This window comes from Aotus nancymaae, unplaced genomic scaffold, assembly GCF_030222135.1.
Source record: "Aotus nancymaae isolate 86718 unplaced genomic scaffold, 86718_ANA_hifiasm-v0.15.2.pri h1tg000089l, whole genome shotgun sequence".
NCBI classification, from domain to species: domain Eukaryota; kingdom Metazoa; phylum Chordata; class Mammalia; order Primates; family Aotidae; genus Aotus; species Aotus nancymaae.
In genome coordinates, this window is record NW_026988504.1 from 7779938 (window position 1) to 7916366 (window position 136429).

Sequence of the window (136429 nt, forward strand, 5' to 3'; positions counted from 1 at the left end):
GCTAGTGCCCACACCTGGTAAGTCATTTTGAGTTTAGCCAACTCCTGGTCAGCCCTGTACCCATCCATGACTCATTCTGTTCTTACTGAGGGCAAAAGAATTCATCTGTTGCCGGGCACAGTGACACACACCTATAATCCCAGCACTTCGGGAGGCCAAGGCTGGTGGATCACGAGGTCAGGAGATCGAGACCATCTTGGCCAACATGGTGAAACCCCGTCTCTACTAAAAATACAATAATTAGCTGGGTGTGGTGGTAAGTACCTGTAATCCCAGCTACTCGGGAGGCTGAGGCAGGAGAATTGCTTGAACACGGAAGGTGGAGATTGCAGTGAGCCAAGATCTCGCCACTGCACTCCAGCCTGGCAACAGAGCTAGACTCTATTTAAAAAAAAAAAAAAAAAGATTCATCTGGTTTTTTTTTTTTCAGTTTTGGGTTTTTTGTTTTTTTGTTTGACGGCTCTCACTCTGTTACCCACGCTAGAGTGCAGTGACACAATTGCAGCTCATGCAACCTCAACTTCCCAGGTTCAAGCCATCCTCCCGTCTCAGCCTCCCAAGTAGCTGAGACTCCAGGAACAGGCCACCACACCCAGGTAATTTTCATATTCTTTGTTGAGATGAGGTCTCATTATGTTACCCAGGCTGTCCTCAAACTCCTAGGCTCCAGTGATCTCTCACCTTGGCCTCCCAGAGTGTTGGGATGACAACCACACCCAGCTGGATTTTCTTTTTCTTTTCTTTTTTTTTTTTTTGAGATGGATCTCGCTCTATTGCTCAGGCTGGAGGGCAATGATACGATCTTGGCTCTCTGCAACCTCTGCTTCCTGGGTTCAAGCAATTCTCCTGCCTTGGCCTTCTGAGTAGCTGGGACTACAGGTATGCACCACCATGCCTGGCTGATTGTTTTATTTTCTTTAATTTTTTTTTTTTAAACAGATGGGGTTTCTCCATGTTGGCCAGGCTGGTCTTGAACTCCTGACCTCAGGTGATCCACCCACCTTGGCCTCCCAAAGTGCTGGGATTACAGGCGTGAGCCACTGCACCCGGCCTAATTATTGTAGTTTTTAGTAGGGACGGGGTTTCATCATTTGCCGAGGCTGGTCTTGAACTCCTGACCTATGGTGATCCACCCAGCTCAGCCTCCCTGGGATTATGGGTGTGAGCCACCGTGCCCGGCCTTTTCTGTTTGTTTCTTTGTTTTGTTTTATTTGAGATGGAGTCTCACTCTGTCCCCCAGGCTGGAGTGCAGTGGCATGACCTCAGCTCACTGCAACCTCCACCTCCTGCGCTCAAGCAATCCTCCTACCTCAGCCTCCCAAGTAGCTGGGACCACAGACGCGTACCACCATGCCCGGCTAAGTTTTTGTATTTTTAGTAACAACAGGTTTCACCATGTCGCCAGGCTGGTCTCAAACTCCTGAGCTCAAGCAATCCACCTGCCTTGGCCCCACAAAGTGCTGGGATTACAGGTGTGAGCCACTGTGCCTGGCCTGTTTAAATCTTTGATCCGTTTAAAGGTATCCTGATACTGGTGTGAGAGATGGATTCAGCTCTCTTTTTTTCCAGCTGGCTACATGCTCGTCCAGATATACTTACTCCCAGGGCCATCGGCAGCCCCTGCGAGAGGATGCGTTCTGTGTGCTGAGTGCCCGTGCCCTCTCTACCCTGGGGTCCTGTTTCTGGGCCTCTGCCTGTCCACAACCTACTGCCGCACAGTCAGGTTCTGATGTCAGATCGGCCATTCTTTTCTCATTGCTTTTCTCAGAATGTCCTGGCTGTCCTTGTTTATCTTTTCTTTTTTTTCTTTTTGAAACTGAGTCTTGCTCTGTTGCTCAGACTGGAGTGCAGTGGCGCGATCTCGGCTCACCGCAACCTCCGCCTCTTGAGTTCAAGCAATTGTCCTGCCTCGGCATCCTGAGTAGCTGGGATGACAGGAGCACGCCACCACGCCCGGCTAATTTTTGTATATTTAGTAGAGACGGGGTTTCACCATGTTGATCAAGCTGGTCTCAAACTCCTGACCTCATGATCTGCCGGCCTCAGCCTCCCAAAGTGCGGGGATTACAGGGATTACAAGGCCACCTTGCCCGGCCTTGTCTATATTTTCAGTGTAAACTTTAGCATCAGCTTGTCTCCTTCCAGAGAAAAAAGGCGCTTGGTGTTTTTATTTGGATCATGTTAAATTTGTAAACTAAGAAGAGCTGGTGTTTTCTGATGTTGAGTCTCCCTGTCCAGGGACTTGGCATGTCTTTCCAGTCTCATGTCCTTTGGGAATATTTTCCTCATGGAGATTTTGCATGTTTCTTGTGACATTTGTTCCCAGACATTTTATCAGCGTTGTTGATATTTTAAAGCAGAACTTCTCTTCCTCCATCTTCTTTTTTTTTTTTTTGAGACAGGGTCTTGCTCCTTGCTCTATCACGCAGGCTCACGTCTCACTGAAGCCTCGACCTCCTGGGCTCAGGCGATTCTCCTGCCTCAGCCTCCCGTGTAACTACACACATGTGCCACTGCACCTGCTAATTTATTATTTTTTTAAATTTATATCTATAAATTTATTTATTTATTGAGACCTGGTCTCACTTTGTTACCCAGGCTGCAGTGCGGTGGTGTGAACACAGCTCATCCCAGCCTCAACCCTTTGGGTTCAAGCACTCTTCCTGCCTCAGCCTCCTGAATAGCTGGGACTACAGGCAAGTACCACCATGCCCAGCTAATTTTTATACTTTTTGAAGAGATGGGATTTCTCCATGTTGCCCAGACTGGTCTTGAATTCCTGAGCTCAAGTGATCTGCCCACCCCAGCCACCCGAAGTGCTGGGATTACAGGTGTGAGCCACTATGCCCCGCCTCCCGTTTTCTAACTAGCTGTCATTTGTCTGTGGGAAGGTATTGCTTTCTCTGTACAATGTTGATCTCACTTCCCTACTGAATTACCTGTCTGTGTGCAGTGGTTTGGCATTCGATCTCATACAGACAAAACTGTCTTTTTTTTTTTAGAGACAGGGTTTTGGTATGTTAGCCAGGTTTGACTTGAACTCTTGGCCTCAAGCAATTCTCCTGCCTCAGCTTCCCAAAGTGCTGAGACTACAGGTGAGAGCCACCAAACCCAGCCTCAAAATCACGTCTAAATGGCACATTTAAGCCCATGGCCAGGTGAACTCCGAGGCTTTTCCACTGCCTGTAGCTCTGCTTGTCCTGAGACAGTGAAGACGAAAGTTCATTAAAGGAGCAAATGGGCCGGGCGCAGTGCCTCACACCAATAATCCCAGCACTTTGGCAGGCCGAGGTGGGCAGATCACCCGAGGTCAGGAGTTCGAGACCAGCCTGGTCAACATGGCAAAACGCCATCTCTACTAAAAATACAAAAATTAGCTGGGTGTGGTGCCACATACCTGTAACCCCAGCTACTCAAGAGGTTGAGGGAGGAGAGTCCCTTGAACCCAGGAGGTGGAGGTTACAGTGAGCTGAGACCATACCACTGTACTCCATCCAGCCTGGGTGACAGAATGAGACTCTGTCTTAAAAACAAAACAAAACAAAACAAAAATTAGCCAGGTGTGGTGGTGACATCTCTGGTCCCAGCTACTCCAGAGGCGGAGGCAGGAGAATCGCCTAAACCAAGGAAGCAGAGGTGGCAGTGAGCCAAGATCACACCACTGCACTCCAGCCTGGGAGATAGAGCAAGACTCTGTCTCAAAAAAATAAACAAAACAAAACACAGGCCCTCGTGGGCTATAGGTGGATATATATACGATTGTCACAGGTTGCACGAAGAAAGGAAATAAGGACCCGGCAAAGTCTGAAGACTAGGACAAAGAGACCAGCGAGGGCTTCCATCCCTTTAACTGGAACAGCCTCAACTCAACAAACAGGGCTTTCATGACTAAGCCCAGGGAGACCGACACTGGAATGCCCTCAAGAGAGCTGGAGTCCAGAGCAAAGGAGGACAGACTGTCAAGAAGGCTGTGGCGCCCCAGCAGCAGCACTGGGTTAAGGTAGGCCAGCCACCCAACTACCAGGCGAACTCAGTCCTCCAGCCCTTCTGACCCAGACACTAAGCACAGAGTAGGAATAAAAAGATATAAAGAAACCTGTTAAGGCCGGATGCAATGGCCCACGCCTATAATCCCAGCACTTTGGGAAGAGGTGGGCAGAACACTTGCGGCCAGGGGTTTGAGACCAGCCTGGCCAACATGAAGAAACCCCATCTCTACTAAAATTACAAAAATTAGGCCAGGTGCAGTGGCTCATGGCTTTTTGTTTACTGGTGTTTGAGTCATTTGCTGAGTAAATCTGAAAGAACAGAAAAAAAAAAAAAAAAGGAACTATTGCAGAGGCACCCCTATCTCTGGCCCCTGCAGCCTGTCAGAACTTCCTCCAGCAGTGGCTGGTTTCTCATGATTTCCTCAGCCTTGAAACGCTATTATGTTTAAAAAAATAAAATGGACCAGGCGTGGTGGCTCACGCCTGTAATCCCAGAACTTTGGAAGGCCAAGGTGGGTGGATTGCTTGAGGTCAGGAGTTTGAGACCAGCGTGGGCACACTCCGTCTCACTTAAAAATAAATAAAATGGCCAGGCGCGGTGGCTCACGCCTATAATTCCAGCACTTTGGGAGGCAGAGGCGGGCAGATCACCTGAGGTCAGGAGTTCGAGATCAGCTTGACCAACATGGAGAAACCATACATCTACTAAAAATACAAAATTAGTCAGGCGTGATGGCGCATGCCTGCAATCCCAGCTACTCAGGAGGTTGAGGCAGGAGAATTGCTTGAACCTGGGAGGTGGAAGTTGTGGTGAGCCAAGATCATGCCATTGCGCTCTGGCCTCAGCAACAAGAGTGAAACTCTGTCTCAAAATAAATAAATGAATAAATTAATTAATTAAAATGATGGAGACTTATTTTCATACAAAAACTTGCACATGAAAGCTTATAGCAACTTTATTCATAAATGCTAAAGCTTGGAAGCCACTAAGATGTCCTTTGATAGATGAATAGATAAGCAAACTGTGTGCTGCATCCACACCATGAAATGTTATTCAGCACCAAAAAGAAAGGCACTATCAGGCCGGGAGAAATCACGGAAAGCCCTCAGCTGCAAGTTGCTGAGTGAAAGAAAGTCACATCCAAGAGGACAAGAATTCTGATTGGGTCACTGCTGAATCTCCAGCATCTAAAACAGTGTCTGACCAAAACACTCCCTCGATATTTGATACATTTTTTTAAAAAGACCAGGCATGGTGGCTCAAATCCTTGATCCCAGCACTTTCGGAGGCTGAAGAGAGATGATTACTTGAGGCCAGGAGTTCAAGACCAGCCTAGACAACATAGTGAGATTCCGTCTCTACTTAAAAAGAAAATAGAGCTGGGCTCTGTGGCTCATGCCTATATGCCCAGCACTTTGGGAGGCTAAGGCAGGCAGATCACCTGAGATCGGGAGTTCGAGAACAGCCTGGTCAGGCTACTAAAAATACAAAAATTAGGCAGGCATGGTTGCGCATGCCTATAATACCAGCTACCTGCTTGATGCCCCACACGTTCAGGGACCAGACTGAACTGGAGAGATCCCAGCTGGTGATCCCAGGATGCCCTTGCTTCTTTATACCTTCTCAGGCACCACCCTAGACCTGCTTGAGCAGGATAAGTGTCCCTAGGTAGGAGGTAATCTGCATTTTAAAATAAGCATCCTGCCAGACACAGTGGCTCACACCTGTAATCCTAACACTTTGGGAGGCTGACCCAGACAGATTGCTTGAGCCCAGGAGTTTGAGACCAGCCCGGGGAACATGGCGAAACCCCATGTCTACAAAAGTACAGAAAATTCGCTGGGCATTGTGGTGCATACCTGTGGTCCCAGCTACTCAGGAGGCTGAGGTAGAAGGATCGCTTGAGTCTTTGAGGTGGAGCTTGCAGTGAGCCCAGATTGGGCCACTGTATTGCAGCCTGAGTGACAGAGTGAGACCCCATCTCAAACAGAAATTAAATAATAAATAAAATAAAATAAAAACAAGCATACTAGTGATTCTTGTAGCAGCTGAAATTGAGAACCACTTGGGATATTTACTAAAAATGCAGATTATGGCCGGGCGCAGTGGATCACGCCTGTAATCCCAGCACTTCGGGATGCCAAGGTGGCAGATCACCTGAGGTCAGGAGTTCAAGACCAGCCCAACCAACATGGTGAAACCCCGGCCCTACTAAAAATGCAAAAATTAGTCGGGCATGGTAGCGCGTGCCTGTAGTCCCAGCTACTCAGGAGGCTGAGGCAGGAGAATTGCTTGAACCCGGGAGGTGGAGGTCACAGTGAGCCAAGATCGTGCCACTGCACTCCAGCCTGGGCGATGGAGTGAAACTCCTTCTCAAAAACAAAAATGCAGATTATTTTTTACAACTGTGGAGGTGCAGAGGCAGCAAGGCTTGACCCACCCTGTAGTCCAACTCCTTCATCTGCCCCGATGGAGGAACTGCAGCCCAGAGAAGGAAAGTGACTTGCCAGAGACACACAGCAAGTTGCCTTCTGACTTTCAGGCATCTCACAGAGAGCTGACCAACTCACTCAGTAAGAGGCTCCTTTGCCTCAGAAGCATCAGCTCAAGCAGCTGCTAAATACCAACTCTATTTGCTCAATGCCAAGGAGATATTTACTCCTTCCAAGGAGGAGGGGGAAGTCCAAAGGAGCTTTCAATAGGCCTCTTTAGGGTAAGTGTTGGTGAGGTCACAGAAGGATACACTTCCCCAAGCTGACAGGAACCGTCACTTTCTGGTTTCTCTTTTCACATTTACTAAATATATTTAACTTAACATGAAATGGCCAAATTTCAAATATGCAAAAACTACATTCCGGGTAAGCCCAGGAAAACTAGCATCTACCACCAGTTTCATCTCATTCCAGCCACCAATTTGCCATCTGACCTTGAGGGACTGCAGGCACATCTCCTAATCCTTCTGGGCCCTGGCCAGATGAAATGACCCCCATGAATCTTTCCACTTCTGACGATCTCTGGTGCCCTGCGTCTAAGTCACTCTACGATTAGCCTGTAGTCAAAGGTCCTTCCTGGCTTATCTGCTGACTGGCCTTTGAAGAGGCCCATTCTAAAACGCAGGTTTGTTCTAGTTTAGGAAAACAAAGCAGGGCCAAAGATCTCCTGAGCCAAAGAGATGATCTAGAAAGAGGCTAGCAATCAGTCCACAGACTGACCCGGACAACAGACGTCAAACATGAAGGCTGCACTTCCATGGGGAAATAAGGCCATCCCTAAGCAAAGAGACAGAGGAAAGAGGGAGGACAAAGCAGCCCCGAAGGCCACAGTCAGGGACACTTTCAACTAGAACAGGAAGTCACATTTCTTTTTTAGGTTCTGCCCATGATGGGCCACCTTAACATATTTTTTTTTTCAGATGGACTCTCGCTCTGTTGCCCAGGCTGGAGTGGCGCGATCTCGGCTCACTGCAACCTCCTTCTCCCAGGTTCAGATGATTCTCCTGCTTCAGCCTCCTGAGTAGCTGGGATTACAGGCGCCCACCACACCCAGTTAACTTTTGTATTTTTAGTAGAGACGGGGTTTCGCCATGTTGGCCAGGCTGGTCTCGAACTCCTGACTTCAAGTGATCCACCCACCTCTGCCTCCCAAAGTCCTGGGATTATAAGCATGAACAACCGTGCCCAGTCCACCTTAACAGCTCTTTTTTTGTTGTTTGTTTTGTTTTGTTTTTGAGACCACAGTCTCGCTCTTCTTGCCCAGGCAGGAGTGCAGTGACACGATCTTGGCTCACTGCAACCTCTGCCTCCCAGGTTCAAGCGATTCTCCTGCCTCAGCTTACTGAGTAGCTGGGATTACAGGCGCCTGTCACCATGCCCACCTAATTTTTGTACTTTTAGTAGAGATGGGGTTTTGTCATACTGGCCAGACTGGTCTCAAACTACTGACCTCAGGTGATCCACCCACCCTAGCCTCCCAAATTGCTGGGATTGCAGGCACGAGCCACCACATCTGCCAACATCTTTTAACTGTACTTTTCATGTGGACAATGCTTATCATTATTTGCATTGAGTGAAAAAGCAAAAGTCAACACTTTGTGTACATATGAACTAATTTTCAACAAACATGAGCAAAGCCATTTAGTGAAGAAAGAATAGACTTTTCAACAAAAACAGGGTTCCATGTACTAGAATGATTAGCCATCCACATGCAAGGAAAAAAGAACTTCAATATCTCATACCAAACAAAAATTAACTAAAAATGGATCCGAGACCTACATGTAAAACCTGAAACTGTAACATTTCTTTTTCTTTTTTTTTTTTTGAGATGAAGTCTCACCCTGTCGCCCAGGCTGGAGTGCAATGGCGCAATCTCAGCTCACTGCAACCTTCGCCTCCTGGGTTCAAGCAATTCTCCTGCCTCAGCCTCCTGCGTAGTTGGGATTACAGGCACACACCACCACACCTGGCTAATTTTTGCAGTTTTAGTAGAGGCGGGGTTTAACCACGTTGGCCAGGCTGGTCTCAAACTTGTGACCTCATGATCTGCCTGCTTCGGCCTCCCAAAGGGTTGGGATTACAGGCATGAGCCACTGTGCCTGGCCAAAACTGTGAAATTTCTATTAGAAAATATAGGAGAAAACATAGCAGAAATATTTTTTTTTTTGAGATGGAGTCTTGCTCTGTCACTAAGGCTGGACCTAAGACCAAAAAAGTTTGTCTGAATTCAGATCTTGGTTACATGCAGTGGCTCATGCCTGTAATCCCAGCACTTTGGGAGGACAAGGTGAGCCAGTCACCTGAGGTCAAGAGTTTGAGACCAGCCTGGCCAACATGGTGAAACCCCATCTCCACTAAAAATACAAAATATTAGCTCGGCGTGGTGGTGCACGCCTGCAATCCCAGCTGCTTGGGAGGCTGAGGCAGGAGAATTGTGTGAATCCAGGAAGCCGAGGTTGCAGTGAGCCAAGGACATTTGTAGGTCATTCAGAGAAGTGTAAACACTAATTTGTATTTGATATTAGGAAAATATTGTTTTTGGGTCAGAGTCACAGTTTTATGTGTGTATGAAACATAATGTATACATATTAAAAAGAGAATGCTTATCCTTTAAAGACATATGCTGAAATGTTTACTGGTGAAAGCACATGATGTCATGATGTCTGGTATTTACTTCAAAATAACGCTGGGCAGTGGGTGTGAGGTAGGTGCAGAAATAGAGGAAACAAGATTGGAAGATTGGCCATGAGTGGTAACTGCTGAGGTCAGATAGCGACTACGCGGCTTCATCGGGTTATTCCACTTCTGTATATCTTGAAAATTTCTTTTTAAATTTAATTTTATTATTTTATTTCTTTTTTAATAGAGACGGTGTTTTGCCATGTTGGCCAGGCTGGTCTCGAACTCCTGACCTCAGGTGATCCGCCCGCCTTGGCTTCCCAAAGTGCTGGGATTGTGCTTCCCAAAGTGCCCTGAGCCACCACGCCCGGCCAATATCTTGAAATTTTCTACAATAAAAATGTCTTAAAATTGTGCGTCAAAATAATACTAATATAAAAAAATGCAATTAAAAAGTCAGGAGGCAATACTGTCATGCAAAACCATGACGCTAGTTGTGTGAGGGCGGTAGGATGAGTCATTTCCTCCAAAACTCGGGGTGAGAGGGGGAACCCTCGTGTTTTTGCCCTCCCTGTCCCTGAAGGGACTGTTCTCATCGATTCTCTCCCTCTCGTCCTCCAGGTTTTTGCTAGGCTTCCTGTCTTCTTACCAAGTTGAGATTATCCGGGTTCTGGCATTAACAGGGTTTGAGGAAAGCGGGTTAAGTTCCCCGAACCCCTAACCTTGCACCCTGCCTGCAGGCTGATTTCCCAGCCACTCGCCAGAGCACGGCGACCCCTAAGGTCGCAGTCCAGCTTTGCAAGCAGCCTCCTTCGGACGCGTTCGTTGCCCTTGCGCGCGCGCGCTCCAGCAGCGGGACTACATCTCCCAGGAGGTTGTGCGCCGACCAGCGGACATGCCCTTGGTCTCAAAGGACTACATTACCCAGTAATACCTTGCGGGAGGCGGTGGCTGGACCTCAAGAGCAGAACCATTGGTTCAGCGTCTGGCGGGGGGCTGCGCAGTGATTGGCCCAGGAGCCCGCCAGTTTCGGCCGAGCTCAGTGGAGTTTTGCTGTTAAGACTGCGCGAGGAGCTAGAGAGAGCAGAGTTCGCGGAGCCGGGCAGCACTAGCCGAGCCGTGTAAGTAACCTCTACCTCCGTCCTTCTCGCCGTCCTCCCGGGGACCTGCACCCTGGCTCCCCAGGGCGGTCGGGAGGGCGCACACGCACCAGGCGCTCACTAGGGGGCGGGGATTGTGCGCACACGTGTCACACCTGACCTGAGAAGCATCTCCTGGGACACCGGCGGCAGAGCCCCGCGCACGCCCCGGAGCACCTGAGCTCCAGGGCGTCCCCTCGGACTCGGGGAGAAAAAACATTCTCCGAGGCACACGTGGACATCTGTGTACGCACGCGGGGACATCTGCAGAGCTGCTCAGCTGAACCCTTGGGCACATGGGTACCCGAACACCGGGAAGAGCCTCCTATTCTCCGGTCTCCTCCTGACACCGATCCAGGACACCTGCCACTCGGGCTTGCTCCTCTTTCCCGCCCAGATGGGCGGGAAACTGACTGCTCAGTGTGACCTGAGCGGTCCCTGGGTAGCCCCTGGAGAGGTTTTGCCTCTCAGTCGCTTGCCGCATGTTTAAACTGCTCATGGGCTCCTGGGGAAGAGTTCCAGGGTGGGTGAGAGGAGAAAAGGAATGTCTGTGGTGAAGACTGTCATCCTGTAAGAAGTCTCTCTCACCCCCTTACCCCCCCTCCCCGGCCCCGCTACCACAAGTATTCAAGAACTAGGGTAATTCTAAGTTTTAGTTTAAGGGAATTTTTTTTTTTTGCCGTAACAAATTTAAACATTATAGAATTATCTAAACAGGTCTCCCTTCCTCCCTTCCCAACCCTTCTCCCAGTGATCAGTTACCAATTACCTGTTGATGCATGTGTGGTTATACACTTCTTTCTATGCATTGTACAACTCAACAGCGCGTATATAGGTATTACTGTTTTTTGTTTTGTTTTGTTTTTTGTTTTTACAAAAAAGGAAAAAAGTACATCTCCTGGAAGGGATGCTTTTTAGCTGAGCTCTGGTGGATGAGAGGAGCTAGCCTTGGAAAAGTGAGTAGGGGCTGGGAGTGGGGCTGCATTTCAGATGTGGGGAACTGGAGGAGTGGAGGCAAGGCAGTAGATAAGAGCACTCGCTGAGTTTTCCAGGAACTGGGCAGAAGCACTCAGACCACCCTGGTTAAGTGAGGAAAGGGGAAGAATGGTCCAGAGTGAGGCTGAAGAGGTCAGTAGGTCTGGCGGGGGGCCCCAGGAGCATAATTTTCTTTTTTTTTTGAGATGGAGTTCTGCTCTGTCGCCAGGCACCAGACTGGAGTGCAGTGGCGCTATCTCAGCTCACTGCTACCTCTGCTTCCCAGGTTCAAGCAATTCTCCTGCCTCAGCCTCCCCAGTAGCTGGGACTACAGGTGCACGCCACCACGCCCAGCTAATTTTTGTATTTTAGTAGAGATGGGGTTTCACCATGTTGGCCAGGATGGTCTTGATCTCTTGACTTCGTGATCTGCCCACCTTGGCCTCTCAAAGTGCTGGGATTACAGGCGTGAGCCACCACGCCCAGCCTTTCTTTCTTTTTCTTTTTTTTTTTTTAAAGACGGAGTCCTGCTCTTTTCGCCCAGGCTAGAGTGTAATGGCGTGATTTTGGCTCACTGCAACCTCCACCTCCTGGGTTCAAGCAGTTCTCCTGCCTCAGCCTCCCGGGTAGCTGGAACTACAGGTGCCCACCACCACGCCCAGATAATTTTTGTATTTTTAGTAGAGACGGGGTTTCATCATGTTTAAATTTTTGTATTTTTTGTAGAGTTGGGGTTTTGCTATGTTTCCCAGGCTGGTCTTGAACTCCTGAGCTCAAGCAATCCAACCACCTCTGCCTCCCGAAGTGCTGGGATTACAGGCATGAGCTGCTGAGCTCAGTCCAAAAGTGAGTGCTATTTTAGACAGTCTAGCCAGGGAGGGCTGCTCTGAGGAGGTAATGTTTGAGCAGAGACCCTAAGAAACTTGCCTGGTGTTTACTTCATGTCTCTTGCATTTAGCTTGATACTGATGGACATTGTGTGGGCCAGAGGCAGGGATGGTTGGCTATGACCCCAAACCAGATGGCAGGAATAATACCAGGTTCCAGGTGGCAGTGGCCGGGTCTGTGTCTGGACTTGTCACTCGGGCACTGATCAGTCCCTTCGACGTCATCAAGATCCGTTTCCAGGTACTATTCCCCTTTTTCCATGCAATGGACTGGAGGACAAGTTCAGTCTTCCTTGCCAAAGCAGTTCCTAAAACTTGGAATTCTATCCACATGAAGGCCTCACCTTTTCTGAAAGTTCCCCTTCACATTCCAGCCCACCCTGCTGTCCTGATCTTTTCAATTTTGATTCCTAGCTTCAGCATGAGCGCCTGTCTCGCAGAGACCCCAACGCAAAGTACCATGGGATACTCCAGGCCATTAGGCAGATTCTGCAGGAGGAGGGGCCAACAGCTTTCTGGAAGGGACACATCCCAGCCCAGATTCTCTCCATAGGCTATGGAGCTGTCCAAGTAGGTGGCAGGGGACCTGGCCAGGCCTCTGGGGTCCCGTTGCTCAATGGAGGAGCAGAGGGAGGGTGAGGCACACGGGAATGGCGTGTAGGGCAGGACGTGAGAGGCAGGCCCCACACTTCCCACTGGCCTCTCCTGACCAGTGGAAAATGTCAGAGTGAGCTGCTGTGCCTTAGGCATTCCCCTGCCCCACATCCCCTCGTCTATCCTGCGTGACTTAGGTGTTGCATCTTGGAGACTGATTTGATGTCATGCCTTCTGTGGGGCTTGGGACAGCATTAATGCATTTCAGTTTTTGAAGTACCACCTTCACACATGTGGCTCATCTGAACTTCACCGCAGTGTCATGAGGAGGGCAGAGCAGGTGTCATGTGGATCTCAGGGAGGTGAAACCAGCTGTCTGAGGCCTCACAGCCTGCACATGGCGGTTCTAGGATTAGAACTTGGGCTTCACTCAGTGGAGCACCGGTATAGTCATAGTGCACAGCGTGTGGTTTTACGCAATAGACGTGGTAAGAACCAGCCCTGAACAGTGCCAGCTATGGGCCAGGCCCCTGTTGGAAGCACTTCACGTACACTCTGTCACAGCAGTCCTTAAGGCAGGGGCTGTGTCACTCCCATTTCACGTATGAGAAAACTGAGGTGGACAGAGCCATACCCTGTCTCAACAACAAAAAAAGAAGCTAGGCCATCTTCACTTGGCTGAAGGAAGATCTGAGCATAGCCCTGGTGCAGTGGCTCATGCCTGTAATCCCATCACTTTGGGAGGCTGAGGTGGGAGGATGGCTTGAGCTCAGGAGTTTGAGACCAGCCTGGGCAACATAGCGAGACCTCCTCTCTACTAAAAATTAAAAAAAAAAAAAGCCAGGTGTGGTGGTACATGCCTGTAGCCCCAGCTATTCCAGAGGCAGGAGAATCATTTGAGCTAGAGAAGTCAAGGCTGCTGTGAACTATGATCGTGCCACTGGACTCCAGCCTGGGCAACTGAGCAAGACTTTGCCTCAAAAAACAAAACAGGGCCAAGCGCAGTGGCTCATGCGTGTAATCCCAGCACTTTGGGAGGCCAAGGTGGGCAGATCGCTTGAGCTCAGGAGTTTGAAACCAGCCTTGGCAACATAGTGAAACCCTGACTCTACCAAAAAATACCAAAATTACCTGGACATAGTGGCATGCGCCTGTAGTCCCAGCTACTTGGGGGGCTGAGGTAGGAAGATTGCTTGAGCCCAGGTGGGTTGAGGCGGCAGTGAGCCGTGTTCATGCCACTGTACTCCAGCCTAGGTAACAGAGCGATACTTTTCTCTAAAAAAAAAAAAAGGCCAGGCACAGCGGCTCACACCTGTAATCCCAGCACTTTGGGAGGCCGAGGTGGGCAGATCACCAAGTTAAGAGTTCAAGACCAGCCTGGCCAGCATAGTGAAACCCTATCTCTACTAAAAAATACAAAAATTAAGACCGAGGCGGGCGGATCACGAGGTCAAAAGATTGAGACCATCCTGGCCAACATGGTGAAACCCTGTCTCAATAAAAATACAAAAAAATTAGCGGGGCGTGGTGGCACACGCCTGCAGTCCCAGCTACTCGGGAGGCTGAGGTTGAAGAATCGCTTGAACCCAGGAGGCGGAGGTTGCAGTGAGCTGAGATTGCGCCATTGCACTCCAGCCTGGTGACAGAGCAAGACTTCATCTCAAAAAAACAAAAATTAAGCCGGGCTCATTGGCTCACACCTGTAATTCCAGCACTTTGGGAGGCTGAGGTGGGTCGATCACCTGAGGTCGCGTATTCAAGACCAGCCTAACCAACATGGAGAAACCTCATATCTACTGCAAATACAAAATTAGCTGGGCGTGGTGGCGCGTGCCTGTAATCACAACTACTCGGGAGGCTGAGGCAGGAGAATTGCTTGAGCCCAGGAGGCAGAGGTTTCGGTGAGCTGAGATCACGCCATTGCACTCCAGCCTGGGCAACAAGAGCAAAACTCCATCTCAAAAAAAAAAAATTACCTGGGTGTGGTGGCAGGCGCCTGTAATCCCAGCTACTCGGGAAGCTGAGGCAGGAGAATCACTTGAACTCAGGAGGCAGAGGTTGCAGTGAGCTGAGATTGTGCCATTGCACTCCAGCCTGGGCGACAGAGCAACACTCTGTCTCAAAAAAACAAAACAGGGCCGGGCACGGTGGCTCAAGCCTGTAATCCCAGTACTTTGGGAGGCCGAGGCGGGTGGATCACGAGGTCAAGAGATCGAGACCATCCTGGTCAACATGGTGAAACCCCGTCTCTACTAAAAATACAAAAAATTAGCTGGGCACAGTGGTGCGTGCCTGTAATCCCAGCTACTCAGGAGGCTGAGGCAGGAGAATTGCCTGAACCCAGGAGGCGGAGGTTGCGGTGAGCCGAGATCGCGCCATTGCACTCCAGCCTGGGTAATGAGTGAAACTCCGTCTCAAAAAAAAAAAAAAACAAAAAAACAAAACAAAACAAAGAAAGATCTGAATGTAAAGGAGTCACCCTGTGGAACGTGCTCCTGACAGAACCTGCCCCGGAAAAGAGCGCTTCTCAGACAGCGCCGCCGCAGGCTGCACTGAAGGGGGTTCCTGCAGGAATCGGAACATGGTCATCTTTCCCAGTTCTCGGAAAACTAAGTTAGCCAGTGACTTTTCCTGATGTACATTTTTCCATCATGTATCTTTTTTTTTTTTTTTTTTTTTGAGATAGAGTCTCGCTCTGTCACCCAGGCTGTAGTATGATCTTGGCTCAGTGCAACCCCCACCTCCTGGGTTCAAGTGATTCTCCTGCCTCAGCTTCCTGAGTAGCTGGGACTACAGGTGCCCGCCACCACGCCCAGCTAATTTTTGTATTTTTAGTAGAGATGGGGTTTCACTATGTTGAGCAGGCTAGTCTCGAACTTCTAACCTTGTGATCCGCCCACCTCGGCCTCCCAAAGTGCTGGGATTACAGGCATGAGCCACTGCGCCCAGCCCCCATATATCTTCTTAACCCTTTGGGAGTCTGGCTCTACTCAAGAGTATCAAATGGCATCTGAGTTTTGCATAGAGTTTTATATTTATCGCATGCTGTCACTGCTCAGGAAGAACATTTCCTGACCTTTCCCTCGCCCCTACGCCTGGGCCCCAGCCAGGTCACAGGTGATGCATTTGGGGAGTATTTGGTCCTTGCCCTCATCCTTTTGGCTATCAGTGACTTCTTCATTTGCTGTTGCAGTTCTTGTCATTTGAAATGCTGACGGAGCTGGTCCACAGAGGCAGCGTGTATGACGCCCGGGAGTTCTCGGTGCACTTTGTGTGTGGTGGCCTGTCTGCCTGTGTGGCCACCCTCACTGTGCACCCTGTGGATGTTCTGCGTACCCGCTTTGCAGCTCAGGGTGAGCCCAAGGTGAGTGGCCAGGGGCCTGACCAGGGAGCCCAGATAGGAAGGTGTCACAGGGGTTGTGTTATTTTTTATCTTTTATTTAATAAGCATGTTCTTTTTTTTAATATATTTTATATATAGATATACATTTTTCTTTCTTTTTTTTTTGGCGATGGAATCTCGCTCTGTCACCCAGGCTGGAGTGCAGAGGCGTGATCTTGGCTCACTTTAACCTCCACCTCCTGGGTGATTCTCCTACCTCAGCCTCCCAAGTAGCTGGGATTACAGGTGTCTGCCACTACACTCAGCTAATTTTTTGTATTTTTAGTAGAGACGGGTTTCACCATGTTGGCCAGGCTGGTTTCAAACTTCTGACCTCAGGCAATTTGCCCACCTTGGCCTCTCAAAGTGCCAGGATTACAGGCGTGAGCCACCGCACCCAGCCTATATATATATATTTTGAGACAGGGTCTTGTTTTATTGCTCAGGCTAGAGTGCAGTGACACAATCACTGCTCACTGCAGCCTCGACCTTCTGGGATCAAGTTATCCTCCTGCCTCAGCGTCCCCAGTAGCTGAGACTAAATCTGGCTAAGTTTTGTATTTTTTTAGAGACAGGGTTTCATCATGTTGCCCAGACTGGTCTCAAACTCTTGAGCTCAAGCAGTCTGCCCACCTCAGCCTCCCAAAATGCTGGGATACAAGCGTGAGCCACCACAGTCGGTAAAGGATGAGTTCTTGTCCTTGCAGAAGGCAAAGCTGGGAGAGGTTTGGGTTTTCAGTTTGTGGCAGTCAGTCTATAAAACCCATGACCGTGGGCAGCACTGTGCAGCGTGCCCTATGTCCCTGCCTCAAAAGAGCTCACAGCCTCCCTGGGGAGACAGAACCTACCAGTGTGAAACAGAACAAATGAATACCCAGCAGTGGGCTGGATCAATGACTGCTTCTGGGAAAGTGAGACCCAAGAACTTATTGCTGGATTATTATGAGAGCATCTTTGGTTTTTTGTTTGTTTGTTTGTTTGTTTGAGACAGAGTCTCACTTTGTTGCCCAGGCCGGAGTGTAGTGGCGCAATCTCAGCTCACTGCAACCTCTGCCTCCTGGGTTCAAGTGATTCTCCTCCCTCAGCCTTCTGAGTAGCTGAGATTATAGGCATGTGCCACTGCACGCAGCTTATTTATATATATATATATATTTTTTTTTTTTTTTTGAGACGGAGTTTCGCTTTTGTTACCCAGGCTGGAGTGCAATGGTGCGATCTCGGCTCACCGCAACCTCCGCCTCCTGGGTTCAGGCAATTCTCCTGCCTCAGCCTCCTGAGTAGCTGGGATTACAGGCACGCGCCACCATGCCCAGCTAATTTTGTGTATTTTTAGTAGAGATGGGGTTTCACCATGTTGACCAGGATGGTCTCGATCTCTTGACCTCATGATCCACCCACCTCGGCCTCCCAAAGTGCTGGGATTACAGGCGTGAGCCACCACGCCCGGCCCTTATTTTTATATTTTTAATAGAGATGGGGTTTCACCATGTCGCCAAGGCTGGTCACGAACTCTTGATCTCAGGTGATCCACCTGTCTTGGCCTCCCAAAGTGCTGGGATTACAGGTGTGAGCCACCGCACCCCACTGTCATTATTATTTATATATATTTTTTGAGACAGGGTCTTGTCACTCAGGCTGGAGTACAGTGGCTACAATAGCTCACTATAGCTTCGAACTCCTAAGCTCAAGCAATCTTCCTGCCTCAACCTCTCAAGTAGCTAAGACCACAGGCACGTGCCACCATACCTAGTTTTTTATTTTTTTATTTTTGTAGGGCAAGGTCTCATTACATTGCTCAGGTTCAGGCTGGTCTTGAACTTCTGGTTGTTTTTTGGTTTTTTGTTTGTTTGAGACGGAGTCTCGCTCTGTCACCCAGGCTGGAGTGCAGTGGTGAAATCTCAGCTCACTGTGACCTCTGGCTCCCAGATTTAAGCAACTGGGGGCCGGGCGTGGTGGCGCATGCCTGTAATCCTAATACTTTGGGAGGCTGGACCAGCCCATCCCCAGATCAGTCCACACACCCGTGGATATAACAGCGGTATACATGTGTAGAAGGGGGAGTTTCTGGAAAATGCCACCCTTTGAATCTCTGTCCAGCGTTTCTTTTGACTGTCTTTCTCGCAGGAGTTACGCTTCTGGTAGCTGAGTTTTTAGGCAAGGGGACATAGCTCTGATGGGCTGTTCCAGGGCTAAAACCACCTCACTGAACAAGAGTTCAAGACCAGTCATAGCAAGACCTCCTCTCTACTTTATTTTTATTATTTATTTGTTTTTGTTTCTGAGACAGTCTTCACCTGTCACCCAGGTTGGAGTACCATGGTGCAATCTCAGCTTACCACAATCTCCGCCTCCCAGATTCAAGCAATTCCTGTGCCTTAGCTTCCCAAGAAGCTAGGATTACAGGCATGAGCCACCAGGCCCAGTCAATTTTTGTATTTTTAGTAGAAACGGGGTTTCACCATGTTGGCCAGGTTGGTCTTAAACTCCTGGCCTCAAGCGATCCACCCAACTTGGCCTCTCCAAAGTGCTGGGATTACAGGCGTGAGCCACTGCGCTCGGCCGCACCTTCCTATTTGAACAGCTGCACTGTGTTCTTGTGAGCTGGTGTCCCGTAATTTATGTAACCATCACCCACAGATGGACATCGAACCTTTAGCCCTTCCCCAGGATGCTGCAGTGACTCTTGGACACATACTTTTGTGCACACCTGTGGATATAACAGCGGTATACATGTGTAGAAGGGGGAGTTTCTGGAAAATGCCACCCTTTGAATCTCTGTCCAGCGTTTCCTTTGACTGTCTTTCTCGCAGGAGTTACGCTCCTGGTAGCTGAGTTTTTAGGCAAGGGGACATAGCTCTGATGGGCTGTTCCAGGGCTAAAACCACCTCACTGAGCTCATTCAAGGTGCGTGTGTGTGTGTCCAGGTTTATAACACACTGCGCCACGCCGTGGGGACCATGTATAGGAGCGAGGGCCCCTTGGTCTTCTACAAAGGCTTGACCCCCACCTTGATCGCCATCTTCCCCTACGCCGGGCTGCAGTTCTCCTGCTACAGTTCCTTGAAGCACATGTACGAGTGGGCCATACCAACCGAAGGAAAGAAAAATGGTGAGGCAGCCCTCACATGAGAGGGAACCCTCCCACCCCAGCCGCCAGAGCGCCCCCTTCCATCCAAATCACGAAGGAGCTAAAATTCTCCTGTCCGAAGGGAAGACCCTGCGGGTCCCTGTGCCCGGCTCTGTAATGTGGCAAACAAAACAACTGCAAATGCTTGCAGAGGACTTGATTTCTTCCAGCTCCTGCCACACCTATCACTGGCATGACTGAAATTTACTTCCAGTGACTGGTCATGGTTTTCATTTTTGTCGGAAGTCCAAATTGCAAACTGCTTGTTATTTGGTTGAGGTTCTTTGGTTGCTTTTTCTGGGCAGGGGGAGTCAGGGGTTGGGGGTGGGGGGAGGCTGGGGAGGAGTGGGGCATCCTGGTCCCTCTCCAGCCCTGAACTGAGTCACACTGCAGAAGCTGAGGCCCACGTTGCCTCCAGCTGGGAGACTGCCACCACCAGCCCATCCAGCCCGGATCACTCCGCCAGAAGTGGCTGCGTCTGGCTTTCCTCCCCGTAGATGACATTCCTCTTTGGAATGGGAGGACCAGCGGAGGTCAGGCTGAAGTGCAGGACTTGGGTTTGGTTTGTGGTGGGCGCTCAGCCCTGGCGCCTTTCAAGTCATGCATCATAGACTGCATTTCTCTCATCCGTTCTCCCCACCCCACTTTTCCGGTTCAGAGAACCTCAAAAACCTGCTTTGTGGCAGTGGAGCTGGCGTCATCAGCAAGACCCTGACATATCCCCTGGACCTCTTCAAGAAGCGGCTACAGGTTGGAGGGTTCGAGCATGCCAGAGCTGCCTTTGGCCAGGTGAGCCATTCATTCCCGGGCAGACAGCTCTGACCCTTGCCATCACTGGGCACATGAGGGAACCAGTAGTCAGCTCCTACCCATTGGGCAGCTTGGCCCTTGGCCATGGCCCCTTCACCTCCAGTCCATCCCTGGAGATCCCCAAGTATGTGGGAAAGCTGCACACAAGCCCTGGGTCCTGTGCACTGTGGAAGGATCTGGGCCAAGGATATACAGTGTCTGCTCTTTTTTTCTTCTTCTTTAAAATAGAGGCAGGGTCGGCCGGGAGTGGTGGCTCATGCCTGTAATCCCAGCACTTTGGGAGGCCGAGGCAGGCAGATCACAAGGTCATCCTGGCCAATGTGGTAAAACCCCGTCTCTACTAAAAATACAAAAATTAGCTGGGCATGGTAGCACACGCCTGTAGACCTAGCTACTCAGTAGGCTGAGGCAGTAGAATCACTTGAACCTGGGAGGTGGAGGTTGCAGTAAGCCAAGATTGCGCCACTGTACTCCAGCCTGGTGACAGAACAAGTCTCCGCCTCAAAAAAAAAAAAAAAATAGAAGCAAGGTCTCACTCTGTTTCCTAGGCTGGTCTTGAACACTCCTGACTCACCTCCCAAAGTGCTGGGATTACAGGCATAAGCCACTGCACCTAGCCCAGTTTCTGCTCTTAAAACATGTCCAGAGGCTGAATGTAGTGACTCACGCCTATAACCCCAGCACTTTGGGAGGCCGAGGCAGGTGGATCTCCTGAGGTCAGGAGTTCAAGACCAGCCTGATCAACATGGTAAAACCCCGTCTCTACAAAAATATAAAAATTAGCCAGGAGTGGTGACAGGCGCCTATAGTTCCAGCTACTCAGGAGACTGAGACAGATTTGCTTGAACCCAGGAGGCGGAGGTTGCAGTGAGCTGAGATAACGCCACTGCACTCCAGCCTGGGCAAGAGAGTAAGACTCCATCTCAAAACAAACAAACAAACATGTCCGTACAGTGTTGAATAGAATACATTCACATAAGGAAGGTCCCCAAATATTAAAAAACAGAGGAGTTTTGCTGTAGCTGTTCTGGAATGGGGTGAATTGAATTTGAGCAGCATATATATATATATATATATGTATGTGTATGTATTTTTTTTTCTGGATGGTCAACCTTCCTAGTACACGGAAAGTACAACTGAGGGCCAGGCGTAACCCCAGCACTTTGGGAGGCCAAGGCAGGTGGTTCACCTGAGGTCAAGAGTTCCAAGACCACCCTGGCCAACATGGTAAAACCATGGCTTACATGGTGAAACTCCAACTCTACTAAAAATATATAGTAGAGATGAGTCTACTAAAAATTTTTTTTCAAGACTGAGTCTCACTCTATCACCCAGGCTGGAGTGCAGTGGCACAATTTCGGCTCACTGCAGCCTCTACCTCCCAGATTCAAGCAATTCCCCTGCCTCAGCCTCCAAAGTAGCTGGCATCAAGGTGCCCACCACCACACCTGGCTAATTTTTGTATTTTTAATAGAGACAGGGTTTCACCATGTTGGCCAGGGTGGTCTCAAACTCCTGACCTCGAGTGATCCGCCTGCCTCAGCCTCCCAAAGTACTGGTATTACAGGCATAAGCCGCCGTACCCAGTATTCTTTTTTTTTTTTTGAAATGGAGTTTTGCTCTTGTTGCCCAGGCTGAAGTGCAATGGCATGATCTCGGCTCACTGCAACTTGCACCTCCCAGGTTCAAGCAATTCTCCTGCCTCAGCCTCCTGAGTAGCTGAGATTACAGGCATGCACCACCGTGCCTGGCTAATTTTGTATTTTTAGTAGAGATGGGGTTTCTCCATGTTGGTCAGGCTGTTCTTGAACTCCTGACCTCAGGTGATCCATCCGCCTCTGCCTCCCAAAGTGCTGGGATTACACCTGAGCCACCGCACCCGGCCCTTTTCTTTGTTTGTTTTAAGATGTGATATTACTCTGTTGCCTAGGCTGGTCTTGAACTCCTGGGCTCAAGCAAACCTCTGGGCTCAGCGTCCCAAGTAGCTAGATCTGCAGGCATGCACCACTGCACCAGCATGAAGGGACAGTTTGAATTTGGACAGGGAGCGATGGCAAGAGCCCAGCATGGCAGAGGGAGGCCTTGCTGCTAACAAAGACTAGTGTAATCCAGTTTGGTCAGAGGTGGGAAGGGCACGTGGGAAGACCAGTGGTGGTCAGATCAGGGAGGGAAGTCAAGGCCAAACGGTGGAGTGACTTGAACAGCAGGTCTTGGCGTTTGGACCTGATTTCTCATGATGTCCTTGTCACTAGGAGTTATTGCAGCTTTTGGAGGGGAAGCCAGGCCTGAGGACTGTGCCTGGGGACAAAAGGCTGACAGCAGTGTGTGAAGTCAGCTGGAGAGGGTGAGGCTGAAGGCAGGGAGGCCCGGCTGAGAGCTACTGAGGGCCAGGTTCAGGTCTGCTGCCCAAGAGGGATCAGGTGGGATGGGATGAAGGGTCAGAGACACCTCTGGGAAGAGGTTTCCGAGCCATTGCTGGATCCTTTGGAGCCATAGGCAGCCATTCTTCCTGGGCAGGCAGCAGCTCTGTCTAGCTGCTGACTTCTAGGCCTGTCATCTGTTCAGTCTTAACCCAATTGCAGTAGAAAGAATGAGGTTAATTTATTTGCTATTTTGAGCCAGGTGTGGTTGCCCGCACCTGTAATCCCAGTACTTTGGGAGGCTGAGGCGAGTGGATCACCTGAGGTCAGGAGTTCAAGACCAACCTGGACAACATGGTGAAACCCCCGTCTCTACTAAAAATACAAAAAATTAGCCAGGCGTGGTGGTGTGTGCCTGTAATCCCAGCTACTTGGAAGGATGAGGCAGGAGAATTGCTTGAACCCGGGAGGCAGAGGCCGTAGTGAGCCAAGATTGTGCCACTGCACTCCAGCCTGAGTGACAGAGTGAGACTCTGCCTCAACAAAAAATAAAAATAAAAATATTTGCTATTTTGCATTCATTGCTTTGTCCATCAAGTACTTCTTGAGAGCTGTGGCATGCCAGGGCCTGTGTTGACGGCAGCAGAGTGGACATCCATCTCTCGCCCCTTTCCTTTCCCCAGGTGCGGAAATACAAGGGCCTCGTAGACTGTACCAAGCAGGTGCTGCAAGAGGAAGGTACCCTGGGCTTCTTCAAGGGCCTGTCCCCCAGCCTGCTCAAGGCTGCCCTCTCCACGGGCTTCATGTTCTTCTGGTATGAATTCTTCTGTAACGTCTTCCACTGCATGAACAAGACAACCAGCCAGCGCTGAGGGCAGGAAGGACCCCAGGTCTTCCCTTGAGGCAGCCTTCTGAAGGAAGGAAGACTGAGTCTCCACTGAGAGGTGCTACCTGGCCCTTCCCTGCAGGCTAGCTGCCCTGAGCAGGGTGGTGGCCTTGAACCCACCTAGCTGGGACACCACCAGAAGGTCCAGGGCATTCCCAGTGAAAGAATCAGGGAATGCAGGACGTGGTCTGTGGTGAACCAACGATGTAGTGAGAAGGAGCATGAAGTTGCTCTTTCTCCTCTGACCAGCCCACACTCCAAAGTAAACAGACGCCATCCTACACCCATCAGCCAGAACACAACACTCCTGGTCTGGATGGGGCTGCAGCTGGAGTGCAGAGGGCTGTGCTAGGGCCTCTGCAGGAGTCAAGTGCTCACACTTGGCCTGTTTTTCCCAACCTATTTAATAGACATTAAAGCTAAACGCACATTCCTTATCTTACTCCTCCATCTCCTCTGGCCCATCTCCTTCCTGCTCACAAAGTTTGAGGGAAGGGACTCCTGCCTTCCTCAAATCCCTCGTTCTCCATAGCTGCAGCCCTTGGCAGCTCTGCTAGTGCTGGTGGAGACTCCAGGCTGAGCCAGTCACTTCCTGGGCCCCGTGCCCAGATCTTGGTGTCTGCAGACACACCACCACCTGGGTTGTCCTCTCCCAGGACTAGGCTGGCCATGGCCGTGGGGCTCAGTGGGACTCCATGGGAAGCAGATCTCAGTGCCTGTGCAGGAAGCAGAGAGACCATGCCATAGGCAGGCGTGGGTGAAGGGGCAGCCTTTCCCCAGTCTACAGGCTCCTCTTTCACCCTGGGCTGGGTCAGCCTTGCTGGGTGAGGAGCTGTTGGCAGGACAGGTGGCATCAGCACTCACTGCCTGCTTGGGTGCGTCCTCCCCTGTAGCCCCAGAAGGGCGGGGGCTCTGAAGCACCCCCTGATGGGGATGGCAGAAGGAAGGGGCGGGCAGGCAGCATGGTGAGGGCACAGCTGGTGCCTGGGGTGTTACCAAAGCACAGGGACACCCACAGGTGGAGAGGCAGAGGAGAAACCAGTTCCAGGCTGAGGGGAGGTCTCCAGAATACGACCTTCACCCTTCCCTCCACCTGCCTGGCCTGTGGGGTTGCTTTCACCTGGGGGGAGCTCTCCATTCTGCCTCCCTCTCCAGCCCTGGCCCTGCTGTGTGTGGGTCCTGAGTTCCTCCTCGCACCATCCTTCCCTGCCTCTGGTCTGGGATTTTGGGGTCTTTCTGGGCCCTGAATGGTGGGGCTTCTTGGCTCTGGGCTGCTGGTTCCCAAGGTCCAGGCTGCGGCGGAGTCTGCGGGGATGCAGCTGCCTGAATGTATTTTTTATTTTATTTTTTTTTTTTTGAGACGAAGTCTCGCTCTTGTTGCCCAGGCTGGAGTGTAATGGCGCAATCTCGGCTCACCGAAACCTCCGCCTTCCGGGTTCAAGCGATTCTCCGGCCTCAGTCTCCTGAGTAGCTGGGATTACAGGCATGTGCTACCATGCCCGGCCAATTTTTTATATTTTTAGTAGAGATGGGGTTTCTCCATGTTGGTCAGGTTGGTCTCAACCTCAGGTGATCTGCCCGCCTCGGCCTCCCAAAGTGCTGGGATTACAGGTGTAAGCCGCCGCGCCCGGCCTGAATGTATTTTTTGCGAAATTCCGTTAAAGTTTATTCTCTTCCTTTCTCCTGCCCATTAGTTTGTTTTGCTGCAGCTGAGCGTTCTTTTCCTCGTCCGTTTTCGGTGACCACTTTGGCGGTTCTTTTAACAGGAGGCCGCAACGCTGGCAGCGCCGGCAGCGCTTCTCCCAGTCCCGCGGCAGGAGCGGCTGCAGTTCTTCCCGCCTTCTAGGTGCCCTCCTGTCACCCAGGGCAGACGTCGGGCGGTGGGGTCCGCGCCCCTTCAGGGGCACTCGCAACACCCGACGGCCGCGAGTTGCCCACGGGGCCCCTTTTTCGGGGCTGCCCCTCTGACCTGAAACTCGCTACGCCCACGTCCTCCTTGGAGCGGGAGGGGGTCGTGGCTGGCCCCGGCCCTGCAGCCTCTGCCTTCTCTACCTGGGTTGAAGGAGCGGGGAACGTGGTGTGACCAGGACAGATACCGTCTCTCCTGCCACCGGGTCCCCACCACACCCTCTGCAGGCTTTTTCCACGCCGCGCGGCCCAGCGGTGTCTCCCGCCCCCTCACCCCCCGTGCACCTGAGCTCGGGGAGGGCCGGGTGCGGGGCCACGCGCAAGATCGAGGAGCTGGCGGGTCCGGCGTGGGCCCGGACAGGGCCGGGGCGCACCGGGTGAGGAGGGGACGGGCCGAGCGAGCGCCACCTGGCTCGGGGTGGCAGCGTCGCAGGGTCCCCCGCGTCTCCGCCGGGGCCCCACGCGGGCGACTCAGCTTCCGGGACGGCCGGTCGGCCAGGGCAGTGCCGCGGGGGCCCGGCAGGTGGCGCGGGCGAGCCGGCCCTTCCCCGGCGCCGCGCGAGGAGATGAGCTCACTGCGGCCCCCGCAGCGCCTGACGCGGGTCGCGCGCTCCCAGCCGACAGGCGGCCCCGGGCACGCGCGCGCGCCGCCGGTCCGGCAGGTGGGTCCAGCTGCCCACGCCGCCTCTCCAGCCTGCGGGGACGCTGGACCTTGGGGTCCGCAGTCCGCCCTGTGCCGCCGGGAGGGGCGTTCCGGGCGCGAGGGGAGCGGCCGAGGGCTGGAGACCCCGAAGGCGCCTCCTATGGCCAGAGGGGAGCCTCCGGTGGGAGCCACCTCTCGAGGGCGCATCATCCTGTCCCCTAACCCCCCGTAAGAGGAAGGATCCAGAATGGAGCTCAGGAATTAGGAGTCTCGAGTGGGTAGGGCCGGGTTGCCGCCACTTTGGGGCCGGTCCGACCAGTCTGTACCGGGGAGAAGCTGGCCGGGCCGGGGAGTTCAGGCTGCGCCTGGCCGAGGCGGCGGACAGAGCGCCGGCGTCCCCATCCGCGCGGGCCGGCCCCACCCGGGGGATGCAGCAGCGGGTGTTTAGACCGAAAGACTCGGCGAAAGCCGGGAAGAGAGGGTTGGAGAGAGGTTTGGAGCCCTGCTGGGGACAGAGCCGCGCCGCTTGGAGTTCCCAGCCTGACCCTCACACGGCATCATGCCGGGCCAGCAGCATCAGGCCGGTTTCTTTAAGCAACTCTAACGTCCGCCCGCACACACCCTGCCCCAGTCCACCCCTGCCTCCTGCTGGGACTAGAGGGTGGGCGCTTTCCTGCTTCAGCTTCTTGCTCGTGTGTAATCCCACAAGCGTGGGGTTTCTAAACAGAGCAGCAGGTGCCTGGCTGATGCCCAGTCCCCGCCAGAAGCCAAGCCTGGTGGGCCCTCAGCCAACCACAACTGTTGCACGCCACGAACTGCACAGGAGCCCCTGTCCCGAGCGCCGTCAGCCCCGCCCAGGGCCTGCAGGACAGAACCCGCCCTGCGCTCCACACCTGAGGCCGTTCCCTTCGCCTCTTCTCCCCAGGTGCTGTCCTTAGTCCCAGCCCAGTCAAGAGCTACCGGGGCTGGCTGGTCATGGGGGAGCCCAGTAGAGAGGAGTATAAAATCCAGTCCTTTGATGCAGAGACCCAGCAGCTGCTGAAGACAGCACTCAAAGGTGAGCACGGGAGCCCCTCCTGAGCTGGGATCAGGAGCCACAGAGAAGGGCCCCTGTGGGCAGCACCCTAGGGCTGAGCCTGGTGATTGCCTCCATCATTCTGTGATGATAGGAGTCGGCAGTGTAATTCTTGAACTGGAAGACAAGCTACATTTTAGGTCATTATTCTGGAGTATGAGTCACAGTCACCTTTCAGACCGTAAAGACTTTTTAAAAAGCTTAGTCATAGGGCCAGGTGCAGTGGCTCATGTCTGTAGTTCCAGCACTCTGGAAGGCCAATGTGGGTGGATTGCTTGAGTCCAGGAGTTCAAGAGCAGTCTGGGAAACATGGGGCAAACCCCATCTCTACAAAAAAAAAAAAAAAAAAATTGAAAAATTAGGCCTGCACAGTGGCACGCACCTGTGTCCCAGCTACTTAAGATGCTGAGGTAGGAGGACTGATTGAGCCTGGGAGGGTGAGGGTGCAGGTTCCATGAGCCTCTCACTGCACTCCAGCCTGGCTAACAGAGCGAGACCCTGTCTCAAATTTAAAAAAGTTTAACCATAAAAAAAGAACACAGCTCCTACCCTTGAAGTGCTTACATTTGAATTGCCTGTTTCTGCATTGTGATAGCCCCCTCTCTTGAATGCACAGCTGTCTGCTTTGAGACAGAAGATGGAGAATATTCCATCTGCCAGAGGAGCTATAGTTATTCCCCTGGCCTGATGCCTTCCTGCTGTAACACGCGGGACAGAAGTTTGTCTTCAACAATTAGCAAGACCCATCATGTGCCAAGCCAAGCCTGTTGGGAGGCCCTGTGTGGCCCTCTCTTGTTGGGGACTTGTGTATGTGTAGTATAAGAACACTTTTTCTTGTGAAATTGCTGTTGGAGACGTGTCCAGGTCAGTATTCCTTCCTCAACCTGGTGCCAGGAAAAGATGCATTTCCTGAAAAACGATATTCTTATTTTGATTGGTCCCTTCCAGCCACGTACCCTCCTCATTTTCTCTGACTGGGCAACCGGAAGACAGACAGCTAAAGCTGTTCATTTGTGAGCTTACTGCCCTCTATATGATTTTTTTTTTTTTTTTTTGAGAAAGTTTCACCCTTGTTGCCCAGGCTGGAGTGCAATGGCACAATCTCAGCTCCCTGCAACCTCTGCCTCCCAAGTTTAAGTGATTCTCCTGCCTCAGCCTCCCAAGTAGCTGGGACACAGGCCCCTGCTACCATGCCTGGCCCATATTGGCCAGGCTGATCTTGAACTCCTGACCGTGTGATCCACCCACCTCAGCCTCCCAAAGTGCTGGGATTACAGGCGTGAGCCACCGTGCCCAGCCAATTTTTTGTATTTTTGTAGAGACGGGGTTTCACCATGTTGGCCAGGCTGGTCTCGACCTCCTGACCTCAAGTGATCCACTCGCCTCAGTCTCCAAAAGTGCTGGGATTACAGATGTGAGCCACCGCTCCCGGCCCTCTGTATGAAATTCCTTTGTTCTTTTCTTTTTTTGAGACAGAGTCTTGCTTTGTCGCCAAGGCTGGAGTGCAATGGTACCATCTCGGCTCACTGCAACCTCTGCCTCCTGGGTTCAAGTGATTCTCCTGCCCCAGCCTCCTGAATAGCTAGGATAACATGAGATGGCAGGTTCAAGCCACCATGCCCAGCTAATTTTTGTAGTTTTAGTAGAGATGGGGTTTCACCATGTCAGCCAGGCTGGTATTGAACTCCTGACCCCAGGTAATGCACCCACCTCGGCCTCCCAAAATTGCTGGAATTACAGGAGTGAGTCATCGCACCTGGCCATGATTTCTAAGTACCATGCGCTAACCGATTGCACCACTGGAGCCACTGTCCTCTGTATGATTTCTGATCTCTTTCGCTTCAAGCATATAAGAGTGCTCTACTGTAAATATCTCAACTTCTTAGAAGTGGGTGGAGGCAAATGTGATAAAGCAGCAGCTTGGCCGGGCGCGGTGGCTCACGCCTGTAATCCCAGCACTTTGGGAGGCCGAGGCGGGTGGATCACGAGGTCAAGAGATCGAGACCATTCTGGTCAACATGGTGAAACCCCGTCTCTACTAAAAATACAAAAAATTAGCTGGGCATGGTGACGCGTGCCTGTAGTCCCAGCTACTCGGGAGGCTGAGGCAGGAGAATTGCCTGAACCCAGGAGGCGGAGGTTGCGGTGAGCCGAGATTGCGCCATTGCATTCCAGGCTAGTTAACAAAACTCCGTCTCAAAAAAAAAAAAAAAGCAGCAACTCTAGACTCCCCTCCTATCTCTACCCCTAGATCCAGGTGCTGTGGACTTGGAGAAAGTAGCCAATGTGATTGTGGACCATTCTCTGCAGGACTGTGTGTTCAGCAAGGAAGCAGGACGCATGTGCTACGCCATCATTCAGGTTGGGGGTTGGGAGAGTAAAGGAAGCTGCTTTGAGGAAGGTGCTTCAGGAGTGGGCAGAAGGCCTGGCCTGCAGGACAGAGACAGGCATAGGATGGGTGGGGTTGCAGGGGCACCACCACTCCCCCCCCGCCCTTCACCTTCCTCTCCCTGGCTCACAGGCAGAGAGTAAACAAGCAGGCCAGAGTGTCTTCCGGCGCGGACTCCTCAACCGACTGCAGCAGGAGTACCAGGCTCGGGAGCAGCTGCGAGCACGCTCCCTGCAGGGCTGGGTCTGCTATGTCACCTTTATCTGCAACATCTTTGACTACCTGAGGGTGAGACCCTGGCAGCCACCCTGGGAGGCAGACATGGCCGTCTCCTGAGGCCCAGGTTGGACTACTCCCCTTGGTCACTAAGCCCGGTGCCCTGGCCCCTCCTCCCCCTCACAGGTGAACAACATGCCCATGATGGCCCTGGTGAACCCCGTCTATGACTGCCTCTTCCGGCTGGCCCAGCCAGACAGTTTGAGCAAGGAGGAGGAGGTGGGTGGCCCCAGTCCCAGCACAGGCACAGAAGGTTGCGGGATGAACAGTCTGGCCCAGCCGAGTGCCAGCCCACTGCTCAGTGAGGCCTTTGAGGACGTCACTTCTGGGGCAGGAGTGTGGGGGTGTTTAAGGCCCGTCAGAGTTACACGACCAGCTGTCAGGTCCAGAATTTATCCAGAACAGAAAGCAGCCAAAACCTACTGGTTCAGCAGCTTCCTTCCCAGTCAGAAAGCCAACCTATGATGGTGGCCATGGCCAGCTGTGGGTACAGATGGCCCTGAAGCCAAACCAGGGTCAGGAAATGTGGGGGAGGCAGGAGAGTGGGATGAAGAAGTGGTTTGGAGACAGGTGTTGAGTGGAGCCTGGCTAGATGAGGGACCTCAGTCAAGTCCCTGAACTCATTTATTTCTCTGTAATACCCACTGGATGAGGAGGAGGGAGCAAGAGAACGAGTGTAAAGGCAAAGCACAGTGCCTGGCACTCGGCATAAGCTGTGTAGAAGCTGGCCCTGCCCTGGTTCACTCGTGTCACTCCCACTGTCCCCTGCAGGTGGACTGTTTGGTGTTGCAGCTGCACCGGGTTGGGGAGCAGCTGGAGAAAATGAACGGGCAGCGCATGGATGAACTCTTTGTGCTGATCCGGGATGGCTTCCTGCTCCCAACCGGCCTCAGCTCCCTGGCCCAGCTGCTGCTGCTGGAGATCATTGAGTTCCGGGCGGCCGGCTGGAAGACGACACCAGCTGCCCACAAGTATTACTACAGCGAAGTCTCCGACTAGGCCTCCAGATCTGGGCTAACTCGCCAGCACCAGCCTTTCTTCTATCCACCTTTGAAGCTGGCAGTGGAGTCTCTGCCCCTCCCAAAGACTTGTACCTTCCAGACTTTGAGCATCTTCCCTTCTAGACTTTCTCATCTCCTGGTGAGATGTTTCCCACTTATGCCGTGGTCCTGCCCTGAGCCCCTTCCCCCACCACCTCCCACCAGGGCCAGGCAGAGAAGGGCAGCTAAGAGCCACTACACTGTGTAACCATTACTGTAACTGCGATCTTGGTGCCTCAGTTTACCCATCTGTAAAACGGGTAAGCATAGCCATTGGTAGGATGCTTTGGGATATCAAGGGGCAGAGGCAGAGCACAGGTCACACCAGAAACTACTTTTTATACATTTTGTACAAGGACACCTCGGGAAACAAGCCTATTTCCTCCAGCGAGTTTCAGTGAATGCTGGCACTGCACCACATGCTATACCAGGTCAGCGTGAGAATTTTCCAATAAATCTTTTCTGATACTAAAACTGCTTCCTTTTATATTCAAAGGTCCACCCCAAGCTGAGGGAAGAGAAGACTGGGAACTGAGTTTCCTGCAGAAAATCCCCAAGTCAATGTGGGATCTTTACAGTGAGGGATCTTTACAAGGCAATGGGGGCAGAGAGAGCAAGTTCTAGCCTCAAAGAAAGGATTCCTGGACAGTAAACGTGCTGCTGCATCTTTCTTCTGAGGCCTGCCCACCCTTACAAAGCAGCTACATCCTTGAACTCCCGACCTGAGGTGATCCGCCCGCCTTGGCCTCCAAAGTGCTTGGATTACAGGCGTGAGCCACCACGCCCGGCCACTACATCCTTAATCACAGGTATTTTTCAGTGTGTGGCGGCTCACACTGTTTCTTGCGGCAGAGGGCCCTGGGCTCCTGGAGCCTCTACCACCAGCGGTAGTGGGCCAGCGCACGGTTGGCCTCAGCCATCTTGTGCATGTCATGCTTCCTCTTGATCACGGGGCCCTGGTTCTGAAAAGCCTCCAGCAGCTCGTGTGACAGCTTCTCCGGCATCAGCGTCCGCCGATGCTTGTTGTCCCGGCACTCAGTGATCATCCACTTCATGGCCAGGAAGCGGCGACGTCGGTCGGGTAGGGATGTAGGGACCTGGGTGAGAGGACATAGGCAAGTTCGTCCAAGAGTCTGCCAGGCTTGGGGCTTACACGTTCCCTGGGGAGAAGGGCCTGTCTTTTCTTCTCTGAGCTTCCCTCACCTTCAGGTGAGCTCAATGTAGCAGACACAAGAGGCATTCATTCAGCAAACACTCATTAAGCACTGGCTTCCCCAGGCATGGTGGCTCACACCTATAATCCCAGCACTTTAGGAGGCTGAGGCAGGAGGATGGCTTGAGCCCAGGAGTTCAAGATCAGCCTGGTCAGGATAACAAGGCCCTGTCTCCATATATATTATAAGGAAAAAAAAAAGCACTGGCCTTTTCCTCTCCTAAATGGTAGTCCTGCCAAGTTGTTATAAGAACCAAATGGGAAAAGCCCCATTAGCTGGGGTGACTTACCCACCTCAGACCATAGGTACCTAAAAACAAGACTCCTTCAGTATCTATGAGAACAGTTAAAGAAGGCCAAGGCAGGTGGATCACCAGAGGCCAGGAGTTCCAGACCAAGCTGGCCAACAAGGCAAAACCCCATCTCTACTAAAAATACAAAAAAACTAGCCAGGCATGGTAGTGGACACCTGTAATCCCAGCTACTGCGCTGGGGAAGTTGGGGGCTGAGGCAGGAGAATCACTTGAACCCGGGAGGTGGAGGCTGCAGAGAGCTGAGAGCTGAGATCATACCACTGCACTCCAGCCTGGACAACAAGAGTGAAACTCCACCTCAAATAAAAAGAAAGAACAAAAAGCAAGACCCTGTAAGAACACTTGAAGAAAAACAAGACTCTGTGTCCAAAAATTATTTGCCAGGCCCTCACTATGTGTCAGCTACCATGCCAGACACTAGAGGGCAGACAATAATGAGGAAGTCCCTATCCCTATGGAGTTTTTGTTTGTTTTCTCCCCAGAGAGTTTTGCTCATGTTGCCCAGGTTGGAGTGCAATGGCACAATCTTGGCTCACTGCAACCTCTGCCTCCCGGGTTCAAGTGATTCTCCTGCCTCAGCCTCCCAAGTAGCTAGGATTACAGGCATGTGCCACAACACCCAGCTAATTTTTTTGTGTTTTTAGTAAAAACGGGGTTTCTCCATGTTGGCCAGGCCAGTCTCGAACACCCCACCTCAGGTGATCCGCCCACCTCAGCCTCCCAAAGTGCTGGGATTACAGGTGTGAGCCACCAGGCCTGTTCCCTATGGAGTTTATATTGAAAAAGAACACAAGAAAACTCACTTATGACAATAAAATATAATGAAATGCTTTGAAAGAGATACCTAGTACCATTCAGCAAACAGTGATGAAGCATCAGTTATGGGTCAAGCACTATGCTAAGCACTGGTATACAAAGAGAGGATATGAATAGTTCCTCATCATGAGAATTTTACAGGTTACGACACACAGAAGGCTTGACAGAGAAAGACCAGGTGGTGGGCTCCCAGATGTCATTCATTTAGAAACTTTTTTGCTCTCTTCCAACTTCTTCCTACTGCCTATAATTTTTATACTGCAGGACTCAGAGGAGTGGATCATGACAGCCTCAACCTTTTTTTTTTGAGACAAAGTCTCACCCTGTCACCCAGGCTGGAGTATAGTGGCACAATCTCAGCTCACTGCAACCTCTGCCTCCCATGTTCAAGCAATTCTGCTTCAGTCTCCTAAGTATCTGGGATTACAGGCATGTGCCACCAAATCCGGCTAATATTTATACTTTTAGTAGAGACAGGGTTTCACCATGTTGGCCAGGCTGGTCTCAAACTCCTGACCTCAAGTGATCTACCCTCCTTGGCCTCCCAAAGTGCTGGGACTACAGGTGTGCACCACTGCAGCTGGCCTGTAGGTAGTCCTGCTTTCTTGCCCTGTCCGTTCATTTACCTGATATACACGGCCTCCTCTGAGGATGGGTACCAGCCCAATCATAGGTTCACAGTTTTTCAGTGCTTGGTGGAAGATGGTGTAGGGGTTCCGTTCAATGGTTGCCTGTTCCTCTGCAGAAGCGGCATGGTACTTCTCAAACTGCTTCCTTTTCACAGCTTCCAGAGTCTGCAAAGGAATACAGTGGAAGAGGCTGCCCCAGGCTCCCTAAAGGGTTTACCTAGCCAAGCTAGTACCTTGCCCTTTACTCCCATCCTCTGGTTCTGCTATGGCAAAGCAGCTCCTCTCACAACACATCCAAAATGAAGTTTTTAAGTGCCTCTCCCTTTGCTAGACTAGGACAAAAAGAGTGGATTGAGATTTGTGGCATGGGAGGTGGGGTGGGAAATGGCAGTTGTTCTATTTTTTCCTTTTTTTTTATTTTTTTAAACTGTGTGTCTCAGGGATTCCTTTCTAGTTAAAAAAAAAAAAAAAAATCGTGTTTTATTTCCGAAACACCAAGGAATGGCAGTTGTTGACTCCTACAGGCCTTCGTTAAGCCCCTACACATGCAGGGAAGTTAATCTTAATAATAGGTATATGAATCCATTTGCTCTTAAGCTACATTGAAGTACCAAGTACAAGGCTATGGGGAGAACGGAAAGATGACTGAGGAGGGAGGTGCTGTTTACCTGAGTCATGAGGGATCTGGCCAGTATTTTGTTTCCTCCTTTCATCATCATGTTGGTGAATTTACTTCAAAGAGAAAAGCAACATGTTTAGCTCTCCAAGGCTGTATCACGGAATCCTCACCAGAGGCCCTCCCTGGGATAGTCCCAGTCCATGGAACAAGTGTTTGTTTCCATCTAACCTGACGACTGGGTCTTCAAACACAGAACTTGTTTTCGCTGCTGGAGCAGCTTTGATGAGCTGAGTCTTCTTGAGCTCCCAATCATACTTCTCCTCCTCAGTTAGCTTCTCCACAGGCTTGCGATAATGTTCCTTGTCAATTAGGGGATCCTTGAATTCAGCACTATAGCGGCTCCACCTCACCTGAGTTAGCCTGGGAGAGGGAAGAGGAGGAGGCAAGCAAAAGCTGACTCCGAAAGCGAGTAGGTTTGACTTAACAATAGGCATGATAGGCCGGGCGCGGTGGCCCACGCCTGTAATCCCAGCACTTTGGGAGGCCGAGGCGGGTGGATCACGAGGTCAAGGGATCGAGACCATCCTGGTCAACATGGTGAAACCCTGTCTCTACTAAAAATACAAAAAAATTAGCTGGGCATGGTGGTGCGCGCCTGTAATCCCAGCTACTCGGGAGGCTGAGGCAGGAGAATTGCTTGAACCCAGGAGGCGGAGGTTGCGGTGAGCCGAGATCGCGCCATTGCACTCCAGTCTGGGTAACAACAGCGAAACTCCGCCTCAAAAAAAAAAAAGGCATGATTGCCAACGCGCCGACGAGGGACAGCGGCACGGAGACGGCGAGCTAAATCTGAGCCACAACAATTTAGGCCCTTGTCCCAAGAAGTAGGAGGACATTCCTCAAGCAGGCGGGTAAAGTGTCCTCCTGGTCAAGTGCTAACGGCAAGGATGGGCTCCGCGCCTACACACCTCCTCCAACCCCTCCCAATTCATAGGTGGTCCCAGCTCTGAGCTCTTTAGCTGAACCGCACTTTCAGCTCTGCGTTAGAACCCTAGATCAGCCAGACCCCTTAGGCGAGAGGTAGTAGTCACTAAGCCTTCGGATTAGCCCAAAGTCACGTAGCTAGTTTAGAAGCTTGAATCCAGATACTCCGGCCCCCAGGGCAATGCTCTCTCCAGGGCCCCACGTGGCCTGCTTGTGGTCCCCCTCCTTCCACGGAGATCCCTACGTGTAGAACCACGCGGCGCCCCCCGCTGCCCTCTCACCCTGGATGCTGCAAGACAGCCCGCCGCACGACCAGCGCCAGGCCCGACGAACCTCGGGAAACCTTCACTGCGGGGGCAGCCATCTTGGCTGGCTACGAGGACCCCACAAAGACTGCCCTCGGCGCGCCTAAGCAAGTGACGGGAAACGTGTGGAAAAAAAACTCCTCGGGGTCCTAAGTCTGCGTTTCACTCCACTGATCTGGACGTTAGAGTTCCTCACTACAGGGTCCAAAGGGAAGAGCCAAAAGGAAACGCCCTTCCAATATCCGTCGCAGTCTGGCGCGGCACTCGGTGACGGCACTTGCTTCCCTCAGGCCCCCATGCAGGCCCCACCCGCCTCAGCGGATGCAGACTCTCGCGAGTTTTGAGGCCGCGGGGCCGACCCGGGCGGCTGCAATATGGCGGAGACGGAAGGGGAGAGCTTGGAGTCCTGGCTGAGTGAGTAGTCGCGGCCGCTTCTGCCTGCCCTCGAGCCGCTGGGCTGCCCATTTCTTCGCCCCACGTCCCCTCCCCGGGCTCCACGGCGTTGCTTCTTCGCAGCCCACGCCCGGGCTCGCCCTCGCCGCGAGCAGCCCGCGATCACGCCCCTTCCCGAGCAGGGCGCCCGGCCCCCGCTTCCTTCGCCGCGGCGCGTCTTAATGCTATCGCGCGCGGCGGCGTGAACTCGGGGTCCCATAGGGCCCCGCAGGCTCGGAAAAGGCGACAACCCAGATCTTCCGGCTGACATGTATCGACTATTCGGGGAGATTGTGGTGGGGCGGCCGCCCGGCGGTGACTCTGGGACCCCAGCGCCCCAATCCCTGACTAAGGGAAAAACTTCGGATTGGGGCTGAATTTCCGGGAGTGGTGGGTGCTGCCGACTGCGTTCACTCGCCTGGCAGCTTCAGAATTGTGACCATGTGTTCGAGAAGTGACGGCTTCGCTCAGGCAGAATGCTTGAAGTGAGAATTATTTTCCAAAGAGAGCGACGATAGAGAACAGAGAGCTCTACCTTTTTCTTCCAGTGACCAAAGCAGCATGGTGAAATCGGTATCGGGGACCGCCCCCCCCCCACATACATACACCCCTCTTGAACATCCTAACGAGTCACTGTTGACAGTCTATTCTAAGTAAGGCTGAGAAGCACAGTCTGAAGCTGTAGTTATAGAGGCATATTGCTGTCATTCCACTCTGAATTACAGTGCTACGAAGGAAATGTGTGTTAACCTGGTTAGCAGGTAGTACTCTGCCTGAAGGTTAATAAATAGGCTAAACCTGGAAGCCTCTTTTAAGTAGAGGGGAAATTGGACTGGTGATGGGACAGGTGAGATACCTAGTACTGCTTTGTTCTGAGGTCTCTTATTTAGTACTGCTTCCAGGGTATTCGATGTGATGGCTATTTCCTCAAATTGTCTGATTTTTCTTATTAAGAAACCCCCTTCAGGAGGTTGAGTTTCAGTTTAAAAGGGAGCGTTTCCCAAAAGAGAAACTATATTTGCAAAATCTGCAGTTGCAGGCAGGCCATAAAGGCTTCTTTATATATGGAACTGTTCTCCAAGGAGCTCAGAGTTCTCTACAGATATTCATTAAATTCGTTTACCGAGTATCCTAGCAGAGCAGGTACTACTGCCATAATTTCACAAAAAGAGGACATCCTGATTCCAATCAAACCACTTGCCCAGAAATGCCTCACTTGCTATAACCAAGGTCGAATTAGTTTGCTTTGAAGATATTAATATGGATATTGAATAACTTAAATGACCTCAGCTGAGTTTAATAGGCTACATTTAGAGTTACATTTTGTTTGTTATTTGTTTTTGAGACAATCTCACTCTGTTGTCTAGGCTGCAGTGCAGGGGCACGATTATAGCTCACTGTAGCCTTGAACCCCTGTGCTCAAGTGAGTCTCCTGCCTCAGCCTCCTGAGTAGCTGGAACTATAGGCACATAGTACCATGCTTGGCTAATTATTTTGATTTTTAGTAGAGATGAGGTCTTGGAAATTAAGACCAAATTTTACAAAGAGATGAGGTCTTGCCATGTGGCCTAGGCTGGTCTCGAACTCCTGAGTTCTAGCGATCCTCCCACCTTGACCTTCCAAAGTGCTGGGATTACACGCATGAGCCGCATGAGCCACATGAGCCACTGCGCCCAGCCTAGAGTCACGTTATGAAATGAGAGGGACATGCTTGTTTTTGAGGGAGAGTGGAGAAGGTGCGGGGGGGGGGGGGGGCGGGGGAGCGTCACGTGATAACTGTAGAGCCACAAGCTTCACAGTTGTTGTGGCTTAATGATGTGAACTGTACCAGTTGAACGAACCAGCATTTGGGGTTCAGCATCATCTCAGGGTCCTCGTCACCCCATGTTTGCCTGAATTGTTGCAGAGGCCTCTGCTTGGCCCAGGGTCTCAGGTCTCTCCTGTCCTCACTTCTCCTCAGCCCATTCTGCTCCCAGAAGTGTACTTCTGTTGAATCAAGTCATTCCACTGTTGCCGTGGTTGTTCCAGGCGTTTTTGTGGCTTCCACATACATTTTTGTGTTCTGCTCAGTCTGATGTTCTTGGCTCACCAGTACACTTTGCTGTCCTTACCTGGAAGCCCTACTTCCTTTTCCTGAACTAAATGCTTGAAAACTCATCTCAGATTCTCTTTCCTCACAAACCATCTCTTGATGACTTCAGTCTTCTCTCAGGTCCCACCATGATCAATTAATCAGTGTTCATGAGTACCTGCTGTGTGAGGCATTAAAGCAATTAGAAAGTTCAAGAAGATTTTGCCTTTAGTTGGATGGAGGTGATGCTGGAGTAGATAAAGAACTCTTGCCGGGCGCGGTGGCTCACGCCTGTAATCCCAGCACTTTCGGAGGCCGAGGCGGGTGGATCACGAGGTCAAGAGATCGAGACCATCCTGGTCAACATGGTGAAACCCCGTCTCTACTAAAAATACAAAAACTTAGCTGGGCATGGTGGCACGTGCCTGTAATCTCAGCTACTCAGGAGGCTGAGGCAGGAGAATTGCCTGAACCCAGGAGGCGGAGGTTGCGGTGAGCCGAGATCACACCATTGCACTCCAGCCTGGGTAACGAGAGCAAAACTCCGTCTCAGAAAAAAAAAAAGAACTCTTAAAAGATAAAGCTACAAGGCAGTGCTAAAATGCAGACATTCTCTTTAAGGAACTGGGGATGGGGGAAGAGATGATTCAGTGAGGATACTGCATTTGAGCCAGCCATTAAAGAATGGGAAAAATTGGCTAAAAAAAATTAGGTGGTGATGTGGAGAGAGCAAACCTGCTTGGGGCACACAGTAACAGGTGTTTGGGAATGAGGGAAGATAAGGCTGGGAAATTAAGACCAAATTCTACAAGGTTTCCAATTTCCAGCCCATTAAGTTTATTTTATTTATTTATTAATCTTTTTGAAACGGAGTCTCACTCTGTCGCCCAGGCTGGAGTGCAGTGGCACAATATCGGCTCACTGCAACCTCGTTGCTTGGGTTCAAGTGATTCTCCAGCCTCAGCCTCCCAAGTAGCTGAGACTACCGGTGTGTGCCACTATGCCCGGCTAATATTTGTATTTTTAGTAGAGACGGGGTTTCACCATGTTGGCCAGGCTGGTGTCGAATTCCTGACCTCAAGTGATCCACCCGCCTCAGCCTCCCAAAGTGCTGAGATTATAGGCATGAGCCACCATGCCCATTTCTGCCATTATTAGGTCCTCATTCCTCGTGTACTAGATGGAATTGGTGTTTTAAGAAGCTTAATTTGAGGCCAGGCACTGTGGCTCACACTTGTAATCACAGCACTTTGGGAGGCCAAGGTGGGTGGATCACTTTGAGGTCAGGAGTTCAAGACCAGCCTGGCCAACACATGAAACCCTGTCTCTACAAAAATACAAAATTTAGCCAGGCATGATGGTAGGTACCTGTAATCCCAGCTCCTGAGGAGGCTGAGACAAGAGAATTGCTTGAACCCAGGAGGTGGAGGTTGCAGTGAGCCGAGATCGTGCCATTGTACACCAGCATGGGGAACAGAGTGAGACTCAGTCTCTAAAAAAAAAAAAAAAAAAAAAAAAAAGAGGCTTGATTTGATATAGAGACTTTACGTAGAATTAGGATGGATTAGAACAGAAGTTCTAGAAGCAGGTGAGAAGGAGTGGAGGGTAGGGATAAGAAAGGAAGGGAGGGATTTAAAAAGACATTGAGAAAGAAAGGACCACAGGACTGAGAGGAATGGTTAAGGAGAGAGGGAAGAAGGAGTCAAAAACGGTGGGGGCAAAGGGCACTTTTGGAAGGTGGCACCATTTATAGAAATAGTGACTTAATAGGCCACATGCAGTGGCTTATTCCTGTGGTCCCAGCTACTCAGGAGCCTGAGGCGGGAGGATTGCTTGAATCCAGGAGTTGGAGGCTACGGTGAGCCATGATCGCCTACTCCAGCCTGAGTAATGGAGCGAGACCCCCAACTCTAAAATTAGAATGAGTACACACCTGTGGTGCCAGCTACTCAGGAAGCTGAGGTGGGAGGATCACTTGAGCCTGGGAGGCAGAGGCTGCAATGAGCCATGACCGAGCCATTGCACTCCAACCTGGGTAACAGAATGAGACCCTATCTCAAACAACAAAAAAGAAAGAAAAAATTAAAAAAAAAAAGAGGCCAAGCACCAGGGCTCACACCTGTAATCCCAGCACCTTGGGAGTTCGAGGCAGGCAGATTGCTTGAGCCTAGGAGTTTAAGACCAGCCTGAGCAACATGGCAAAATCCTGTCTCTACCAAAAATACAAAAAAATCAGGCTGGGCGTGGTGTGAGTGCCTGCGGTCCCAGCTATGCTGGGGTAGGAGAATCATCTGAGCCTAGGAAGTTGAGGCTACTGTAAGCCATGATTGCACCACTGCATTCTTGCCTGAGTGACAGAGTGAGACCTGTCTCAAAAATAAAAATAGGGAAGGAAAGAAAAGTGATATTTCTCCCCTGCCTGCCCCACTCCCCCACCCCCACCACCTGCCCGCTGTTGGAGTCTCACTGTCACCCAGGCTGGAGTGCAGTGGCGCAATCTCAGCTCACTGCAACCTTGACCTCCCAGGTTCAAGTGATTCTCCTGCCTCAACCTCTCAAGTAGCTGGGATTACAGGCTCCTGCCACTGCACCTGACTAATTTTTGTAGTTTTAATAGATACAGGGTTTCACCATCTTGGCCAGGCTGGTGTCGAACTCCTGACCTCATGATCTGTCCTCATTGACTCCCAAAGTGCTGGGATTATGGGTGTGAGTCACCATGCCCAGCCAATGCATTTGTTTTGACACTCATTTCTATACTGAATTAGCCCAATTATCTACTGTCATGTTTTATGAACTGATTTTTTTTCATGTATTGAACTAGGAGAGCACAGCCTCCTCGAGGGTAAAATCTGTGTGTTTTGTTTGTTTGTTTGTTTGTTTTTTTTGAGACGGAGTTTCGCTCTTGTTACCCAGGCTGGAGTGCAATGGCGCGATCTCGGCTCACTGAAACCTCCGTCTCCTGGGTTCAAGCAGTTCTCCTGCCTCAGCCTCCCAAGTAGCTGGGACTACAGGCATGCGCCACCATGCCCAGCTAATTTTTGTATTTTTAATAGAGACGGGGTTTCACCATGTTGACCAGGATGGTCTCGATCTCTTGACCTCGTGATCCACCCATCTTGGCCTCCCAAAGTGCTGGGATTACAGGCGTGAGCCACCGCGCCCGGCCTAAAATCTGTGTTTGAACTTTTTCTATAGTCCTTCCAGGGTCTGGCATGCTGACATGCTGTTTCCTTCATTGTCTGTGGGTGCCTAACAAAGACTTGGTGATTGACTAAGTTTCTGTTTTGATTCAGGACCCTAGCATTGAAGTTTGACCTTTACTCCCTTTCCAGCCCATGTTCTTGCCTCTGCTTATTTGTAAGTCATTTGTTTCATAGATTTTTTTTCTTTTGGAGAGGGTGTCTGACTCTGTGGCCCAGGCTGAAGTGCAATGGTGCGATCTCAGCTCACTGCAACCTCTGCCTCCCAGGTTCTAGTGATTTTCCTGCCCCAGCCTTCTGAGTAGCTGGAATTACAGGCCCGTGCAACCACGCCCAACTAATTTTGTATTTTTAGTAGATACGGGGTTTCACCATGTTGGTTAGGCTGGTCTCAAACTCCCAACCTCAGGTAATCTGCCTCCCAAAGTGCTGGGATTAGAGGTGTGAGTCACAGTGTCCAGCCTGCTATGTAAATCTTGTTTTCTCTGGAATGTCTGAGCTGTGCTGGAATCGGGTAGCCAATGCTGCTGTTTCCATTCCCACATAATGTTTTAAGTCCCACGAGCGTCTAGGCTAGTGATGGAGTGAAGCTGAAAATGAGAGCAGGAAATCCAGAGACACAGAAACAGATGAAGCTTTCAGCAGAGACCCGAAAATAGAAACCATGAGTCAGAGCAGAGCCTGGAGGGGCGGTTCTCAGGTGTCACCTCTGTGCCAGGTGAAGGAGAATGTTGAGTGGGTGGAAGGCTGTGTGCATCTGCTGGGGGAACAGTAGGCAGATGGAGAGATCAAGTCACCCAGAATTATCCCCAGAGGTTCCTTCCCATTCCTGTGGGTGGGTGAGCTCTGCTTTCTGAGCTGCTCAGAGAGCTGGAGGAGATACTCGGACATGGAACTGACCCTTGCAGAAACCAGGGCTTTTTGTGCCCTGAGTAGACAAAGAGGTCCCATTGATTTGCAGTAAAAAGTTCTATCAAGGTGGAGGAAAGTGAGATTCCAGAGAAGTTAATACAAGTGAAAAGTGGGCAGGAATGTTTCTGGAAGTAGAAATGCTGTTGGAGCTCTAATAGGCTTGGGAAGAATAGATTGTGTGGTGAATGCCCTTGGCTTCTGCGGTGGAGGAGTCCTTATTTTACTCTGCACTTGGAAGATGCTTTTCCCCAGCAAAAAGTGGAAGTGAGTGGGCCAGTTTTTCTTCTGTCACAAGGTGTATGACTGTTCCCAAAATGATAATAGCACTGGGGGATGGGAATGGCTCCTGAGACCATTTAATTTTTGTTTCCTGCAGCCTTTTGGTGTTATGTGAGAATTTTAAGCATCTCAAATGATAGGAATTAGTAACAGAGCCATGCTAACACCTGAGAAGGTTTCAGACAGTTGGTGGGAGAGACTCGGCATTTGGAGGATGATAGCTGGTAGGTTACTGTCGCAGTGATGCAGGATTGTCAAACGTTTCTTTCCAAATGGCCACCCTTGATTAGATTCAGCTCTCTTTCAAGCTCGACATTTTTAAGGACCTGCTAATTCTCTTTCAAGATTGAAGACAGACACCTTCTTTTCGTCTAAATAGGAATCTTGGTTGGTTGCGGTGGCTCATGCCTATAATCCCAGCACTTTGGGAGGCCGAGACTGGTAACCTCCTAACTTGAGGTCAAGAGGTCAAGACCATCCTGGCCAACATGGTGAAACCCCATATCTACTAAAAATACAAAAATTAGCCAGGTGCAGTGGTGCATGCCTCTAATCCCACTACTCAGTATGCTGAAGCGAGAGAATCACTTGAACCCAGAAGGTGGAGGTTGCAGTGAGCCCAGATTGCGCCACTGCACTCCAGCCTGGGTGACAGAGCAAGACTCCGTCTCAAAAAAAAACCAGTAAATAAATAAATATGAACCTAAACCATCAGCATCTTTCCCTTGCAGTTAGAACAGAAACACTGCCGCGGAGGCCAGGCCCAGACCTGGGAAGCAGGGTGCTGCACTGGGTGCCACGGGCCTTCCCTCTGCCTGGCAGTTGTCTCTACTCAGAGCCCTGGAGCCCTGTTACCAGTGAAGGGACTGGAGTCTCTGTTAGGATTTGCTCATCCAGCTGATGATTTTTTTTTTCTTTTTGAGACAGGATTTTCGCTCTTGTTGCCCAGGCCAGAGTGCAATGGTGCAATCTCTGCCCGCTACAACCTCCGCCTCCCAGGTTCAAGTGATTCTCCTGCCTGAGCCTCCTGAGTAGCTGGGATTATAGGCATGCGCCATCATGCCTGACTAATTTTGTATTTTTAGTAGATATGGGGTTTCTCCCTGTTGGCAGGCTGGTCTTGAACTCTCAACCTCAGGGGATCCGCTCGCCTCGGTCTCCCAAACTGCTGGGATTACAGGTGTGAGCCACTGTGCAGCCCAGCTGGTGATTTTTAGAGTTAACAAAATACAATTATGAGAAATCAGAATTCAGAAACTTCTGACAGGATCCCTTGTCGGGAGGGGCTCTGACTCTGCTTTGGGTCCTTGTGGAGCTCTGGGGAAGGAGCAAGAATGTTTTAAAGGGTGTGCATCTTCAGCCTTCCATTTGTCTTCGGAACCCGAAGCCCTAAATTTAGCAAACAGCTTGAGAGTGCATTCTGTAAGAGGTAGCCTCTGGATCTGAATCAGAGATGGGAACCAGTTTAACCACCCTCAGCTGGGCTCTTCGCTGTAATCACAGGTTTGGGAAGGAAACGGAGGATAACCCATACCAAATATCAGAACTTTGCTTTGAGTGCCTGGATTTTCAATCCCAGTGGCCCTCTGAGAATTCTAGTGCTTGTGTTTGTGATTGGTCACGGAAGTCCATTAAAGCCTAGGGTGCTGGATACTCAAGCTGCAGTCTCAGGTAGATTGCACAGTGATCAGGGCTCAGTAGGGGCTAAATATTGTTGGCTTAACAATGATGAGCATTATGTGCAATTTCAAAAACACTTAAAGCATTATGGAAGGCTAGGTCTGGAAAATCTTTTGAGAGGTATGTAGAAAATATTCATGGTTTGTAAATATGTATATTTGTTATCTAGTTCAATCTGGTATCAGTTTCACCAAAAAAACTTTCTCAACCATCTCTACTTAACACGGAGCTCATTTTTATACAGCTGGGTTCCCTTTACTTGTTATATTTACATGTTTTATTTAGGTATTTATTTGGGAATATTTTAATTACTTGTGTTTGTCCTTTTGACCTTGATCCACTCTAAGTTCCACAAGACTGAGAATTTGTTTTCTCTTTTATTTGTGACTTTAAAAATACTGGACAGAAAGCAGTGTTTCTATTTGCTCTCTGAACTTTTTTTTTTCTATCTCCTTCTACTTGACTGAGCTATTGAGGCTTCTCTATTAGAGAGTAAACTTGAAAGCAAACTCTTAGTGCCTAAAGCTTGTGAAGAAAACCTCCCGTTGCATCCTCTTTGCTCTTTATAACAATTGTCCTCTTTTTTGTTCTGTCCCAAGATAAAGCCACCAATCCTTCCAACCGCCAGGAGGACTGGGAATACATAATTGGCTTCTGTGATCAGATCAACAAGGAGCTGGAAGGGTGAGTCTCAGCACTGCAGGGGCAGCTGAGAGGGAGCAGACTGGGAAGGGGAACAACTGTGGCCAAGGAGGGCCAGCCCCAGGCTCAGTGCGCTGAAGTGTGCTCTGCTTGTTCCCCAGGCCACAGATCGCTGTCCGACTGCTGGCCCACAAGATCCAGTCCCCGCAGGAATGGGAGGCACTTCAGGCCCTGACGGTAGGTTCTTCACCCTCCGGAGATGGAAGCCGTGGCTCTTCACCTGCCCAGGCCATTCCTCATGTCCCCTGGTGGTTCTCAGGGCTCATGCCAAAAGCCAGCAGAAAGTCCTTGATACAAACTTAGATAGATCTTGAATCTGTTCAGCCAGCTGTTCCACAAATGTGTGTGCATTGTGCCAGGCCCTGAGGCCTCAGAGGTGACTGCAGTGCCATCCCTGCCAGCACAGCCACATGGTTAGTGTGCGAGGCAGAGGGGCTAAGGAAAGCAGCCTAGAGTTAGGGCCCTGAGCCCCACGTAGGGCAAGAGAAGGCTTCGTGAAGAGATGCTGACAGGGTTGTGTTGACAGTTCAGAGTTGGCCAGCTGAAGAAAAGAGAGGTAAGTCCAGTTCATTCTGTAGTTAACCATAATGCCGGTCACTAGCGAAGGTGTGGTGCTGGCAGCTGAGGCCCCTGGGGCAGAACTTGGTGTCTGTTCAGACTGAGAGAATTTAAGGCATGGAATGGTGCCTGGCCCTCAGTGCCTCCACATGCTCTAAACCAAAGAGCAGCCGAGATCTCAGGAATCCAGGGCTATAGCCTGACTCAGGTCCTAGAAAGAGAAAAGAGGAAATATCATTTAGCTTATGTGCACCCCTCAGTCATGTTTGGTGTAGAATGAGTTCCTTAAACAGTGATTCTCGGCTGGGCGCAGTGGCTCATGCCTGTAATCCCAGCAGTTTGGGAGGCCGAGGCGGGTGGATCATCTGAGGTCGGGAGTTCGAGACCAGCCTGACCAACATGGAGAACCCCGTCTTTACTAAAAATACAAAATTAGCCAGGCGTGGTGGCGCATGCCTGTAATCCCAGCTACTTGGGAGGCTGAGGCAGAAGAATTGCTTGGACCTGGGAGGTGGAGGTTGCGGTAGGCCAACATCGTGCCATTGTACTCTACCCTGAACGAAATTCATCTCAAAAAAAAAATAAGTGGTTCTCAGCAGGGCATAGTGGCTTGTACCTACAGTCAATTTTGGGGGCACCTAGGCCGGGAGAATCACTTAAGCCTGGGAATTCAAGACCAGCCTAGGCAACATAGTGAGACCTTGCCTCTACAAAAATGGTAAAAAGTAGCCAGGCATGGTGGCACATATCTGTGGTCCCAGCTTCTCAGGAGGCTGAGGTTGGAGGATGGCTTGAGCCCAGAAAGTTGAGACTAAAGTGAGTGGTGATCACATCACTGGACTCTAGCCTGAGTGACATAGTGAGACTCTGTCTCCAAAAAAAAAAAAAATAAGCCAGTGATTCCCAACAGGGTATGATTTGACCCTCCAGGGAACATTTGGCAATGTCTGGAAACATTTTTAGTTGTCACATATCAGGGTGGGGATCCTCCTGGCATCTAGTAGGCAGAGGCCAGGGATGCTGGTCAACACCCTATAAAGTGCAGAATGGCCCCCCAACAACAGAGAGTGACTGGCCCAAAATGTCAGCCAGGCCTCATTTGAGAAACCCTGCTTTAAAATGCAGAAGCCAAGAAAGAGAGCCTGGACGGTGCACTCCTTAGAAACTGCAGTGCCAGGGACCACAGGCAGCACAGGAAAGCAAAAGCGTAAGTTAGGGAGATCAACGGAGGGAGGAGGGAGGAGAAATATCCTGTCATCTTCATCAAAGATAACAGGTTAAGCATCCTTCCCACCCTCTGCACAACTGTTGGTCAGCTTGGGGAAAGAACCCTGGACACTGAGTCAGAGAAACTTTGTCCCTGGACCTCACTTCCCTCATCTATAAAACATGAGGCCAGAATCTTTAAGGAAGGCACCTTCCAGGACTTGCGTCCAGGCCGTCTTGGGGTCGGGATCTCGGAGTTTCTCGCTTTAGTCCCTGTCCAGCTTCCCCAGCAGAGGTTTGCGGTTGGAGGGACATGGTCTGTGAGTGATCCTGTTGCTTAACTGCACTGTCCCCGGGCAGTGCACACCGCTTTTCGTGACGAGCTCCTTCCTGTGGGCATGTTTATTCAGCATTTCCTGGGTGCCAGGGGTCTTGCCAGTGTCAGGTCCCAGCCCAGAGCGTGCCCTCACTGAGTGTGTCTCCTCTGTGCGGCTGCAGGTGCTGGAGGCGTGCATGAAGAACTGTGGGAGGAGATTTCATAACGAAGTGGGGAAGTTTCGCTTTCTCAATGAGTTAATCAAAGTCGTCTCTCCAAAGGTCAGTCAGCGGCAGATTCCTCGCTTCTAGGGACTTCTTTTGTGTTCATTCCTGTCTCCCATTGTACTGGCTTTCAGTGTCCATCAAGCATCTCCAGGGAGCTGAGGTTCTCCGTGTCTTGTCCTTAAAGAGCTAGGGCCTTGGAGGTAATGGGATGACCAAACAGGCCACAAGACTAGCTTTCTCTGGAAAGTGCCCTCAACCTAAATGTGCCAGGTGATGTAGCAGCAGCTATGTGTGTGTTCAGGGTGAGGGCCCATGGAGTGTGGGACTCTAGGCTCCTGGCATACGGCAGTTGTGGGTTTTGTGGGTCTTCTTGGCCTGTCTTACGCGGATGCAGGAAGCTGGCCTCTGTCATTTGCTCTGATGCTCAGCTGGCCAGGTTCTGTTGCACGCTGGTGTTGCACAGCTCTGGGCCCCCACTTAAAGCAGAGGGAATACTTTTTCATGCTAAAGACATTCTCATGAACACCCTCAAGATGCAGTTTTGTTTCTGGCAGCCTGTGTGTGAAAATGCAGCGATGACCTCCTGCCTATCCACAGACTATATCCAAAAGGACACAGCCACACCACAGGGAGGTCCTTCCCTCCCCACACTGTCTCACACACATTTGGACACCTGCAGATTTTGAGTAGGCTTGAGGACTGTAGCTGCTAAGCAGCCATACCATTGCTGTGAAGGGAGCCTTACACTTTCTTTGCCTCCAAACTGCAGTTACTAGGTCCTCTCATTTTCTTTTGCCACATAGTACCTGGGGGACAGGGTGTCTGAGAAAGTGAAGACCAAGGTTATTGAGCTGCTGTACAGCTGGACCATGGCCCTGCCAGAAGAAGCAAAGATCAAAGACGCCTACCACATGCTGAAGAGACAGGGTACGTGTCTGCCTGCCTGCAGCCTCCCGGCAGCCCTTGAAGGCTGGCCCAGGCAAGGAGAGAAGGGAAGGTTTGGGGTCCCCAGAGTGCCTCCTGAAGAGAACAGCATTTGTCCCCAGGCAAGGCTGAGTGGGGGTTGGATGGAATAAGGTGTGATTAGCCTGCCCGCCACCCCGCTACCCTTTCCAGGCCTTGATCACAGGGATGTGGCCCTTGGTATGTGAGGAGGGGTGACAAGGTGGCCACAGCCTGAGTGCACGTGCCGCCCTGTCCCCTTTTAGGCATAGTGCAGTCTGACCCACCCATCCCTGTGGACAGGACGCTGATCCCCTCTCCACCACCTCGTCCCAAAAACCCCGTTTTTGATGATGAAGAGAAGTCCAAGGTAAAGGATGCCCCAGGCCTGGGATTTTCTCAGATGAGAGGTGGTGGCAGCAGGGGAATGTGGTTTGCACAGTGTGGGGAGCTCTCTACAGTCTCCCTGGGGTAGGGGCACTACCTCTTCCCTTCACCTCTGATTTCCTTCTCTCTCAGCTTTTAGCCAAGCTGCTGAAAAGCAAAAACCCAGATGACCTGCAAGAGGCCAACAAGCTCATCAAGTCCATGGTGAAGGAAGTGAGTGGGCCCTGGTCCTTTGGGCACAGGGTGGAGGAGCCCATGACCACACAGCAGAAGCCTCTGCTGCCAGCTGCCCTGCAGAGGCCGAGAGTAGGAGGAGCACAATAGCTTCCAGGGGAGGGAGCATGGAAGAGAGTAGCACGAGTGGGTCGGGAGGGGGTATGTGAAAGCAGAAGTGTAGACTGCACCCCAGGCACCCCGCACTGAAAAGAGCTTCTGAGGCACAGCCTCTGCCCTCGTTGTCGTGGGGTAAGGCATGACCTGGCAGAAGTGGGAAGACATTCGAGTTAAGCTCTCTTTCTCCCAATCTTCACTGGGGCAGGATGAGGCACGAATCCAGAAGGTGACCAAGCGTCTGCACACGCTAGAGGAAGTTAACAACAACGTGAGACTGCTCAATGAGATGCTGCTTCATTACAGCCAGGAGGACTCTTCGGACGGGGACAGAGAGCTGATGAAGGTGGGCCCGCCAGCAGCAAAGGCTGCCTCCTGGGGCCACGCTGCCCTGCAGGAGCTCAGCCAGCATTTGCTGCATACCTGCCTTGTCAAAGACACAGGCTGTGCCCTTGGCAGCATATTCACGAACTTACGCATCTGCACAGCAGCCACATCAGTAGAGGGTGGCGTCCCCATTTGCCACCGGGATCAGCTGACTTGCCCAGGGTGTAAGGGCTGGATGGAAACCTGAGTTGGACTCCAGAGACCATGCCCTCAGTGCTCACCCCTGCTCTCTGCCTTTTCTTACTGCCTTGGGGACACTGGGACCGAGAGGCTTCCTTGTGACCCTGATGGCCTTGTGGTCCTGGCCATGGTTGGGTGGATAGTGAGTTCAGAGGCACATGTCAGCCTGGAAGGCAAGAAGGAACTGACTTCTTATCCATCCTGGTCACTGCTACCTAAACAAACATCCTGGGTGACATGGTGTGGTGGTGGCAAGAAGATGTGCACTGTGGTCCCAGCTCTGTTGGTAACTGCCCGTGGCAATTGGTGGATCCTTGTCATTTTCTGGCCATGAAACCTGAATGAATCAGATGATCTCTAAGGGCCTTTGTGGTTGTGATTTTTATGTCTGAGTCTCTTTCAGGAGCTGTTTGATCGGTGTGAGAACAAGAGGCGGACATTATTTAAACTTGCCAGCGAGACTGAGGACAATGATAACAGTCTGGGTGAGTGAAAGGGTGATTGGCAGAGATGAGCCAGGCATTTGGATATGTGGGTGGGAACTATCATAACAGGAGTCAGAAGTCTCTCTTTCCTGCTCCAGGGGACATCCTGCAAGCCAGTGACAATCTCTCCCGGGTCATCAACTCTTATAAAACAATTATTGAAGGGCAGGTCATCAATGGTGAGGTGGCCACCTTAACCCTGCCTGACTCAGAAGGTGAGATGCTCTGGTCCCCAGCTCTGGACTCCTCCAGACCAGCCTTAGGTCCCTACCACGAAGCCGTGGGTGCAGGCTGGCCAGCATGGTGCTGCACAGGACCTGAGGGGGTTCTCTGCCATTCCAGGCAGTCCTCCAGCTTCCCAGAGGCCTGGAGATGTGGGTGGGAATTTCCCAGCCTGCCTTCTCAGGCTTGCTTTGCAGCACCCCCTTGCAGAGATGCCAGTGGATTAGGCCAGAAACTGGAGCAGTAACCACTGTGCCTAGGGCGTTGCCTCCTGCCACACAGCCACTAGAAGACCCCTAATTATTCCTGTCCTTCTCTGTTGACCATCCAGGAAACAGTCACTGCAATAACCAAGGCACGCTCATCGACCTTGCCGAGCTGGACATGACAAACAGTTCGTCCCCTGTGTTGGCCCCAGCACCCACTCCACCCTCGTCAGGCATCCCAATCCTCCCTCCACCACCCCAGGCCTCAGGACCTCCACGCAGCCGCTCATCCAGCCAGGCCGAGGCCACCCCCGGGCCCAACAGCACAAGCAACGCCCTCTCCTTGCTGGATGAGGAGCTGCTCTGTTTGGGTATGGCCCACAGGGGGCTGTCAGGGGCATCCCCTGGTAGGGCTCTTGGAGGAAGACAGGTGCACAGAATCAGGAGGAACCTTGAGCAGGACCCCAGTCTGGCTGTTGGGGTGGGCAGAAAGCCCTGAATTGTAGGTAGTCAATGGAGCTCAGCAACCCTTGGGGCCCCCAGGGGCATCCTCTTGGGGGACTGTGCCTCCTGCCCTGCACCCCTCCCACAAGCCCCCCACTTCTGCATGTGTGGACTGGAGAGCTCCCCTCTGGAGGCTGCCTGCAGAACAGCTCCCTGCGCCTTCACTCATTGATGTCACTTGTCACCTGACCCTCTGGCAAGGCAGAGCTAGGGCTGCCCCAGCTCAGTCCTCTTCTCCGGTTTTCTTCTCTTGCCAGGCCTCGCCGACCCAGCCCCTAATGTTCCTCCCAAAGAGTCAGTTGGGAACAGCCAGTGGCACCTGCTCCAGGTAGGGGCACAGGAACAGTGACAGCACTACTGTGCTAAGCACCTCCACTTTCCAGAGTCATCTCTCCTGGTCTGCAGTTAGCTGTCCCCTCCAGTGTGCACCAGCTGCAGTGGGGAACAATGAGTGCCTCTGGAGCTGTCTTCTGTGTGGTCCTCGGAGGGCTGCACTCTGCCCCAGTGGCAGGTCCTCCCCACCCCACCCTCAGCTCACCACCCTTTCCATTGCTCATAGAGGGAACAGTCCGACCTGGCCTTCTTCAGTCCCAGGCCGGGGACTGCTGCCTGCGGTACCTCCGACACTCCTCTGCTCCAGCCCTCAGCCCCCTCCTCAAGCAGCTCCCAAGCTCCACTGCCGCCTCCCTTCCCAGCTCCTGTGGTCCCAGCCAATGTTCCTGCCCCCAGTGTGGGCTCCTTCTTGTTCTCTACTGGAGTGGCCCCAAAAGTTGAGCCCACAGTCCCTGGGCACCATGGCTTGGCTTTGGGCGACAGCACGCTGCATCACCTGGATGCCCTCGATCAGCTTCTAGAAGAGGCCAAAGTGTAATGAGTGGGAAGAGATGCGGGGACGGGTGGGGAGGTTGCTGAGGGTTGGGCCTGAATGTGTCAGAACCAGAGCTAACTTGGAAGGGATGGCGGGGGGCGGCCTTGCAGTCCCATCAGTCAGACTGGAAGGTGAGGGGTGGGCCTGGGTAAGAGCATGGCCAGGGGCCTTAGGTGAGTCAGCCCTGCAGCTCTGGCCGGCTCTGATGTGCCTTCCATCCTTCCTGCCTCCCAGGACCTCAGGCTTGGTGAAACCCACCGCCTCCCCTCTCATCCCCACCACCACCCCAGCCAGGCCTCTCCTGCCCTTCTCCACGGGGCCTGGCAGCCCACTCTTCCAGCCACTTACTTTCCAGTCCCAGGGCAGCCCCGTGAAGGGGCCTGAGCTCTCCCTGGCCAGCGTCCACGTGCCCTTGGAATCGATCAAGCCTAGTAAGTGTTGGAGGTTTGAGGTGGGATGGTGTGGTGGGGCTCACAGCCACAGTGCTGTAGGACATGCGACACGGGTGGATCCAGACACTCCTTGTAGGTGGTCCATTAGAGCTGAGCAGGCCTGCCTGCTGCATTCCTCCTCACCAGTGCCTCTCTGAGTCCATAAAGCACTGGACTTGTCACGGCCTCGGCGTACTTTTCTCCTCACCGCTGGGGCTCTGTTGGGTGTGTCTGGTGCTGCTGCTCCCACACCCACATTCTGCTTTCTTGCAGGTAGTGCCCTTCCCGTGACAGCCTATGATAAAAACGGCTTCCGCATCCTCTTCCACTTTGCCAAGGAGTGTCCCCCAGGACGGCCCGACGTGCTAGTAGTGGTGGTGTCCATGCTGAACACGGCTCCCTTACCTGTCAAGAGCATCGTGCTGCAAGCTGCAGTGCCCAAGGTACCAGTGTCTCCCTGGGGCCAAAATGGCTTTATCTTGACCCTATTGTGTGGAGGCCTTTGCAGCCAACAGGTGGCAGAGTGTTTGTGTGTGGGTGTGTACACTGCAGGTTTCATCTAGGGCACCTGCCAGCTCTCAACTCCCTTCAAAGGAACTTCTCTCTCTCTCTTTAGTCAATGAAAGTGAAGTTGCAGCCACCCTCTGGGACAGAACTCTCTCCATTTAGCCCCATCCAGCCACCTGCAGCCATCACCCAGGTCATGTTGCTGGCCAATCCACTGAAGGTGAGCAGCACAGAACCCAAGGGTCCCAGCCTCAGGCCCCAGATTAGGACCTCAGGACCACCACCTCCCAGCTGGAAGTCTTGTGACCTGTAGGATTGACACATCCCTTTGCTGTCTTAGGTTAAGCGGCTGAGCATGGTTGGGGGTTTTGGGGAAAAGGGACCATACCTCTAGCACAGAGAGAGTAGCAGAGAAGAGGGTGTTTTGCCAAGGGATGGATCTCACTTGCTGCCCTCTGTCACAGGAGAAGGTGCGGCTTCGGTATAAGCTGACCTTTGCCCTGGGGGAGCAGCTGAGCACAGAGGTGGGCGAGGTGGACCAGTTCCCTCCTGTGGAGCACTGGGGGAACCTATGACCCCAGAGGACGCTGTGATCTCCACTTTGAAGCCAGGCAGGCTGCCCTGAGCCAGGGAGGGCTCTGGTCCCGTCATTCTCCACGCCCTGACGACAGTGCTTATAGCTTTGTTGTGGAACGGGGGCCCTGGGCATTTCTGCTGGGAACCAAACTGCTGCTGTGATAACCTCTCCTCTGGCCCCTAAAAGGACCTGTTTTATCTACCTGTGTGACTTGAAGTGGCCATATGCTGTCAGGGGTGGGGAGTGGCCCCTGACTTCACTGCTGTCCTGGATCCTGGGAACATGGACCCCAGGCTTGTCGTTTTTCTTCTTTCTACTGGCATTTACTGAAGCCACCAGGGGTGGGGGGGTGGGAGTCTCTAGAGACTGTCATGGCTCACTCCCCACACAAGAGCCGCATCCCCCTCACACCCTGCAGCCTAAGAGGCCACAGCCGCGTTGCGATCCCATGCTCCCCCTGCTGGCCAGCTCCTGCTACCACCCCCAGGGAGCTGCCTGGCCCAGAATACAGAACTGGCATACTGCAAAGTCCCCAGCCCTGCCTCTGGTGCGCAGCAGCATCGTGGAATGGCCACTGAGTGGTGAGTTGTGTGCTTGTCCCCAGCAGTGGCAGGCTGTGTCCTATGGACATCTTGGCAGGACATGGACTTTGGCCTCATGACAGGCCCAACTAGGGATAGGAAAGAAAATGAAGAGAACCAGTGTCTCCCCTTCTCCAGAAGCAGGTACTCAGCTTTCTGGGAAAAGTGTGCCTCCAGCAGTGGGGACAGGCCATCCTATTGACTACCTCTTGCTTGGCATGAAATAAACTGCTATCTTCCCCTTAGAATCTCCCGCCACTCGGCGTCCTCCTGCTTTGGCCTCCCTCTCCTCTCACCAGATGGCATGTGGTGTGGCACCTGTGGCTGGACACAGGAGGCCTCAGGATCACAAACGTTGCACTAAACATATGTATGTCCTAATGTGCTGCCCAGAAACCTCGACTGTTCCCCAGCTACTGAGGGGCACTGTCAGCGAGATGCTGGGTCTGGAAGTGACGAGATCAGGGGCCACTCTTAAGCTGAGTCACCAGACCCTATTGCTTCACAGTCCTTGGCCCCAGCCACTTTGTCCTAGTCATTCTATCTGCTGGATGTGATCCTGGAACAGGGACTCCAAGCCTCCCTCACAAAGCAAAAGGAAACAATCACCAGCAGCCATAGATGCAGGGGAAGCATGCAGAGCTCAGGTGAACAGGCTCAGCAACTGGACATCTCTAGGAAAAGGAAGGTGGCACAGACGACGTTCCCTGGTTCCTCCCTGCCCCTTGCCAGGCTTCCTTATTCCTTACTATAGATCAAGAGGTCATATCCCTTCCCCAGCCCTCGCTGTCTTTAGCAAGCAGGTTTCACTGCTTCATTAAGACAGGACAGGTCAAAAGTGAATCATTTTTCACAACTTAAGGAATAAATCCAAGAGCTTTCCAGAGACTGGCTGCTGCAGCCCTGGGAATGTCTATAGAATGACTCTGTGGAAATGTAACTTTCTATTAAGCTCAATTGAGTGTTACGTGTTACTATTGAGGTCAGTGCTTCATGGCAAATAGCTGTACTGGATATACCAACTCTACTGCCCTTGTTTGCTGCATGTTAAATAAAACCATTTTCACTGTACTCAGAATCTTCCTAATATAGACACCATTCACCCCGATGGAGGAAAGGCACCACCTATGAATTCAGATGTAGGTGAGTGGATAGCCTGTGACAGAACTGCCTAAGGTTTTTGTTAAAAGTACAGGTTTCTGAACGCTTGTATTTTAAGGGAAATAACAAAATTATTAAGTGTTCCAGAAGACTGAGGTGAGGCAAGATTTCAGAAGCACAAGTCTACCACCAAAGGCTCTTGTTCAAATTTTCAAGACACTGCAGTCACCATAACTTTTTTTTTTTTTTTGAGACAGTCTCACTCTATTGCCAGGCTAGAGTGCAATGGTGCAACCTCAGCTCACTGCAGCCCTTTACCTCCTGGGTTCTTGCCTCAGCCTCTGAGTAGCTGGGATTACAGGTGCACACCACCATGCCTGGCTAATTTTTGTAATTTTAGTAGAGATGGGGTTTCACCATGTTGGTCAAGCTGGTCTTGAACTCCTGACCTTGTGATCCGCCTGCCTCAGCCTCCCAAAGTGCTATGATTACATGTGTTTTACACCATTGCACTCTATCCTGGGCAACAAGAGTGAAACTCCATCTAAAAAAGATCTCCCTGGGTAGACTCCTAAGAACCTACATTTGCAAAACAACATTTATTCTTTTAAAAAAATTATATACATTGTCATACAAAGTTACCACATTGAAGCAGCTCTCAGGAGCCTTCCAGTGAGCCTTCTCTTATAATTGCCCGAGCAAGATTTCGTGCAAGAGCAAGCCTCAGCATTTCCACCTTGGTGGTCTCTATGTCATCATCCTGCAAAGCAGAGAGTGCCAGTGTGAGATACAGCAGGAAGGAGCCCGGTCACACTCTTGAAGGTTCTAGCTAATCCAAAGGTGGAGGGCATTTAACATTCATAGTAGCTTTTCAGAAAATTATCAATATAAAAGAAAACAGTACCAAAGGGCCACACTGGAAATGAACAAGAAAGAACAAAATGTAGAGATGAGAACACTGGAAACCCTCATTTTCTCCTAAAAGTTGGTGTGTGAATTACACAGGTTAAGGGAAACAGGCACATGTATCCATAGAAGCCAGTGTTTCTGGAGGGAAGGGGAGCCTGAGATAGAAGGAGCCTTTTCCCACCTCCATGTGGAACCATCAACCCAAAAGTTAAAATGACCTGGCACTGCTGGGTGTCAGGTCCTCCATGCACGGGTCTTCCTGAAGTCAAGTCCTCTAGACACTGCATCAGCTCATACGTCTGTTCTGCTGAGAAAATCACCTAGGGAAGAGAGACTGCCTTGCTTGGCTGCTCCCCAGCCAAGGGCCCACGTTCGCATGTTCAGACGTTTCCCATGTGAGTATGGAATTCCAGAGAGGGTGCTGAAGGGAATACATGGACGCAGGCAGAACGACTGGGAGAAAACATGCATGTCGGCAACAGCTACACAACTAAGCTCCAGCAGGGACTGACAAGCAAAGCAAACCACCGCTGCTGCAGCCTTCACCTGTTTCTGTTCCAAAAGGGGCAGGGCATCTGTCAGCAGAGTCATCCAGAAAGACCGAGGGGCAATCTGAGACGTCATCAAGGACAGAAGGAGAGAAGCTGCATCAGCAAAACGCTTCTCCCCATACACACGGTGGAACTCGCGATACTTTCCTATGGCAAAACGAGCACTAGGTCACCTGCATATTCCCCCAAATCGCTCCAGTGACACCTACAAAAGTCGCCCTGGCCTTGAGATGAAAAACCCAGACAAGCCACTCCAGCGAGCAGGAGATATTTCCAGAGCTGTCTCCAAACAGGCCAATGAGATGCACACCAAGTGTGTTCAAAACAGACTTTGAAGGAACTCCAAAGAGTCAAATCTGGGGAAACGTCAGCATCAAAATACCTAACAAGAGTCATGGGTTAAGAGATTGGCAACCGGGTACAATGGCTGACGCCTGTAATACCAGCACACTGGGAGGTTGAGGCGGGCAGATCACAAGGTCGGGAGTTCCGAGACCAGCCTGGCCAACATAGTGAAACCTCGTCGCTACTAAAAATACAAAAATTAGCTGAGCATGGTGGCACGTGCCTGTAGTCCCAGCTACCTGGGAGGCTGAGGCAGGAGAATCACTTGAACCTGGGGAAGCGGAGGTCGTGGTGAGCCAAGATCATGCCACTGCACTCCTGCCTGGGCAACAGAGCAAGACTCCCATCTCAAAAAAAAAAGGGGATTGACTAGGCCAGGCGCAATGGCTCATGCCTGTAATCCTAGCACTTTGGGAGGCCGAAGTGGGCAGATCAGCTGAGATCTGGAGTTTGAGATCAGCCTGGCCAACATGGTGAAACCCCATCTCTACTAAAATACAAAAATTAGCCAGATGTGATGCCACATGCCTGTAGTCCTAGCTAGCAGGGGAGGAGGGGGGCTGAGGCACAAGAATTGCTTGAAGTTGGGAGGTGGAGGTTGCAGTGAGCTGAGATCACACCACTGTACTCCAGCCTGGCAGCCTGGGTCACAGCGTAAGACAGAAAGGAAGGGAGGGAGGGTTAAAAAGAGGCACTAAGGAGATGTTACAGCCAAACTCATCGTCCTAAGCATGATGAAGGACATTTCTGGGACCACTGATGCAATGGGAATATAGGAAGGAAGCGCTGTGATCCCTCCAATCTCCCCAACTACCCACTTCTGCCCAAACCACAGGGCACAAAACCGAGAGACTCACCCAAGAATGTCAGTCGGTCACTGAGCATCATGGCTGGCCCCAGGTTGTCGATGAGATCCAAATCAGAAAAGCAGCCTCGCTCACAGTAATCCCTGAGGAACCTGCAAGGCCCGGCCCAGAGATCAGAGCAGTAGTCTCAAGCCTACCTCATCTGCCCATTCCCTGGGAAGCCAACACCAGTGGCACCCACCGGTCTGACACAAGCGTGGCAAAGGCGGCATCCTTAGCACGGATGCTCCAAGACAGGGCAGAACCCAGGCGATTGTTGCGGACGGCTTTCATGGCTAGGATCTTACAAATGCTGCGAACTTTGCAGGGGAAAAGAGAAAAGGTGAATACTTTCACCCCACAAATCCATTCCTGAGCCCTGTGGGGACTGGAGTGGCCTCACAGCCTCACTCTACCACAAAGCCTCTCTGGGCTCTAAACACAGCTTAGTCAGCAGAGCTGGAAACTTTGGGGCTGATTAATAGTGTCAGTGCCCATCACGGCAGGACTGGCTCTGAGTGTGTGTGGCTTCAGGGGCAGCAAAGGACGATTGTTTCTCTCTACAAGTCAGCTTTTCTGTTACCTCTCCAGATGCCTCAAATCCCATCTTCCTGTGGGTCATGAATACCATATGCTTTCAGAAATGGTCGTGAACATACAACTGCCTCTCTGTAGGGTAATAACTCATGTTTTTATCAACAGTGAGGGGAGAAAGGAAGGGGCAGACTTGGTCATCCTCATTCCACTCTCTCTGCTTTTCTGAAGACACCTCCAGCACTGTTTCCCCATTGAGTCAGGCTGAGCTAGCAACAGCAACCCACCTGGACAGGGAAACAGCGCCAACCCCAGCCTTGACGTCATGGAATCAAGTGTGTGAGAGAAGAGGCAGCTCAGGCCTTTGCAGGTGACGTGTAGATTTTGTCTGGGTTCCAGTGGATCCCTAGGTTTCTTGTCCCTCCCAAATAATGATCCCATTTCTCAGCTTACCTCTTGGCATCCATAGCCCCACCTCTCCCATGTGGCTGGGGAAGAGGGGGATGGCGTGGGGTAAGCAGGGTAGGCACAAAGTATGCCCTCAGGGTCTCCTGACTTCCGTGTCCCACACAGTAGGCTGGGAGTGGGGCCAGCTCACCTTGTTCAGTCATCTGCCGCTGCTCACAGATCCGCAGCACCTTGAGGGCTTTCTGCTCGGTGTTCAGAGGTATCCGCTCAATGTGCAACTCCAAGGAGACTCGGCCCAGCTCAGGGCAGTAATCAAAGTAATCCACCCCCAGCTGCCACAGGCTGCAGAGGTCCAAGGAGGACAGACATGAGGTGCTACTTTGTGGCTCTGGGGACTGGCACCTGAGGCTCCCCTCCACTGACCCTTCCACAGCCTTTAGGGAGCCAACTGGGAGAGAATAGTCCAAGCTCCAATGACACCCACATGCTGAAGAGCACCCAGCACAGCACACACCTTTGGGTTCCTTCCTACCTGGGATGAGCGAACAGTCCCGAGGCGTACTCCAGCAGGAGGAACTCTCTCATATTGGAACCAAAACTGGAATAAAATGTAACAAAAGACCAAGACTCCTGGCCTGCCCTGTTCAGGGCCCCCTTCCTCAGCCCAACCTCCCTTCTAGGCATTGGTGGTGAGAAGAGGAGGATCAGTGCCTCCAGGCCACTTACTAGAGGTTGTGTGACTGGAGGAGCTTGCAGTGGTCCAGCAGGTCTGTCAGGTGGGCCACAAACCACCAGTTGCTCAGGGCGATGCTGCAGATTCAGACACCAAGGCAAGAAGGAAAGTTAGGCCAGAGGTGGCGTCCCACAAGAGTGGGGGTAAGCAATAACCCCACATGTCCTGTCCCTCAAAGAGATGGGGCCAGCTGTGATGGTAGCTCATGCCTGTGATCCCAGTATTTTGGGAGGCCAAGGCAGGCAGATCACTTGAGCCGAGGAGATCAAGATCAGTCTGGGGAACATGACAAAACCCCATCTCTACAAAAAATATAAAAATTAGCCAGGCATGGTGGCACACACCTGCACTCCCAGCTACTCGAGAAGCTGAGATGGGAGGACTGCTTGAGCCTGGGAAGCAGAGGCTATGGTGAGCCAAGATCACGCCACTGCACTCCAAATTGGGTAAGAGAGAACAAACAAATCTAAAAAAAAAAAAATGCTCAGAAAGTAGTTTGGTTTCTTTAATTTTTTGAGACAGAATCTTGCTCTGTCACCTAGGCTGGAGTGCAGTGGCGAGAGCTCAGCTCACTGCAACTTCTACCTCCCAGCTTCAAGTAATTCTCATGCCTCTGCCTTGCGAGTAGCTGGGATTACAGGCGTGCGCTGCCACACCCAGCTAGAAAGTAGCTTTTAAATGTTCTCACCACACGAAAAGAGTCAATATGTGAGGTGACAGGTGTGCTCGCTAGCTTAATTTCACAATGTCTATCAAACATGTCTATCAAAACATGTTGTAAACCTTGGCCAGGCGCAGTGGCTCATGCCTATAATCCTAACACTTTGGGAGGCTGAGGCAGGTGGATCACTTGGCTTAGGAGTTCGAGACCAGCCTGGCCAACATGGCAAAACCCTGTCTCCACCAAAAATACAAAAATTAGCTGGGCATGGTGGCGTGTGCCTATGGTTCCAGCTACTCAGGAGGCTGAGGCAGAAGGATTGCTTGAGCTCAGGAGGCAGAGGTTGCAATGAGCCGAGATCATGCCACTGCACTCCAGCCCAAGTGACAGGGCGAGACTGTCTCAAGAAAAAAAAAAAAAAGTTGTACACCTTAAATATATACTACTTTATTTGTTAATCACACCTCAATAAAGCCAGGAAAAAATGGGAGGAGTCAGCTGGGTCAGGGGAAAGGATACCTCAGCTTCCCAAAACGCTGTTGCTACCCAGATTTCTAATGGGGAAACCATTAGAGAAGCCCGTGAAAAGGCTATAGGGGACTCAAACTAAGGGAGCCAAAGCCTCAGCCTGCACAAAAAGGCTGCAAGTGGAAGGAAGGGCTGAGACAGCACCTGTGGTGTCTTCCCAAAGGGATCCAGTATCCAGCAGCCTGTAGTCCCAGCTACTTGGGAGGGTGAGGCAAAAGGATCGCTTGAACCCAGGAGGTCGAGGCTGCAGATCCAGTGGAGCCAAGATCACTCCACTGCACTCCAGCCTGGGTGACAAAGTGACTCTTTCTCAAACAAAACAAAAAACTTGGCAGGACGTGGTGGCTTACACCTATTATCCCAGCACTTTGGGAGGCCAAGGTGGACAGATCACCTGAGGTCAGGAGTTGCAGACCACCCTGGCCAACATGGTGAAACCCTGTCTCTATTGAAAAATGCAAATTGTAGCTGGGCATGGTGATGGACACCTGTAATCCCAGCTACTTGGAAGGCTGAGGCAGGAGAATCACTCCAATCCAGGAGGCGGAGGTTGCAGTGAGCCAAGATCGCACCATTACACTCCAGCCTGGGCAAAAAGAGCAAAACTCCATCTCAGAAAAAACAACAACAACAACAAACAGAAACAAACACACAAAAAAACTTGTTTTTTATTCCCCAAATCTAATATCATTTTCTCAAAGTCCTGGCTTTCTTTTGCCCAAAACAAGAAGACCAGATAGGGCGAAGGAAACTCTTCCCATGCCCAGATTTACAAAAGAGCCAGTTGAGGTCAGTGAATCTGACATCTGATCAAGGCCATCTTCTGCCATTACCCACTTCCTCCCTTCCCAGCAGTCTTCAGTGCACTGCCCACCATCCAGGGTACACAAGAAGGAAGGGGATATTCTTTCTGACTTACCATATATGCAGAGTTCTGGAAAGGTTTACCTTTGATTCATTATGTTTGGCACACCCTTTCCTGCCTTGCTAAAGATTCAGTGCAATGATAGAATACCCTCTTTTGGAGAGAGGGCTGGAAATTCTGAATGATACCTAGCCTCAAGCTTGATGGTTTGGATAGCTCGCATCACTGGAGTGAGACTGTTGGAACATGCCATCCCATAAGGTGACTATGTGTCCATTAGGCGTCAAGAAACAGGCTTGCTGGCTTTTTCTAGATTTTAAATGTCTCAGTAATTTCCTGCAATGTTATTTTAAATACACATCCCTGAAATGTAAACAGTTATGTATATGGTAGCCCTCAAGCCTCCAGAAAGTCCCCAAGCTCATCCAGAGAGAAGCCATTATCTACCTGTGTCAGGCCAAGCAAGGGAGCAGGTTCTATGGTTTGAAGGGATCCCCTCTAAAACCCATTTTGCCAATGTGATACTGTTAAGAGGTAGGAACTCAAAGAGGTGATTAGGCCAGGAGGACTCCTCCCTCATGAATGAGATTAGGTGCCCTTACAGAGGGACTTGATGAAGGGAGTTTGTCCCCTTTTTGTCCTAACACCACATGAGACAGAACACAGTGTTCAAGGTGCCATCTTGGAAGCAGAGAGCAGCCCTCGCCAGCAAGCAACAGTGCCAATGCCTTGACCTTGGACTTTCAGCCTCCAGAACTATGAGAAAATAATCTTTTTCTTTATAAATTACCTGGTCTGAGGTATTCTGCAAGAGCACTGTGAGATCAACTAAGATAGCAGGTCTGAGGGAAAAAGGGTAAGGAACAGGCCACTCTAGAAACGGATGGTGGTGATATATATGTGTACAACTAAAAATGATTACAGTGTAGCGGGGAGAGACCCTACCTGCATTCTTTTATCACTTGATGGATGTCAAACTCAAAGGCTGCCATCAAGATGTTGTCCAGGGGTTCTGGGCTGCTCTCACCTCCCAGAAACAGGTCTAGGCTGGACTGTGGAAAGGTGATGAGACACTCAGTCCCAAGGATGGAAACACAGACTCAGGGAATAGGTAGGGCTTCTGTATAAGAAAACCCAGAGAACGGAGCCGTGTTCTTTCACTAAGGGCCAAAGGAAAGGGTCCTCCTGTTCCTCAGGGAGGAATTAAAAGAGAATGACCCATCAGGGCACCACCCTTGCCCACTCAGAGCTCACTCACCTGGGCGTAGTACTGCAAATCGATGGGTTTTACCGTGGGATTAGAGTACAAGAGCCGAGTCACTAGGAAATGGTACCAGTTACTCAGAAGCTCCTTCTGCTCTAACAAGGCAGCTTCGTCTCCCAGCATGATCTGAGGAGAGAGACATTTGTGCTGAACTCTGTCCTGCTCTCAAGGGCAACTTCTTCATCATGTTCCTGCTGTCAGCTAAGGCACTGGATTTCAACTAGTCTGAAAGCTCTCGCCATCATGGCAGAGCGATGGACAGCCCTATCCAAGGAGGACCAAGCTCTTGCCATTGCAGCACTGGATGCCACAGCCCCCACAAAAAGCCAATGTGGATGCAACCTGAACTGCTTCCCACACCTTGCAGAGAGACTCCAGGTGAGGGTTGCTGGCAAATGTGCAGTCCTGGAGGTACCGCTCACACTCCTCGTGCCAGTGCTGCCACTTCAGCTCCAGCTCTGTCAGTGTCTGGGTGTTCCCAGGCTAAGGAGAGAGACCAGCCATGAGGTGTCATCTCACTCAAACACTTTACATTTATAGTGAATCACCCATCTCCTGTGACCCAGCAGAGCAGAGTGCCCCCACGTACACTGAGAATGGGCATTGTCCTCATCAGTTCCCCCATGATTCGGCACATGCCTACAGAGGCGGGGCTGGTGTCGGCTTCCTTGGAGAGCATCTGTCGGGCCTCATCCAGACGGCCCTGCAGCACCAAGATGGTCACCTGGGAGGAGATCAGGGCCCATGAGCACTGGCAGGAGGCCTGGCCCTGCCGAGGCATGAGAATAGTCCCTTCACCCCACACTTTAGCTGTCTAACTCCTCAGACATAAGCTTCTTTCTGCCTGAGTCTGCCCTGGAAAGAATGAGGCTCGCTCTTTCTAGAAGTAATCTATCACATCCAATTTCATGGCGTTTTTCACCTCCACCACATTTTTCAAACAGCCAGCAGTAGTCCATTATACCCTGTGACCAGCTTTTTAAAAATAAACAAACAGGCCTGGTGTAGTGGCTCATGCCTGTAATCCTAGCATTTTGGGAGGCTGAGGTGGGCAGATCACAAAGTCAGGACTTTGAGACCAATCTGGCCAATATGGTAAAACCCTGTCTCTACTAAAAATACAAAAAAATTAGCCCGGTCTGGTGGTGGGCACCTGTAGTCCCAGCTACTCGGGAGGCTGAGGTAGAGAACTGCTTGAACCTGGGAGGCGGAGGTTGTAGTGAGCCAAGACTGCACCCCTGCACTCTAGCCTGGGCAACACAGCGAGACTCTGTCTCAAAAAACAAACCAACAAAAAAAACATGTTCCTCTACCCGCTTCCCCTCACCCTTCTCCATGATCATGCTGTGTACTGTTGATTCTTTCTCCCACAGTCTCCTCAAAAAACTTTCAGGATCATGCAATTCCTGGCCAAGAAACAAAAGCAAAATCGTCCCATTACCCAGTGAAGTCAGATTAAAACTGGTAATACAGGGCGAGGCACGGTGGCTCACGCCTGTAATCCAGCACTTTGGGAGGCTGAGGCGGGCGGATCACAAGGTAAGAAGTTGAGACTATCCTGGTTAACATGGTGAAACCCCACCTCTACTAAAAATACAAAAAATTAGCCAGGCGTGGTGGCACTTGCCTGTCTATAGTCTCAGCTACTCGGGAGGCTGAGGCAGGAGAATCATTTGAACCCAGGAGGCTGAGATCGCACCACTGCACTCCAGCCTGGGCAACAGAATGAGACTCCGTCTCAAAACAAAAACAAAACAAAACTGGTAATACAAGTTGCTACAACTCCAAGAGGAGAGACTGGAGAAGAACCGAGCTGAGTCCATCAGGAATTACACGAGATGCGGCACATAAGACTATTATCACAGCAAACTGAAACTGTCACCACTATTTGGAGAGGTGGCCATATTTTGTTGAAAAAGTGGTTTTTCTCTGATTACAAGCTCTGCACTGCTAGGCTGGTTCAATAATAAATATGTGAGAAGTTTTGTTTGAAAAAAATTAAAATGAAGTAATAAAAAATATCAGAATGCATGAAATAAAATGATTCATAAATGTTTCAGTTCAAATATGACTAAAATATGTATGACTAAATGTATGACTAAATAAATACACTCAATGCAAACAGTCCTCATTGTTCAGTCGGGTTTTTTTGTTTTTGTTTTTGAGATGGAGTTTAGCTCTTGTTGCCCAGGCTGGAGTGCAATGGCATGATCTTGGCTCACAGCAACCTCTGCCTCCAGGGTTCAAGCGATTGTCCTACTTCAGCCTCCCAAGAAGCTGGGATTACAGGCATCTGCCACCACGCCCAGCTAATTTTGTACTTTTAGTAGAGAGTGGTTTCTCCATGTTGGTCAGGCTGGTCTCGAATTCCCGACCTGAGGTGATCCACCCACCTTGACCTCCCAAAGTGCTGGGATTATAGGGATGAGCCACTGCACCCAGCACTATTCAGTCTTTATCTATAAATTTGCCTCTTCACTAAAATTTATTTGTAACCCCCAAATCAATATTTGTGGGTACTTTCAAATCAAAATTTGCAGACATGTACAGAGTGGCAAGAATTTTGAGTTGCTTTACACACTAAACAGCTTTATCGTGATGCAGTTAGTGCCACATTTTTTTCATTTCTGTACATATTGTTGGACCCCCAAATGTAGTACTGAAGTGCTTTTTAGTGTTGCTAAGTGCAAGAACTATGGGAGGTGTTATGTAAGCTTCATTCAGGCACGAATTATAGTGCTGTTGGCCCTGAGTTCATTGTTAACGAATCAACAATATATGTCAAATTAAGTTGTCTCTAAACAGATACACACATAAAACAAGTGATTGGTTATATGTTGATTGGTGGAACAAAATGTGACCAGAGGCTTGCAGAAACCTAACCCTGTATTCCCCCAGGAACAATGGTTCGATGTTTGCTAATTCAGTATTCAAGGCAACTTCATAAGCTGTAACTACCACAAATAAAACAATCGCCTATACAACTATATATATATACACACACACACACACACACACACAATTTTTACTACAAACCATACTAAAAAAAAAAAAAAATCACAAATAGGCCAGGCATGGTGGCTCACGCCTATAATCCCAGCACTCTGGGAAGCCAAGGCAGGCAGATCACCTAAGGTCAGCATTTTGAGACCACCCCAGCCAACATGGTGAAACCCTGTCTCTACTAATACTACAAAAAAAATTAGCTGGGCATGGTGGTGGGAGCCTGTAATCCTAGCTACTTGGGAAGTTGAGGCAGGAGAATCACTTGAACCCAGGAGGTTATCAGTTGCAGTGAGCTGAGGCTGTGCCACTGCACTCCAGCCTAGGCAACAGCAAAAGTCTGTCTCAAAAAAAAAAAAAAATCACAAATATATATACATACACATACTGATAACTCCCAACTTTTCCTCTCTAGCCCAAACTTCCTTCTCTGAATTCCAGCCTTATATATCCAAGTACTTAGTCAACATCTCTACTTGGATCTTGAGTAGGCTTGTTTTTTTTTTGAGATGGAGTCTTACTCTGTTGCCAGACTCGAGTGCATTGGCATGATCTTCACTCGCTGCAACCTCTGTGTCCCGGGTTCAAGTGATTCTCCTGCCTCAGCTTCCCAAGTAGCTTGAGCTTAAGAGTTTGAGACCAGCCTGAACAACATGGGAAAACCCTGTCTCATTAAAAATACAAAAATTAGCCAGGCATGGTGGCACGCCCTTGTAGTCCTAGTAACTTGGAAGGCTGAGTTGGGAGGATCACCTGAGCCTAGGAGGTCAAGACTGCAGTGGGCTGTGATCAAACCACTGCATTCCAGCCTGGGCAAGAGGCTCTGTCTCAAAAAAAAAAAAAAAAAAAAAAAAAAAAACCACACACACACGACAGAGAAACATTAACATGTCTAAAATTAAACACCAGTTTGCCTCCAACTCACCAACCTCATCTTCCCACATTCTTCTATTTCTTGCATGCCCACATCAAATCAATCCATCTGCAAACCATAAACTCTCTTCAAACATATCTACACTCCACCACCACCATCTTTTGCCTGGCTTAGTACAGCAGTATCCAGACTGGCCTGTTTCTACCCTCACTGTATTCTCAGCACGGCAGCCAGGACAGCCGTTGGGAACCTAAGTAACATCCCAGAATTCCTTTGTTCAGCTCACCAATGCTCTGTCGCCCATCTGGCTTAGAAATAAGAAGATTAGCAGCCTGGCATGGCGGCTCACACCTGTAATCCCAGCACTTTGGGAGGCAGCGGCAGGTGGATCACCTGAGGTCGGGAGTTCGAGACCAGCCTGACCACATGGAGAAACCCCATCTCTACTAAAAATACAAAATGAGCAGCATGGTGGCACATGCCTGTAATCCCAGCTACTTGAGAGGCTGAGGCAGGAGAATCACTCGAACCCAGGAAGTGGAGGTTGCAGTGAGCCAAGAACACGCCATTGCACTCCAGCAAGAGCAAAACTGTCAAAAAAAAAAAAAAAAAAAATGAGGTCAGGAGTTCGAGACCAGCCTGGCCAATATGGCGAGAAAAAAAAAAAGCCAGGCTTGGTGGCTCATGCTTGTAATCCCAGCACTTTGGGAGGCCTACGCGGGCAGATCATGAGGTCAGGAGTTTGAGACCAGCCTGGCCAACACAGTGAAACCCCCTCTCTACTTTACACAAAAATTAGCTGGGCATGGTGGCAGGCACCTGTAATCCCATCTACTTGGGAAACTTAGGCAGGAGAATCACTTAAACCTGGGAGGTAGAGGTTGCAGTGAGCCAAAATGGCACCACCGCACGCCAGCCTGGGCGACAGAGCTAGACTCCATCTCAGAAAAAAAAAGTAAAAGACTAGCTTTTACTGTGTATCAACGATGTCAACTACTTCACCCACATTTATGTCCGTTAACTAATGATCACAACAGCCCCATGGGACGGGTATTATTATCTCCACTGGACAGATAAGGACACTTAAAGCCCTTAAGTAGCTCACTCAAGATCTCACAGTTAGTGGCCAGGCACAGTGGCTCACATCTGTAATCCCAACACATTGGGAGGCCAAGGCAGGAGGATTGCTTGAGCCCAGGAGTTCAAAAAATTAAAAAAATTTGGTTGGGCGCAGTGGCTCAGGCCTGTAATCCCAGCACTTTGGGAGGCCGAAGGAGGCAAATCTCCTGAGGTCAGGAGTTCAAGACTAGCCTGGCCAACACGACAAAACCCTATCTCTGCTAAAAATACAAAAATTAGTCAGGCAAGATGGCGGGCACCTGTAATCCCAGCTACTCTGGAGGCTGAGACAGGAGAATCACTTGAACCTGAGAGGCAGTGTTTACAGTGAGCCGAGATCGTACCACTGCACTCCAGCCTGGGCAATAAAGTGGACTCTGTCAAAAGAAAAAAAAAAAAACCTTACAGCTAGTAAAAGGCTGAGCTGGAATGCTAACCCAGGCAGTATGGCACCACAGACCATGTTAGCCATCCTGCTATGCAGGCTGCAAAAAGCTAAAGTCTCAGTGACAGCCCAGGGGGCCCTCTCAGACCTGGCCAGATATCTGTCTGTCTTTATCTCCCCAACTAATCCCTACTACCTCCTACTCAGCTCATAGGACCCAGCACAGCCCCTCCTGCTCCACCCTGCCTCTACAACACAGCATCTGCAGTCCTTGCTAACTGGAATGCTTTCTTCAGCCTAGTTCTCCTCACCTCCTTCAGGTCTCACCTCCAATCCCTCATGAGGGAGGCCTTCTTTGATGCCCCTCCAGCACTCAAAGCCTCCCCTCCCTTCTTGGCTCCTTGCCAGAGCACTTCACTATGTGCCAGGATCCATGGTACTGGTCTATATGTTGCTGTTCTGTCTCCAAACACAGGATATAAACTCCATAAAGGCAGGAATCTTTGCCTGTTTTAGTCATGGTTGTCTCCTTGGTGCCTTGCAATAGTAAGGACTCAATAAATACTCAGTGAATGACCAAGCATGGTGGCTCACACTTGCAATCCCAACACTTAGGGAGGCCAAGGTGGGAGGATTGCTTGAGCTTAGGAGTTCAAGACCAGGCTGGGTAATATAGTGAGACCTCATCTCTACAAAAAATAAAACCAGCCAGGCATGGTGGTGTGCACCTGTACTCCCAACCACTCAGGAGGCTGAGGTGTGAGGATCACTTGAGCCCAGGAAATCAAAGCTGCAATGTGCCGTGATCGAACCACTGCACTCCAGCCCAGGGCGCAAGTGAGACCCTGTCTCTAAACAACAACAAACCTTAGCAAATCAATCAGAGTCAAACATTTGGCCCAATACTTCCTGAATGAAGGCACTCCCCTTACCTGCACTGATCTCCCAGCACCATAAGGCCTAGAAACAGCCCCAAAGGTAACAACTCCTTACTTGAATTCCAGGTTTTCTTTTCTTTTCGTCCTCACAATCTGTTCCCAATTTCAGGGTTTTTTTGTTTTGTTTTTCTTGAGATGGAATCTCGCTCTGTCACCCGGCTGGAGTGCAGTGGAGTGACCTCAGCACACTGCAACCTACCCCTCCCAGATTCAAGTGATTCTCCTGCCTCAGCCTCCCAAGGAGCTGGGACTACAGGCATGTGCCACCATGCCCAGCTAATTTTTTTTTTTTTTTTGGAGACAGAATTTCATTCTTGTTGCCCAGTCTGGAGTGCAATGGCATAATCTTAGCTCACCGCAACCTCCCCATCCTGGATTCAAGTGATTCTTCTGCCTCAGCCTCCCGAGTAGCTGGAATTACAGGCATGCGCCACCACGCCTGGCTAATTTTTTGAATTTAGTAGAGACAGGGTTTCACCATGTTGGGTCAGGCTGGTCTGGAACTCCCGACCTCAGGTGATCCACCCGCCTCGGCCTCCCACAGTACTGGGATTAGAGGCATGAGCCACTACGCCTGGCCCCCAATTTCAGGTTTTATAAGTTTAGTCAACCTTCCATTAGCCCAGTCAACTAGTAATCTCCTCCCTACCACCTTCCAATTGGGTCAGTAAGCAAAGGTGAATGGAAATAACTAACACATAGATAATATATCCACATACACATATTCCATATGGTGACTTCCAAATTGACAATCCAAAGTAACTTGCAAGCTCATTTACATCAAACCTCCCCACGCACCCCAGCCCCTATCAACTGGTTTTCTATGATTAGCCAGGCATGGTGGCTTGCACCTGTGATCCCAGCTACTTGGGAAGCTGAGGTGGTAGGACCACACAGGAGGCAGAGATTGTGGTGAGAAAGATCACAGCACTACACAACAGCCTGGGCAACAGAGTGAGACTGTTTTTTCTTTCATATTGTTATTTATTTATTTTGAGATGGGGTCTCACTTTATTGCCCAGGCTAATCTCAAATTCTTGGGCTCATGTGATTCCTGACTTGGCCTCCCAAAATGCTGGCTGCAATTATAGGCATGAGCCACTGCACCCAGCAGAGACCCTGTCTCAAAAAAAAAAAAAAAAGTTTTACATTACTTTTTGTATCTTCTCTTCCTTAGATCCACAAAGAAATCAAATTTCCTTTTCCCGTGGAAAGTCTTCAAAGCATTATTTTTCTTATATGGTACCTCAGTTTTAGATTCTCCCATAGAGCAGGGAAGAAAAAATTCAAGAGTCTCCATAGTAACAGACTCCAAAAGCCAACCTACTGCTGGAGGCTCAGTGAGTGTCCTCAGATCCACCTGACGGCACCAGGGACAAGAGGACACACGGTGGGAGGTGGGGGCCCAGCCTGCCTTACCAAGTTCCAGAAGCTCTCGTGTTTGCTTGGATTCTCACTGCCCAGAACATCGGCCGACAAACTGTCCACCTCGCACACATGGAGCCGGACCCAGTCAAGGAGGTGGAGGAGGAGAGGGCCAGCTGGGAGGAGAGACTCTCATCACACACAAAAGCCTCAGCTTCATCTGCAGCAAGTTCCACTTTATCCAAAAAACAGAATGTTAAGGCAGACAAGCTGACTACATAGGTTTATCCCTTTTAAGCAGTCACACACATGGTCCTGAATGAAGGACTATGCTAGGAAAAAGCAAATGCACTTTCACCAAATACTCCCTCTGTGCCAGGCAGCTCCAACTTTGACCCCAGAAAGGGGTGAACATGGAATGCAGACCTCACCACCCCACACTCCAGATTTTTCCCAAATACTCAATGGCTACACAAGTAAAGGCTGTTTAGGAATCAGTACTGACTAGCAAATAGCTAGGTATACAATGATGATGAAAACATATGGCCAGGGGGCTGGGGGCACACACCTGTAATGCTAGCACTTTGGGAGGCTAAGGCGGGTGGATCGTTTGAGCTAAGGAGTTCGAGATCAGCCTGGCCAACATAGTAAAACCCTGTCTCTACTGAAAATACAAAAATTAGCCGGGTGTGATGGTGCATGCCTATAATTAAAGTTACTCAGAAGGCTGAAGCAGAATTGCTTGAACCAGCGAGGCAGAGGTTGCAGTGAGCAGAGATTGCACCACTGCACTCCAGCCTGGGAGACAAAGTGAGACTCTGTCTTAAAACACAAAACAAACAAACAAACAAACAAAAAACATATGGCCGGGCAGGGTGGCTCTTGTCTATAATCCCAGCACTTTGGGAGGCTGAGGCAGGCAGATGGCTTGAGCCCAGGAGTTTTAGACTAGCCTGGGCAACATAGGGAGACCCCATCTCTACAAAAAAAATTTTAAAATTGGCCGAACCAGGCATGCTGAGTCATGCCTATAATCCCAGCATTTTTCAAGGCCAAGGTGGGCAGATTGCTCAAGAGTTCAAGAACAGCCGGGCGCGGTGGCTCACGTCTGTAATCCCAGCACTTTGGGAGGCCGAGGCGGGTGGATCACGAGGTCAAGAGATCGAGACCATCCTGGTCAACATGGTGAAACCCCGTCTCTACTAAAAATACAAAAAATTAGCTGGGCATGGTGGCACGTGCCTGTAATCCCAGCTACTCAGGAGGCTGAGGCAGGAGAATTGCCTGAATCCAGGAGGCGGATGTTGCGGTGAGCCGAGATCGCGTCATTGCACTCCAGCCTGGGTAACAAGAGCGAAACTCCGTCTCAAAAAAAAAAAAAAAAAAGTTCAAGAACAGCCTGGGCAACATGGCGAAACCTCCTCTCTACAAGGTCAGTGTTGATCTCCTGACCTAGTGATCCACCCACCTCAGCCTTCCAAAGTGCTGGAATTACAGGCATGAGCTACCGTTCCCAGCCTTAAGTTCCCCAGTTCTTTAAACAGTATGAGTAAAATACTAGGGCTGCACCGGGATTACTACTCATTTATGGAAAAGAGCAAACATAAATCCCTAAAAGAAATGCAAAAAAAGCTGCAGCAGATTCACAGAAAGCTCATTCAGGCCATGACACTATACTGACAATTAAATTCAAGATCAACAGAAGGCGGGGCTCAGTGGCTCACGCCTGTAATCCCAGCCCTTTGGGAGACCAAGGTAGGCAGATCGTCTGAAGTCAGGAGTTCAAGACCAGCCTGGCCAACATGGTGAAACCCCATCTCTACTAAAAGTACAAAAAAAAATTAGCCAGGTATGGTGGGGTGTGCCTGTAATCCCGGCTACTCGGGAGGCTGAGCCAGCAGAATGGCTTAAACCCAGGCGGCAGAGGTTGCAGTGAGCCGAGATCGAGCCACTGCACTCCGGCAAGGGCAACAGAACAAGACTCCGTCTCAAAAGAAAAAAAAAAAAGATCAACAGAAAAATTCCCATTGTCAGAGTTAACATACAGAGTCGCCCTATCCCAATTATTAGTGATAGAATTCCCGACGTAACTTTGCATCCCACAACCTAATCCCATCCCACATCCATAAAACTTTAAGCTTGGCCAGTCCATGATACACTGACCACCCCTTTCACACACTAGTTTAGTATTTCTCAATACTTGTCAGGGGTAATCTGCCTAATGTTTTATGTTTCTAGGAGGCACTCTGCATGCTGCCTGGACAAAATGTCAGGTTTCTTTGGGAGTTTTCTGACGATTTCAGGTGGTTATAATGATGAAAAGCACTGGAAAGAACATTCTCAGGAATAAAACACTCATCACCATGCACAGGAAAGATGAGGAAAGAGCAGAAGATGGCAGGGGACACCTCTGATGTTATGGTGAGATTATTTTATGCTTACCTGGGGCCACTTCAATAAAAAGAATCTCACACAGGTTCCAAATGAGCTCCATTGCTGACAAAATGGAGACCTAAGTAAGGAAGAAATGGAGACAGGTTTCACTGAAATCATTCCTGAGCTTTGCTCTCAGAGCCAAGGGATGAAGCAGGCCTTGACTCTCATAACAGTTATTCCTTCACCCTACAGTTACTGGAATCCTCCAGGAGGATTTCCCACAGGGAAGCCAGTGTGAGGATGTTAGGTGGTGGGATGGAAACTAACATTATTTTGTTTTAGTGGTTGTGATTGTATTTTACTGTGCATTACAAAAATAAGTTGGCCAAGTACAGTGGCTCAGGCCTGTAATCCCAGTACTTTGGGAGGCCAAGGAAGGTGGAATACTAGAGTCTAAGAGTTCAAGACCAGCCTGAGCAACATGGCAAGATCTTGTCACAACAAAAAATACAAACATCGGCCAAGTGTAGTGGCATATCTCTGTAATCTCAGCTCCTCAGGAGGCTGAGGTGGGAGGATCACTTGAGCCCAAGAAGTTAAGTCTGCAGTGAGCCGTAATCATGCCACTGCATTCCAGCTTGGGCAAGAGTGAGACCCTGTCTCAAAATTTAAAAAGAGAAAAAAATATAACTCACATGTCACCAATGATTTTTTCTAGGGGGGCGGGGAGATGGAGTTTCACTGTTGTTGCCCAGGCTAGAATGCAATGGTGCAATCTCGGCCCACTGCAACCTTCGCCTCCTGGGTTCAAGCGATTCTCCTGCCATAGCCTCCTGAATAACTGGGATTACAGGTATCCACCATCACACCCAGCTAATTTTTTGTATGTATTTTCAGTAGAGATGGGTTTTCACCATGTTGGCCAGGCTGGTCTTAACTCCTGACCTCAGGTGATCCACCTCCTCAGTCTCCCAAAGTGCTGGGATTATAGGGGTGAGCCACCCCGTCCAGCTTTTTTTTTTTTTTTTTTAAGACTGAGTCTCGCTCTGTCGCCTAGGCTGGAGTGCATGGTGTGATGACTCACTGCTACCTCCACCTCTGGGATTCAAGCAGTTCTCCCGCCTCAGTCTCCCAAGTAGCTGGGATTACAGGAACATGCCACCACACCTGGCTAAATTTTGTATTTTTAGGAGAGATGGGGTTTCACCACATTGGCCAGGCTGGTCTCGAACTCCTGACCTCAAGTGATCTGCCCACCTTAGTCACCCAAAGTGCTGGGATTACAGGCATGAGCCACTGCGCCCAGCCAATCTTGATGAATTGATGGTTTAGGAAGGGGCTTCATTTGAGTAAAAGGAAAAGACAAGATTTAGAAAAATATTCAGAGGATGACACGAAACATGTAGCAGAGCAAAAATTGTGAAGTTGGTATTCCAAGGACTGAGGTTTAGTAAACAATCTATTAATGGGAAAGCCCAATACAAGACCCCAAAATAAATCAGACTTGGACCTTGCCCTTAGAATATGCAGGCTTCCCTTCCCCACCATCCTTCAGTCCAGAGACACCATGATGATTTGTTCATAAGGGGAAAATACTTCAGAGACAGTAAATTACTGCCTAGTCACTACTGACTTTCTAAAGTATTTAACATAAAGCATCTACAAAGGAAAAAGATACTGTAGTCATCTTCTAACTAAAGCAGAGAAACTTGCAACTCAGTAAAAATGTTGAGTTTGGCCAGGCGTGGCATCCCACACCTATAATCCCTGCACTTTGGGAGATCAAGGCAGGAGGATCACTTAAGCCCAGGAGTTCAAGACCAGCTTTGACAACACAGAGAAACCCTGTCTTTAAAAAAAAAAATGTTGAGTTCAAGCAGTGAGTAGTGTTTATGAGACTGAGCAGTGATATCACAAGATTAGCTCTCCATTTCGGGTGACAACCCCTCAACACAATGTGGTCAGGACATATAGGTTCCATAAGAACTGAACATTCAGGGCTGGCATGGTGGCTCACGTCTGTAATCCCAGCACTATGGGAGGTTGAGGCGGGTGGATCATCTGAGGTCAGGAGTTTAAGACCAACCTGGCCAACAGTGAGACCCCGTCTCCACTAAAAATACAAAAATTAGCTGGGCTTGGTGGCGCACACTTGTAATCCCAGCTACTTGGGTGGCTGAGGTAGGAGAATTGCTTGAACTTAGGAGGCGGAGGTTGCAGTGAGCAGAGTTCGTGCCACTGCACTCCAGCTTGGATGACAGAGCGAGACTCTCTGTCTCAAAAAAAAAAAAAAAAAGGAACCAAAAATTCACTCAAGTATTTAACAAGCATTTCCTTGTGGGCTAGACCTTGAAGGGACAAGACGATCACTGTCACCCAAAGGAGCTGCCTGTCTACCTGAAGAGACTTCTGCCATAACAGGAACTGCAAAGGCACCCCAGGTGAGTGCCCAAGACACGGGAAACAGTGATGCTAAAACAACAGTAGTGATTCCCCTTACCTGGCTGCTGAACTGGCGGCCACTGGCTGGATCTTTAGCAGCAACTAACAAAACACAAAACATTTTAAGTGAGCAACGGAATGCCCAGGCTTATTGTCACAGCTGAATATTCCAGGGTCTAGGGCTTGAACCTTTCTTTCTTTTAATGATAAAAATTAAAAGAAATTATGGCCGGGCGCGGTGGCTCAAGCCTGTAATCCCAGCACTTTGGGAGGCCGAGGCAGGTGGATCACGAGGTCAAGAGATCGAGACCATCCTGGTCAACATGGTGAAACCCTGTCTCTACTAATACAAAAAAAAAAATTAGCTGGGCATGGTGGCGCGTGCCTGTAATCCCAGCCACTCAGGAGGCTGAGGCAGGAGAATTGCCTGAACCCAGGAGGCGGAGATTGCGGTGAGCCGAGATCGCGCCATTGCACTCCAGCCTGGGTAACAAGATTGCGAAACTCCGTCTCAAAAAAAAAAAAAAAAAAAATTAAAAGAAATTAAAGTTTCTTCTAATTATAGATGTTTTTTTGTTAATGCTTCATATCCTTTCAATTCTCAAACCAAAGGCCCTCAAGTTACAAGTGGCACTTTCTTCATTTTTTTTTGAGGAGTCTCGCTCTGTCTCAGGCTGGAGTGCAGTGATCCTATCTTGGCTCACTGCAACCTCCACCTTCCGGGTTCAAGGGATTCTTCTGTCTCAGCCTCCCAAGTAGCTGGGATTACAGGAGCACGCCACCACGCCCAACTAATTTTTGTATATTTAGTAGAGACGGGGTTTCACCATGTTTGTCAGGCTGGTCTTGAACTCCTGACCTTGTGATCTGCCCGTCTCAGCCTCCCAAAGTGCTGGGATTACAGGTGTGAGCTACCACACCTGGCACAACTGGCACTTTCAACTGTAACACAGACCACATAAAGGTCTCTCACATGCCAAGTACAGTGGATCACAGCTGTAATCCCAACACTTGGGAGGCTGATGTGAAAGGACTGCTTGAGCCCAGGAGTTCAAGACCAGCTAGGGCAAAATTAGGTAGACCACGTCTCTACAAAAAAATTTAAAAATGATCAGAACATGCAAATCAACAAGAAGAAAAATGATGAAAAGATTTAATAAATTTTTAAAAAATTATCAGAACAAAGTCTCTGAAGAAAAGAGGGAAAAATTTTTTCTTTAATTAGCCGGGCATGGTGGTGCACACCTGTAGTCCCAACTACTTGGGAGGCTTAGGTGGGAAGATCACATGAGGACAGGTGGTCACGGCTGCAGTGAGTCATAATTGTGTCTTCGCACTCCAGCCTGGGCAACCTTGTCTCAAAAAAAATAAAGTCCAGGCACTGTGGCTCATGCCTGTAATCCCAGCACTCTAGGAGGCTAAGGCAGGGGGATCACTTGAGGCCAGGAGTTCAAGACTACCTGGCCAAAATGGTGAAACCCCATCTCTATTAAAAATACAAAACTTAGCTGGGTTTGGTGGTATGCACCTGTAATCCCGGCTACTCAGGAAGCTGGAGAATCGTTTGAACCTGGGAGGTGGAGGTTGCAGTGAGCTGAGATCATGCCTCAGTACTCCAGCCAGGACGACAGTGACACTCAAGACTCAAGACAAAAAAAAAAAATTCAAAATGATTACCAGGCCAAGCACAGTGACTCATGCCTGTAATCCCAGCACTTTGGGAGGTCAAGGCATGCAGATCACGAAGTCAGGAGATCGAGACCATTCTGGCTAACATGGTGAAACCCAGTCTCTACTAAAAATGCAAAAAATTAGCTGGGCATGGTGGCACGTGCCTGTAGTCCCAGCTACTTGGAAGGCTAGAACCCAGAAGGTGGAGATGGCAGTGAGCCTAGATCACGCCACTGCACTCCAGCCTGGGAGACGGAGCGAGACTCCATCTGAAAAAAAAAAAAAAAAAAAAAAAAACAAGGCTGGGTGTGGTGGCTCATGCCTATTATCCCAGCACTTTGGGGGGCCAAAGCAGGTGGATCATCTGAGGTCAGGAGTTTGAGACCAGCCTGAACAACACGGAGAAACCCCATCTCTACTAAAAATACAAAATTAGCCGAGTGTGGGGGTGCATGCCTGTAATCCCAGTTACTCGGGAGGCTGAGGCAGAAGAATTGCTTGAACCAGGGAGGCAGAGATTGCGGTGAGCCTAGATTATGCCATTGCACTCCAGCCTGGACAAAAAGAGTGAAACTTTGTGTGAAAGCAAAACAAAACAAAACATTATTACCAAAAGAGTAAGGATTGTGAAAGACAGAAAAGTAAATTTTGGACTGGAAGATCAATCCAACTTTACCTCACACTACTTATATTTACTTAAAATACTGCCACACACACATACATATACATTTGCACACACATGCATGCACATACACATACATGCACACACACATACGTACACACACACACACACAAAATCCTTACTTGCAACCTGGTGCATTTCCTCCATACACGCTCTTATGACTGATCGGTAGTTTTTACTCACTCGAACCAATCTACAAAAAAATGAAATGACACACAAGATGAGCCTGGAACATCTTGTGGTGCCACAAAGGAAAGAAACACTCAAATAAATGTAGGAATTTGCTGAAAGAAAGAAAAGAGCCATTGTGAAGGAGCCCCTTTCAAAGCTGGAACAACTTGAGCAACAAAATAAAACACCACGAAACAACCCATGGACTAAAGTTAACATCCACAAATCCATACTGACATTAACTGTTGCAGATGAAATCTACTGGTTACACCTTGTCTCAAAAAAATAAAAAAGATACATAAAGATATTTACTGGCTGGGTCTACTGGCTCATGCCTGTAATCTCAGAACTTTGGGAGGTGGAGGCGGGTAGATCACCTGAGGTCAGGAGTTCCAGACCAGCCTGACCAACCTGCTGAAACTCCGTCTCTACTAAAAATACAAAAATTGGCCAGGAGCAGTAGCTCATGTCTGTAATTCCAGCACTTCAGAAGGCTGAGGCGGGTGGATCACAAGGTCAAGAGATTGAGACCATCCTGGCCAACACGGTGAAACCCCATTTCTATTTAAAAAATACAGAAATTAGCTGGGTGTAGTGGCATGTGTCTGTAATCCCAGCTACTCGGGAGGCGGAGGCAGGAGAATTGCTTGAACCCAGGAGGCAGAGGTGGCAGTGAGCTGAGATCGTGCCACAGAACTCTAGCCTGGGCAACAGAGTGAGACATCGTCTCAAGAAAAAAAAAAAAAAAAAATTAGCTGGGTATGGTGGCGGGCACCTGTAATCCCAGCTATTCAGGAGGTTGAGGCAGGTGAATCACCTGAACCTGGGAAGTGGTGGTTGCAGTGAGCTGAGATCGTGCCATTACACTCCACCTGGGTGACAGAGTGAGACTCCGTCTCAAAAAAAAAAAAAAAAAATACAGGATCTCCTGCCTTCAAGGCATTACAGGACTTTTGACATGTTTTTTTTCTAGAAGTGACAATAGATTTCTCAGACTCACCAGTATTATCCACCAGAGTCCCATAAAACCAATAATCAGGCCAGGTGCAGTGGCTCACACCTATAATCCCCGCACTTTGGGAGGACGAGGCAGGCACATCACTTGAGGTCAGGAGTTCAAGACCAGCCTGGCCAACATGGTGAAATCCCATCCCTATTAAAAATGCAAAAATTAGCCAGATGTGGTGGCACACACCTGTAATCCCAGCTACTCAGGAGGCTGAGGTAGAATGACTTGAACCTGGGAGGCAGAGGCTGCAGTGAACCGAGATTGTACCACTGCACTCCAGCCTAGGTGACAGAGTGAGATTCTGTCTCAAAAACAAAACAAAACAAAAAAAACAACCAATATGTTTTGAATGTTGAACATTTGTTCAATTAAAAAAAAAACAAAAAACAATAATCACTCACACACACTCACACAGAAGCTGACCTGACCTGGGTACTGTCCAGAATGATTCATTTGTGAAAAGCTAATCAAGGAAGTAATATACCAACATTGCCATGAGCTAGCCGTGTGAAGGGACACTGACAAAAATCTAACACAGGCCGGGCGCGGTGGCTCACACCTGTAAACCCAGCACTTTGGGAGGCCGAGGCGGGTGGATCACGAGGTCAAGAGATCAAGACCATCCTGGTCAACATGGTGAAACCCCGTCTCTACTAAAAATACAAAAAAATTAGCTGGGCATGGTGGCGCTTGCCTATAATCCCAGCTACTCAGGAGGCTGAGGCAGGAGAATTGCCTGAACACAGGAGGCGGAGGTTGCAGTGAGCCGAGATCGCGCCATTGCACTCCAGCCTGGGTAACAAGAGCGAAACTCCGTCTCAAAAAATAAAAAATAAAAAATCTAACACAGTAGTTCTCAAGCTCCAGTATGCTGGAGATTTTAAGATCTGACTAGAGATTTTGATTTTAATGATCTGAAGTGGGTCCCAAAAGTTTACAATTAACAAGTACCACTCTAAAAATGATGAAGTTTTGAATGACAATTCAGGAAAATCCTAATCTATAAATAGTACAAGAGTTTTCTGGTCTATTGTCAAATAACGTCTCAATGGTAATTTTTTAAGAGACAAAACTATTACGTTTATATTAATTTTCAAATCTCCCAACAATGGGACCTCATTCAATGACTCTCACATGCTTTAGCAGCCTAAATTTTCTTCTTTAGAGAGTAAGTAAAATAGGAATATAAAAGCTTGTCAAGCCAGCCAATCAACAGCATTTGTACATTTCCACTAAGACTTCCCATCACTGCTGATGTACACTGTCCAGTACTATGGCCTCAAACTACAATTAGGAGTCTCTTAAGGCAACTCATAAAACAGACAAAAAGACAACGATGTACTTTATTTGGCTTTTCACAAGGTAGCCTGGGCTTCAACACCAAACAGCAACCAACTTACTGAGATTTTCTGGATTTTCCAGTCAATTCTTCTTCAATTCTCTGGAGGCCCACAAAGATTCCATGAGATTCATTGAAGAGTTTTCTCAATACTTGAGAGTAAACATCTACGTCCTTCCGGATGATATAGATAAAGGGGCAACTTGGCACCATCTCCGATTTTTCTGAAACAAAACAGAAACAAAAAATTTAACATTTATTATGATCATCCCCAAAAGTGAATCCACTCTAAAAAAAAATTTTTTTTTTTTTTTTTGAGGGAAGCTTCACTCTTACTGCTCAGGCTGGAGTGCAATGGCAAAATCTCCACTGACTGCACCCTCCACCAACTGGGTTCAAGCAATTCTCCAGCCTCAGCCTCTGGAGTAGCTGGGATTACAGACACTCGCCACCACGCCCGGCTAATTTCTGTATTTTTAGTAGGGATGGGGTTTTGCCATTTTGGCCAGGTTGGACTCAAACTTTGACCTCAGGTGATCCACCCACCTTGGTCTCCCAAAGCGCTGAGATTACAGGCGTTAAGCCACCAAAGCTGGCCAAAACTTTTTTTTTTTTGGAGATTGAGTCTCACTCTGTCATCTAGGCTGGAGTGCAGTGCCATGATCTTGGCTCGCTGCCACCTCCGCCTCCAGGGTTCAAGTGACTCTCCTGCCTCAGCCTCCTGAGTAACTGAGACTATCAGGCATATGCCACCACATCTAGATAATTTTGTTATTTTTTTTTCTTTTTTTGAGACAAAGTCTCTCTCTGTCGCCCAGGCTGGAGTGCAATGGTGCTGTCTGGCTCACTATAACCTCCACCTCCTGTGTTCAAGCGATACTGTCTCAGCCTCCCAAATAGCTGGAAACTATAGGCGCATGACACCATACCTGGCTAATTTTTGTATTTTTAGTAGAGACGGGATTTCACTATGTTGGCCAGGCTGACTCCTGACCTCGTGATCCATCCACCTCGGCTTCCCAAAGTGCTGGATTTTTTTTTTTTTTTGAGATGGAGTTTCGCTCTTGTTACCCAGACTAGAGTGCAATGGCACAATCTCGGCTCACCGCAACCTCTGCCTCCTGGGTTCAAGCAATTCTCCTGCCTCAGCCTCCCGAGTAGCTGGGACTACAGGCGTGCACCACCATGCCCAGCTAATTTTTGTATTTTTACTAGAGACAGGGTTTCACCTTGTTGACCAGGATGGTCTCGATCTCTTGACCTCGTGATCCACCTGCCTCGGTCTCCCAAACTGCTGGGATTATAGGCGTGAGCCACCGCGCTCGGCCCAATGCTGGAATTTTTGTATTTTTAGTAAAGATGGAGTTTCACCATGTTGGCCAGGCTGGTCTCGAACTCCTGACCTCAGGTGATCCGGCTGCCTCAGCCTCCCAAATTGCTGCGATTACAGATGTGAGCCACCTCGCCTAGCCGCAAAGTAAATATTGCTATTTATTTACTTATTTATTTTATCTTATTTTTTGAGATGGAGTCTTTCTCTGTCACCTCGGCTGAACTGCAGTGGTGCAATCTTGGCTCATTGCAACCACTGCCTCCTGGGTTCAAGCGATTCTCCTGCCTCAGCCTCCTGAGTAGCTGGGATTACAGGCGTGTACCACCATGCCAGACTAATTTTTTGTCTTTTTAGTAACTTGGGGTTTCACCATATTAGCCAGGATGGTCCTGATCTCCTGACTTCATGATCCGCCTGCCTCGGCCTCCCAAAGTGCTGGAATTACAAGTGTGAGCCACCATGCCTGCATTGTTTTTCTTTTTTTTTTTTTTTATTTTTCAGGCATATTCCAGCGAGCATGTTTTTCATATTACTTTTATAGTATCATTACTCCAAGGCAAAAAATCACAAATTGCCTAAGGGCTGGGAGTGGTGGGAGGCCGAGGCCGGTAGATCACCTGAGGTCAGGAGTTCAAGACCAGGCCTGGCCTACATGGTGAAACCCTGTCTCTATTAAAAATACAAAAATTAGCCAGGTATGGTGGCGAATGCCTATAGTCCCAGCTACTTGGAGGCTAAAGCATGAGAATCGCTTGAACCCAAGAGGTGGAGTTTGCAGTGAGACAAGATCACACCACTGTACTTCAGCCTGGGCAACAGAGCAAGACTCCATCTCAAAAAATAAATAAATAAAATTGACTAAGCCAGCCAGGTGCCATGGCTCATACCTGTAATCCCAACACTTTGCAAGGCCATGGCAGGGTAGGATTGCTTGAGGCCAAGATTGTTCAAGACTACCTTGGCCAACATGGCAATATCCCGTCCACGAATTTTTTTTTTTTTTGAGATGGAGTCTCGCTCTGTCGCCAGACTGGAGTGCAGTGGCAGGATCTCACTCATTGCAATGTCTACCTCCCGGGTTCAAGCTATTCTCCTGCCTCAGCCTCCTGAGTACCTGGGACTACAGGCATGCGCCACCACGCCCAGCTAATTTTTGTATTTTTAGTAGAGATGGGGTTTTACCATATTGGCCAGGATGGTCTCGATCTCTTGACCTTATGATCTGCCTGCCTTGGTCTCCGAAGTGCTAGGATTACAGGTGTGAGCCACCGTGCCCAGCCACTGTCCCTAAACATTAAAGAAAAAAAACTGACTGAGCAGGCATGGTGGCCCATGCCTGTAGACCTTGCTACTTGGGAGACTGAGGAAGGAGGATCATTTGAGCCTCAGGAGTTTGAGGCTACAATGAGTCATGATCCTACCACTGCACTCAGGCCTGGGTGAGAAAGTGAGAGCCCATCTCAAAAAAACTTATAAAAATAAATTGTATATGAAAAAAGTTGACTAAATTATTTTGCAAACACAATGAAAGGCTCTACTATGACAAATTATAAACCACCAACTCATGGGAATTTCTTCTTTTTTTTTAGATCAAGATTTGCTCTCGTTGCCCAGGCTCGAGTGCAATGGCCAATCTCCGTTCACAGCAAACCCCGGCACCCGGGTTCAAGCAATTCTCCTGCCTCAGCCTTCAGAGTAGCTGAGATTACAGGCATGTGCCATCACGGCTAATTTTGTATTTTTAGTAGAGATGGGGTTTCTCCATGTTGGTCAGGCTGGTCTCGAACTCCCAACCTCAGGTGATCCACCCACCTCAGCCTCCCAAAGTGCTGGGATTACAGGCGTGAGCCACTGTGCCCGGCTGACCTCGCATCTTTTTTTAAAAAAAGAAAAACAGAAGAATACTTTCCTTGTGCTTCCAACAATGTAGGTCAAACTAGAAATGCTGATCGACTTTCTCATTCAAGATGAAAAGAGGCCATTTGAACATATTCACAGAACATGCTCTTCTGAGCAACACCCCTTTGGCAGATTCTATTTGTCTGCGAAGCTTGGGCTCTTTAATATCCACATATCCCAAAATAATTTAGCAACAGAAGAGACATAAAATCAACTATAAAATCAAGGAAACTACATCACTTAAAAGTTATATAAACTGCACTTTGGGAGGCCAAGGCGGATGGATCACAAGGTCAAGAGATCGAGACCATTCTGGCCAACACGGTGAAACCCCACCTATTAAAAATACAAAAAAATTGGCTGGGCGTGGTGGTGCACGCCTGTGGTCCCAGCTACTAGGGAGGCTGAGGCGGAAGAATCACTTGAACCCAGGAGGCGGAGGTTGCAGTGAGCCAAGATTGCATCACTGCACTCCAGCCTGGTTACAGAGCAAGACTCCGTCTCAAAAAAAAAAAAAAATTATGTAAACTGGACCAGGCTCAGTGGCTCACGCCTGTAATCCCAGTACTTGGGGAGGCCAAGGTAGGAGGATCACTTGAACCCAGGAATTTGAGGCCAGCCTGGGCAACACAATGAAACCCCATCTCTACAAAAAAATACCAAAAAAGAATTAGACAGGTATGGTAGTACTCGCCTATACTCCCAGCTACTAGGAAGGCTGAGATGGGAAGATCCCTTAAGCTCACCCGGTCCAGGCTGCACTGAGCCGTGATCACATCACTGCACTCCAGCCTGTTTTATCTTTTGACTGGAGGGAGGCTGAATCAGGAAAAGAAAAAGATTCATATCCAATAGCTGATACAACTTAGGAAAATCAAGCCACAGACAAGCCATGTCACTCTCCAGCTCCATCTGTACCTTGGATGCTACAGCTCAGCTCAGCCTACAGAATTATTATTCCGTTAAATCCATGCTGTGGACACAAAAGTGACGGCCAAGCATCTGAAAGGTTTCGCAATAAGGGAGCTACTGACAGGAATTTGGTCACTTTGGACAAGAAAAAGGGATAAAAAGCTTGACATTTTAAATGTGAAGAAAATTTTTCATGAAGACGATTGTTAATTTTTTTCCAGGATTCAACATCTTCAAGATTTCAAAAATCAATGAAAATCTAAAATAGCTAACATGTCAAAAATAAAAATGCTGAAATGCAGCAGGATTGCTTGAGGCCAGGTGTGTGAAACCAGCCTAGACAACAAAACGAGACTCCCATCTCTACAAAGAAAAAAAACTTAGCCAGGTCTGGTAGCATGGTGACCTGTAGTCCCAGCTACTAAGACGAGTGAGGCAGGAGATCGCTTGAGCCCAGGAGGTAGAGGCTGCAGTGAGCCATGATCACACTGTACTCCAGCCTGGGTGACACAACAAAACGCTGTTGTGTCAAAGGAAAGAAAATTAAAACAGTACAAAATAAATTCAACCGTTTCAGTCCACAGCTAGTCAAATCTGGGGTAATAAACAGAAAAACCACCAAATGTCCCAAGATGGATAATTTCGAAGAAAAAAAAAAAACCTACCTTTTTTGTTGAAGGAGGTTTCACACACCAGCATTTCCCCTGGACCCCAGTCAAAACACATTTGGTGCTTCCTGGAATTCACACCTGGAATCAACTAGTAAAAAATAAGACAAAGAAATCTAAAATGAACAACATTCTTCTGACTGAAGTCGTTCTATTCTTTTTTTGAGACAACGTCTCACGGTGTCTCCCAGCCTGGAGTACAGTGGCACAATCTCGGCTCGCCTGCTACAGTCTCTACCTCCTGAGTTCAAGGGATTTTCCTGCCTCAACCTCCAGAGTTGCTAGGACTATAGGCATGTGCCACCACACCTGGCTATTTTTTGTATCTGTAGTAGAGATGGAGTTTCACCATATTGCCCAGCTGGTCACAAACTCCTGAGCTCAACTGATCCGTCCACCTCAGCCTCCCAAAATGCTAGGACTATAGGCAGAAGTCACCATGCCCTGGCACCTATTCTTACTGCCATCTTTCAAGCCTTTCAATTGACTTGCAACTATAGTATGTCCTGTATTAAGTTCTATGGAAACTGTGACTTTCAGCTAAACCCTAAAGGAAGACACTTTGAAACACTGTAAGCAAAACACTTTTTTTTTTTTGAGACAGAGTCTCGTTCTGTAGCCCAGGCTGGAGTGCAGTGGCAGGATCTCGGCTCACTGCAACCTCTGCCTCTAGGGTCCCAGTTCAAGCAATTCTCCTGCCTCAGCCTCCAGAGTATCTGGGATTACAGGCATGCGCCACCTCGCCCAGCCATTTTTTTTTTTTTTTTTTTTTTTAAGATGGAGTTTCGCTCTTGTTGCCCAGGCTGGAATGCAATGGTGCAATCTTGACTCACTGCAACCTCCGCCTCCAGGGTTCAAGTGATTCTCCTGCCTCAGCCTCCTGAGTAGCTGGGATTACAGGCATGTGCCATCACACTCGGCTAATTTTGAAGTTTAGTAGAGACAAGGTTTCCCCATGTTGGTCAGGCTGGTCTTGAATTCCTGATCTCAGGTGATCCACCTGCCTTGGCCTCCTAAAGTGCTGGGATTACAGGCGTGAGCCATGGCACCCTGCTGAAAAACACTTTAAGTAAAGAGCACAGCTGGTCCTCTAGTAACATTGTATCCTTCAACAACATTTCCTCATAACACAGATAAGAAATATTCATTTTGGGCCGGGCGTGATGTCTCACACCTGTAATCCAGCACTTTGGGAGGCTAAGGTGGGCAGATCATCCAAGGTCAGGAGTTCGAGACAAGCCTGGCCAACATGGTGAAACCCCGTCTCTACTAATAAAATACAAAAATTAGCCTGGCATGGTGGCACGCACCTGTAATCCCACCTACCCAGGAGGCTGAGGCAGGAGAATCACTTGAACCGTGGAGGCAGAGATTGCAGTGAGCCGAGACTGCACCACTGCACTCCAGCCTGGGCAACAAGAAAGTCCATCTAAAAAAAAAAGAAAGAAAAAATCATTTTGTTAGGCTGAGCCGGTAGCTACACCTCTGATCCTAGCACTTGGGAGGCTTAGGCAGGAGGATCACCCAAAAGTCAGGAGCTCTAGACCAGCCTGGCCAACATGGTGAAACCCCATCTCTATTGAAAATATGAAAAAATTAGCCAGGCATGGTGGCACACCACTGTAATCCCAGGTACTCGGGAGGCTGAGGCAGGAGAATCGCTCAAACCTGGGAGGCAGAGGTTACAGTGAGCCGAGATCAAGCCACTGCACTCCAGCCTGGGGGCCAAGAGTGAAACTCCATCTCAAAAAAAAAAAAAAAGGAAAAGAAAAATTCATTTTTTATACATCATTTCACTTAAAGTCACCGTTTCCAAGAACCTATCCATAACTTTAAGTAAGGACTTGCTGTAATCCTGGAAATAAGTAGTCATGAAAGTTATTAAGTAGTGATCTGTGCCTCAGATCTGTAATCCCAGACCTGCCTGGGCAACACAGGGAGAACCCATTTCTACAAAAAATACAAAAATTAGCCAGGCATACCTGTGGTCTCAGCTACTCCAGTGGCTGAGACAGGAGGATGGTATGAGCCTGCCAGGTCAAGGCTGCAGTAAGCCATGATGGCGCCACTGCACTCCAGCCTGGTCAACAGAGCAAAACCCTGTCATTCACTTATTCACTGATTCATTCATAAGTGAATGTACTGATCTATGTGCACAGTTGTGTGTGGTTGAGATCAGCCCGGTCTGTTGGACCACTAACAATCCCTGAATAAGCAAGTGAGCTTTGCTAGGCTCCTCAACCCAGCCTGCCATCTCTCAAGTACTAATGAACAGGCAATGTATACCCTAATCAATTCTTATAATTTAGTGATCTGTGGTTCAGAAAAATAAAGTCAAAATATAAAAAATAATAATAACTGAACCATTAATCACTGCAAAAAGACAGAGGCCTTGAATCCTACAGCTTCTGTGCCATCTATATAGTGGTGATAAATTTTTCTCTCTAACTCTCAATCCTTTGAACCCCAGCTTCACACATCCAACTGCCTAACGCTCACTGCTGTAGGCTACCCAACCTATAGTGTTATATCTATAACATCAACAGCCAAAACAAAACTCTTGATGCCCATCCTCATCCTCAAACTTCAGCCCACACTGGTACTGGGACAAAGTCTTCCCCAACTGTTAGGAGCAATACTTCACTCTTCCTTTTCTCAACCACCCCCATCTAATCTAGTAAATCCTGTTCTACTTTGAAATAAGCCTGAATTTGACCACTTACCACCTCCATCAATATAATCCAACCCACCATCATCAACCCTTCTCTGGACCACAACAACAGCATGACTCTTGCATATGGGTATCATCTGCCCTGTCAACAGATGAACGCTCACAAGGGCAGGAGACTCCAGGACACAGTTGGCACTCTATTAATATTTTTGGCAGACAATAAATTTGCATGGCACTAGTATGGTCTCAAGACAAGTGCATAAGTGCATTCAGTTCTTTTTTTTTTTTTTTGAGACAGAGTCTCACTCTGTTGCCCAGGCTGGAGTGCAATGGTGCAATCTGGACTCACTGCAACCTCCGCCTCCCAGGTTCAAGCGAATTCTCCTGCCTCAGCCTCCCAAGTAGCTGGGACTACAGGCACACGCCACTGTGCCCAGCAAATTTTTGTATCTTTAATAGAGACAGGGTTTCACCATGTTAGCCAGGATGGTCTCCATCTCCTGACCTCGTGATATGCCCGCCTCAGCCTCCTAAAGTGCCAGGATTACAGGCGTGAGCCACTGTGCCCGGCCAACCATATTCAGTTCTTAAGAAGGCCTACCGACGTCATTTGCCAACAAAGCAATGCTTATTGGACCATTTTTCTGTTCTGGGCTCTAGAATGCACATTTGGCTTAGCATTTCTTCACTTTTCTGAAGAAAAGTGAAGCCAGAAAAGTGAGGAAATGCTAAGCCAAATGTGTATACACAGAAAAGGATCTGGCTTAACCAACTCTTTTTTTTTTAAGACGGCGTCAGCAGGGTAAGGCCTGGTTAGTACTTGGATGGGAGACCTCCTGGGAATGCTGGGTGCTGTAGGCTTTTTAAAAATATAAATAAATAAATAAAAATTTTTAAAAAGACAGGGTCTTGCTCTGTCACCCAGGCTGGAATGCAGTGGCGTGATCTCAGCTCACTGCAACATGCACCTCCAGGGTTCAAGCCATTCTCCTACCACAGACTCCCAAGTAGCTGGGACTACAGGCATGTGCCACAACACCCAGCTAATTTTTGGCATTTTTAGTAGAGATGGGGTTTTTGTCATGTTGGCTAGGCTTGTCTCAAACTCCTGGGGTCAAGTGATCTGCCCGCCTCAGCCTCTCAAAGTGCTGGGATTACAGGTGTGAGCCACTGTACCCAGCCAACTCTTAATAGATGATAAGCCAGGCAAGGGGAAAGCATTGTACGCAATGGCACTGGAACAACTGAATATCCACATGCAAAAAACGAACTTCACGTCACACACAAAAATTAATTAAAAATGAATCAAGGCTAACGCCCTTTTCGGCCTTAGCCCACCTGCACCTAGGTGAAAAAAAAAAAATGAATCAAAAGGCTGGGCCCAGTGGTTCATGCCTGTAATCCCAGCACTTTGGGAGGCAGAGGTGGGTGGATCACCTGAGGTTAACAGTTCAAGGCCAGCCTGGCCAACATGGTGAAACCCTGTCTCTACTAAAAATACAAAATTAGCTGGGTGTGGTAGCACACGCCTGTAGTCCCAGCTACTCCTGAGGCTGAGGCAGGAGAATCGTTAGAACCTGGGAGGCAGAGGCTGCAGTGAGCCGAGATCGGCGCCACTGCACTCCAGCCTGGGTGACAGAGCAAGACTCCATCTCAAAAAAAATTTTTTTTAATATATAGTTTTAATATATTTAAACACTCTACAGATGTAAGCTTCATAAAGAGTAACAAACCTACATGAACTGCAACTTAAGACCCCATGTCTCATTTTGTCTAGTTAGCTTTGAAATGACCCCTATTTCCAACTTTTGATTTTGTCATCGCTACTTTACAATCTGATGACTCTTAACTGAAACTGTAGGCATCTCAACTTTCTAAAAAGCAAAAACTCAAGGCTGGATAACTTACAGTTTACTGGGACCTAGAGGTTACCAAGAACTAAGAGATATAGAACTCTGAAAGCCTATAATGGCTAGGTATTTCACCTAGTTAGAAAGGTCAGGAAAGGCTTTCCTGAGAAAAGAGCTTGCTAGAACTTGCATTTGTACAATAAGCAGGAGACTGTGAAGAAAAAACAGAATTTGGAGACTCCAAACTTACTACGCTAAAGGGAAAGTTAAGCTAGGGAATTGTCACTGGGTGCGGTGGCTCACACCTGTAATCCCAGCACTTTGGGAGGCCGAGGCGGGTGGATCACAAGGTCAAGAGATCGAGACCATCCTGGTCAACAAGGTGAAACCCCATCTCTACTAAAAATACAAAAAATTAGCTGGGCATGGTGGTGCGTGCCTGTAATCCCAGCTACTCAGGAGGCTGAGGAAGGAGAATTGCCTGAAACCAGGAGGCGGAGGTTGTGGTGAGCCGAGATCGCGCCATTGCACTCCAGCCTGGGTAACAAGAGTGAAACTCCGTCTCAAAAAAAAAAAAAAAGCTAGGGAATTGTATCACACAATATTGCCTTCCTTTTGTTCCTAGAGGGCTATAATTTCAAACCCTATGTCACAGCTTCATCCATAAGCCAGTTTCCCACTTTAGAAGGCCACATATCTCCCCAGATAGCCTCCCTAACAAATTGCTCACAAGGAATTTCCTTGTGAGCCTCAACATTTTTCAGGAGAAACATCCCCCTATAAACTAGTCCTAAAAATGAGGTCTGTTGATTCTCACCCTGACGTCAACTACCAGCTTATCTTCAGAAGTACGAGACCAGAAATCGGCCAGACGCGGTGGCTCACACCTGTAATCCCAGCACTTTGGGAGGCTGAGGTAGGCAGATCACAAAGTCAGGAGTTAAAGACCAGCCTGGTCAACATGGTGAAACCCCGTCCCAACTAAAAATACAAAAAAAAAAAAAAAAAATTAGCTGGGCATGGTGGCACATGCCTGTAATCTCAGCTACTCAGGAGGCTGAGTCAGGAGAATTGCTTGAACAGCAGAGGTGGCAGAGAGCTGAGATCGCACCAATGCACTCCAGCCTAAGCAATAGAGCAAGACTCTGTCCCAAAAAAAAAAAAAGAAAAAGAAAAGAAAAGAAATCATCCCTCTACCTACCCTAAGATGAATGCATAAATGTTTTGTCTACTCCCTCTTTTCACAGGTAAAATGCAAATTTACTGAGGCTAATCAGAGACTCACAAGAATGTAACCATTTGCCTCCCCACTGCCTGGCCTCCCTTTTTTTCCCCCTCCTGCTAGCTCCTTCCTTTTTTTTTTTTTTTAAGAGATGGGGTTTCACCATGTTGGCCAGGCTGGTCTTGAACTTCTGACCTCATGATCCACCTATCTCGGCCTCCCAAAGTGCTGGGATTACAGGCGTGAGCCACCGCACCCGGCCGCTCCTTCCTCTTTAACTAATGATGTTCCCAAAACTATCTTTGGTAAAAGCACAAGTCACACATTCTCCTGTGACCTGTGTTTTTTCCTGGTTGGATCCTCAACCTTAGCTAAATAAACCTTTACTGATTGAGACTTGCCTCAGTCACTTTTCGGTTAACAAGAAAAAGAGGGAAGAGAAGAGCATTCCAAGTAGCGAAAACAGTAGATATCTCCTACATAAAGCCCATGAGTTTCTGTATACACATCACAGATTATCCGCATTTGACATACTCTCTTCAAAGTTGAAATGGAATTGAATGCACAGCGATAAAATAGGAACAGCCTCTGTAAGGTCTTTTAGGCTGACTGACGGCGCCATGGACGCCATGTTAACCTCTGTGACTCCAGATGAGTTCCTGGAAAATCTGAAATAACTGGAAGACCATGAAAAGAGGAAGAAACGATCAACCCCTTTGAGACATTCTCTATTGTTCCTTATTCCCGCCCAATTGATAAGGCCATTGGACTTTGTAACCAACCTTAAGGTCAACCTGGACTCTGCACCCTACAACCTCCTCCCAGCTTCCAAACCTACGACCCTGTCTCAGCTTGCAAAAAGCCTGCCCTAAACTGTAACTTTCCACTGCTGACCCCAAACCTATAAAACCAACTCCTCTCCCACCGCCTTTCACTGACTCTCTTTTCAGACTCAGCCTGCCCACACCCAGGTGAATAAACAGCCATGTTGCTCACACACTAAGCCTGTTTGGGTGGGGGCGGTCTCTTCATTCAGAGTGCATATTTTAACATTTGGTGCCAGAAACCTGGGATGGGGGAACTCCTACAGGAGACCAAACCCCCGTCCTGTTCTCCTTGTGCTCCCTCCGTGGAGAGACCTGCCTATGACCTAGGTTCATCAGACTAGCCCACAGATCTACTCACCATCCTCAGCTCAGGTAAGTGGTTTGCCTCAACTTTTCTCTTTAGCCCTTCTCGCTACCTGTCAAGCTTTGTCTCCTCTCAGTTTCATTTTTCTCTCCCTTTCAGTGGAGACAAGAAAGACAGGACTTTCTGTGAGGTTCATGACCAGAAAAAAATCCTACGTAGGTCATGGAACTGGGAAGACAGTCTTCCATCAGTGACTCATCACTGCGGAGACATCTGCTCTGGTCACTCACTCGCACTCACAGGTGATGGATCAACACGGGGACGCGCCCTTTGACCGATTCACCCCAGGTTCAGACCAAGATTTAGTCTGAGACGCCTGCTAAAATGCTTGGTCACGCATTCACTTTCCTTGTCTCTGCCGCTCTTGTCTTTTATTTTTTATTTTTTCCGCCGCTCTTCTTAAACTATGGGCAACCTCCTACCCTCCATTCCTCCCTCCTCTCCCTTAGCCTACGTTCTAAAAAACCTCAAACTTCTCCGGCTATCACCTGACCTAAAACCTAAGCATCTTATTTTCTTCTGCAATACTGCTTGACCACAATATAAATTGGACAATGGCTCTAAATGGCCAGAAAATGGTACCTTCAATTTCTCTATCCTACAGGATCTAGACAACTTTTGTAGTAAAATGGGCAAATTCCCTACGTCCAGGCATTTTTTTTTTACATATCAATCTCTCCCTAATCTCTGTTCTCAATGCAACCCATCCCAAATTTTCCTTCTCTCCCTTCCATCTGCCCCTCCTGCCTCTGCCAGCAACCTAGAATCCTCCTTGCCCATCGGCCCTTCCGTCCTTTCTCCTCCCTGCCTGTCGGAACCAGGCCCTAATCCAGGACCTAAGCCCAACCCCCAGAGCCTTCCTCCTCTTCCTCTGCCCACAACCCATTTCCTTATGCCCCTCCTGTCACCTCCCCACCTCATAAGTGCTCCAGCTTGCAGTTTAGTCCTGTGGCTACCTCCTCCACCCCTGCCTGACAATTCCCTCTTCGAGAGGTGGCTGGAGCTAAAGGCATAGTTAGGGTGCACGTTCCTTTCTCTTCATCCCACCTTTCCCAAATCAGCCAATGGTTAGGCTCTTTTACATCAGATCCTCCAATAATCAACCCAGGCCTGTAATCTCACCTGGAGTGACTTAAATGTCATCCTTACTTCTACTCTCACCCCTGAAGAATGTTTGATATGCATTTTATCACCCAATGAGTCCCTGACATTACAAAAAGCCACAGAAATTAAAATCTGGCCCTCAAACCCCACAAGAGAATTAATCAACCTCACCTTTAAGGTGTTCAAAACAGGGAAAAAGCTACCCAGCGGCAGCGTATTTCAGAATTACAAATGCTTGCCTCCGCTGTAAGACAGACCACAGCCACTTCTTCGGCTCACAGAAGTTTCAGACCGCCAAACCCACAGCGTCCAGAACCTCCTTCCCCAAAGCCTTGCTTCAAATGCCGATAACCTGGCCACTGAGCCAAGGAATGCCCGAAGCCCGCGATTTTTTTTTTTTTTTTTTTTTTTTTGAGACACAATCTCGCTCTGTCACCAGTCTGGAGTGCAGTGGCGGGATCTCGGCTCACTGCAACCTCCGCCTGCTGGGTTCAAGCAATTCTCCTGCCTCAGCCTCCCAAGCAGCTGGGACTATAGGCGCGCGCCACCATGCCCAGTTAATTTTTGTATTTAAGTAGAGACGGAGTTTCACCATATTGGCCAGGATGGTCTGGATCTCTTGACCTCGTGATCCATCCGCCTCGGCCTCCCAACCGGGATTCTTCCTAAGCCATGTCCCGTCTGTGTGGGACCCCAGTGGAGGTCGGACTGCCGGACTCAAACTGCTGTCTTTAAGGCTCCAGGAGCCCAACCCGGTAGCCCTCAGGCTGACTCTTTGCCTGATCTCCTTGGCTTGGTGGCTGAAGACTGATGCTGCCTGAACATCTCAGAGGCTCCCTGGACCATCACAAACACCGCGCTTCGAGTAACTGGTGGAGGGTAAGTCCATCCCCTTCTTAATCAACCCGGAGCCACCCACTCCACACTGCCTTCTTTTCAAGAACCTGTCTCCTTGGCCTCCGTAACTGTTGTGGGAATTGACGGCAAGGTCTCCAGGCCTCTCAAAACTCCCCAAGTCTGGTGTCAATTAGGCCAGCACTCCTTTCCATATTCTTTCCTAATCATTCTCACTTGTCCAGTTTCCCTGTTAGGCCAAGATATCCTAGCAAAATTGTCTGCCTCTTTATTCCTGTGCTACAGCCACACCTCGGTGCCCTCCTCCCCAAACCCATACCTCCTGAATAGCTCCTCTTATGTCCCCCTACCTTAACCCTAGGGTGCAGGACACCACCTCCCCATCCGTTGCTACAAGTCACTCTAACTTTCCACTGCCCACCCCAAACCTATAAAACCAACTCCTATCTCACCGCCCTTCGCTGACTCTCTTTTCGGATTCAGCCCGCCCGCACCTAGGTGAATAAACAGCCATGTTGCTCACACAAAGTCTGTTTGGGTGTATCTTCATTCAAAGCGCACGTTTTAACAGTCTCCCCAGAGAATAAATACGTTCAATAAACCTTAGACCACACAGGCAGAAGCTCAATGTGCCGCCATGCAAAGCTTAACATGGCTAGAAGAAAAAAATCAATACCTCTGCTTGGGCTGAACCCACTTTAATGCCCAAGAGGAAAAGCGAGGGAAGTAGAAAGGCCAGGAAGACAAAGGAGGGAAAGGGATGGAGTGGGACCTTCGGGGCCAGGGCTTGTGACTGGTAGCAGAAACCCTGCGACCACTGCAATTCGAGGGCGGGCACCTCGTTAACACTGCGACCTTCCAACAGTGGCAACTGAGCCGAGGGTGGGGGACGAGCGCCTCGCGGCCTGGAGGGAAGCAGACAAGCCTGAACTAACGAAGAGACGCAGTTCTGGAGTCGCAAGGACGAATAAGCCTTTTCGGGGCGCCCTTACAGTGACTGTTGGCTCGCCATCAAGCTCCTCCATAGCGCTACACTCCAGCCTCCTGGAAGTCGCCCGACCGCCAATGCTTCCCGCTCAGGCCTCCCGCTCAGAGCTGGCTGAGAGAGGACCCCATTTGGCGCCTCCTGCAGCGCCTGCAAGCCCAAACCCTCAGTGCTGCGGGGTCCTCTCCTCTCAGCCACGGCCACACGTCTGTGGTCCTCTGAGCGCGTCCTTCCTTCCTGGCCTCGACAGCACGTCAGGGAAAAGAGCGCCGAGGGCAGACTGCATTCACGGTGCCGCGCTCACAGGATCAGGCGGCACCGCGGACAGCCCTGCGCCGGGCGGAAAGAAGGCCCCCGGAGACGGCGGGAGGGCCGGGAGGACCCTGGGGCCGGAGACGGTGCGACTGCGCGTGCGTGAGCTGGGGCTGCGGCACTTGTGGGAACTCGTGCAGCGCTGAGGCCCCAGTGAGCGTGCAAGCTCTACCAACTCTGGGAGTCCTCGCCCCATCCTGATCTCCACTTTAATGTCGTCGCAGCTGCTTGTCCAAACCCCGACAGTCAAACGGATTTGTGCTGGAAAGCAATCGCTGCCACTCCCACACTAGAACACACACAAGAAGCACCCGGACAAAATCGATACCACTGAAGGCCGGGCGCGGTGGCTCACTCCTCTAATCTCAGCACTCTGGCAGGCCGAGGTGGGCGGATCACTGGAGGTCAGGGGTTCGAGACCAGCCTGGCCAACATGAAGAAACCTCGTCTCTACTTAGAATACAGGCCAGGCCCAGTGGCTCACGCCTGTACTCCTAGCACGTTGGGAGGTCTAGGTGGGCAGATTACGTGAGGTCCGGGACTTCGAGACCAGCCTGACCAACATGAAGAAACCCTGTCTCTACTAAAAATACAGATTAGCCGGGCATGGTGGCATGCCTGTAATCCCAGCTACCCGGGAGGCTGAGGCAGGAGAATCGCTTGAATCCGAGAGGTGGAGGTTGCAGTGAGCCAAGATCTCAACACTGCACTCCAGCCTGGGCAACACAGTGAGACTCCGTCTCAAAAAAACAAATCTTAGTGCTATACTTCCTTGATTATTTTTCTTTTAAAGCTGACAAAATGCCATTTGAAGATAATAAAAGTACTTAGATTGGCTGACCAAGAGCTAGGTAACATTGAGGAAAATGTATTGGCAATATTCTTTGGTCTAAGACTGATATATACCAGTCGTTTTACCCAATCATTCAAATAAGCTTATTAATAGAATGGTGAAAAAGGAAAACTACAGCTAACAGAGCTATCCTTGTTCTATATATTGACTACATATACTATATATGGACCTTTTCCTTCCTCAACCTCTCTATAGATTTCTAAGAATAAGGTTTTGATGAAATCGTTTATGTATCCTTTTTCAGATAATCCTAATGGAATACCATTGGAAAAACAATTTGCTTACAAATTATTTTTCTCTTTCCGCTCCTCCACCAGTGGCTCCTTCCCCTCTCTTTTCCTCCTCCTCTCTCTAGAGTGGTTGATTTAACTCTCAAATTGTATTTAACTCTGGAAAAGTTTTCAATTATGGCAGGCGATACTCCAACTTGAGGTATAATAGAAACTTATTAAGAGAAAAAGAGCAAAGTATTTCTAGAATTAAAAATCATCTAAAACAAAGCATATCTGTTGCACAAGAATCAAACCAGAAATCATTTTTAAGTCACTCCAAAGTCAGGCTTAGAATCCATCTCAGATCGGCTGGGCACAGCAGCTCATGCTGGTAATCCCAGCATTTTGGAAGACTGAGGCCAGTGGATCACTCAAAGTGAGGAGGAGATCGAGGCCAGCAAGCCTGACCAACATGAAACTCTGTCTGTACTAAAAATACAAAATTAGCCAGGCGTGGTGGCCCATGCCTGTAATCCCAGCTATTTGGGAGGCTAAGGGAGAATTGCTTGAACCCTGGAGGCAAAGGGTGCAGTGAGCTGAGATTGCACCACAGCACTCCAGCCTTGGTGACAAGAGCGAAACTGTCTCAAAAAAGAATCCATCTCAGATCAAGCCAGAGGAAATGTGCTGAAGATGTGGCGTTAAGTCTTTTTTGTGTGTGAGACAGAGTCTTGCTCCGTCACCCAGGCTGGAGTGCAGTGGTGTGATCATGGCTCACTGCAACCTCTGCTTCCCAGGTTCAAGTGATTCTCCTGCCTGCCTCAGCCTCTTGAGTAGTAGTTGGTATTACAGGCATGTGCCACCACATCCAGCTAATTTTTGTGTTTTTAGTAGAGACTGGGGTTTCACCATATTGGCCAGGCTGGTCTCAAACTCCTGACCTTGTGATCCGCACACCTCGGCCTCCCAAAGTGCTGGGATTACAGGCATGAGCCATGGTTCCAGGCCTTTTTTTTTTTTCCCTTGAGACAGAGTCTCACTCTGCTGCCCAGGCTGGAGTACAGTGAGGCAATGTTGGCTCACTGCAACCTCCGCCTCCTGAGTTCAAGTGATTCTGCCTCAGCCTCCCAAGTAGCTAGGACTACAGGCACACACCACTACGCCTGGCTACTTTTTTGTTTTTTAGTAGAGACAGGGTTTCACCACATTGGTCAGGCTGGACTTGAACTCCTGACTTCAGGTGATCCACCCACCTCAGCCTCCCAAAGTGCTGGGATTACAGGTATGAGCCACTGCACCCGGGCTGGTAAAGTCTTAAGTGTATACATTTTAAGGCATCCTAATAAAATTAATGCTCCATAGTCTGCAAAGAAATAAATACACAATCATTTCAAGAGACATAATTATTTTGGAAAACAAGGTAGAAATCTACTGTCAGCAGCCACACAAATATTTATGTACTTTGAACCAGGAAGTCCTCTTTTGAAAATTTATTTCAAATAATTTAAAATACACAAGCAACATGAACTTTGGTGTCTGCTATGTATAACAAGAAAAAAAATTATCACCGGGCGCAGTGGCTCATGACTGTAATCCCAGCACTTTGGGAGGCAGAGGCAGATCACCCGAGGACGGGAGTAGAAGACTAGCCTGACCAACATGGAGAAACCCTGTCTCTACTAAAAATACAAAAATTAGCTGGGCGTGGTAGCATGTGCCTATAATCCCAGCTACTCAGGAGGCTAGGGCAGGAGAATTGCTTGAACCTGGGAGGGGGAGGTTGCAGTGAGCTGAGATTGTGCCACTGCACTCCAGCTTGGGTGACAGAGCTAGACTCCATCTCAAAAACAAAAGATAAGAAAAGTAAAGGTGGGCTGGGTGCAAGTGGCTCATACCTGTAGTCCCAGCACTTTGGGAGACTGAGGCAGGAGGATCTCTTGAGCCCAGAAGCTTGAGACCAGCCTGGACAACATAGTGAGACTTTTTCTCTACAAAAAATATAAATAAATAAATAAATAAGAAAAACAAAGAAAATCAAAAAATTAGCAGAGCATGGTGGCGCATGCTTGTGGTCCCAGCTACTTAGGAGGCTGAGGTTGGAGGATTGCTTGAGCCCAGGAGGTTGAGGCTACAGTGAGCCATGATGGTGTCACTACATTCCAGCCTGGGCCAAAAAGCGAGACTCTGTCTCAATAAAAAATAAAATAAAATTCAATTAAATTCAATTTTAAAAAATTTAATTAAGTCCAGGCAGGTGGCTCACGCCTGTAATCCCAGAATTTTGGGAGGCCAAGGTGGGCAGATCATGAGGTCGGGAGTTCAAGACTACCCTGGCCAACATGGTGAAACCCCATCTCTACTAAAAAAATACAAAAATTAGCCGGGTGTGGTGGTGCATGCCTGTAATCCCAGCTACTGGGGAGGCTGAGGCAGTAGAATCACTTGAACCCAGGAGGCAGAGGTTGGTGAGCCAAGATTGCACCACTGTACTCCAGCCTGGGCGACAGAGCAAGACTCTGTCTCAAAAAAACACAACAACCTTGGCCAGTCACAGTGGCTCACACCTGTAATCCCAGCACTTTGGGAGGCCGAGGTGGGCGGATCACAAGGTCAGGAGACTGAGACCATCCTGGCTAACATGGTGAAACCCCGTCTCTACTAAAAATACAAAAAATTAGCTGGGCATGGTGGCGTGCACCTGTAGTCCCAGCTACTCCGGAGGCTGAGGCAGGAGAATCGCTTGAACCCAGGAGGCAGAGGTTGCAGTGAGCAGAGAGATCTCACCACTGAACTCCAGCCTGGGCGGCAGAGCAAGACTCTGTCCAAAAAAAAAAAAAAAAATGGCCGGGCGCGGTGGCTCAAGCCTGTAATCCCAGCACTTTGGGAGGCCGAGGCGGGTGGATCACAAGGTCAAGAGATCGAGACCATCCTGGCTAACATGGTGAAACCCCGTCTCTACTAAAAATACAAAAATTAGCTGGGCGTGGTGGTCGCACGCCTGTAGTCCCAGCTACTCGGGAGGCTGAGGCAGAAGAATTGCTTGAACCCGGGAGGCGGAGGTTGCAGTGAGCCGAGATTGTGCCACTGCACTCCAGCCTGGAGCCTGGCGATGGAATGAGACTCTTGTCTCAAAAAAAAAAAAAAAAATTAACTAAAAATAAAATTCGGGCCAGGCGCGGTGGCTCACGCCTATAATCCCAGCACTTTGGGAGGCCGAGGCGTGTGGATCATGAGGTTAAGAGATCGAGACCATCCTGGTCAACATGATGAAACCCCATCTCGCAGGGCGCGGTGGCTCAAGCCTGTAATCCCAGTATTTTGGGAAGCTGAAGCGGGCGGATCACGAGGTCAAGAGATCGAGACCCTGGTGAAACCCCGTCTCTACTAAAAAAATACAAAAATTAGCTGGGCGTGGTGGCGCGCATCTGTGGTCCCAGCTACTCAGGAGGCTGAGGCAGAAGAATTGCTTGAACCCGGGAAGTGGAGGTTGCAGTGAGCCGAGATCGCGCCACTGCACTCCAGCCTGGCATCTGGCAACAGAGCGAGACTCTGTCTCAAAAAAAAAAAAAAAAAAAGAAAGAAAGAAACCCCGTCTCTAATAAAAATACAAAAATTAGCTGGGCATGGTGGCGCATGCCTGTAGTCCCAGCTACTCGGGAGGCTGAGGCAGGAGAATTGCTTGAACCCAGGAGACGGATGTTGCGGTGAGCCGAGATCGTGCCATTGCACTCCAGCCTGGGTAATCAGAGAGAAACTCCATCTCAAAAAAATATAAAATAAAATAAAATAAAATTCAATTAATATATGTATTTTGCCTACTAAAATTACAAATATTTAAAAAAAAAGAAAAAGAAAAAGGCCGGGGGCAGTGGCTTAGGCCTGTAATCCCAGCACTTCGGGAGGCGGAGGCGGGCGGATCACGAGGTCAGGAGATGAAGACCATCCTGGCCAACATGGTGAAACCTCGTCTCAAAAAAATAAATAAATAAAATAAAGTAAAATAAATTAAAAATACAAAAATTAGCTGGGTATGGTGGCGGGCGCCTGTCATTCCAGCTACTCAGGAGGCTGAGGCAGAAGCATTCCTTGAATACAGGAGGCAGAAGTTAATAGAGAGCCAAGATCACTCCACTGTACTCCAGCCTAGGCTACAATGTGAGACTCTGTCTCAAAAAAAAAAAGAAAAAGCCAAGGTATTGAGGGTGGAATTTTCCACTTGTAACATCAAGTTGGCACTCAAAAAGTTTTGGAATTTGGAATATTTCCCATTTCAGAGTTTCATATTAGAGATACTAAGTCTGTAGTAGGTTCTTGGCATTCACTAGGGGTATAATTAATCTTGGGTCAAAAAGAAAAAAAAATCTTGGGTCCCATCTTTTTGCCATGACACAGGTAGAAAGGGTTTCTGTTTTTTTTTTGAGACAGGGTCTCTCTCTCTTTATTACTCAGGTTGGAGTGCAGTGGCCTGATCTTGGCTCAATGCAACCTCCAGCTACCAGTTCAAGGAATTCTCCTGCCTCAGCCTCCCAAGTAGCTGGGTTTACAGGTGCCTGCCACCACACTTGGCTAATTTTTATATTTCTAGTAGAGACATGGTTTCACCATATTGGCCACGCTGGTCTCAAACTCCTGGCCTTCCAGTGATCCGCCCACCTCAGCCTCCCAAAGTGCTGGGATCACAGGCATGAGCCACTGCACTGGGCCTTTTTTTTTTTTTTTTTTGACAAGAGTCTTGCACTGTCACCTGGACTGGAGTGCAGTGACATGATCTTGGATCACTGCAAACTCTGCCTCTTGGGTTCAAGTGATTCTCCTGCCTCAGCCTCCCAAGTAGCTGGGATTACAGGCGCACACCACGCCCGGCCAATTTTTTGTATTTTTAATAGAAACAGGGTTTCATCATGTTAGCCAGGTTGGTCTCGAACTCCTGACCTCAGATGATCCACCTGCCTTAGCCTGCCAAAGTGCTGGGATTACAGATGTGATCCACCGTGCTTGGCCTTTTTTTTTTTTTTTTTTTTTTGAGATGCAGTTTCGCTCTTGTTAGCCAGACTGGAGTGCAATGGCACGATCTCAGCTCACCACAACCTCCGCCTCCTGGGTTCAGGCAATTCTCCTGCCTCAGCCTCCCGAGTAGCTGGGATTACAGGCATGCACCACCGTGCCCAGCTAATTTTTGTATTTTTCGTAGAGAAGGGGTTTCACCATATTGACCAGGATGGTCTCGATCTCTTGACCTCGTGATCCACCCGCCTCGGCCTCCCAAAGTGCTGGGATTACAGGCGTGAGCCACCACGCCCAGCCTTTTTTTTTTTTTAATTACTTTATGTTTTTTTATAAATGGCATCTCTCTCTGTTGCCCAGGCTGGAGTGCAGTGGCACGATCTCGGCTCACTGCAACCTCTTCTTCCCATTTTCCCAGGTTCAAGCGAGTCTCCTGCCTCAGCCTCCCAAGTAGATGAGACTACAGGCACACACCACCATGCTGAGCTAAATTTTGTGTTTTTAATAAAGACAAGGTTTCACCATGTTGGGCAGGCTGGTCTTAAACTCCTGACCTCAAATGATCTCCCACCCCAGCATTCCAAAGTGCTGGAATTACAGGTGTGAGCCCCAAACCCCAGCCAATAGGGTTTCTACAGTATCATCACAATTCTGCCTCCAGACTTCCTGCAGTATTGAGGAATTCAGGGTTTTTTTTGTTTTGTTTTCTTGAGACAGGGTCTCACTGTCACCCAGACTGGAGTGCAGTGGCAGGATCTCGGCTCACCACAACCTCTACCTCCCAGGCTCAAATGATTCTCCCGGCTCAGCCTCTCAAGTAACTGGGATTACAGGCATGCACCACTACTGCCTGGCTAATTTTTTTTCTTTTTTTTTTTTTTAGACAGAGTTTTGCTCTTGTTGCCCAGGCTGGAGTGCAATGGCATGATCTTGGGTCACTGTAACCTCTACCACCTGACTTCAAGCAATTCTCTTGGCTCAGCCTTCCCAGTAGCTGGGATTACAGGCATATGCCAACATGCTAGGCTAATTTTTATATTTTTGGTAGAGATGGGGTTTCATCGTGTTGCCCAGGCAGGTCTCGAACTCCTGACCTCAAGTGAGCCACCTGCCTCAGCCTCCCAAGGTGCTGGGATTACAGGTGTAAGCCACTACACCTGGCACTTACTCTATTTCTTTCTTTCTTTTTTCTATGAGACGGAGTTTCACTCTTGTTGCCCAGGCTGGAATCTAACGGCTTCATCTCAGCTCACTGCAACCTCTGCCTCCCAGGTTCAAGAGATTCTCTTGCCTCAGCCTCCCGAGGAGCTGGGATTAGAGGCATGTACCACCACGCCCGGCTAATTTTGTATTTTTAGTAGAAATGGGGTTTCTCCACATTGGTCAAGCTGGTCTCAAACTCCCACCCTCAGGTGATCCACCCGCCTCACCCTCCAAAGGTGCCGATTACAGGCTCGAGCTACCGTGCCTGGCCCTACTATGTATTTCCAACACTAATTATTCGTTGGGTTTTTTTTTTTTTTTTTGAGATGTGGTCTTGCTCTATTGTCCAGTTTGGACTGCAGCCTTGACCTCTTGGGTCAAGCAATCCTCTAGCTTCCCAAAGTGCTGGGACTACACTATAGGTGTGAGCCACTTCATCTGGCCTCTAACACCATTTTGCTTCTTTGTTCGGTCTCACTGTCACTCAGGCTAGAGTTGAGTGGTATGATCACAGCTTACTGTCTGTGCTCAAGCAATCCTCCTCTCTCAGCCTCCAGAGTAGCTGGGACTACAGGCATGTACACCCAGGCCTTTTCTTTTATTCTTCATAGAGACAGGCTCTCACTATGTTCACTAGGCTGGTCTCAAACTCCTGAGCTCAAACAATCCTCCCAATTCAGCTTCCCCAAAGTTGTGGGATTACACAGGTGAGCCACCATACCCAGCCACTAACACAAATTATAGATATCATTAGGTTCCCAGAGGAATTATTAGGCCTTTCTTACCCAAGTTTCTAGTTCACCGATAATGGTAAAAAATGCTCATTAAAAACTCTCTCCTCATTAATTATTGTACTTGCCTAGTAGGACCCAAAACCTGTGCTTGCTGCTGGGAATAAAAGTGTGACAAAACAGACCTCCTCCTCTGTGCAACTTCTATTCTGCTGGAGGAGACAAAAAAAAAAAAAATTTAGGCCGGGAGCAGTGGCTCACGCCTATAATCCCAGCACTTTGGGAGGCCGGGGAGGGCAGATCACGAGGTCAGGAGTTCGAGACCAGCCTGACCAACATGGTGAAACCTGTCTCTACTAAAACTACAAAAATTAGCCAAGCATGGTGGCATATGTCTGTAATCCCAGCTACTCTGGAAGCTGAGGCAGGAGAATGGCTTGAACCCAGGAGGCAGAGGTTGCAGTGAGCCGAGATCACACCACTGCACTCCAGCCTGGACAACAGAGTGACTCCATCTCAATAAAAAAAAAAAAAAACTTAGATCACAACAACTTGATTGGTGCTCCTGGTTCTATTCCAGGATTTTTTTTCCCTTTGGTATGTTTTCTCTTTGTGGCTTTCCACAGCAGCCTTGGTGCAATTCTACAATAATTGAGCACCAGGCTCTGAGTCAAAAGGTCTAAGATCCATACTGGCTCTGCCACTTTAAGCTGGGTGACCAAGTTATCCAACCTCTGTCTCGCTTTTTTCATCTGTAAAATGGAGATAATTATAATAAAGGCTTTGTGAGGATTAAGAGTTTAGCCTAGAGTCCCACTTAATAATTACTCAGTTCTGGCCGGGTGCAGTGACTCATGCCTGTAATCCCAGCACTTTGGGAGGCCCAGGTGGGTGGATCACAAGGTCAGGAGTTTGAGACCAGCCTGGCCAACATGGCGAAACCCCGTCGATACTATAAATACAAAAATTAGCCAGACGTGGTGGCACACACCTGTCATCCCAGCTACTTGGGAGGCTGAGGCAGGAGAATTGCTTGAACCTGGGAGGCGGAGGCTGCAGTGAGCCGAGACTGTGCCATTGCACTCCAGCCTGGGCGACAAGAGCAAGACTCCATCTCAAAAAAGAAAAAAATTACTCAGTTCTGGGTGACAGGTGTGGTGGTGTGTGCCTGTAGTTCCAGCTAATCCACTCTAACCTCCTCCAGAGGTTACAGGGAGGTATGATCACTGCACTTTAGCCTGGGCAACAAAGCAAAAAAACCTGTCTCTTAAAAAACAATAAAGTTACTCAGTTAATATCTGCCAGTTATTTTTTCCATGTATACCTCTCCTTGCCCAGACGACTTTTGAACTCCTGGCATCAAGTGACCCTCCTTCCTCAGCCTCTCAAAGTTTCGGGATTACAGGTGTAAACTATCTTCCTTGTACTTTCTTTTTTTTCTATTATTATTATTATTTTATTTTTATTATTACTATTCTTTTAAAGACGGGGTTTCAAGGCCGGGCGCGGTGGCTCAAGCCTGTAATCCCAGCACTTTGGGAGGCCGAGGCGGGTGGATCACGAGGTCAAGAGATCGAGACCATCCTTGTCAACATGGTGAAACCCCGTCTCTACTAAAAATACAAAAAATTAGCTGGGCATAGTGGCGCGTGCCTGTAATCCCAGCAACTCCAGAGGCTGAGACAGGAGAATTGCCTGAACCCAGGAGGCGGAGGTTGCGGTGAGCTGAGATCGCACCATTGCACTCCAGCCTGGGTAACAAGGGCGAAACTCCCTCTCAAAAAAAAAAAAAAAAAAAAAAAAAAAGACAGGGTTTCACCATGTTGGTCAGGCTGGTCTTGAACTCCCGACCTCAGGTGATCTGCCCGCCTTGGCCTCCAAAGTGCTTGGATTACAGGCATGAGCCACTACACCCGGCCTCTTGTACTTTCTTTTCCTTAAAAAAAAATATATTTTTGGGGGGGCCGTGCACAGATGCTTACACCTGTAATCCCAGCACTTTGGGAGGCCAAGGCAAGCAGATTACTTGAGGTCAGGCATTCCAGACCAGTCTGGCTGACATGGTGAAACCCCTTATCTACTAAAAATATGAAAATTAGCCAGGCACGGTGGTTCACACCTGTAATCCCAGCACTATTGGAGGCTGAGCCTAGTGGATTACTAGAGGTTGGGAGTTCATGACCAGCCCAGCCAACATGGTGAAACCACATCTCTACTAAAAATACAAAAAAATTAGCCAGGCATGGTGGCATGCGCCTGTAATCCCAGCTACTCGGGGGCTGAGGCTGGACAATTGCTTGAACCCAGGAAGTGAAGGTTGCAGTGAGTTGAGATCGTGCCATTGTACTCCAGCCTGGTAGAAAAAAAAAAAAAAAGAGTGAAACTCTGTCTTTTTCTTTTTTTTTGTTTTTGATATGGAGTCTCGCTCTGTCGCCAGGCTGGAGTGCAGTGACGAGATCTTGGCTCACTGAAACTTTCACTTCCTGGGTTCAAGCAATTCTCCCACCTCAACCCCTTAGTATCTGGGACTCGGGAGCTACTCGTGGGACTCACCATGCCCAGCTCATTTTTGTATTTTTAGTAGAGATGGGGTTTCACTATGTTGGCCAGGATGATCTCATCTCTTGACCTTGTGATCTGCCCATCTCGGCCTCCCAAAGTGCTGGGATTACAGGTGTGGCCACTGTGCCCAGCCGAAACTCTGCCTTTAAAAAAAAAAAAAGGCCGAGCACTGCAGCTCACGCCTGTAATCCTAGCACTTTGGGAGGCCGAGGCGGGCAGATCACCTGAGGTCAGGAGTTCGAGACCAGCCTGGCCAACATGGTGAAACTCTGTCCCTCTAAAAAAAAAAAAAAGTTGGGCATGGTGGCTCACATCTGTAATCCTAGCATTTTGGGAGGCTGAGGTAGGCGGATCACAAGGTAAGGAGTTCAAGACGAGCCTGGCTAACATAGTGAAACCCTGTCTCTACTAAAAATACAAAAAATTAGTCAGGCGTGGTGGCAGGCACATGTAATCCCAGCTACCTGGAAGGCTGAGGTAGGAGAATTATTTGAACCTGGGACGGGGAGGTTCCAGTGAGCGGAGATCACGCCTTTGCACTCCAGCCCAGGCAACAGTGCAAGATGCCATCTCAAGAAAAAAAAAATTAGCTGGTCATGGTGGCATATGCCTGTAATTCCAGCTACTCAAAAGGATGAGGTGAGTGAATCACTTGAACCCAGGTGGTGGAGGTTGCAGTGAGCCAAGATTGCACCATTGCACTCCAGCCTGGGCGACAGATTGAGACTCTGTCTCAAAAGAAATTTTTTTTTTCTCTCATTTACTTTTTTTTTGAGACAAAGCCTTGCTCTGTCACCCAGGCTGGGGTGCAATGGCACAGTCTGAGCTCACTGCGATGTCTGCCTCCTCAGTTCAAGCGATTCTCCTTCTTTAGCCTCATGAGAGCTGGGATTACAGCTACTAATTTGTTGGTCAGGCTGGTCTCGAACTCCTGACCTTGTGATCCACCTGTCTCGGGCTCCCTAAGTGCTGGGATTACAGGTGTGAGCCACCACGCCCAACACCATTTTTTTTTTTAATGGTGGAGTTTTACCCTTGTTGCCTAGGCTGGAATGCAATGGCGTGATATGGACTCTCTGCAACCTCCACCTCCCAGGTTCAAGCAATTCTCCTGTCTCAGCCTCCTGAGTAGCTGGGATTACAGGCATGCATTACCACACCCAGATAATTTTTGTGTTTTTTGTACAGATGGGGTTTCACTGTATTGGGCAAGCTGGTCTTGAACTCCTGACCTCAAGTGACCCACCTGCCCTGGCCTCCCCAAGTGCTGGGATTAGAGGTGTGAACCACTGTGCCTGGCCTTTTTTTTTTTAGATGGTGGAGTTTTACTCTTGTTGCCTAGGCTGGAGTGCAATGGCATGATATGGGCTCACTGCAACCTCTGTTTCCCAGGTTCAAGCAATTCTCCTGCCTCAGCCTCCTGAGTAGCTGGGATTATAGGCATGCGTCACCAAACCCAGATAATTTTTGTATTTTTAGTAGAGATGAGGTTTCACCATGTTGGCCAGGCTGGTCTCAAATTCCTGACCTCAGGTAATCCACCCTCCTCAGCCCTCCAAAGTGTTGAGATTACAGGTGCGAGCCATTGCACCTGGCCTAGTAATAGTTTTTATATCTTTTTTTTTGAGATGGCATCTCGCTCTGTCACCCAGGCTGGAGTGCAGGGCAGGATCATAGCTTATTGCAGCCATGATCTCCTGGGCTCAATCAGTCTTCCCACCTTGGTCTCCCAAAGTGCTGGAATTACAGACATCAGCTACTGTGTCCAGCTGATAGTTTCAATTCATTCATTCAGTGAATCCTCTAATGCCTACAATGTACAAAAGCTTAAAGTTGAGAGAGAGCATTCAGGAACCCCAAGTAATTGAATATGACTGAAGCAGAAGCTTCAAGATGAGAAACAAGGCTAGAGTGGTTAGTTTAGATTAGTTCTCAAAGGGCATGTAGGTCTTATCCTGTAAAGCAGATGATTAGTAAGGAACCATGGAGTGTCAGGAACTTTTTTTTTTGAGACAGAATCTCACTTTGTCACTCAGGCTGGAATGCAGTGGCATGATCTCGGCTCACTACAACCTCTGCCTCTTGGGTCCAAGCAATTCTTCTGCCTCAGCCTCCTGAGTAGCTGGAAATATAGGCATGTGCCACCACACTCAGCTAATTTTGGTATTTTTAGTAGAGAAGTGTTTCACCATGTTGGCCAGGATGGTTTTGATCTCCTGACCTTGTGATCCATCTGCCTTGGCCTCCTAAAGTGCTGGGATTACAGGTATGAGGCCGAACCTGACCAGTCTGGTTGACATGGCCAAACTTCTTTTGGCTTATTTTTTTAAATTATATATATATATATTTTTTGAGACACAGTCTTGCTCTGTTGCCCAGGCTGGAGTGCAGTGGCACAATCTTGGCTCACTGCAACCTCTGCCTCCCAGGTTCAAGGGATTCTCTTGCCTTAGCCTCCTGAGTAGCTAGGACTACAGGTAGGCTGCCGCCACACCTGGCTAATTTTTGTATTTTTACTTTTATGTTATTTATTGATATTTATTTATTTATTTATTTAGAGATGGAGTCTCGTTCTGTTGCCTAGGCTGGAGTTCGGTGGCTGGATCTTGTCTCACTGCAACCTCTGCCCCCTGGGTTCAAGCGATTCTTCTGCCTCAGCCTCCCGAGTAGCTGGGATTAAAGGTGCTTGCCATCATGCCCGCCTAATTTTAATATTTTTAATAGAGACGGGGTTTCACTATGTTGGCCAGGCTGATCTCAAAGTCCTGGCTTCAAGTGATCCACCTGCCTCAGCCTTCCAAAGTGCTGGAATTCCAAGCGTGAGCCACAGTGCCCAACTCTTTTGGTTTATATTTATTTTACAATGGCTTGTGTTTCTCAAACTATTTATTACTTTTTTTTTTTTTTTTTTTGAGACAGAGTCTTATTCTGTCACCCACACTGGAATGCAATGGCGCAATCTCGGCTCACTGCAAGTGTGCCTCTTGGGTTCAAGCAATTCTCCTGCCTCAGCGTGCCACCACGCCTGGCTAAGTTTTGTATTTTTAGTAGATGTGGGGTTTTACCATGTCACCCAGGCTGCTCTTGAACTCCTGAGCTCAAGTGATTCACTCACTTTGGCCTCCCAAAGTGCTGAGACTACAGGCATGAGCTACCATGCTCAGCCTCAAACTTTAGTGTTTTTTTTTTGGAACGGATTTTCGCTCTTGTTACCCAGGCTGGAGTGCAATGGCACGATCTCAGCTCACCGCAACCTCCGCCTCCTGGGTTCAGGCAATTCTCCTGCCTCAGCCTCCTGAGTAGCTGGGTACAGGCACGCACCACCATGACCAGCTAATGTTTTGTATTTTTTAGTAGAGACAGGGTTTCACCATGTTGACCAGGTTGGTCTCGATCTCTTGACCTCGTGATCCACCTGCCTCAGCCTCCCAAAGTGCTGGGATTACAGGCGTGAGCCACCGCACCCAGCCCCTTTAGTGTGTTTTAGGAATTGCCAGGACTGGGCATGGTAGCTCTCACCTATAATCCTATCACTTTGGGAAGCTGAGGTGGGAGGATCTTGAGCTCACGGGTTTTGAGACCAGTCTGAGGAACATAGTAAGAGCCCGATCTGTACAAAATAATAAAGAAAAGTTAGCCTGGTGTGATGGCGTGTGCCTGTCATTCCAGCTACTCAGGAGGCTGAGGCAGGAAGATCCCTTAAGCCCAAGAGGCAGAGGTGCAGTGAGTTGACATCACACCAATGCACTCCAGTCTGGGCAACAGAGAGAGACCCTGTCTCAAAAAAAAAAAAAAAAAAAAAAAAAGAAGGCAGATTTGGTAGGGTATAGTGGCTCATGCCTGTAATCCCAGCATTTTGGGAGGCTGAGACTGAGGCTGGAGGATCACTTGAGCCCAGGATCCATCCAGCCTTCCTTCCTTCCTTCCTTTCTCTCTTTCTCTGTTTCTCTCATGACAGAGTCTTACTCTGTTGCCAGGCTGGAATACAGTGGCATGATCTCAGCTCACTTCAACCTCCATCTCCTGGGTTCAGGTGATTCTCCTGCCTCAGCCTCTGAGAAGCTGGGACTAGAGGTACGTGCCACCATGTCCAGCTAATTTTTATATTTTTAGTAGAGACCTCCCAGGTTCAAGCGATTCTCCTGCCTGAGCCCCCCAAGTAGCTGGGATTACAGGCATCTGCCACCACACCTGGCTGATTTTTTGTATTTTTAGTAGAGATGGGGTTTCACCATGTTGGCCAGAATAGTCTAGATCTCTTGACCTTGTAATCTGCCCTCCTCAGCCTCCAAAGCACTGGGATTAAATGAGCCATGATACCTGGCCAGGAGATGCCACTTCTATAAAAAAATAATAATAGCTGAGCGCGGTGGCTCACGCCTGTAATCCCAGCACTTTGGGAGGCCGAGGCGGGTGGATCACAAGGTCAAGAGATCAAGACTATCCTGGTCAACATGGTGAAACCCCGTCTCTACTAAAAATACAAAAAATTAGCTGGGCATGGTGGTGCATGCCTGTAATCCCAGCTACTCAGGAGGCTGAGGCAGGAGAATTGCCTGAACCCAGGAGGCGGAGGTTGCAGTGAACCGAGATCATGCCATTGCACTCCAGCCTGGGTAACAAGAGTGAAAATCCGTCTCAAAATAATAATAATAATAATAATAATGTTAGCTGCGCATGATGGTGCAAGTCTGTAGTTCTAGCTACTCATGAGGCTGAGGCGAGAGGATGGCTTAAGCCCAGGAGTTCGAGACTGCAGTGAGCTATGACTGTGGCACTGCACTCTAGCCTGGGCAGAAAGCAAGACCTGTCTTAAAAAAAAAAAGCAGGATGTGGTGGCTCATGCCTGTAATCCCAGCACTTTGGGAGGCTGAGGCGGGTGGATCACCTAAGGTCAGGAGTTCGAGACAAGCCTGACCAATATAGTAAAACCCTATCTCTACTAAAAATAGCAAAATTAGCCAAGCGTGATGGTGTGCGCCTGTATTCCCAACTACTTGGGAGGCTGAGACAGGAGAATTGCTTGAACCCGGAAGGTAGAAGTTGTAGTGAGCTGAGATTGCACCACTGCACTCCAGCCTGGGCAACAGAGAGAGACTCCGTCTCAAAGAAAAAAAAATTAGGTGAACTCCAGAGCCATCCTTCCAAGGGGCCCAAATAATCTTTATTTAAACCAGCCCTTTAGATGATTCTGACTCAAATATCCAGGCATAATGGAGGTACCTTAAAACAGATGGGTTAAGGCTGGGCATGGTGGCTCATGCCTGTAATCCCAGCACTTTGGGAGGCCGAGGTGGGTGGATCACCTGAGGTCTAGAGTTCCAGACCAGCCTGGCCAACATGGTGAAACCCCATCTCTAGCCAGGTGCTGTGGCGCGTGCCTGTAGTCCCAGCTACTCAGGAGGCTGAGGTGGGAGGATCGCTTGAGCCCGGGAGTTCTGGGCTGTAGTGCGCTATGCTGATTGGGTGTCCGCACTAGGTTCGGCATCAATATGGTGACCTCCTGGGAGCACGGGACCACCAGGTTGCCTAAGGAGGGGTGAACCGGCCCAGGTTGGAAACGGAGCAGGTCAAAACTCCCATGCTGATCAGCAGTGGGATTGCGCCTGTGAATAGCCACTGCACTCCAGCCTGGGCAACATATCGAGACCCCATCTCTTTAAAAAAAAAAAAAATTAAAAATTAAAAAAAAAAGAAAAGAAACCCCATCTCTACTAAAAATACAAAAAAATTAGCCAGGTGTGGTGGCAGATGCCTGTAATCCCAGCTATTTGGGAGGCTCAGGCAGGAGAACTGCTTGAACCCGGGAGGTGGAGGATGCAGTAAGCCAAGATCGCACTGCACTTCAGCCTAGGTGGCAAGAGCAAAACTCCATCTCAAAAAAAAAAAAAAAAAACAAAGCGGGTGCAGTGGCTCACGCCTGTAATCCCAGCACTTTGGGAGGCCAAGGCGGGTGGATCATGAGGTCAAAAGATCGAGACCATCCTGGTCAACATGGTGAAACCCTGTCTCTACTAAAAATACAAAAAAATTAGCTGGGCATGGTGGCGCATGCCTGTAATCCCAGCTACTCAGGAGGCTGAGGCAGGAGAATTGCTTGAACTGGTACCCAGGAGGCGGAGGTTGCAGTGAGCCGAGATCGCACCACTGCACTCCAGCCTGGGCTACAAAGCAAGACTCTGTCTCAAAAAAACAAAAACAAAAAAAAACAAAACAGAGTGGTAGTTCAGGAAGAAGGACCCCTGAGGAAGGTAAAGTGAGGAGTTTTAGTTGAGAGTTGCTGAGTTTGAGGTGCCTCTGGGACATCCAAGTGGAGATGTTCAGAAATCAACTGAAAACTCAGAAGAAAGATATGGACTAGAAAGAATAGATTGGAGGATCATTAGCAAATAGATGGTAACAAAAGTGGGTGAAATCGTCCTCGGAAAAGGAATAGAGTGGTAAAAGGATCTTGAAGAAAACCCTAAGGAACAGTCAAGGGAAGGACTGAGTAGGAAAAAAAATTATAGAAAAACCAAAGGCCAGGCTAGTGATTAGAGGAAAACTTACCTCCTGCAAAGTCCAAGAGGAGTGACAAACTGGGAAACATACTGGATTCAGCAAAGAAGTCTGCGGTGACCTTGTGGAGAGCAGTTTTAGTGGAACTTTGGGGACAGCACCAGATTGCAGTGGGTTGAGGAGTGAGTGGGAGGGGAGGGGTTGGAGACAGCTGGCAGGGACATTTTTTCAAGCTGTTTGGCCAAGAATGGAGAGAGATAGGATGGTAACTTAATAGAATTGAAAGCTTTTTTTTTTTTCTATGCTAACGGAGGAGTGGAAGAAAATTCAGGGACAAAAGGAAATTATAAAGCCCACGGGGAGGAACAAGGCAGAATCCGGTGCACACGCATCGCGATTGTTCTTCAGACAGGAGGGACGCCTGTCTAAGTTTTAGCTGCATGAAAGGAGGAAAAGATGAATTGGCTGGAAGCTCAATTGTTGGGTAGTTCTTGCTTACGGATTGTTTCCTCTTGGAAGATAGGCCATGAGTAAGGAGTTCGTTCAATGAATACATGCATATTTTCTCCCAGCTAGTCAAAGTCTAGGGTTACCAGGAGGAGAGAAGACACTGCAGGCTGGGCGCGGTGGCTCACACCTGTAATCCCAGCACTTTGGGAGTCTGAGGTGGGCAGAGCAAGGTCAGGAGATCGAAACCATCCTGGCTAACACGGTGAAACCCTATCTCTACTAAAAATGCAAAAAATTAGCCGGGTGTGGTGGCACACGCATGTAGTCCCAGCTACTTGGGGAGGCTGAGGCAGGAGAATTGCTTGAACCCAGGAGGCGGAGGTTGCAGTGAGCTGAGATCAGGCCACTGCACTCCAGCGTGAGCGACAGAGCAAGGCTCTGTCAAACAAAATAAAAAATAAAAAAAGTAAGACACTGCACTTGAGGCAAGAGTCGGGTTGGAAGGAGGTTGAGGCTGAGAGGAAGTATGATGTTCCTCTAACCATGGGAGGGCTGCTGGTCCATTGAAGGAGACAGATTTTTCCAGAACCACATGTTGGGGCTTTGATTTAGGATCCCCCTTCCTCCTCTACTCAGTCTGCCTTCCCTGGCCTATAGCTCACGTCTAAGGCCCAGAGCCTACTCGTTCCCACCGAGGACCAGCTGGAAGCCATTTTGATTATGCTCCACCACGAAGGAGGACAATACAGCCCCGCCCAGAGCCAGGCGCGCCCCCGCGGCGGGCCGGGTGCGCGTGTCCGCGTCTCTTCCCGCCGGCTGGGCGGGCGCCTGGCCCAGGACGCGGTGGCGCGGGGCGGGGGGTGGGGGTGGTTATGTAAGCGTTGCGCGCTCCCGCGAGGCGGCAGCCAATGGGAGGCCCCGGTGGCTCGTGCTCGCGCACGTAGGGTGGGGGGAGGGAGCGCACAACGTGCGCGCACCCTCTCACTCGTCCACCGCTGCCGCCTCCTTCTTCTGCCGCTCCTGGTGCTGCTTGTGTGCTCGTTCGGTGCGGACCTGGTACCTCTTTTGTGAAGCGGCAGCTGAGGAGACTCCGGCGCTCGCCATGGCCGACGAAAAGCCCAAGGTGAGCTCGGCGCCGGCCTCTTCGTCTCGACGCGCGGTCGGGGTTACGGCGCAGGCCGGGGTCCGACCGGAGCCCGCCGCTGGTTCCCAGTGCCTTCCCGGGCCCCCCACGGGGCCGGCCGCGGCTCAGGCCCCGGCGCTCCGCGCCATTTTCCTCCCTCCCTCTCTTCCTCCCTCCCGCGCTGGAGGAGGCCCCGCCGCCCTCCCCCGCCCCCGGCGGCCTCCGAGTGCGCGCGGGGCGCGAGTTGGGCGGGCAGATCGCGGACGCCCGCGGGCCCACCAGCTCGGAGCCGGGCTTCTTGGCCCGGCCAGCCGGCGCGCGTGAGGAGGGGCATTAGGTCGCGCGGGGTCTCCACCCTCCGCGGACCTCGCGTCGGGTGTTGCAGTCTCCGAGGCGGCGGGGAGTCCCCTGGGCTCGGGGCTTCACCTCTTCGAGGTGGGGGCCGCGGGCATCTGGCGATCCCTGCCCGGTGCCGCGGCGGCGGGGCGAGAGTTCTGGGCGAATCAATGGGCTGCTGATGGGCAGGATCCTGGATGCCCACTGGCCGCCGTCCTGGGCCTGGGGATTGGGGGATTCCCGTGGAGTATTTTCCACTTTAACGGCATCAGGGGCCCGAGGGGGGAGGGGGAGCGGCTTTTCCCTCGGTGCCAACGAACCCCTAATCCGCGAAGACCATGTGGTTTCATGAAGTTGGAGGCACAGGTACGAGCAGAGAGACTTTGTGGGGCTTAACTGTTGAACGCGGCTTTTGAGGCACCGGGAGACTTCCCGGGAGGACTGGGGACACCCATCATCGGGGCACACGGGACTTGCTGTTTTTAGTTGGTGACACCTCCGGCCTCTCGCGCCTTTACTTTCTGGAGCGATTTAGGGCTACAGAATTCTTTCTACACTCGATTTTGGACAACTTCAGGTTGGGTCGAAATCTACAAGAAACACTTAGAATAAAACTGTGTATTTGACCCATGACAACAAAGGGGAGGGGAGAATAAGTGCTCTTCACCGAAAATAAAAATGAAGCTGCTAATAGAGGAGAATGTTGACCGTGGTCCTGAGTATTACTGCTGTTCCGGGGGAAATCAGGATCTTCTTCGGTTGTTTTTTTGTGGGTGTGTGTGTGTGGATTTAGGTTATTAAACTGAGTTTGGTAACTTGAACGATAATGAGTTTTGAATGGCAGGCTCTAGATTTATTTTGTTTCTTGTTTTGTTTCTTGCAGTTGTACTTAAAGTGCTTAGAAAAGAGAAAGGACACTTCTTTTTAACTTTTTTGTGGGGGAGATATATATATATTTTGGTAGTAATAAAAAGTATGTCATTTTAGAAAATGTAGCTTTAAGAAAACGTTGCAATACACTGAATAGGACCCAACTTTAAACGTATATTGTTGCCACTGATAGTATTACATGTAGGCTTTTCTGTATCTGTGACAGCTATCTGATACTTTTGCCGCAGGATTTTTCCTCTTTCACATTGATTTCAGCAGCTGAAAACAGCTGTATGCCGTTTTAGCATACGGTATGAGAAACCTGTTGATTTTTAAAGTAACTAGGGCTGCTGCTGCTTTTAAAACATGTTTGTTGATCACATTTCCCAAATTATACTTTTATTTTTCTTTTAACAGGAAGGAGTCAAGACTGAGAACAACGATCATATTAATTTGAAAGTGGCGGGGCAGGATGGTTCTGTGGTGCAGTTTAAGATTAAGAGGCATACACCACTTAGTAAACTAATGAAAGCCTATTGTGAACGACAGGTGAGGAATTCATATGTGTACTTCCACTGAATAAAACTGTTTTTAAAAATCTTGTTTTCATGGAAACAAAAACTAGATTAGCATACTACTACAATGACTTTCTGATGGGATGAATATGCACTTATACTTGGCATATCAGTTTTCTTCCACACTTGGTATATCGACTACTCATGAAAACCCTTAGGATGATTTGGTTAGTATTATATGTGGTTCCAGTCCTGTGCCAGAAATGCATCAAATTATATTTACAATACTTGGTTTTTTACCACGGAAATGTGTTTATAAGAAAATAAGAATGAACTTGGTAAAATTACTTATCAGGCTTTTATTATCTTATCTTATATTTTTGAGATGGAGTTTGATTCTTGTTGCCCAGGCTGGAGTACAATGGCACAATCTCAGCTCACTGCAACCTTTGCCTCCTGGGTTCAAGTCTCCTGCCTCAGCCTCTCAGGTAGCTGGGATTACAGGTGCCCGCCATCACGCCCGGCCAATTTTTTTTGTAATTTTAGTAGAAACTGGTTTTCACCATATTGGCCAGACTGGTCTCAAACCTCTGACCTCAGGTGATCCACCCGCCTCAACCTTCCAAAGTGCTGGGATTACAAAAGTCATTTTTTTAAGCTAGAACTTATCTGCTGTGTAATTTTTTTTTTTTTTTTTTTTTTTTTAAGACGGGAGTCTTGCTCTGTCCCCCAGGCTGGAGTGCATTGGTGCGATCTTGGCTCACTGTAACCTCTGCCTCCTGAGTTCAAGTGATGCTTACTCTTCAGCCTCCTGAGTAGCTGGGATTTCAGGCGTGCACACTGGGCTAATTTTGTATTTTTAATAGAGACAGGGTTTTGCCATGTTTGTCAGGATGTTCTTGAACTCCTGACCTCAAGTGATCTGCTCACCTTGGCCTCTCAAAGTGCTGAGATTACAGCCATGAGGTACCAGGCCTGGCCCCCTGAGATTGTTTTAAATAGGTTCAAAATAGAATAAGGCTTAAACCTATGTAAATTGGGAAATGTAGTTTGAGTTGATACTTAAAAGATCAGTGAAATTAAAAACTTCCTTTAGGCTGGGTACAGTGGCTTATGCCTGTAATTCCAGCACTTTGGGAGGCTGAGGCAATTGGATCAGTTAAGACCAGCCTGGCCACCGTGGCAAAATCCCATCTCTATTAAAATCCAAAAAAAGTATCTGGTTGTGGTGGTACACGCCCATAATCCCAGCTACTACAGAGGCTGAGGCTGAGAATTGCTTGAACCTGGGAGGTAGAGGCTACAGTGAGCCAAGATCATGCCACTGCACTCTAGCCTGGGTGACAGAGCGAAACCATTTCAAAGGGGGGAGAAAAAAAGAAACTTCCGTTAGAATGTTTAAAGAGTTTTGGCCGGGCGCGGTGGCTCACACTTGTAAACCCAGCACTTTGGGAGGCCGAGGCAGGTGGATCACGAGGTCAAGAGATCAAGACCATCCTGGTCAACATGGTAAAACCCCGTCTCTACTAAAAATACAAAAAATTAGCTGGGCACAGTGGTGCGTGCCTGTAATCCCAGCTACTCAGGAGGCTGAGGCAGGAGAATTGCCTGAACCCAGGAGGCGGAGGTTGCTGTGAGCCGAGATCGCGCTATTGCACTCCAGCCTGGGTAACGAGAGCGAAACTCCGTCTCAAAAAAAAAAAAATGTTTAAAGTGTTTTTATGCCTAGTGTATTTACAATGTAATAAGAGAATACCTTTGGGAGGCCAAGGCAGGTGGATCACAAGGTCAGGAGTTTGAGACCAGCCTGGCCAAAATGGTGAAACCCTTTCTCTAAAAATAGAAAAAAGAGCTGGGTGTGGTGGTGGGCACCTGTAATCCCAGCTACTCAGGAGGCTGAGGCAGGAGAATCGCTTCAACCCAGGAGGCAGAGGTTGCAATGAGCCGAGATCATGCCACTCCACTCTAGTCTGGGCAACAGAGCAAGATTCCGTCTCAGAAAAAAGAAATTCCTCTGACAGTGGAAGTAAAAAGAAAAAAAAAAAAAGAAAAAAAATACTGTGCTCCTAATTCTTGATCATTATGTGTAAACCTTCTTATAATTCCTTATAAAGATACCATCTTTTTGTTTTTTTGACATAGAGTCTTGCTCTCATCCAGGCTGGAGTGCGGTGGTGCGATCTTGACTCACTGCAACCTGACTCCCAGGATGAAGTGATTCTCCTGTCTCAGCCTCCAGAATAGCTGGGATTACAGGCGCACGCCATCATGCCTGGCTAATTTTTGTATTTTTAGTAGACAGGATTTCATCATATTGGTCAGGCTGGTCTCAAACTCATGACCAGGCGTGAGCCATCATGCCCAGCAATATAACATCTTACCTTTAATATATTCTTATTTAAAAATTTTTACTGTAATTACCCTACATGAACTTACTAATTGTGCTAAATAATTTATATACTGGCATCTACTATATTTGAACACTAGTGCCCCTTCAGGATACAGGGGAATTTTAAAAGGTAATCATTTTGAAGAACTTATGTAGCAAATTTGCATACAAAATAGAAAATCATAGTCTGGGTGCTGTAATCCAGCACTTTGCGGGGCCAAGGCTGGAAGACCAGTCTGGACAACATAGTAAGACCTGATCTCTTAAAAAAAAAAATTATCTGGGTGTGGTGGTACATACCTGTTGTCCAGGCTATTTCAGAGGCAGAATTGGGAGGATTGTTTGAGCCTGGGAGGCGTAGGCTGTAGTGAGCCGTGATTGCAACACTGCACTCCAATATGGGCAACAGAGTGAGACCCTGTCTCAAAACCACAAACAGAATCATGCTTCAGCTTCAGTTTGGTGGTTTTGAACAGGATTCTGTCTCTCTTTTTTTTTTTTTTTGAGACAGTCTCACCCTGTCACCCGGGCTGGAGTGCAATGGCTCGATCCTGGCTCACTGCAGCCTCTGCCTCCCAGGTTCAAGCGATTCTCCTGCCTCAGACTCCTGAGTAGCTGGGATTACAGACATCTTGAACAGTATTCTTATGCATGTCTTACTTAGCTTTTCTGCAATTACAAAATTTTGCCCTTTTTTCTTTTTCTTTTAAGACAGGGTTTTGCCCTGTTGCCCTTACTCTGGAGTGTAGTGGCAGGATTCTGATCATGGCTCACTGCAGCCTCTGCCTCCCAGGCTCTAGCAGTGTGCTCACCTCAGGCTCCCAGGTAGTTGGAACTATAGGCTTGTGCTACCATGTGAATTTTTTTTTTTTTTTTGAGATGGGGTCTTATGCTGTCTGTCACCCAGGTTGGAGTGCAGTGGCATGACCTCGGCCCACTGCAACCTCTGCCTCCTGGGTTTAGGCAGTTCTCCTGCCTCCAAGTATCTGGGATTACAGATGCCTACCACCACACTCAACTAATTTTTGTATTTTTAGTAGAGATGGGGTGTCACCATGTTGGCCAGACTGGCCTTAAACCCCTGTTCTCAGGTGATCTGCCTGCCTGGGATCCGAAAGTACTGGGATTACAGGTGTGAGCCACCACGCCTGGCCTTTTCTTTTTTTTGGTCCTAATCTCAGTTTACTGAAACCTCTGCTTACCAGGTTCAAGTGATTTTCCTGCCTCAGCCTCACGAGTAGCTGGGATTACAGGCATATGCCACCACACCTGGCTAATGTTGTATTTTTAGTGGGGACAGGTTTTCACCATGTTGATCAGGTTGGCTGGTCTCGAACTCTTGATCCTCAGGTGATCTGCCTGCCTCTCAGTTTCTCAAAATGCTGGGATTACAGGCATGAGCCACCTCACCTGGCCTGGAGAGATTGTCTTTTTCTTTTTTTTTTTTTCTTCGAGACAGAGTCTCGCCCTGTTGCCCAGGCTGGAGTGCACTGGTGCAATCTCGGCTCATACTGCAACCTCGGCTCATACTGCAACCTCTGTCTCTCAGGTTCAAGCAATTCTCCTGCCTCAGCTTCCCAAGTAGCTGGGATTACAGGTGTCCACCACCACACCCGGCTAATTTTTTGTATCTTTAGTAGAGACAGGATTTCATCATGTTGGCCAGGCTGGTCTCAAAGTCCTGACCTCGTGATCTGCCCGCCTTGGCCTCCCAAAGTGCTGGGATTACAGGTGTGAGCCCCTCGCCCAGTCCTGGAGAGCCTTTAAATGGGCATTTTTACTTTAAATTTCCCTTCAGTGTCTAACTCATTTAAATACATATTTGTTTCAAGGTATGTTCTATTAACCTTGTAGCTGTGGTCTGAAAAGCAGTAAAGCTTTTTAAGAGAATGATTTATTGGCTGAGCATGGTGGCTCACACCTGTAATCCTGGCACTTTGGGAGGCCGAGGCTGGTGGATCACTTGAGGTCAGGAGTTTGAGACCAGCCTGGCCAACATGGTGAAACCTTGTCTCTACTAAAAATGTGGGCATGGTGGCACGTGTCTAATCCCAGGTACTCTGGAGCCTGAGGCAGGAGAATCACTTGAACTCGGGAGGCGGAGGTTGCAGTGGGCTGAGATTTCATCACTGCACTCCGGCCTGGATGACAGAGTGAAACTCTCTAAAAAAAACAAAAACTTTGGGAGGCCAAGTCAGGTGGCAAAACTGTCTCTACTAAAAAATACAAAAATTAGCCAGGCGTGGTGGCAGGTGCTTATAATCCTAGCTACCCAGGAGGTGGAGGCAGGAGAATCGCTTGAACCCAGGAGGTGGAGGTTGCCGTGAGCTAAGATTGAGCCACTGCACTCCGGCCTGGGCAACAGAGCAAAGCTCTGTCTCAAAAAAAAAAAAGAATCATTTACTGATTTTCAAAAATCTAAACATACTATATCTTAGAGTTCAAGGAAAATGAGAGTCTGGGTGTGGTGGCTCATGCCTGTAATACCAGCACTTTGGGAGGCCTAGGTGGACTAATTACCTGAGGTCAGGAGTCGAAGACCAGCCTAACCAACATGGTGAAACCCAGTCTCTTCTAAAACTACAATCATTTGCTGGTCATGGTGGCAGAGGCCTCTGATCCCAGCTACTTGGGAGGCTAAGGCAGGAAAATTGCTTGAAACTTGAGGTGAAGGTTGCAGTGAGCGGAGATCACGCCATTGTACTTCAGCCTTGACAGCAGAGCAAAACTCTATCTCAAAAAGAAAATGAGAATCACCCCAAATCTTTTTACCTACAGCATATGTTAACATGGGTTGATTGTTTATTTAGGTATCTCTTTTAATATATTCATGGCTAAATATGCATGTAGTTGTATCTAATTGTTTCTTTTAATGCTGTTGATTGCTTTTAAATTCTCTTGTTCAGGGATTGTCAATGAGGCAGATCAGATTCCGATTTGACGGGCAACCAATCAATGAAACAGACACACCTGCACAGGTAAAAATTCTCTCCTAATTAGAAAAACTACTGTTTGTAATTTTTTTCTTCTTTCTTTTGAGACAGAGTCTCTCACTGTTGCCCGGGATGGAATGCAGGGGTGCAATCTGGGCTCACTGCAATCTCTACCTCCTGGGTTCAGGTGATTCTCCTGCCTCAGCCTCCAGAGTAGCTGGGATTACAGGCGCCCGCCACCACACCTGGCTAATTTTTTGTATTTTTAGTAGTCTGGGTTTCACTGTGTTGGCTAGGCTGGTCTCAAACTCTTGACCTTGCGAGCTGCCCACCTCGGCTTCCCAAAGTGCTGGGATTACAGGACTGAGCCACTGTGCCTGGCCTACTGTTTGCAATTTTTTGAACAGCTTTATTTATGAATTTGAACGTTTGAACATTGTAATATAATTCTTGTAGAGTTCAAAGCAGTAGGCTCAGGAAATGCCAATGGGTTTTATTTATTTATTTTTACTTTTCATTTAATTATTTTTTTGGTGACAGGGTCTCTCTCTGTTGCTCAGGTTGAAGTGAATCCCAAAGTGATGGGATTATAGGTAGGTATCAATGTGCCCACTCCACCGTTGGTTTGTGCTTTTTTTGTTTGGTGGTTTTTTGAGATGGAGTCTCACTCAATTGCCCAGGCTGGAGTGCAGTGGCATGATCTTGGCTCACTGCAGCCCTTGCCGCCCGTGCTTAAGTGATTCTCCTGCCTCAGCCTTCCAGAGTAGCTGGGATTACAGGCATGCACCACCACACCCAGCTAATTTTTGTATTTTTAGTAGGGATAGTGTTTCACCATGTTGGCCAGGCTGGTCTTGAACTCCTCCGCCTGGCTCAGCTTCCCAAATTTTGGGATTACAGGCGTGAGCCACTGCACTTGGCCAGATTCTCAGCATTTTATTTCTACATGCTGAATTGAATTCTCTTTTATATGTCTTTGTGAATGAAAGGGAACTAATGGCCTTCACTGCCATGTCCCACAGCTTGTTTGACAGGGAGAGCATCTGATAACAGATGATTTTTCCAAACCCTAACTACAAAACGTGATGCTCTCTGATCCTGTAAATCTCTTTACATACCACTTCATTTTGTTCTGTCACCTTTTTTTTTTTTTTTTTTTTGAGACAAAGTCTCACTTTGTTTCTGTGCTGGAGTGCAGTGATGCGATTCTCCTGCCTCAGCCTCCCAAGTAGCTGGGACTACAGACGCGCATCACCACGCCCAGCTAATTTTTGTATTTTTAGTAGAGACAGGGTTTCACCATGTTGGCTAGGATGGTCTCAATCTCTTGACCTCATGGTTAACCCACCTCGGCCTCCCAAAGTGCTGGGATTACAGGCATGAGCCAATGCACCTGGCCTGTTTCTGTCACTTTTTGTAGGATCAGCTGGATTGTCTCCTGTGGCAGAAGCTCTTAGTGTTTCTTTCTTTTTACCTTCTCAAAGTTCCTTTTAAGACTTCCAGTTTTGACCTGGCAAGGTGGCTCATGAGAGCCATTTGCAAGATTACAAAGTGCTTGTAATGCCAGCACTGTGAGGCCGAGGCAGGCGGACCGTTTGAGTCCAGGAGTTCAAGACCACCTTTGGCAACATGGCAAAACCCTATCTTTACAAAAAAATACAAAAACTAGCCAGGGTGTGGTGGTATGTGCCTGTAGTACAAGCTACTTCTTGGAGTGAGGCGGAAGGATCGCTTGAGCCCAGGAAGTGGAGACTGCAGTGAACCAAGATTGCCCCACTGCACTTTAGCCTGGATGACCAAGTGAGGCCCTGTCTCAAAAAAAAGACTTCCAGTCTTGTCCTGGCTTGGTGGTTCATACCTGTAATCCTAGCACTTTAGGAAACTGACAGAGAAAGGAGGGTTGCTTGAGGCCAGAAGTTTAAGACCAGCCTGGGCAACATAGCAAGACCCAGTCTCTACTGGAAAGAAAGAAAAAGAAAATAGCTGGGCATGGTAGCATGATCCAGCCTGGGTAACAGACCCTGTCTCCAGAAAAAAAGGCCGGGCACAGTGGCTCTTGCCTATAATCCCAGCACTTTGGGATGCCAAGGCGGGTAGATTACCTGAGGTCAGGAGTTCTGGACCAACCTGACCCCGTCTCTACTAAAAATAAAAAAATTACCTGGATGTGTTGGTGCTCACCTGTAATCCCATCCTAGGTACTCGGGAGGCTGAGGCAGGAGAATCCCTTAAACTAGGGGGAGCTGTAGAGTGTGGTAAAGGGCGGAGGTTGCAGTGAGCTGAGATCATGCCACTTCACTCCAGTCTGGGCAAGTCAAACTCTGTCTCAAACAAAACAAAAACCGCAATTATGGTATGTAGCCACAAGGAGGAGCTAAATTCTATTAATAAATGAGGCTGGGACAGGAATTTCATTTTTTAAAGGCATTTAAAGTTTCACTGTAAAACTTTACATTTTGATAATTTTGTTTTAGTAAATACGTTGACAGGCTTGTTTGGGTTTAAAATAAATAGTAAAAAGTAAAATTTTTTTTTTTTTTTTTTTACTATTTCTTTTATTTATTTTTTTATTTTGAGACAGAGTCTCACTCTGTTGCCCAGGCTGGAGTGCAATGCCATGCTCTTGGCTCACCACAATCTCCGCCTCCCAGGTTCAAGCGATTATCTGCCTCAGCCTCCCAAGTAGCTGGGATTACAGGTGTCCATAACCATGCCCGGCTAATTTTTGTATTTTTAAGTAGAAACGGGGGTTTCACCATGTTGGTCAGGCTGGTCTCGAACCCCTGACTTTGTGATCCACCCACTTCAACCTCCCAAAGTGCTGGGATTACAGGTGTATACCATTGTGCTACACTCTCAGTTATGAGAATATATTTCCTGTCCTTTTTTGAGATGGAGTCTTGCTCTTTCACCAGGTTAGAGCTCAGTGGCCCAATCTCGGCTCACTGCCACCTCCACCTCCCGGGTTCAAGTGATTCTTCCACCATATCCTCCCGAGAAGCTGGGACTACAGGCGCAGGTCACCACGCCTAGCTAATTTTTTGTATTTTTAGTAGAGACTGGGTTTCACCATGTTGGCCAGAATGGTCTCGATCTCTTGACCTCATGATTCACCCACCTCAGCTTCCTAACATGCTGGGGTTACAGGCATGAGCCACCATGCTCGGCCCTATTTCCTGTCTTTAAGCCCTCCTTACCCAACACTAAAACGGGATTATCTGCTATACTAGTTACAAATTATTAAACAAGGAATATTTGTTTGGGTACATGACCTTGAGGTGTTTTAAAATCTTCAGGTTGAATTTGGAATTGATTGATTTTAGAATTGTTCTCCCAATATTTGTTAGATAGCAGGACTGTGATAGATTAAAACATCTTAGCAGGCCTCCTGCTCTCTCTCTCCCAGCTTAAAAAGAATTTTTTTTTTGGAGACGGAGTCTTCCTCTGTCGCCCAGACTGGAGTGTGGTGGCACAATCTCGGCTCACTGTAAACTCTGCCTCCCAGGTTCAAGGGATTCTCCTGCCTCAGCCTCCCGAATAGCTGGGATTATAGTCATCTGCTACCACACCCGACTAATTTTGGTATTTATTTATTTATCCGTTTATTTTTTGAGATGGAGTCTTGCTCTTTTGCTCAGGCTGGAGTGCAGTGGCACAATCTTGGCTTACTGCAACCTCTGTCTCCCAGGTTCAGATGATTCTCCTGCCTCAGCCTCCTGAGTAGCTGGGATTACAGGTGTGTGCCTCCATACCCAGCAATTTTTTTTGCATTTTTAGTAGAAGCATAGTCTCCCTTTGTTGCCTAGACTGGTCTAGGTCTCCTGGGCTCAAGCAATCCTTCAACCTCAGCCTCCCGTAGTACTGGGATTACAGGCATGAGCCTCCACACCTGGCTAATATTCTGCTTTTTTCCTTAAAAACTAAGTTTTAGGTGGGTGCAGTGGCTAACGCCTGTAATTCCAGCACTTTGGGAGGCGGAGGCAGGCAGATTCTTTGAGCTCCGGAGTTTGAGACCAGCCTGGCCAATGTGACAAAATCCCATTTCTATTAAAAATACAAAAAAATTAGCTGGGCGTGGTGGGGGTTACCTGTAATCTCAGCTACTTGGGAGGCTGAGGCAGGAGAATTGTCTGAACCTGGGAGGTGGAGGTTGCAGTGAGCTGAGGTCATGTCACTGCACTCCAGCCTGGGTGACAGAAACCCTGTCTCAAAACAACAACAACTACTAAGTTTTATCTAATGGTTATAAAGGAAGCCAAGTGAAAAATTACTTAAACCAAGTGTGTAGGTACATTAAGCTATGAGGCATCTACAATAATGAAACTTGGAATTTAGTGGAACATGTGCATATTTTCAGTATATTTAAACCTGAAAATCATTCATTTGAAGAACTTAATGCTGGGTGCAGTGGCGCGTGCCTGTAGTCCCAGCTACTTGGGAGGCTGAGGTGGGAGGAGTTCTGGGCTGTAGTGTGCTGTGCCGATCTGGTGTCCGTACTAAGTTTGGCATCAATATGGTGACCTCTCGGGAGCGGGGGACCACCAGGTTGCTTAAGGAGGGGTGAACCAGCCCAGGTCAGAAACAGAGCAGGTCAAAACTCCATGCTGATCAGTAGTGGGATTGCACCTGTGAATAGTCACTGTGCTCCAGCCTAGGCAACATAGCAAGATCCTGTCTCTTAAAAAAAAAAAAAAGGAACTTAATAATCAGTGCTCTTAAATTTGTTTTTTCCTTTATGCTAGTTGGAAATGGAGGATGAAGATACAATTGATGTGTTCCAACAGCAGACGGGAGGTGTCTACTGAAAAGGGAACCCTGCTTCTTTACTTCAGAACTCTGTTCTTTAAAGACCAAGATTACATTCTCAATTAGAAAACTGCAATTTGGTTCCGCCACATCCTGACTACTACAGTATAGTTTTCTCTATTCTTTCATTTTCCCCTTCCCCATTCCTTTATTGTACATAAAGTAACTGGTATATGTGCACAAGCATATTGCTTTTTTTTTTTTTTAACAGCCAATGATATGTTTTGATTGACATCAAGTGGAGACGGGATGGGGAAAAATACTGATTCTGTGAAAATACCCCCTTTCTCCATTAGTGGCATGCTCATTCAGCTCTTATCTTTATATTCCAGTAAGTTATTTTGCTCTCACTGTTTTAACAAAAAAAAACATAAAAATCCTTGCATACCTTGTTTGATTGGAGACTTTAATGTTTTTCATTTATCATTGTAAAACCAAGGACAATTTTATAACTTTTTTGTACGTAGCTGTTACATGTAGGGCAATCTGTCTTTAAGTAGGGATAAATTACTCTAAAACAAAAGAATCCTAGATAGTTTTCCCTTCAAGTCAAGCGTCTCGTTGTTTAAATAAACTTCTTGTTTAAAATGAGCTGTTTTCTTTATTCTGAGAAATATTAAATAGAAAATTCAGGCTTAGAAAAAACATATAAATAGGCCTGCTTAGAAGTAACATTTCAAGAAGGAAGTAAAGCTACTTGGTGTTTCTGACAAGACTTATACTAAACAAAGAATAACCTATAAATGACTGTCAGCAGAAGTTTTTGCCTTCACTTTGTTCCAAAACTTTCTCTAGATCCCATGTTAATATGCAAGTATACTAGCAGAAAAATTGGGCCATAATATTGTGGATTTCCAGGTATTTTTTGCATACTAAATGAGACAGAGTATAGAGTATAGGGTAGCACATGTGGCAAGGAAAAAGTTCTAATTTGGCCTTTGTTGCTGATAAAGCACTGAACCATTCTAGCCCTCACTTTAATAAGTAAATATTTTCTAACCTAAAATAAAGTTTTCGTTCCTTATTTAAGGATATTTTTTGAGATGGAGTTTTGCTCTTATTGCCCAGGCAGAAGTGCAGTGGAGTGATCCTCGTTCACTGCAGCCTCCTCCCAGGTTCAAGCGATTCTCCTGCCTCAGCCCCCTGAGTAGCTGGGATTATAGGTGTGCACCACCACACCCAGTTAATTTTTTTTTTCAAGTCCATATTTTTTGTATTTTAGTACAAATAGGGTTTCATCATGTTGGTGAGGCTGGTCTTGAATTCCTGATCCACTTGCCTCTGCCTCCCAAAGCTCAGGGCTTACAAGTGTGAGCCACGGCGCCTGGCTTATTCAAGGATATTGAGGACAGAATATATATATACATCCATCCTCGGAACCTTAAATGTACAGGACACTACAGTCTTTAATTTTTGTTTCTTTGGTTTTGTTTTGTTTTGTTGTTTTTTTTTAATCGCCCTCTCAACACAGCTTTTCCCGACTCCGGGAAGAACTGGGGAGAGATAGCCCATTAGGTTCTTCTTTTCCCTTTTATTTATTTATTTAATAAAGACGGGGTTTCACCATGTTGGTCAGGCTGGTTTTGAACTCCTGACCTCAGGTGATCCGCCTGCCTTGGCCTCCAAGGTGCTTGGATTACAGGCGTGAGCCGCCACGCCCAGCTGTTTCTTCGGTGTTTCTTTGAGAGAGTGTATGCCACTGTTGCCTAGTCTGGAATGGTGCAGTGGCGTGATCTCAGCTCACTGTGACCTCCACCTCTGGGGCTTAAGAGATCCTCCCCGCTCAGCATACTGAGTAGCTATGCATGCCACCATAGCTGATTAATTTTTGTATTTTTTATAGAGATGGAGTTTCATCTGAGCCGGTCTTAAACCCCTGATCTCAAATGATCCACCTGCCTTGGCCTCCCAGTGTGCTGGGATTACAGGCATGAGCCACTATGCCCAGCCCCTTTTAACTATATTTTATTTTATTTTTTGAGACAGCGCTTTGTTCTTGTTTCCCAGGCTGGAATGCAGTGACATCATCTCAACTTACTGCAACCTCCGCCTCCCAGGTTCAAGTTGTTCTGCCTTAGCCTCCAGAGTAGCTGGGACTAAAAACGTGTGCCACCATGCCTGGCTAATTTTGTATTTTTAGTAGAGATGGGGTTTCACCATGTTGGTCAGGCTAGTCTCAAACTCCTGACCTCAGGTCATCCACCTGCCTCAGCCTCCCAAAGTGCTAGGGTTACAGGTGTGAGCCACCGTGCCTGGCCTCACTGCCATTTTATAGATGAGGAAGCCAAGTTCTAGAAGAGTAAAATAGATGGTGACAAAACTATAAACCTGGGACCAGAGATAGTATCCTGATGCTTGTTGATGGTTTTTGTCCATATTGATCGGCATCTACCAATATGATCTGCCGTCAAGTCACCATGTGGTACCGTGTTGTAATTCCTCAATTCACTGTACCTTTGTTTACATACAGCCTTTACATTCCCTGCATCTATAGCAAATGAGCATTGCCAGTGACAACAGGAATTCAGGATTTTTCTTACATTTGTATATGTATGAATTTTACTCTTAAATCAACTAGACTTGTTTTCCTATATGTACAAGCAATTCCCTGCCTCAGGCTCCTGAGTAGCTGAGATTATAGGCACACGTCACCATGCCTGACTAATTTTTGTATTTGTAGTAGCAACAGAGTTTCACCATCTTGGCCAGGCTGGTCTTGAACTCCTGACCTCGTGATCCACCCACCTCGGCCTCCCAAAGTGCTGGGATTACAGGCGTGAGCCACCGCGCCCGGCCAACTAATTGATTCTGGATTGTGGTTTTGAATTAGAATCCTCTGGCAAGTTTTTAAAAAATACCAAAGCCTGGACTCTACCCCCAGAAATGTATTTTCAAAGCAATATGGAATTGAAAAGCACCTCTGGGAGGCATCCTCAGAAGTTAAGCACTCTATGGTGAAGATTAAATGAAAGAATGTGTTTTTTTTAACATTGCTGTGAAAATATTAATGTATGTTTTATCTTTTTTTTTTTTTTTTGAGACAGAGTTTCGCTCTTGTTGCCCAGGCTGGGGTACAATGGCATGATTGCAGCTCACTGCAACCTCCACCTCCTGGGTTCAAGCGATTCTTCTGCCTCAGTCTCCTGAGTAGCTGGGATTATAGGCATGCTAATTTTTTGTGTTTTTAGTAGCGATGGGGTTTCTCCACGTTGGTCAGGCTGGTCTCGAACTCCCGACCTCAGGTAATCCGCCTGCCTCGGCCTCCCAAAATGTGATTACAGGTGTGAGCCACTGTACCTGTTTTTTGTTTTTGTTTTGTTTTGTTTTGAGACAGGGTCTCACTCTTGCCCAGACTGGAGTACAGTGGCGTGATCTCAGTTCACTGTGGCCTTTGCCTCCCAGGCTCAAATGATTCTCCTGCCTCAGCCTCCTGAGTAGCTGGGATTACAGGAGTTGTCCACTACTGCCCGGCTAATTTTTTATATTTTAGTAGAGATGGGGTTTCACCATGTTGGGCAGGCTGGTCTCGAACTCCTGACCTGAAGTGATCCCCCACCTCAGCCTCTCAAAGTACTGGGATTATAGGCATGAGCCACTGCCCAGGTAATGTGTGTTTTAGATGCCTAACATGGTGTCTCTCATATATAAGTTCTTTTTTAAAAAAATTCTTTTTCTGAAACAGAGTCTCACTCTGTCTTTGGTACCCTAAGGAGCAAAGCATCCACCCACAGGATGCATTAGATTTCTGATTACCTAAATGGTGACTTGAAAGTTCTGGATGTGATAAGAAATAGAGGCTTACCTCCCGGGGACTACGGGCTTGGTCACAGACTGCAGCACTGCAATAAAGCAGATAATAAAAAGAGTCACAAATTTTTTGGTGTTTCAGTGCGTATAAAAGTTATGTTCACCATGCATGGTGGCTCACACCTGTAATCCCAGCACTTTGGGAGGCCAAGGTGGGCAGATCACCTGAAGTTGGGAGTTCGAGACCAGCCTAATCATCATGGAGAAACCCCATCTCTACTAAAAATACAAAATTAGCCAGGCGCAGTGGCTCATGCCTATAATCCCAGCACTTTGGGAGGCCAAGGTGGGCGGATCACAAGGTTAAGAGATCAAGACCATCCTGGCCAACATGGTGAAACCCTGTCTCTATTAAAATAAAAATTAGCTGGGCATGGTGGCACGCTCTGTAGTCCTAGCTACTTGGGAGGCTGAGGCAGGAGAATTGCTTGAACCTGGGAGGCAGAGGTAGCAGTGAGCCAAGATCGCATGGCCACTGGTAACACAGTGAGACTCTCAAAAAAAATACAAAATTAGACAGGTGTGGTGGCTTATGCCTATAATCCCAACTAGTCAGGAGGCTGAGGCAGGAGAATTGCTTGAATCTGGGAGACAGGTTGTGGTGAGCCGAGATCACGCCATTACACTCCAGCCTGGGCAACAAGAGCGAAACTCTGTCTCAAAAAAAAAAAAGAAATGCATAGATTAGCTGCCTGTAATCCCAGCTACTTGGGAAGCTGAGGCAGGATAATTGCTCAAACTTGGGAGGTGGATGTTGCAGTGAGCCACGATTGTGCCACTGTGCTCCAGCCTGGGCAACAGAGCAAGACTCCATCTCAAAAAAAAAAAGAAAGGTTATATTCAGCTTTGGCAATATAGTGAGACCCTGTCTGTGCAAAAAACAAAAGCCAGGTACAATGGTGCACGCCTGTAGTTCCAGCTACTCTGAAAGCTGAGGTGAGAAGATTACCTGAGCCCAGGAGGTCAAGGTGGCAGTGAGCTATGATTGTGCCACAGCAGTCCAGCTTGGTTGATAGGATAAGACCCTGTCTCAGAAAAAAAAAGTTTATGCTGTAATTAGGTGTTCAATAGCATTATGTCTTTAAAAAGTAATACATGGACTGGGTGCGGTGGCTCACGCCTATAATCCCAGCACTTTGGGAGGTCACGAGGTCAAGAGATCGAGACCATCCTGGTCAACAAGGTGAAACCCTATCTCTACTAAATATACAAAAATTAGCTGGGCATGGTGGCGTGCCCCTGTAGTCCCAGCTACTCGGGAGGCTGAGGCAGGAGGATTGCTTGAACCCATGAGGTGGAGGTTGTGGTGAGCCGAGATCGCGCCATTGCACTCGAGCCTGGGTAACAAGAGTGAAACTCCATCGCAAAAAAAAAAAAAAAAGTAATACATATGACCGGGCACAGTGGCTCGCGCCTGTAATCCCAGCACTTTGGGAGGCCGAGGCAGGCGGATCATGAAGTCAGGAGATCTGAGACCATCCTGGCCAACATGGTGAAACCTTGTCTCTACTAAAAATACAAAAAAATTAGCTGGGTGTGGTGTCACACAGCTGTAGTCCCAGCTACTGGGGAGGCTGAGGCAGGAGAATTGCTTGAACCCAGGAGGTGGAGATTGCAGTGAGCCGAGATCGCGCCACTGCACTACAGCCTGGGCAACAGTGCGAGACTCCATCTCAAAAAGTGAAAAAGCAATACATATTTTAATTTTTATATTTTTTGGAGGAGGTGACAGGACCTTACTTTCTGTGTTTCCCAGACTAGAGTGCAGTGGTGCAGGTATAGCTTAGTGCAGCCTCGAACTCCTGGGCTCAAGCAATCCTCCTGCCTCAGCCTCCCAAAGTGTTGGGATTATAGGCATGACCCACTGTGCCTGACCCATATCTTAAAGTACTTTTTGTTTGTTTTTGAGACAGGGTCTTGCTCTGTCACCTACCCTGGATTGCAGTGGTGTGATCACTGTTTAATGCAGCTTAGTCATCTTGGTCTTAAGTGATTCTCTCCCCTCAGCCTCCGGAGTGCCTGGGACTAAAATGATACATGACCACACTGAGCTACATTTTTCTTTGTAGAGACAGGCTCTCTCCATTGTTGCCCAAGCTGGTCTCCAACTCCTGATCTCAAGCGATCTCCGTGCCTTGGCCTCCCAAAGTGCTGTGATTATAGGTGTGAGCCACTGTGCCTGGTCACAATATTCTTTTTTTTTTTTTTTTAATTTTATTTATTTATTTATTTATTTATTGAGACGGAGTTTCGCTCTTATTACCCAGGCTGGAGTGCAATGGCGCGATCTCGGCTCACCGCAACCTCCACCTCCTGGGTTCAGGCAATTCTCCTGCCTCAGCCTCCTGAGTAGCTGGGATTACAGGCACGCGCCGCCATGCCCAGCTAATTTTTTGTATTTTTAGTAGAGACGGGGTTTCACCATGTTGACCAGGATGGTCTCGATCTCTTGACCTTGTGATCCACCCGCCTCGGCCTCCCAAAGTGCTGGGATTACAGGCGTGAGCCACTGCGCCGGCTTTTTTTATTTTTTTAGATGGAGTCTCACTCTGTTGCCCAGACTGGAGTGCAGTGATGTGATCTCAGTTCACTGCAACCTCCGCCTCCCACTTCAAGTGATTCTCCTGCCTTAGCATCCTGAGCAGCTGGAACCACAGGTGTGTGCCACCATGCCCAGATATTTTTGTATTTTTAGTACAGATAGGGTTTTACTATGTTGGCCAGGCTGGTCTTGAACTCCTGACCTTGTCATCTGCCCACCTCAGCCTCTTAAAGTGCTGGGATTACAAGCATGAGTCACTGTACCTGGCCTCACGAATGTTCTTAATGGTATACAGAATGTTGAATCCTTTCCAAAAGGTTTTCAATTTACATTGCCCAGATTCAGGGGATGATTCTGTTATTCGTATTGAGACTCGGTCGCCTAGGCCAAAGTGCAGTGGTGCGATCATGGTTTGACCTCCTGGGCTCAAACAGTCCTTTCCCTTAGGACTCCCAAATAGCTGGAACTACGGCCCCTGCCACCACGTGGGGCTAATTTTTTTTTTTTTTTTGAGACAGAGTCTAACTGTGTCACCCAACCTGGAGTGTGGTGGTGTGATCTCAGTTTACTCCAACCTCTGCCTCTCGAAGTCAAACAATTCTTGTGCCTCAGGCTCCAGAGTAGCTGTGATTACAGGCATGCACAACCATGCCCAGCTAATTTTTGTATTTTTAGTAGAGTCGGGGTTTTGCCATGTTGGTCAGGCTGATCTCGGACTCCTGACCAGATGATCTGCCCATCTCAGCCTCCCAAAGTGCTGGGATTACAGATGTGAGCCACCATGCCTGGCTGCCAGGTTAATTTTTTACAATGTCTTTTTCTTTAGTTTTTTCTTTTTAAAGATGGGGTCTTCCTCTCTGTCATCCAGCCTCAACTTTCAGGGTTCAAGAGATCCCCCTTCCTCAGCCTCTTAAGTAACTATGGCTACAGGTACGTGCTACCACACCTGGCTAATTTAATTTTTTTTTTTTTTTTTTTAGATAATGGGGTCTCACTGTGTTGCCCAGGCTGGTGTCAACTGATCCTGGACTCAAGTCTTCTGCCCACCTAGGCCTCCCAGAGTTCTGGGATTACACTGTCCCTGGTCTGTCTTGCTTTCTTTTTATTTTATTTTTTATTATTTTATTTTTTGTAGAGACTTGGTTTCACCATGTTGCCCAGGCTGGTCTGGAACTCCTGACCTCAGGTGATCCACCCACCTCGGCTTCCCAAAGTGCTGGGATTACAGGCATGAACCACCTCGCTCAGCCCTGTTTTGCTTTCTTACCATTTTTGTGTTCACTGAAGTAGCACTTCTAATTTCCTTCAATAACGTTTCCTTTGCATTCACAACTTGGCTAACTGGTGCAAGAAGCCTAGTTTTTGGTCTGTCTCAGCTTTCCACATACCTTCCTCACTAGGCTAAATAATTTCTAGCTTTTGACTTTAAGTGGCAGATGTTCTGCCCATTCTCTTGAAAGGTCACTATAGGTTTATTAATTGGCCTAATTTCAGTATTGTGTCTCTGGAAATAGGTAGGCTGGAGGTATGGTGCAGTTGGTGGAGCAGTTAGAACACACATTTATCAATTAAGTTAGCAGTCATATTTGGGCACGGTTTGTTGTGCCCCAAACAATTACAGTAGTAACATTAAATCACTGATCACAGATCATTATAACAGATACAATGAAAAAATTTGAACTATTGGAAGACTTTCCAAAATGTGATATAGATACACAAAGTGAACACATGCTGCTGGAAAGTGGCACCGATAGACTTCCCTGATACAAGGTAGCCACAAACCTTCAATTTAAAAAACACAGTATTGCCGAGCACGCTGGTGCATGCCTATAGTCCCAGCTACTCGGGAGGCTGAGGTGTGAGGATCTCGCTTGAGCCCAGCAGTTCTGGGTTGTAGTGCGCTATACCAATCAGGTGTCCACACTAAGTTCAGCATCAGTATGGTGACCTCCCAGGAGTGGGGGACCACCAGGTTGCCTAAGGAGGGGTGAACCGGCCCAGGTCAGAAAAGGAGCAGGTCAAAGCTCCTGTGCTGATGAGCAGTGGAATTGTGCCTGTGAATAGCCACTGCACTCCAGCCAGGGCAACATAGTGAGACCCTGTTTCTAAAAAATAAATAAATAAATAATAAAGATAAAAAACACAGTATTGGCTGGGTGCAGGGACATGCCTGTAATCCCAGCACTTTGGGAGGCTGCGGCGGGTGGCTCATGAGGTCAGGAGTTCAAGACCAGATGGTGAACTCCCATTTCTACTAAAAATACAAAAATCAGCCAGGCATGGTGGCGGGCACCTGTAATCCCAGCTACTCAGGATGCTGAGGCAGCGAATTGCTTGAACTTGGGAAGCAGAGATGGCAGTGAGCCGAGATCACACTACTGCAAAGTGCAATAAAATGAAGCATGCCTGTATGCATGTTTTACAATGAGACTTTGGTCTTTATAGTGGTTAGCTAATTTAAAAAGTTCCTCAGGGTAAAACATAATTAGAACACAAGATATAAACAATTTTGAAATTAATCTGTTATTTGGATTGTAGATTGTTATTTCCCTGTAAGCAGTGACGTGACTATACAAGGCACTTTTAGGATTTCCTAGACCCTGAGGGCTATGTGAAACACTTTAAAGTTCAAGAATTATCATCTAATATTTATTTTCTTTACCATTCATATTTTGAAGGCATATTATGTGGCTAAATTTGTCACAAGTTATAGAGTTTAGAATATTAAGGGAAGAATTTTTCCATATTTTTTTCTGGGGATACCCTTTGAAGTTATGTATTTATATAATTTTAACAAATATCTTTGCAAAGGAGGCTAAATTCATCTCTAGGAGAAGAGGACAGATGAGTAATCGGGTTTTTTTTGGTTTGTTTTTTATTTTTTTGTGACAGCGTCTTGTTCTGTCACCCAGGCTGGAGTGCAGTGGTGTGATCATGGCTCACTGCAGCCTAAACCTTCTGGGCTCAAGCAATCCTGCCTCAGCCCCTTGAGTAGTTTGACCACAGGCACACACCACCATGCATACAAAAATACAAAAAATTGGGCCGGGCGTGGTGGCTCACGCCTGTAATCCTGGCACTTTGGGAGGCCGAGGCAGGTGGATCACGAGGTCAAGAGATCAAGACCATCCTGGTCAACATGGTGAAACCCCGTCTCTACTAAAAATACAAAAAATTAGCTGAGCATGGTAGTGCGTGCCTGTAATCCCAGCTACTCAGGAGGCTGAGGCAGGAGAATTGCCTGAACCCAGGAGGCAGAGGTTGCGGTGAGCCGAGATCGCGCCATTGCACTCCAGCCTGGGTAACGAGAGTGAAACTCCGTCTCAAAAAAAAAAAAAAAATTGGCCGAGTGTAGTGGTGGCTCACATCTGTAATCCCAGCACTTTAGAAGGTCAAGGTCAGGAGTTCAGCCTAGCCAACATGGCTAAACCCTGTCTCTACTGAAACTACAAAAATTAGCTGGGCATTGGTAGTGGGTACCTGTAATCCCAGCTACTCAGGAGGCTGAGGCAAGAGAATCGCATGAATCCGGGAGGCAGAGGCTGCAGTGAGCCAAGATTGCGCCATTACACTCCAGCCTGAGTGACAGAGGGAGATTCCATCTCAATATAAAATAAGTTTGGGCCAGGCGTGGTGGCTCACGCCTGTAATCCCAGCACTTTGGGAGGCCAAGGCAGGCAGATCACAAGGTCAGGAGATTGAGACCATCCTGGCTAACAGTGAAAACCCATCTCTACTAAAAATACAAAAAATTAGCCAGATGTGATGGCACGTGCCTGTAGTCCTAGCTACTTGGGAGGCTAAGGCAGGACAGTCGCTTGAACCTAGAAGGCAGAGGTTGCAGTGAGCCGAGATCATACCACTGCACTCCAGCCTGAGCAACAGAGCAAGACTTCATCTCAAAAAATAAAAAAAAAAAAGTTTGGTTGGGCATGGTGGCTCACACCTGTGATCTCAGCACTTTGGGAGGCCAAGGCTGGCAGATCACAAGGTCAGGAGTTTGAGACCAGCCTGGCCAATATGGTGAAACCCTGTCTCTACTAAAAATACAAAAATTAGCTAGGCATGGTAGTGCATGCCTGTAGTCCCAGCTACTCAGAAGGCTGAGGTAGAAGAATCGCTTGAACCCAGGAGGCAGTGAGCCGAGATTGTGCCACTGCACTCCAATCTGAGTGACAGTGAGACACTGTCTCAAAAAAAAAAAAGTTTCTGTATTTTTTGTAGAGGTGGGATCTTGCCACATTGCCCAGGCTGGTCTTGAACTCCTGGGCTCAAGCAGTTCTCCTGCCTTGGCCTCTCAAAGTGCTGGGATTCTGCTTTTTTTTTTGAGACGGAGTTTCGCTCTTGTTACCCAGGCTGGAGTGCAATGGCACGATCTCGGCTCACTGCAACCTCCGCCTCCTAGGTTCAGGCAATTCTCCTGCCTCAGCCTCCAGAGTAGCTGGGATTATAGGCATGCGCCACCATGCCCAGCTAATTTTTTGTATTTTTAGTAGAGACGGGGTTTCACCATATTGACCAGGATGGTCTCGATCTCTTGACCTCGTGATCCACCTGCCTCGGCCTCCCAAAGTGCTGGGATTACAGGCGTGAGCCACCATGCCCGGCCCTCTGCTTTTTTTTTTAAATAGAGAAACAGGAGCATAGTATTGGGGTAAAGAGGACAAATTTAAACCACATAATTTTATTCAGCTCTTACTCTGAGGAAGAGGAAATACGAGTTTCCTCTTGAGGAGGACCATTTAGGAATCATGCTCTCCATCTCTACACTTTAGAGAGGTTAAAAAGGACCCAAGAGGGGCATGTCAGAC

The 136429-nt window shown here is 48.7% G+C and overlaps 6 protein-coding genes and 1 pseudogene across 15 annotated transcripts; 4 read left to right on the forward strand and 3 right to left on the reverse strand.

Annotated features, from left to right (window-relative positions):
• The first annotated feature begins 10129 nt into the window (after positions 1-10129).
• SLC25A19 (solute carrier family 25 member 19) lies at positions 10130-23702 on the forward strand. Of its 4 annotated transcripts, none has more exons than XM_064369213.1 (8): positions 10130-10222; positions 11123-11196; positions 12174-12343; positions 12517-12672; positions 15890-16060; positions 19003-19186; positions 19863-19993; positions 23058-23702. In XM_064369213.1, exons 3-8 carry the CDS (start codon positions 12212-12214, stop codon positions 23244-23246), a joined length of 963 nt encoding a protein of 320 aa, XP_064225283.1. In that variant the 5' UTR covers positions 10130-10222; positions 11123-11196; positions 12174-12211; the 3' UTR covers positions 23247-23702. The 4 variants fall into 4 exon arrangements, with proteins under 4 accessions (XP_064225283.1, XP_064225284.1, XP_064225286.1 ...); XM_064369214.1 differs by lacking the exon at positions 10130-10222 and adding an exon at positions 10795-10810; XM_064369215.1 differs by lacking the exons at positions 10130-10222; positions 11123-11196 and having other exon boundaries at positions 11698-12343.
• Positions 23226-24587, reverse strand: LOC105718267 (uncharacterized; annotated as a pseudogene).
• Positions 24588-25742: 1155 nt separating this feature from the next.
• MIF4GD (MIF4G domain containing) lies at positions 25743-31065 on the forward strand. Of its 4 annotated transcripts, none has more exons than XM_012453731.3 (6): positions 25743-26085; positions 26737-26868; positions 29138-29247; positions 29408-29563; positions 29678-29770; positions 30323-31065. In XM_012453731.3, the coding sequence occupies exons 2-6, from the start codon at positions 26787-26789 to the stop codon at positions 30548-30550; spliced, it is 669 nt and encodes a 222-aa protein (XP_012309154.1). In that variant the 5' UTR covers positions 25743-26085; positions 26737-26786; the 3' UTR covers positions 30551-31065. The 4 variants fall into 4 exon arrangements, with proteins under 4 accessions (XP_012309154.1, XP_021526574.1, XP_012309153.1 ...); XM_021670899.2 differs by having other exon boundaries at positions 25743-25830; XM_012453730.3 differs by having other exon boundaries at positions 26009-26089.
• MRPS7 (mitochondrial ribosomal protein S7) lies at positions 30911-35738 on the reverse strand. Its single transcript, XM_021670898.2, has 5 exons — positions 35448-35738; positions 34411-34602; positions 34232-34295; positions 33561-33728; positions 30911-31688 (listed from the first exon to the last, which is right to left on the reverse strand). The coding sequence occupies exons 1-5, from the start codon at positions 35528-35530 to the stop codon at positions 31467-31469; spliced, it is 729 nt and encodes a 242-aa protein (XP_021526573.2). The 5' UTR covers positions 35531-35738; the 3' UTR covers positions 30911-31466.
• Positions 35739-35821: 83 nt separating this feature from the next.
• GGA3 (golgi associated, gamma adaptin ear containing, ARF binding protein 3) lies at positions 35822-64534 on the forward strand. 3 transcript variants are annotated; one of them, XM_012453726.2, is made up of 17 exons: positions 35822-35885; positions 44648-44732; positions 44852-44927; positions 47013-47111; positions 47861-47984; positions 48266-48369; positions 48519-48599; positions 48925-49062; positions 49687-49768; positions 49867-49983; positions 50322-50567; positions 50958-51028; positions 51260-51567; positions 51803-51999; positions 52273-52442; positions 52616-52726; positions 52971-54735. In XM_012453726.2, the coding sequence occupies exons 1-17, from the start codon at positions 35846-35848 to the stop codon at positions 53079-53081; spliced, it is 2160 nt and encodes a 719-aa protein (XP_012309149.2). In that variant the 5' UTR covers positions 35822-35845; the 3' UTR covers positions 53082-54735. The 3 variants fall into 3 exon arrangements, with proteins under 3 accessions (XP_012309149.2, XP_012309150.2, XP_012309151.2); XM_012453727.3 differs by lacking the exon at positions 52971-54735 and adding an exon at positions 63782-64534 and having other exon boundaries at positions 35826-35885; XM_012453728.2 differs by lacking the exons at positions 35822-35885; positions 44648-44732; positions 44852-44927 and adding an exon at positions 46434-46515.
• Positions 54315-94648, reverse strand: NUP85 (nucleoporin 85). Of its 2 annotated transcripts, XM_021670897.2 has the most exons (19): positions 94480-94640; positions 84592-84685; positions 79844-80006; positions 77386-77456; positions 74969-75012; positions 72535-72604; positions 70147-70268; positions 62998-63132; positions 62769-62891; positions 62403-62534; positions 62090-62196; positions 59084-59167; positions 58890-58955; positions 58548-58699; positions 57618-57735; positions 57428-57528; positions 56221-56372; positions 55893-55994; positions 54315-55525 (listed from the first exon to the last, which is right to left on the reverse strand). In XM_021670897.2, the coding sequence occupies exons 1-19, from the start codon at positions 94510-94512 to the stop codon at positions 55424-55426; spliced, it is 1971 nt and encodes a 656-aa protein (XP_021526572.1). In that variant the 5' UTR covers positions 94513-94640; the 3' UTR covers positions 54315-55423. The 2 variants fall into 2 exon arrangements, with proteins under 2 accessions (XP_021526572.1, XP_064225342.1); XM_064369272.1 differs by lacking the exons at positions 54315-55525; positions 55893-55994; positions 56221-56372 and adding an exon at positions 56602-57212 and having other exon boundaries at positions 94480-94648.
• An 18607-nt stretch (positions 94649-113255) lies between these two features.
• SUMO2 (small ubiquitin like modifier 2) lies at positions 113256-125860 on the forward strand. Its single transcript, XM_012453733.2, has 4 exons — positions 113256-113420; positions 115044-115175; positions 120437-120508; positions 125206-125860. The coding sequence occupies exons 1-4, from the start codon at positions 113400-113402 to the stop codon at positions 125266-125268; spliced, it is 288 nt and encodes a 95-aa protein (XP_012309156.1). The 5' UTR covers positions 113256-113399; the 3' UTR covers positions 125269-125860.
• The last annotated feature ends 10569 nt before the right edge of the window (positions 125861-136429 follow it).

Coding starts and splice junctions, on each gene's coding strand:
- SUMO2 (XM_012453733.2), top strand. CDS start 113,400: ATGGCCGACGAAAAGCCCAAG. Junction 115,176..120,436: donor AAGCCTATTGTGAACGACAG/GTGAGGAATTCA, acceptor TCTCTTGTTCAG/GGATTGTCAATGAGGCAGAT. Junction 120,509..125,205: donor AAACAGACACACCTGCACAG/GTAAAAATTCTC, acceptor CCTTTATGCTAG/TTGGAAATGGAGGATGAAGA.
- GGA3 (XM_012453726.2), top strand. CDS start 35,846: ATGGCGGAGACGGAAGGGGAGAGCTTGGAGTCCTGGCTGA. Junction 48,370..48,518: donor ATGATGAAGAGAAGTCCAAG/GTAAAGGATGCC, acceptor CTTCTCTCTCAG/CTTTTAGCCAAGCTGCTGAA. Junction 51,568..51,802: donor CTTCTAGAAGAGGCCAAAGT/GTAATGAGTGGG, acceptor CCTGCCTCCCAG/GACCTCAGGCTTGGTGAAAC.
- MRPS7 (XM_021670898.2), bottom strand. CDS start 35,530: ATGGCTGCCCCCGCAGTGAAGGTTTCCCGAGGTTCGTCGGGCCTGGCG. Junction 34,603..35,447: donor GCTGTCTTGCAGCATCCAGG/GTGAGAGGGCAG, acceptor TCCCTCTCCCAG/GCTAACTCAGGTGAGGTGGA. Junction 31,689..33,560: donor GAGGAGGCCGTGTATATCAG/GTAAATGAACGG, acceptor CCTCTCACCCAG/GTCCCTACATCCCTACCCGA.
- MIF4GD (XM_012453731.3), top strand. CDS start 26,787: ATGGGGGAGCCCAGTAGAGAGGAGTATAAAATCCAGTCCTTTGATGCA. Junction 29,248..29,407: donor TGTGCTACGCCATCATTCAG/GTTGGGGGTTGG, acceptor CCTGGCTCACAG/GCAGAGAGTAAACAAGCAGG. Junction 29,564..29,677: donor ACATCTTTGACTACCTGAGG/GTGAGACCCTGG, acceptor TCCCCCTCACAG/GTGAACAACATGCCCATGAT.
- NUP85 (XM_021670897.2), bottom strand. CDS start 94,512: ATGGAGGAGCTTGATGGCGAGCCAACAGTCACT. Junction 77,457..79,843: donor GGAAAATCCAGAAAATCTCA/GTAAGTTGGTTG, acceptor ATTTTTTTGTAG/ATTGGTTCGAGTGAGTAAAA. Junction 62,197..62,402: donor ATTTGCAGTACTACGCCCAG/GTGAGTGAGCTC, acceptor ACCTTTCCACAG/TCCAGCCTAGACCTGTTTCT.
- SLC25A19 (XM_064369213.1), top strand. CDS start 12,212: ATGGTTGGCTATGACCCCAAACCAGATGGCAGGAATAATACCAGGTTC. Junction 12,344..12,516: donor TCATCAAGATCCGTTTCCAG/GTACTATTCCCC, acceptor TTTGATTCCTAG/CTTCAGCATGAGCGCCTGTC. Junction 19,994..23,057: donor CCAGAGCTGCCTTTGGCCAG/GTGAGCCATTCA, acceptor TCCTTTCCCCAG/GTGCGGAAATACAAGGGCCT.